This window comes from Pyrgilauda ruficollis, unplaced genomic scaffold (genome assembly GCF_017590135.1).
Source record: "Pyrgilauda ruficollis isolate IOZ18807 unplaced genomic scaffold, ASM1759013v1 scaffold30, whole genome shotgun sequence".
Lineage (NCBI taxonomy): Eukaryota > Metazoa > Chordata > Aves > Passeriformes > Passeridae > Pyrgilauda > Pyrgilauda ruficollis.
In genome coordinates, this window is record NW_024524378.1 from 5058784 (window position 1) to 5179959 (window position 121176).

Consider the following 121176-nt stretch of genomic DNA (forward strand, 5'->3'; position numbering starts at 1 on the left):
TTCTGCAAGGAACTATAAGCTCAGTATCCATGGGATAAGCTTGGGGAGCTATTTTAATATAAAAACATAGATTTGTAAGTGCACACTTACACTGGAACATGTAAAAGGGTATAGATGCATAGTGCAAGCTAATTTTCACAGAGCAGAGATCATTTGTGTTCAGAGTCTTTCTAGGCAAATCACTGGCTTTCGGCCAAGTAAATTTTTTTCAGCACAAGAAAAAATGAAATCACTTACTGGAACGAACCTACTGATTCATTTTTGGTCACTTTCACCACTCAGTCCAATGTCCAGGCACAAATGACTCCTTTTCCTGAGCTGGTCAGGACTATGAGATGCCAGACAAAGCCAGATTCTGCAGAGCTGTGTGGGAAGGGGAAGCCTGCAACCTACAATTCTTAGGTGAGGAGCTCACTGGGAAGTGGGGCTGGACTGAGAGGCTCTGAATGAGAAGCTCTTTACTTATCTAATCTCTTATCAAAATACAAAACTTTGGATACAATGCACAAACACACACCAAAGATAAATTCATTTTTTAAGTAACATTTACTTACCTAGAATTAAAAAAACCACTTTCTTAGTTTTTCGTGTTTTTTTTTCCTTTTTTTTAGGAAAACAAAATCAAAGGCTAGAGTGCAATGTAAAGAGTAGTGCCATACAATACTATATAGTAAGCACACATACTTTACAGAAAACTTGGAAGTGGCTTTTAGAAGAACAGCAATTACAGCTTTACACCCCACAGAAGGCATGGTTGCATACCATGGACTGCAGATGTGTTTAGGCCATTTGGTTTTTCCAGTCATAATTTCAAGAGTCAACAAATAAAATCTGTGCTTTGTCCTACTGTGTAAAGAAAAAAAGGCTTCTCTGGTATTTTTGCTGTTCTTCGCCCTCCTTCCTAGTAAATTTCCTAGTAATGTTACACCAAGAATGAATTGATGTGGGAACCAAACCTCTATAAATGAAAAATTTTGTATTGCTCATTGTATTTGGATTCAGAATTAGGCAGCTAAGGCATTGCAAACAATTCTATCTGGCCACTAAAATTACATTATACTGATAGCAACTGCCCATCAGCATGCAAATGTAAATAAAGTGCCAACTCCATGTTTTTTCTTAAACACAGAAGTAATGCATATGAAGTTCCTCTAGTGACCACGTGCAATAGGGAGAAGGAATTCATGGCTACACACCACTTAAATTTCTTGCAGTTTATCCTTTATGCCTCTGTATGTTCACGTTTGATTTTGAGGTCCTAGCTAATACTTTTGACTGAAAATCATCTAGTGTTTTCTATCTAGGTACAAACCCCTTTAACATTAAAACATGGTGCATTTAATAAAGAAAGACTGAATGATCTTGCCTCTCGCTTTTTATTTAAAGTGTTTTGCTTTTATTCCTGTTCAAAAACATAGAAGAAATTCTTGCTGCAAATATCTCAAGACTAGATAGGGGGGTTTTTGTAGATTGTAGATCTTTTATTTGTAGATTGTAGGTTTGCAGATTTTGTGAGCTTCTTCACCACTAACTTTTTATGAACCTGCAAGCAGAAGCAGGTCAGGCAAGGTTCCAGCTGCTTCATCCACAACACTGTCTTTCTAATGGAAATGTGGAGCAATGCAGCAGCAAGAGAGTTGAAGAAAACTTAGATTTCTTTATTGAGGCTCTGGTGCACTCATTTAGTGTTGACAGTAGCTTTAACGCTGGGTGTTTCTCCAAATACCTTCCATCACTTGACCAGAATAGTGGTCCCATGAATGATTTCTCTTAAACAGATGGTGGTGGGTCTGTGGGAGCCAGCAGCTCCTACACACACTTTCCCTCCACAGTCAAAAGACCAGGAAACAAGGAACAGCCATGATGTGACTCAGTGCTGATTCCAGGCTGCTCCATAGATGGGATCACAGAACCATCACGGGGTGTTTCACTGGGGAGGCACTGATTACACTGTTGATGATGAAGATCTGAGCACTACTTTCAACATTGTAGGGAAAAACAGATAAACTGTGTTCTGAAATGGAAATCAAAGTCTTGTGGTCACCTGAACATTTCTTCAGCATCTACCTTCTTCCTTTGCAAGATGATTTTTTTCACATATCCCCTTTAGATAAGCATTTTACAGGCAGCTTTACCTGCATTTTGTTTTAGAACCATGTCATGCTTGCTGCTCCCCCTTTTCTGGTGCATGTGTGTGTGCTTTTGTTACTTGTATTGTATAAGGTGCCTTGGGATATTCGCATCCTGTGCATTGTGTGGCATTGTGTTGAATAGGAGGTACAGAAATTAAAAGCAGGTCTCCTCCTACCCACATATGCCTTTTCTTTGCAGGTTTTCCTGGAAGTTTTGTGTGGGGAGGGAAGGGAAGAGGTAAAATATGACTTGGCTGAGGCTGCCGGATGCTGAATCAGCTGTGATTGCCTCACGTTTTCCTTTCTTTTAAAATAAGGGGTACAGTTTTCCAAAATGCCTATCTGAATTCTCTACAGGCCCTACCCAGCCCATCACTTCTCAATAAGTCAGTTTTTAAAAAGTGGTGCATGTGCCTCTAAATCACATGGGACTCTGGATAGCATCTTTATAACGCCTTTCTCCTAGGTCTGGAAATATGATGCTCTGGGATTATAAGGACCTGGTGCAGCTTCTGCAGGCTACCTCAGTGCTCATTATCAGCCACACAGTTTTACCCTCCCAGAAGTGTTCTCTGCAAAAAACAGATCAGGCAGCCATACTCACTAACTCAAAAAAATGCGCCACCATCTAAATCCCAAACCACACAACACCTTAAAGCATAATTTTGTTCTACTGCAGTGCTCTGGTTAAAGGAGCCAATGCCTGAAGTGCTGGCACCTTGCTGCTTGCACCTGCACACACTGGCACAGATTGCCCTGATGAGGCTGCTCAGCCATGGTGTGGTGAAGCAAAAGTCAATGAACAGGGAAGAACTTCAGAAGAACCAAACAAGGAGCATGGCATCAAAATCCTAAATGCTCCAGAGATGGCCCTTTTCAGGGGGCTTACATGTCCTGAGGTTGCAGACAGGTAAAATTAGGTATTGATTAGAGGTTAATAGCAGCTCTCTGGAGATGTGTCATCCATTTTTAGCAGGGGTCACTATTTTCCTTTCAAAACATCCTTATCATCATAAAGAAAGGAGGAGTTTGTGGTCTTTTAGTTACAGGACAAAGAGCCCCACAGCATCCAGCCACATACATGGTATTCATCTTTTCCAAGGCTGCTTCCCTGCTGAGCACTATCTCACACAGATAGAAGTTCATCCAGTCTTGCTTACAACTTGAATGCTTGAAACCCTGGCAAAAGAGCAGAGGAAAATGGAGGGTTAATGAGGGTTGTGCCCTCCAAGCTGTGCAAGAAAAAGGACTGGCACCTGCCAAGCAATGCCTTTGTGTTCAAACGTGACAAAAGTAATTGTCTATTGCTTTTTTTTTCTTTTTTTTTTTTTCCTCCTTTGTAGAAATGTGTATATATGTACCTGATAGCTTTGGAGGTCTTGAGAGTTGGTTTTATATGCTTTCCTAGAGGTTATTAATTCTTCCTACACTGTTCCCAGTTAGATGGGGTACCTTATAATATAACTTCCTCATTAACATCAAGAGCTGTGATTATACAGTTGTGTTACCAAGGGCTTCAAAGACATGAAGCCTAAATATAATCTTACAGTACCTTGTTACAATACAAAGCACATCCTCTAATACATTTTTTTTTGTTTGCATAAAATGCAGCACAATAATGGTTCACTTGACCTTTGCCCCTTTGTATAGTTCATTTTAACATTGTTTGAGGAGCACAGAGTTTGCATTTTGCAGGGCACAGGTGCTCTGCCCCACGCTGGAGGCTGAGGCTCAGCCGGGCGGTGTGCTGCACCACTGCTCCCCGCCAGCAGCTGGACTCTGGGGATTGCTTTTGTGGTCCACCAGGAATTTCCTGTGATAGAATATCAGAAACCTACTGGTGACTAGTAGGAGGTGACTTCACAGGGCAAAAGTTCTCTCCCTACAATAAACATTCTCAGCACCGCTGTGGAGATTTCCTACACAGACCTGACAGCCGCCAGCGACTTGTCATCCCGACAGAGAATGGCTCAGGGAAGGGATCCTCGCTGCTTGCAAGCATTTGACGCTGTAAAAGTGAAGCTGCACCCCCACTGCCATTTTATTAATGCCTCCTGAAAAAGAAAGAAACCAAGAGAAAAAGGAGAAATCAAACTACTCATGCTAATTTTAAAAATCCCCAGAATATTGAATGAAAAGACTTTTACAAATATACAAGTATACAAATCCACAGTCAAGGACAGAATACACTGGTATCTATATAAATGTATACTCCATAAATACCATATATCTTGGTGTCTGCAGGTACCATGATACACATATTGTCCATATATACCCTATCCTGGTACCTGTAGGTACCATGGCACACATGTGGTCAGAAAACTAACACAAAAATTAGGAAAACGCTGTACTCCTTCCATACATGGTTGCTGGGGGAAAAAAATCACAGGGATATTCATCCACCAGATCCCTTGCAGGGCACTGTCATTTGGAGGATCCAAGTAGTAAATCTGAGCCTGGCACAATTCCCTTGGCTAGCACTACTAAAAGGACTGTCAGGGGCACTAGATTTGTTTGGCTGGCTGAAATATCGTGCAACTGGGCAGACTGCAGTGAAGTTTAGAGACTGAAATAGCTTTGGGGAAACAATACATTAATTTCCTGTGGAAAATACATCTATTAAAATGGAGACTAGGCTTGGTTGAGTCCAACACAGTAAAAAAGTGTACTGTAAAGTCTAGAAGAAAATACATCTCAGTGATGGTTTGGAAATAAGAAAGTGCTGAAAAGTAATATTGTCCTCAGAATCAGGAATGTGCAAGGGTCCTCCTTGGTTGAGGAGTGAGATAGAGCAAAGATTCCCAGAAGGTATCTTTAAGCAGTCTCACCAACTTCTCTACATGCTTGAGCACTTAGGAACAAAGCCTGTGGTCATGGTCTTCATTACACACTTGCTGAGGTTTCCAGTCCACTGGACAAAATTTTACTCTAAGCAATACTGATTTATTTTGCTTCTGAAATCTCATTGTCAACTGGTGGCCGTTTTCACAGGTGAGTCTTCATAAGGGCTGGGGAGAACTTACCCATCCCATGTCTCACTTGGCCCTGCAACTTTTGCATCACAAGGAAAGAAGAAAAAGAAGGAAAAAAAGGCAGTAAGAAATTTGTAGGAATGCTCAGCAGCACTGGGAATGTTTGATGCTGCACTCCTTGTGTACTGTTCCTGAAGTGCTTTTGTATTCATTGGCATTTCACAGAAATCACTGCCCAGCCTGGTCAGAGCAGTCTGTACCTGTAGGCAAAGGTGGGAGGACTATGGGGTCAGCTCTTAAGCTATTTTAAGCATTGTAGTGGGGAGGGCCAAGCCCTGATTTTAAGATTTTTTTTCTTCTGTATGATCAGATAAACTTTTCTTTTCCCCCATCCATGTGCAAACTATAAACCAGGAACTATATTCCCATGAGAGCTCTGACCATTCCCTCTTAGAGGGATTAATTTGAAGAAATAACACCCACCTTATCCCAGAGTCTGTCAATAACGTGCTGGGAGAAAAGACTAGTGAACTCACCGAACTTTTAGTGGCAAATAGATGTTTGTGCTGAAGGAAGACTAAATCCATCTGTCAGGTGCTTTTTTTTTTTTTTTTTTTGTGATCAAGGCTGATATTTTTAGTGTCAGTGATTGGATTTCCAGCCAGTCACTGTGTACTTGGGAGGAAGAAACCAGTTTGGTTAGCTTTTTTTTCTGTTTCTCAGCAAGTAGAACACTGTATTCCATTTCTGTGGACCGTGACATCCCATGGCACATTAAAAGCCTTATTCAAACCACAAGACAGCCATATTTTATACTCAGCAGGAGACTGTAGGAAGAAGTATGAGGCCAGGGTTGTTCTGACTCTAGACAGTTTGTCTAACTGGAAATTAGGAAGAAAGTTTAGGACATTCTCTACCAGTTCATGTGATCCTGAAATAAATAAGGAGAAGATTGCCTCAGTAGGGTATTTCTTTATATTACAAGAGACTCTGCATAGATGAAGATCTATATTCAGAAGGAGTTGAATCTGCCCTTGTGTCTAAGTCTCATCCATTGTGGAAGCATCAAAGACAGTTCTGAAATAAGCAGGATTTTATTTTCTGGTCTACACCTGAACAAAACAATTGAACAGTAAGATCTCAGCTTAGTTCATAAACCTGGTTCATGATATCTGGGAACTCATTTTCTAACCTGGGCCATATTTCATGTGCTGATCCATAGTTTTACCTAAAAATCATAAGAAATTAATCAGATAGTTGGAGAGCTTGAGAAGTCCTTTTTTAGCCTGCTCAGCATTTTATTCTGATTGATTTTTCCAAAGAGATGATGATAAGAATTTCAGGAATCACTTCTGCCTTCTGAAACAATAATCTGCATTTACTGAACTCTAGAGCAAAACTCTCAGGTGTCATTCATCATTTATATGCAGAGTAATCATATTTCCTATGGTTACCCAGTCTACTAGACTGGAGAGGGGTCTCATATATCAGACATATATCAGCAGCAGAAATTCACTGCTTCTACTTTTTGTCATCCTCAAATTGGCCATTTTGTGCTTGGGTCCACAGAATAGCACACTACCTGATTTTAGTGTGAAAATTATCCTTTTCTGTAGGATATTTAGAGTATTGTGCTATAAACAGGGACCGCACATCACAAAACAGGTTTTCCACACTTTGGTTATGGAAATGAACAAGAAAATGCTGTGTATTAGTATAGTACCTTATTTTCCAAGGTCACTTGTTCCCATATTTGACTGCTTGGTGCTGTTTTCCCACCCAGAAGATTAAACCTCAGCACACCTTCAATTCTTTAATTTGCAAACAAGAGGAATAAATTAACTTCCAACAAACAGTAGCTTAACAAGAAGGTCAGTGGGGCTGTTTGGAGACTGATGTAGCTTAATGTAATCCTAAGCCTTTTGAAATCTGGTCCAAACACATCATGCTTAATGGATGCTTTCCATCACCGTTTGAATCTACTAAGAGAAAGAAAAGGTGTCTTTACAAGAGATCTTTGCTTTTTTTGTATTGTAATACTTCTTTTCCTGGCAATCTTAAAGGGTTCACCACCACTTCATTATTTCAGTGTAGTAAGAGTATTCATCTTACCCTTGCTGACTTACAGAGGATTTACAGATATCCTCAATGATTGCAGCTGCAAACACCAGGAAATGTAAAGGTAATATAATGGCAGCTTTCCCATTTACTAACCACTATCTTTCAAAACTCTCCTTCCCCCCAAAGCTGTTGCTTCATTAATCTCCACGCGTGACTGAAAGCGTTAAAAGCTTTCACGGGTAATTCGTTAAAAAAAAAAAAAAAAAAAAAAAAAAAAAAAAAAAAAAAATTTTTGGGGGACCTCCAAAAAAAAAAAAAAAAAAGACTTCTAGGGGACACTTCCCACCGTTTTAAGGAGTTCGCTGCCGGTGGCGGAGCAGGACGCGGAGCCCGCCGGCTCTCCCGGGGTGCCCGGGGGAACATCTCCCCCCAGCGGCCGCTGCGCCGCTCTCCTTCTCCCGAGGGCTTGGATGCTCTTTCTGGGGAGGAAAGAAACCCAGACAAACCCGCTCCAGCCTTAATTATAATTTCTCGTAAGGCAGTGCAGGTGATGGGTGTACCTCTCACTGCATGGCTCTGCGTGCATCTGCCGCCGGTACTGCTGTACTCGCCCTGCAGATCACCACTGCGACCGGCAGAGCTATCCCGAGTGAATTAAACTCAAATTCAGACCTGTGAATTGAATCTTTTCACGCTGCTTTGTATCTGTCTCCACTCTGCACATTTTTTCACTTGCCGTTTCCAAACAAGAGCAACAGATTTTGTTAATCAGTGTCAGAAGGAAACGCACCTGACCGCCTTATCCACCAATGGCACAAACCCTACAGTGAAGAACAACGTGTCTGGGAGACACCCAGCTCAGCCCCAGCCCTCACAGGGCAGCTGGCTGCTCCTCATCATTTGTGCTGGTGTTTTACAGAAAACATATTTTGGTGGCTAAATCCCCTTGGCAGATGCCAGGAATTACCAGCCGGTCCCTTTCTCGAGCAGTGGAACATGTAGGCAGCTGGCTGCTCCACATCATTTGTGCTGATGTTTTACCAGAAAACATATTTTGGTGGGTAGTTCCCCTTGGCAGATGCCAGGAATTACCAGCCGGTCCCTTTCTCGAGCAGTGGAACATGTTGGCCCTGCTAGCCCCATGCACAGCTCAGCCTCCTTCTTGCTTCCCACTCAGGCAGGTGCATTCTCCCAATTCCAGCCAGAGAGGAAAAGAAGCTGGTTCCTCTCCTAAAGTAGACTATTAGCATCAAAAGAAAGATATTTTTTAGGCAATTTGAAATCGGTCTAGATCTGTAACATCAGTTTAAGCAAAACATTATTCTTTATGATTGTCTGAGCGATCAATAAAAGTAACAACCAAATCTTGCATGGCATAAATTAAGAAGGAAAAATGTTCCTTTCACAGAAATTTAGGAAATTATCTTATTAAGGAGCATCTTCTGGGCTGATAGCAGCTACCAATTAGAACTTTTATTCTCTGTACTGATTTGTGCTTTATGTCTATCTGTTCTGACACTGACCAACAAAATGTCTCCCTTGTTTATAAGTGGTAAGTGAAAAAAAACAACATAGCAGCATCTAAGTGGAGGCAAAACTAGAGCAAGGCAGCATGTGAAAATTCAACTTACAGAGCTGAATTTATGTTAAATATATTTATAACATTTTAAAAAATTTTAGGACTGTTGATACGAAAGGAGAAGGTTACAGTTCTAAATTTTCCCACATTAAAGGGTGTTTGTTAAGTCTGTATAAATCAGCACAGCTGAAAGAGTAGTTCTTGCTACTGTTACAAGCAGTATTATGACTTCTATGACTGTAAAATAGGGGGAAAATGTTTCTATTTTACTTTTGATGGGTTTTTTGGATATGATTTCATTCTTCCCCTCTCCAGTCAGCACCTTCGTGTGTGTATCCTTCCAACAGCACGAAGGGCAGCAGACACGTGCCCTCACCCCTGGCTTAGGAGCAGCACCCCTGCTAAAGCCTGGATTCCCAGCTGAACTGTGGAAGCCTGTGTTTGCTGCCTGGTGAAGTGGTGTCTGGTGAGAGGAAAATAACTCACTTTTAAGCCCCAGTCTATGGGGGACATGTGAGATTCCGCTCCCAGTCTTCTGCTTGTCTTCATAGGCCCTTTCCCTCTTTAACACTTCTACTCCTCCATAAAGCAGAGCTGAAACAGTTCAAGAGGCTTCAAAGAAAGGTCAAGGGAGCCAAATGCATGCACAAACAGGCAAGTGTGTGCTACTGCACAATATTTTTCCTTAGAAAATCAGATTAAAACACAGGAAAACTTGACTGTATCATTCCCTGAACCCAATTAAGGGAATCAGCTTCTGACTGTAAGTGGATGTTATAAGCTGTCATATTCTAGGAATGCCAGCTGGCATTATTGCTAACTCCTAAAGCATATTTCCCCTCCTTGCCAGGTGGGCCTGCAACTGGGAGCTCTGCTATCTAATGAAGTCATGGCAAAGCCAGCATGGCCAGCTCTTGCTCTGGCTGTGCCTTCTAAACTTTGTAAGCAATGGAGTATGTTATCAAACTCCCAGAAATGCTATAGACTGCCAGGCATCCAGGTCAAAGTTTTACTTGAAAACTCTTCAAGATTATATACAAGGATGGTGTATTTTTGGCCACCAGGCTGCAGTTAGATTAAATCAGTGGTTTATGTACACTATAATTTCTACCAGAACAAAATAGTAGCCAAGGAGTAGCTTGCTGATTAGATTTTGATTACCAGTTAAGGGGCAACAAACTATAGTATTTTCACAGTAAATAAGGGACACATTTGTTTTCAAATTGGATGTGAAAAAACCACAAAGATATGTAATCTAATTGATCTGAACAAATTAGTACAGAAAGGTTAATCAGAATAGAAAAGTGCCATGAGTCAGGATCACCTATGTCCTGTAGGATTCAGTCATTTCTCTCATTTCTCTCCATGTCATAACAACTTTTTCTTTCTTAATAGACCTGTGACCTATTTATTTTAGTGAGCGCTTTCTGTTCATGTTAATAATTTGAATAAGTTGATCAGACATACAAAAAGAAATTCATTCATTCTCCAATGACCACAAAAGTTCCCATGATGTCTTTATTTGGACTGGTTGATAAGCTTTTATAGGAAAGTGGAACAAGGAGTTTTCAAAAATTCCTGTTTCAAAAAGGAGTCAATAACACTCTAAGCAGAAATTATCACAAACAGCTGACTACTTCTGATAAAGAGTATTAATGGACAGAGATACAAAACAGTTTTTCAGTGTAAAATTATGTATTTCCTAGTGTTTTTTTTTCAAAAAAAATACACCAAAAAACCCCAGCAAACAATCTCAACACCATAAATTCTTATACCTAAGGTTTCATCAATTGGTATTCTTAGAACACAGCAGTGTAAAATACAAGGGAATGCGCAGTGGAGACACGTCCTGAGTCACAAGAAGAAAAACTGAGATCAAATAGATACACTGAGCTTTAACTTTCATTTAACTGCAACTTTGGCCATGAATGAAATTAGGAAATGCCGTTGTACTTCATATTTGCAAGTGTATGATGAGTTCAATAGCATTATCAATAAAATACAGGCAAAATCCAAGTGAAGTGGTGGTAAAGCTTATTATATAAAAGGGAAATCTAAGTGGCTTCTTGGATAGTCAGAGCATTAAAGCTCTGGCAATTTTGGATACAATACAATCAGAAGAGCCACAGAGCTACCTGCCTTACTTGTTGGTTCCTACATGACTGCATGCAGACTTCTGACAAAGGCCTGTGAGTCTGAAAGATCATTCTCTGCTTTAGTATGATGTTGCTCTTATGAGCATGCAGAACTGGCCAGTGACTGTCCTGGCTGGGTTTGACACTGCACAACAAAAAGGAAAGTTAATTCTTCCCCCATTGCCATGTGGCAGCTGATAGTGGGGCCTAGGCCTTGCAGTTCTGTTGTAAGAGAACTCTTTCAAAACCCTGTGTTAGGCCAAGAGGCTGGTCAACCCTTCAGCTTCCAATCCAGCCAACAAAGCATTTCAACCCAGAGATCCAGGGCAGGAAGCACACGGGCTACTCTCCATCCAGCTCACAGCAGTGGAGAGGACATGGGAGCACCTGCCTGCGTCACAGGGCTCTCTGTGTGCCACAATCTCCAGGTTGGTACAGTGCTGGAGGACTGTGGTCACCACATGAAATAGGTGTCAGGGGGAGTTTTGAGCATAGGGGATTGCTCTGAGTGATTTCCCTTGTTTCATGGTTCAACCTCAGCCAGCCCCCAAGCCCCACGCAGCCACTCACTCACTGCCCCAGCCAGTGGGATTGGGGAAAGATTTGGAAAGGTAAAAAAGAACTCAAGGGTTGATATAAAGACTTTAACAGGGAAAGCAAAGCCATACACAGAAGCAAAGCAAAACAAGGAATTGATTCAGTGCTTCAGGGCAGACAGGTGTTCAGCCATCCCCAGGAGAGCAGGGCCCCATCACATGTAACGGTGACTTGGGAAGACAAATGACATCACTTCAAATGCCTCCTTCTTCCCCCACTTTCTATACTGAACATGATGCCATAAGGTCTGGAATATCCCTTTGGTCAGCTGGGGTCACCTGTCCTGGCTGCGCCTCCTCCCACCCTGCCAAGGACCTCCAGCCCTGTCACCAGTGTGGCAGCACAAAAAGCAGAAAAGGGAGTAACAAAAACGTCTCTGTATTATCTGCTCTGTGTTCAGCACAAATCCAAAACAGAGCCTCATACCAGCCACTATGAAGAAAATGAACTCTAACCCAACCAAAACCAGCACACCTTGGCTCTGCTTGCACACATTCCCATGTCTGCACTGCTGAAGCTCCACACCAAATGTTCTTTTGAAGCAGACATATGGACCTGGATGTACCCTTGGGCACCTGCTGCTTTGGTGCTACTGCTACAAGTGCAAGAGCACAACTGACAAAGACTCAGGCTCTGAGTAAGTTTTCCAGAGGTGATGTCCACCAGTACATAGAGATGGAGGTCTGACAGATGCCCTGCTTTTTTTGTGCCTACCTGTTTGATACCAGAGAACTTTATTTTTCCCCTTTGCTCTGAACAAAGGCAGGAATCCTGCGCTTGGGGTCTGAAATAATGAAAACAATTGGTTTAGTCTGATCAATTAACAAAACTTCCATTACGTACCAAACAAAAAAAAAAGAAAAGAAAAAGAAAAAAAAGGGTAATTATTATATAAAGAATTCCTTATAAACTCAAGGATCACATTTAAGGCCTTCAGGTCTTCAGAGTCCCCAATATTTCTCTTTCAACATGACTAATTTGAAGTCTATTACATACCCCTGGTCAAAGCCATGTTTACTTGTTCTGTGGCTCTTGTTCAGATTAATTAGTTAATTAAAATTAAGTTTATAAGTCATGTTTTGTGAATTTTAAAAATAATTATTTGAAGTAACTATGCAAATGAACAACCCTATAATTTTGTTTGCAAGAGACACCAAAGATGGTTGCAAGCACAAGTAAGAAAACACAACTTTCACCTCAGACAAACAGTACTGGGTGATGGTTTTGAGACGTGGAATTGGACCACCAGTTTTCAGAGAGGGAAAATATCTTCAGTGTACATGTGTGTTCTATAAGGTTTGTTATTCTCATTCCTAGTGCCACAGCACTGTGAGGGAGAATTTGCCTTGGGAGTATGCTAGCCTTCTCTCCAGAGGCTCGTCCTATCAACAATAGCTAGCAGAGGAAAAATCAGTAGATTGTAAAATACAGAACCTTTATGTTTTCATGGGCTAATTAGAAACATGCCACAGATACAGAATCAGGGCCATACGTAAAGTTCAGAGTGAGATATAAAAGATTATCTGGAGGAAAAAAAGCTTGCCTTTTCCGTTTGACAACACAGGGCTTGTGCAAGTTCCTAGTTATTTCATTCAGGAAGAATCAAAGTTTCCTTTCAGGCACAGAAAAACATTGAGCTCTGACTCTTTGTGTAGTCAAACACAGTGCTAGCAGCAAACAGTCATGTGCTATCAACTTTATTTCCAATACTTCATTTAAATGACAGGAGACATTTAAGAGACAAAATATTCCTTCTGTCCCAAGGATTGCTCCAAGAAGGCTCTTTCAGGGCTTCAGTACAGGGATTAGTGTGAAATCCATTAGCATGGGCAACCACTGAGACCCTCTGCAGTCTACTTTTGGAGTCAACACGGGAGATGACTCCTTTGGTTCAGGATGGGGGGCTGTTTTCCTAAATGGGTATGTCTACTCCTTTTGGTAAAGGTTAAAAGCAAGTCTCATCAATTTGTTATACTCTTGAAATGCTAATCTACATAATGAAAGAAAGCATTCTGTAAAAGTCTTTTAGCTAGATTTTACTCTTCCTCTTTAATATCCCAGAACTCAGAGCGTTTCTAGCAGGATCTGCAATGATGATGGAACAGGTAGTGCTTTCCAGGTGGCAGCCGAAATGTAAGATGCTACCTCTGGTCAGCAGACATCTGCAGGAAGAAAATTCTGCAACTCAGAGAATATCCCAATACATTTGATTTTGGATTCTTTACCACAGGATGAGCAAGAACTATAGAAATACTGCAGTCAGCCACGCTTTTATTAAGGAAAAGTCAAAAAGCATGGTGTTCTGAAGTTACTGTTGATTGCAATCAGCCACCTCAGTTTGCTCAGCACAGCTGGCATGAACAGCTCCCAGGAGACTACACACAAAATCCTCTACAACACCAGGTGTGAACAAGCCTGCAAGCTAGCTAAACTCCATCTTCAGAAGAGTACACTAGAAACAGTGAAAACAAAGGCTAAAAATTATGATGAAATTAACTAGTCACTTTGAAGTTTAAACCTTCCAGACCTAGGCAAGAGTGAACTGAATAGTGATTGAAGCAGAACACAGTGAATTCCCATAGGAATAAATAGGTCTGGTCACTAGGTGTCAGGCTTGCCTGTACCAGGACACTGGACCTTCTCCCTGTCCACGCTAAGCAGATGCAACTCTGAGCACTACAAATGACCGTAGCAGCCTTATAATTAGGGCACAGGAGCATATAGAGAAGGATGTTTGTGCTTGTGTACCTGGTAATACCATATTTGTTACTTTCAGGTTTGGATGCTGGAAACAAAGACAGGTTTCATGCTGAGGAGATGTCACCTGCAGAGACAGCAGAGAAATTATTCTCTCTAGCAATGAAAATATCAGCAGAGTATTAGCAACGAATGAGTGTTTTGCAAGCCTCACAGTATTTACTGTTTATCCTAGAGCACCAGTTTCTGGAATATTGCCATCACATGAAAATGTTGGCTCCCACTTCTTAAATTTGTTTCTAATCTTACTGGATACAGGAACAATACTTGGAAACAAGATTCCTGCAGAGCTGAAAACTGTAAGGACAGCAAAGAAAACCTAAAATGTATATTCTTTAAATAATTTCTTGACTACTTACAGTTCATAACAGTATAGTGAGCAAAAACAAAGAGTAATTAAACATGCAGCAGAGTTTCAGTGTTGTTGAAGAATATACATTTCTGACTATGGAATCTCTTCAGGTGGATTTTCATACCTTGATTCTCACGTTCCCAAGTCTCCAAAATTATTTCTTTTCTGGCCCCAGCCTGCCATAGTACCATAGGTGCATGTCAGTACCCACGGTGGTCTGCTCCCATTGCAATTTTCCAATATGCCATAAGCAAAGCCATCCAGCTCAGTCAAGAACAACAGCTGGAATTGGAACAACATGCAGTTTTCACAAGATGCAGCAGATATTACTTGACTGGTTTTTACCTCCCATTTTCTTCTTAGGTTCCCTTAACAGACAGATAAGCTTTCCCACATCAAACACAAAATCAGAGCACCCCAGTGCTTCAACCCCCTCAGAGACATACAAATGAATGCACAAAAACTGGCCCAGGTAGAATTTTACTACACAATCACATCGTCACTATGGTAATACACATTAAATACCTGCCTTTAATGATGAACTTGGAAGGGCTGGGGCCTTCCAAAAACAACAATAAAAACAAAGGCCAACAGCAAAGTCACATTTAGCTCAGACATCTTACCTAGAAGTCAGGGCAGTAGCAACATCACATCACCCAAATCCAACATAAAACCAGTATAATAATATTTTGTCTGGAACAATTTCAAGCCTAGTACATGGCCCATGCTTAGACGGCCTGCTGCAATAAGCACAATGGCCTTGCCAAGAAAAAAAAAAAAAAAAAAAAAAAAAAAAAAACCCACAAGAAAAACGAAACAAAACAAAAAACAGGAAAGAAAAAAAAAAGAGATAAATTATTTCCTGTGCACACAAACCAAGCACATCACTACCAAATCTGTCTTTTATACGAACATCACAAGCTGTCACAGTAGCTGTAGGGGGAACCCTATGAGATATACTGGATGCATCTTCTGAGATAACAGAGAGACAACATCTGTGTTTAAGCATCTCAGTCACACTCTCTAGCCAATACAAGCAGCACTTGTGAAGCACACACCTCAGGAGAGGCACCATTCTGCATTCCCATATTTTTCTTTTGCAAATGAAGGTGAGTTTAATTTCTGTTCTTTGCTTATAGAGTAACATATACACCAGAACTAGCACAAACATCAGCGTGTATTACACAAGTGTCAAAGAAGGCAGGCAGGCAAATTTTGAGTGGAAATATCAGTGCAGGGCTGGGAACTGGGAGTCATCCACCTTGAAATTCAGGGGGGATGTCACCAAATTCTGTATCCCCTAGAAACTGCTGTCTCCAATAGTTTAAAAAAAACACTGTCTGATTGCCAGTCTCTCACTTTTTGTGGCACCAATAGATCATCTAGATTCCTTTTTTCACTAAGTAACTTTAAAAGCATGCTTATTTTCAAAGATAAATACAACCTAGTACATTGAGTTTCACAAGTTCCCAATGGCAAAGCTCAGTAACACACACTGGCAATATGTTGATCCTGTGGAGAAATTCCAACATTAACTTCAAACATCTTGGGTCACTGAAAACAAAGAGCAAGTCAGCTTCAGATGCTGAAGTTTTGGGTGCATACAAGAGGGCTATGTTACAACTCCTGTCACAGTCAGTGGAATCTAGTGCCACCGAACTGCTTGGATGTCTGCTCCAAACTGAACATGGCTTTTCTCTAGGCTCTAGATAACGACTGTATCAATCACATTACTACAGAAGCAGCGAGACTCCTATGAGAGGAGTTTGAAGTACTGTTTACACGTGAGCAATGTAAATACAGACCTGCATTTGTTAACACAATACCTCACTATAATAACTGCATAAAGAACTTGAATTCCAATTTTTACAGCACTGAACCACAGCTATGTTCAACTAAAAAATGCATCTCCCTTGTCAGATATCAAGTGAAATTATATTTTTATTTTAGGGTTCTCTGCACAGGGAGCAAACTACACCAGCATCACAAAAACCCCTAGAGAACTAGTTTACCATAAATTTAAACATCAACTTATTTTTCATAGGCCACTCTATGTCCAAACTTCTAGCTCTCATTACCTGCCCATGGAATGAAAAAATGGCAGATTTTCAAGCTAAATATGGACTAATCTGCCCATATTTACAGACTAAAGCCCAGACAGGACAATGCTACCATGAGACAGAATGAATCTTACAGAGGCTGAAGCGCAAGGAGAGACAGATTAGGGCATCGATCCATTGAATGCAAAATTGTCTGTCCTTTCATACTGGTATCTGGTGTGTGCAATTCTGATTTTAATGCACAGGCACTCTTCTAGGAGTGTTCATTAACTGATAAACACCAAATCCACTGCTCAAAGGGCCCTCCAAGTTGCTTGGCAAGTGGCTTGGAATCTACAAGGTTAACAAGTAAACAACATTGCTGTTGACATTTTTAACAACAAAAGCAACACCAGTCCAGGAAACTCAAGCCAATCCCCCCCAACCCCCCCCATATAAACAGATGCAGGAATGATCAACACTTTTCCTGCTCCAGAGGCACATAAAACAACCAGATTTTCAAACCAAGAGTGGGCCAGACAGGATGACACTGTGAGAATGATCGAGCCCTGTAGTTCCCACCACTACAACGGGAAAGGTGAGAAGAGACCTTGGGAAGATGCAGATGCTTCAGAGGGAATATTAAGCACAGGCGACAGAATACATCTGAGGATAGTTTGCTTCCACTGAGAAACCATCCTTCTTTAGACAATGCAGCATATTTCTGCTACAAAAGACCAAGAGGAGCCACCTGGGTGGGAGATAAAGGAGATGAAAATGTTCATTATTTTCCTCTAATGGGCAAGAATCCTGTCACACTTGGACCCCTCTTTTCATAGAGTAAACAATAACCTTAAACTGAAGTGCAGATTGAGAGCTACGTAAAATTATTCCTGATTACATTTTTAGAAAATTTTAAAACATAAAGCTGCATAAAGAATATTAAACGGGACATTTTGGATATACAGAGCATGTTTTAGATATACATAACAGTTAAATATTTAAAATATGGGACTTGTGCAACAATTTCAAATTACTTACAGAACTTGTGAGTGATAAACAGTGCAAAATTAGTTTTACATTAGCCTTTAAGGTTTTAATATAGAAAATAACAGAAAATAGAAATTATAGTAGAAAATAATAAAACAGTAATGAGAAGGTATCTTCTTAATTGATCACTTTTATATGACTTCCTGGAGGACCAACATCAATCATGCTTCTATGCCAAAACAATGCTGGCACACTGCCAGCAAAGATTCAGATCAGGGCCACTGATTTGATTTATTCCTTTTTGGAAATCAGTGGAATGTACAGTCAGTTTTTGACTGTTAAACACAAATTTTATATTAAGTATAACGAAGCCAGGTTATCACTGTTATACCTATGACAGAAGGGAAAACACATTTTAATCTACTTTGAGTCTGCAGTCAGCCACCTGTAAGTACAGAATTGACAGGCTGCAGTCAGTAGAATCTGTTCCCAAGAAACACGTGATTTCTAATTATCACAGGATGAAACAAGGTATGTACATGTCTACAGACCTTTATTTTGATTACAGTCTCACATCTGTAATCAGTTTACTCCAGTAGCCATTCAGAAGCATGATGTTGCTGATAAAAATTGACATGGGTTTCAGCATTTTGTGACACAAACAAAAGTTCCTTTTCCTCAGCTACCCTATAATACTTTTCCACTGCAGGAGATTGGGTGCTTCTTGCTGTGTCACACCTTGTTGCACATGAAAAAGCCCTGTCAAAACAGGATATCCAAGACAATTCTTTATCTTATGAACGTGAAAATACGGTCCACATACCTAAGTAATAAGAATGGCTTTAGATGCCTGCATTGGCTTAGTCTTGCCCCAGTAAGCCTGACATATAAACAACAGTCCTTTGGGACACTGTTTATTATGGATTTATTAGAAACCTTGTCAATAACTTAGTTGTGCTTTTGATAATTCTATATTTGGTTGCTAGGAGACTTGTGTTCCTGATGAGATAAAATGAACAGGAAATCCTCTATAGCTTTGTGACTTTTTGCACTAGTAAATAAAAATGCAAACAACTGATACAAAATACTGGCTACTGTTAACAGAAGAGAGAAAAAAAGACAAGCATTGCATATTTAAAATAAAGGAACATATAGCCCTTTTTTGCCCTCTCCAACTAGAAGATGATAAAAGATCACCTTTATAAAGCAGAATGACCGGATTTTGTGGAACGTGGCTTTTTTGGCTCCAAGGTATTTGTAGCGTTGTAGTATCAGAGCCAGGATACAGCTGCCTTGTGACTAAGACATCGTTCACTGAATAAGTGCTATCCAATCCCTCAACGTCACCAGACATCTGTTTCCTGTTTTCATTCTTTCTTTCACTGTTATCATTTTATCCAAGTTACCCTTTCACCTGAAAACCATTTAGAAACCTACAGAAACCAGTGTGTGCACGCGTGTGTGTATCAAAGAAGTAGATTCAGAAAAAAAACTTGCTGAGAGCAATTTGTTCATTTTAATACAAAGAGCAGAAATGGAAACAAACTTGCCTTCCCCCGTCTTCTCCTCCCCAAAATACACAATGATACATAAACACTTTTGTCTTCTGGTCTTCACTAATATGACTAACTTCCTTCTTCACTTCCAGTTAAGTAGCTTTCCTGTTGAGTACCACCACCTCCACAAAATACAATTGTGAATTGATTCATAAAAACAGAAACATTATGGCACAAATAAGGGAAGGCAATAAATACTCTTCCCCCTCTCCAACTCCTTCCCAAATGGAGGCAGTAGTAATATTGTTATTGTAAAGTTATTGTAATAACAAAAACTTGGAAAAAAAAAAAAGAAAAAGAAAAAAGTATTGCTTGTCATTTAAGGTTCCAAACCAACAATCATCAGGATGCAGAACAGGATACATCTAAAGTGAGAAAGTTATTTACTTCACATTCAAGTTAACACCAACTGTACTTTTTCTGGCACACAGTATTACTCTTAACGTGCCAAAAAAGTGTTGGACACCTTATAAAATATGAATGTTAATGCCACTAAAACAAAATTCCTGCTATTCAGAGTCCAATTTTATATTGCTGTTGTTTTGCTACGTTTCACCTAGACTTAAACCCCAAGCCAGGGGAATGACCATTACTGATAGCATTTAACACACATTAACAAGGAACAATAGAAGCTGAAGAGCAAGTTTTCAAAATTTAGCGATTTTTTATTCTTAATCTCTTGATTTCAGATTATTTCATCAGAATGAGAAGACTTGTTTTATTTTGTTCTGTGATTACAGATGGTCATATTAATTGATAAGGCAGGTTGTTGAGTGAAGGAAAAATCTGCGCTCGTTGACAAACACCAACAAAAATTCATCCACTTCATTTTACTGTCTGAAAGAAATAGAAGATTTTTCTTAAATCCTTCCCCATTGAGGTATACCAGCAAAATACAGATGTTACACAGGAGAAAGAGGAGATTCTAGCACACAGAGGACTTTCCCTATGAGATGGGATGGTCTGGCAGCTACAGGAAACTCTAAGTAGCATTTCCAAAGGCACATCAAAACTGGAAAGCAAGATGACATCTCATGTTCTGTTCTCCTCAACTGTTTCCTGCATTCTTATAATCAAATTATGACTATTTTAAAGCCAAATTCAGCTTCCATTAAACCACATAAATATGAAGCAGCTCATGAACCTCCAAGCAGTCAGAGCACATTCTGATCCATCATCTTGGTCTCCTCTCTCATCCTTCTTTACCGTCTGGTTCACAGTTTCAAATGCCCAGCTCACACAATGCCCAGTGCTTCCACACAAAACCTACAATACTCCTGCATAGTAATAATGCAGTATTCTGGAGAGACTGATAAAACAAACCTTTTTTGAAGAATATTTTTCAAGACTTAATCAAGCTGGTGTGATTAAAATGCTGCCTCCCATAAACACAATTTGCTCATAACTTTTCACAATATTTAAATTAATTTGTCCACTGTCACACATGCAATCTGTGATCAAGCTGAAAACTGACTTCTGACTGAGTACTTTGTCCACTGCATCCCCATCCTTCATAATCTGCTGTCACTGTCATTCACTGACTCTGGATTCTGCTATGCATTTTTCATTAATAAGATTACATTTGTGCCAGGACAAGTTTTAAATTCTGAATAATAAAAGCCATTGAATTAAGACAGCTATCTTCCCCCCCTCAGCCCCAAATTTAGGCAGAAAGTTATGTTAAACTGCACACTCTGTCCTCCTCAATTGTATATGAAGAAATAGAAAAATCAAGATCTCTCAAGCTCTAGTGCTATTGATGGCAATGGCAAAATCCAAAATATAGCTATGAAATGGAAGAGCTTAGTGCAATCTTTAGTACTTTTTAATTTCTGGTTCTTTTTATTTTTCCCCAACCAAAAGAGCTATTCAAGATACATTTTCTAGAACTTTTATCTAGAAATTTTATGCAATACGACTGGCAAACTAATTTTGGTTTTGTAGAGTCATGTTTCCGATTTTAAACTGAGAGGGGGAAATATCAACTAATTATTAGGTCAAATGACTCTTTGGAATTATCCTCTGAAACAAATGCAAAACCGAAACCTTTTGTCTGAAAAAAATAACTGGCAAACCACTGGAAGAGAAAGTGCCCAGACCCACACTTTAGGTCAGACTCCACACTGTTTTCAAATGTTAAGACTTCTGATACACTCTATTATGACAATAAAAAAGTTGAGAGCTACACCAGAAGATTACATGAAGAAAAAAATGTTTTTTTCTAGTATAATAGGAATCTTAAAAACAAACAAACACACACCACTTCTACCCATTATTTCATACCCAGATGTTTCCTGTACACCTGCAATTGTGTCCAGTCCTGAATTCATGAGCTGTAGTATTTCAACAGACTCTCATCAGTTGGTTTCAGAATTTTCTTGTCTGCCAGGTTTACGATCCATCCTGGAGCAAGACCAAAAAATATCTGTCTAGGATCCTTGCGTGCACTTAACATCTTAAAGAGTTCATCCTTAGTTATGTCTGGTAAGACATAGCCATATTTCTTGGCAAGTTCCAGCCTGGCTTCTGCAACCTTAGATGGATCTGCCAGGTAGCCCCGATTCCTGGGATCTGTGTAGTAACGGACGAGGTCTTCAGGTGGAAGCATTCGCTTTGGGATAGGTTTGCCACGCAGGAAAAATACTACTGGCTTGCACAAAATTTCTGTGGGCAAACATGAGAGAAGATTAGTGACTGCACTTAATAACAGAGATTTAAAGACCTTAAATGACATCTTCTTATTTTGCACTAAAATAGTTACTACATTCACATCAAAAAGGACCAAACAAAAAATTGAATCTCAAGAATATTCTTGTTCAGAATCAGATAATGGTTTGCAAGGTTCACTTAACCACACAAAAAACTCTGCTTTAACTGATATTTATAATGCCAGTCTGGAGGAGTTGCTACTTCTAATACATTTAGAATGACTATCTGGGAAAGATAACCATAACTGAACTTATTTAAATTATTATTTCCAGGTTTGAAGCGATGCATTTTCACGGCTATTTACACAGTGTACCAACTAATGTCAAATTTAGTGCTTCTGTTAAGTATTTTGAATAAACATGCACCTATTTAGTCCTTTGTGGGATTACCTTCTCTTCCTCAAATTTTACTGATTTTGACAAATTATATTCAAGAACCTTTTAATCTTATTATTTTTATTAGTTTGTGGAATGAAAAAAATCCCAGAACTTGTATCAGCCCAGGGTAACATATTTTGCACACTAAAAATGTCTATTCCTCTCCTTCTCAGCCTCATTCACACATGAAAGCTGCATTATTGTCAATAAAAACTGCATGAATGAATGTTAGGCAGGATGCAGCCTCAAGCAAAGCAAAGCCTCATTCTTCAGTGAAAGTGTTCTGAAAACAATAGCCATTTTAACTGGAATGATTCTGAGCTTCTGTAACTTACTTCCTCACTTTAAGTGGAAAAGCATTTTAAATTAAAAATGTAAACATCCACAGTGTTTTTTAAATCTATTTTTTCCTGAGTTTTCTTAGTGCTATTAAACATGGGAAACAGAAGACAAAAATTCAGCAAAACAATATTTTTAGTTCCTCGATTTACAAAGCTATTCAGATTTCCTTAACTGGTTGATTGGTATACAACTGCTAACACTGGAAGGGCTAAACAGGTGAATGGTTAAAAAAGGCAAAATTGAGGATGCATTATCATTCCTCATTGGGGGCTGGAACTAGATGATCTTTAAGGTCCTTTCCAACCCAAAGTATTCTAGAATTCTATAAACATACATGTAACTGGTTTTGAAACTTTTAGAAACTGATGACCTTCCACTAAGAATTGTGTGTGAAACTTTGATTTGGATCATTTCATCTTTGCACATCCAAAAAAAAAGAAAAAAGGCAGAAATTAAAACAAGTTCTTACCCAAGCTCCTTGGGTCATAGAACGATGTTGTTACTACGCCTCCATTTTTTTCTATGGCTGCAATTGCTAATTCAGATGCCCTCTGCACTTCAATATTTACTTTTGCTGCAAAAATATCAGCACCCTGTAAATTTCAACACATATTACAGTAACATTAAAATGAGTATTTTAAGACAAACATTTATTCTTCTCTGAAAACTTGTAAGGAACATTAAATCCTGCAAAAATATTATGAATTGTCTGTTCCCCGCACAAAGTTAGGTAACCAAGTTGCTCTCAGTCACTTGGGCTGAATAAAAAAACCTTCCAATTCCCAAAATATTAATACATTTTTTTCAGTACATTTCAGTTTTCTGTTGTAAAATACCTCTTCAGCATTTTGTTATGTACTCCTTAACTCTGATTTCTACAGTCCCTTGGGTATGAAGTCATCCTCCCGAGTTCTTTCTTTTTTTGCTGACACACAGTGCCCTCTAGTGGCTTTATGATCCACAAAAGTCCCACAGCAAACTAACTTGGAGAATCAAAGATGCTTCCAAACCATGGGAATGACAACCTGAAAGCCTGAAGTAGCAAGTGTGTTGTCTGCATACCTCCTCCACCAGCTGGACGCCGTAATCTCTCTTGAGAGGCTGCACAGTCACACCTCTGGCGTTAGTGAGCTGAGTTAAGTCAATCGGCTGCGTGGGGTCAACTCTGCCCAAATCAATCAGGTACTGCAGCCTCTGAAGACTCAGAGGCTGGTACTGACGTCTGAGGCTGGGGAGAGAAAGACAAAAAAAAACCAAACCACCCAAACAAAACAATGAGAAATTTACAAAACTGAAGTTTTAACAGCAACTGGTCAACCGAGATATTCTGTTTTTTATCTACTCCTAAACCAAAAAAATACTAAGCCATGACAGTGTCAACATTTCTTGGCAAACTAACAAGACTGTAAACAACTACCACTTTCAAAGTGAATCCACCTTGGGTGCTTCACTGATAAGACTGTCAAAAAACCAAACATCTCCTCCCATACAAACGCAGTCAAAGACTATCAGCAAAATTCTGCACGCGCATAGCTTACATACAACAAGATTTTCTCATCCATTACCACTGTACCCGACATCTCAAAGTATTGAAAGGAATCTCCCTAAAAACATCATCAAGCAAGAGAAATATTGGGAAAATATGCATTAACCCACATTCCCCAAAGGGAGCTAGAATCTCTTGTCAACAGCCACTGGCTTCATCAGAACCTGCTTTTGTACTCAAGTTTTAACTTTACCATACAAACCAATCCCTAGCAGAGTTTTCCAGTGCCGGAGTCTATTCCTGTCTATGCACACCCCTTATGCTGATACCCAAAAATCCTCCTACAATCCATTTGATGGCTCCTATTGCAAGGCTCTGAGTGGCAGCTCACAAACTGAGAAGCAGCTGATCTCTGCTACTGGCAAGCCACGTACAAAGGACAAGCAACAAGAATTTGTGCTGTCAGACAGCCCCTTACAGAGAAAGGGTTCAAGTGGAGACAGAAGGAGGAGTGAGGTGCAAATAAACAGGCAGAGACATTGTTCATGTGCTCCCTCCACCTCAACAGCCACTCGAGTGCACTTCAGTGCTCGCCACAGGAACATTTACAGCAGCCTGACACTGAAGTTTTGCAAACATTGAAACTCCAGAGTACTTTTTTTTTTGCTTTCACATGCTGTCAGATGTTGTTAAAACAGCAAGATCCTAATAATTTCTTGTCACTGCAGGAGGCTGGATTTTTGCTGTTGGTTATTTATGAACTTTTGACCACTATCACCATAAGAAGCTGAGTGTCTGCATTCTGCAGCATTTCCTTTGCAGGACTGTGGATTTACACTCTGCCTTCAGCTATTGAAAGTGCTTCTTGTTTACTCTTACAATAATTTAGCAAACAGGAGGAAATAACAGTACCTGGAAATAGAATTTGAGTCACATTTCAAAACTATTAAGATTCAGAGGAAACCCTTAAACTGGGACAAGTCTGTAAGTTCTACTGCATGCATTAAGAATGGAAATATAAAAGCGCTCAGCTGTTTGATGAAGTGGTATCAGGAAATGGAACATTAAATCAGGTCTAACAATTCACAAATACACATTATCTTTTCATCCTTGAACTGTCTGCTCACTGTAGCAGGCTTTTGTTACTACTGCCTGTAACAGCATTGTATGGACACAGAAGTTTGCAAGACCAGATCAAAAAGCAAAAAATGGTTGCTGGCCCAGGTAACACAAACGCTATCTGATTAAACAAACCCAGCTTTCAAAAAATTTTGATTAATTTTAATGAAAAAATTTTTAATTATCAATATAAGTGAAGGAAAATTAGAAAATACTGACACACACCTCTCCAGGTAAGAGCAGTGACTGAAGAAATGTTAGAAGAATAACCTTAAACATTAAAAAGGTGGAATAAGGACACAACACAAACAAGCACAATGTGAAAAAAGGACAGAAGCATTAAACAAGACAAAATGCCCAAGGAGAACAATGGAGAAAGGTGATTTAATGCTTCTTCCAGCAGATTTGGTATTAAAGAGCTTGTTAGGATCCTAGCCATAACAGGGAGGGCACAGACAAACAAACACCAGTGTCAGAGGGCTGAAAAGGTAGAAGCACGAAGAGAAGCAGAATTGTTTGCTGGCACCAGATCAGAGCTTCTGGTGAATGAAGTGAGGAGAAACAACAAAGCAAGGCTTTGGATTACACTTCCATGCCAAACATCCTCACTCCAGTCACTGGGACTCTTCCCAGTCAGTTCACTGGGTTATGAAGCAAAAATAAAAACAGGCAGGAATGAAGGAATAGTTTCAGAGGAGAAATTCACTCAGCTGGAAGAGGAAAGGTAGTCTGGTACACATGAAGGATTATGAGGAGAAGAGAGTAAATAAGCAGATGTGTAAAACAGGAAATAATTAATTAAAAGAATAATCTCACAAGAAATGGGAGATTCTTCTGATAAAGTAGCTAATAACCAGAGAGGAATTTGGGAAGCTGAACTTTTCAGTTAGGCCTGTTTTGGCATCCTGGATTCTTGCTTCAGGAGAAAGATCAAGAAATGCAGACAATGACTAATTTTCAAGTAAACATTTAGAAACTTACCTATGTCCCTCATTAAATCCATATTTTGGTATGGCCAAGTAGAATGGAGTTTGGCCACCCTCAAAGCCCAGTCGGGGCCGATTCCCTCTTTGCCTTTCTCCTTTGTGACCTCGGCCACACTTCCTACCTCCGTACCTTCCACGGCCTCGTCTTCTTTCCTTCAAAACAATCAGTGATACATTTAGACAACTACTGCAGAGGCCAGTACCTACAAAAATTAGATTTCAGAGACATAAACATCTGAGCAAAATGCTCATTCTTGAGGAAAAATTAAGTTATAGATGTTTTCTAAGTGGAAAAATAGAAAAGCAGTTAATGTGATTTTTGCAGAGCACAGCTTTAGGCTGGCATCACAAATAGTCTGGGGATAAATCAGCTGCCTTTGGTGGCAGGGATGGTTGAGTCTGGCACAAAACTGCACATGAATTCCATACTATTCAGTAGTCTTCAGCACTTTTAGGGGAGTGCTGCTTGTTGTTCCTTTCCCTGTTCCTATGGTTTCAGCCTTTGAACTTCATCTCCCTGTTCACTAATATTCCCCCCAAACCACAAGAATTTCTCCTCAGTTTCTTTTTGTAATTTCTCTACCACTTTATAAGGAGACATCACAGGTTTGTTTTCGAGAAACACTAACAAGAATGTCAGCTGGCAGCACATGCCTTTTCTCTGTACACCTTCTAACCGTCCATTTCCAAACATATTACTCCATCCCATAAACACCTGGAGTTCGAAGCCTTTTACCATTCCCGTCCAGCCCCAGCAATGCCCTGAGGCTCAGCCAGCACCAGCCATCGCCCAGCTCTGTGGGGATGGCCACACACATCGGCCACACGGCTCGCAAAGGGCAAGCGGCGGGCCAACACACACACACACAGCAGTGCCACCCTCTCCTCTGCCTTTCCACGCCTGCTCTGGCCAGGCCGCTCTCCCGGCCGTGCCAGGGCCGTGTCCTTCTGCCAGCCCTGGGGCAAACCACACCGCGACGGGGCACAGCCCTGCCGCCACGGCCCACCCGGCAGGCCGCAGGCACTCACCCGCTTTTTGGAGCCGGGGTTGGGCCTTAAGTTGGCCAGGCTGACCCTGGGCAGCGATCGCAGCAGCTCCAGGGCCCGGTTCGCGCCGCTCCCGCTCATGGCCGCTCTCTCCAAGGGCGCCCGCGGGGAGCGCGCCCGGCCGCGGCGCTTTACGGCAGCGCCGCAAAGCGCACCTGCCGCGCGTTGGCAGCGGTGTCGCGCAGGCGGCGGCGGGCGGGCCCGGTGTTTCAGAATTCCAATGGTTGGGAACGGGGCGCCCGTGGTGTTTCGCTTTCCAGCTCCTGCTGTTTTACTGAGCCCTCAGCCGAGTGTTCCCAAGCCGAGTCTCTAAAACCATCGGGCTGCATCTAACCCCGGCTGGCCCGTGGTGCGCCGAGCCTTGCTCAGCTGCCCCCCTGCAGGTACTGGAAATATCCACTGAGGTGGAAATTCCCCGGCTTAACCCCGGCCAGCAGGCGAGCCTCACACAGGCTCACCCCCACCACTGGCGTCGGGGAGAGAACTGGAAGGATAAAAGGTACAAAACTCGTGGGTTAAGACAGATTACTAGGGAAAGCAAAAGCTGCGCATCCAAGCAAAGCAAAAGAAGGAATTAATCCACTTTTTACCATGGGTAGGCAGGTGGTCAGCCATCTCCAGGAGAGCAGGGCTTCACCACGTTTAATGGTTACTCAGGAAGACAAACACCATCACCCAAAACATCCCCCCCACCTCCTTCTCCCTCTTCCCCCCACTTTATATACTGAGCATGATGCCATAAGGTCTGGAATATCCTTTGGTGATTGAGGTCACCTGTCCTGGCTGTGTCTCCTCCCATCCTCCTATGCATTCCCAGTCTTCTCAAGAGCATGGCAATGTGAAAAGCAGAAAAGGCTTTGGCTCTGTGTAAGCCCTGCTGAGCAATAACAAAAACATCTCTGTATTACCCTTGCTGTGTTCAGCACAAATCCCAAGCTGAGCCCCTCAGCAAATGCTGGGAAGAAAATTACTGCAGTCAAGACCAAGACAGAGACGTTCCTAGTGCTGCTGCTGTACTTGATCACATCTATTATTTCAGTCTGTTAAATTTAAATGTGTTATTAGTGGAAATCCATACAGCAGCTTCCTTCGGTGTATTGGTGTGGTGGGAAGGGTGTGTGGGTTGCAGGTTCAGTGCAGTGAAAAACTGAATTGTAAAAGCTGCCATTGTGGAGTTACCGAGCAGAGAGGACAGCTCCCATTGTGGAAGCTGATACTCCTCAGTGTAATATCCTGCTCTCCATCCCAAAACTTCTGTTTGACAGTACCTTCTTCCATGTCCAATGTCTGCTTCAGATTGGAGAAGGGATCAGGCAGCAGCTCTGCCAGCTCTGAGAATAAATGGAGGTAAAATGACAATCATACTGCAGAAATCTGTGAGTTTCAATATGAAATCTGTGTAGCTTCTTACCCCCTTCAAAAAAATTGAGAAAAATTACATTGTAACAATACACAAGATGCTGGCATGGACAACTGTCTTATCTAAGCCCATTTTAGCCTCTAGGGCAGGGAAAATGACATAATTTAAATCATGCTTTGCCTTGTAAAACTCTCACTGCTATAAACAGAAATTTCAAATCAGGTACCTAAGATAGATATCTAAGACAGATATCTCACTATAATAGATAAATACCTAAGATAGATATCTCACTATGAAGAGAAAGCCAATGTACCAGGTTTTGAAAGGTTTGCAGCTCAGATGTTTTCAGCAATTCTTTTGGCATTCCTGAAGGTCAGTTTCTGGAACACTTGTCTGTGCCCAGCAGACTGCCCCATGCCCAATCCATGCAGAGCTCACGTTTCCCCAGTGCCCCCAGTGCCATGCTAGCAGCAACTGGGAATTCAGGTAAGATCACTCCAGCTCTACTGACTAAAATATTGAAATCTTGTTCTGTTTATTAGCAGACTATTACTTCTTAGGCTGGAGGTTCAGCAGCAGCTCACCTTATGGAAGTGACATTTACATGGTAAATAGCAGAGATGGAAAGCAAAATTTTGTTTGTGTCCCAAAAAGATGATCTAGAGCAAGAGTCAGGTTCAGCATACTTAATAAGCACCTGACATAATGTGCAGCTCCTAATCTTTGAAGAATTTTTAGTGCATAAACTGTGTTTTCTTAACAGACTTGAGCTGGGTACAGTACATGAGGCAGGAGCACATGCTAAATTAGAGACAAATCAAACCACAAAAAGTTACCTGTGAAAATAATCAATTTTTTGCAATAATAGGGATGCCCTGGCATCAATACTATGTATCGAAGCAGCCTAACAATCATGGCAAAAGAGGATGTGTATTTAATGTCACACAGCTGCCATAAAGGCTCCTCCAATAGACTTTATGCAGCCAATGCTGGTGATGATGAGCAAAAGCTTTGTGAAAAATGGTCCCTGTTTGGTATGGAACACAGCAGTGGGAAGGATGTGAAAGAAGCATAGTGTGCGTTCAGCTGCTGTTGGAGCTGCCAAACAAGCATCCACGGCAGCCACTTACCACCCGGCAAACACAATGAGCATATTGATTTTCTGGGAGTAAATATCTGACAAAGATGTATGGAATAGAAGACAAAGAACAAAGTATTCCCTTCTGATAGAAATGTGTTTGCCATACATATTCAGAGTTGGTCTAAGTATTTGGAATGGACTGGAATGATCCAGTAACTTCAACCAGAGTGCCTGAATAGCCTAACACATTTCAAGATGAGTAAGAATCAGTGACTTGGGAGCTGTAAGCCGAGAGATTTAATTCGGCGGTGGAGGCATCTGACCCGATGAGTGCAGATGAGCCCCGTCTAGCCCTGCTGTTTGCTATATTGGTGCTGCTTTTCCTGCCATCCCGTGACTTAGCCTTTTATATTTCACCTATTTAAGACTACCGTAATTTCCTTTTTCCCCCGGGCCTTATAGCACAGCACAAGGCGCCCGCCCGCCCGCGCCCCTCCCACCCGGGCCCGGCCCGGGCGGGTCTCTCCCCTGCCTTCCCTTCCAGAGGCGGGCCGGGCTCGGCACCTGGAAGGTCAGCGGTGCCCGCGGGGAGCGGCCGCTGATGGCGGCGGGGCCGGGAAGGGGAAGTGAGCGGAGTTTTCTTGGGAGAAAGTGGTGCCGCGCTCCGAACTGCGCCTGACCTTGGGTGGGCTCGTGGGCGAGGTGCGCGTGGTTGTTCAGTGATCCTAAACCTCTGCCTTTGTTGTCTTTTTCTTTTTTTTTTTTTTTTCTTTTTTTTTTATTTTTGTGTTGTTGCTCTTTTATTTCCCTCAGGTCATTTTTCTTCACGGATTAGGAGATACTGGGTGTGTATTCTGATCTATTGCATACTCAGTAGCTATTATACTTTCAAATATAACCTGCATATTTTAAACACGTGAGCAGTTAAAATTTACTTAAGCTTCTTATTTTGCCCTTTACTGAATGCAGCAGCCAACAGCAGATAAAACTTCATGTGTCCTGCAATGATGGTGACAACTGTGTAATTAAAATTTTCCATCAAGTCCTTGAAAACTTTACTCCCTTAATTTGGTTTGAATGTGATCTCTCTTTTGTTCCTGAGACAAACTTCGTAGAAAAAGAAGTCTGTGGTTTTCTGATCATTTGCTTTCCTGAGAGTGGGTTTCTGGTTATTCCTGTGTTTGTCTAAATTTAAAGTTCTTTTTTATTCCAGACTTCTGGATTGTTGGTTTGCCAATAGCTGCAGTTTGTCCGTGGTTTCTTCATTAATATGTCATATGCTAAAACCCAGACCTGTTTGATTTACATAAGCAAACTCCAAATTAGTCACCTAATGTCTGCAGATTTCTGACTCTGAAATACGGTCTTCAGACTCCAAAAAACGCCCCTCCAAATAAAATGTGTAATGCTCTGTTGCCTTGTTCCTGTTATTTCTATGTTTGAGTAGAAATGGAAAGAGTAGAGAATTTCTGGGAGGCATTCTAGCTCTGATGTAATGTTTCCTTTTGAAGCTTGTGTGTGCCCAGAAATAAGCATGCATTCATTAAAGTCGTTGAATTAACTAGTTAAGGGAGTGTTGAAGCCTTTTTAGTGGAAGACTTTAAAGGAATTGGCACTTAGATACTGAAAATAAGTAGCATGAATGCTTTGTCTATTGTGCTCCCTTGAGCCAAAATTACATAAATTTTTTAAGAACTTTTTTTTTTTTTGTTACCTGGAACTTGAATGTTGCCTCTAGATTGAAACTTGCTGTGTTATTTTTTCCAAAGTACTAACTCAAATTAGCTGTCAGAATTAAAACTTGCATAACCTGGGCATTTAGTAAGTTAGAAAAGAGTCAAGTCCATGCACTTGGCAGTATTCTACAAGTGGAGGTTTTGCTCTGATTTGTTGTGCTTACACAACACCTTGTTTGCATTACCCCTCTTCCTTTCTGCTGGTAGGATGCAGCTGAGGCAGCAGTACTGCCTGCATCTTGGCACCAAATGCTCAGCAAGTGATTGCAGAATCTTTTGAGATTTTGGAATTTGAGTTCTTGCAAATTGGCTTGGTGTTTGTTTTGGCAGGGCATAAAAAACAGACACTTTCTCTTTAACCTGAGTTGTATTCCCTGGACAAGGTGGTATTTCCATTTCAGTGTTAGAGCTAATGCACAGCCTCAATCTTGCAAATGCAGTGAGCATACTGGAAGGTCTGCATTTGGCAAGACATGACATCTCTGTGGAAATACAGTGATTTAGGTGTATTTCTTCTTCTAATCTGCTGCAGATTAGATTAGATAGACTGCCTTTGACATACTGTTGTTTATGGTTTTTTAAAGTAAAAGCTGTAGGAGTGACCCAAAAAATTGTCTGAAGCAAACTTATTAACAATTTTATAACTTCCTCCAGTTTAAACTGATCTGTTCCACTTCACATGAATTTCTAAATTGATCACTTCCATTTACCAGCTGCATTTTTCTTACTCTGGAAAGCGTTTAACAGAGGTTACATGCTTTTTCTGTCTTAGCTCCTGTATATACGGCACTCAAACATTGGTACATACTTGTCAAAATCTGAATAAAAGGTGCAGCATAGAGAATTTTTCTAAGGAGTCTGCATTAGTATGTACACAATGTTGCTTTTCAAATTTGTCAACTTAAGCTTCATAATTGGCTAAAAAATGTCCCCAAATTCTTATGTAACTATTTTTTCTCAGTGGTATTTCTCCTTTAGACTCTTATTCAACCCTCTGCAATATTGCAAATATTGTGCAAATCATATTTCCTGCAATTTGTTAATAATATATCTAAAAGTACTGATAGGAAATAGGCTGAGATACTACAGTCAGTGTTTCAAATGTCTGTGATGTCAGTATGTTGGAAATGCCTTCAGTTAGCATACATTAATTAACTTTTCAGGATGGTATTAAAACTAAACCAATCATACTTTTATGGCTGGTCTGCTGTTGGTCTGATTAGTTCAACTGTATCACTGACAAATTTGTTAAAGGTGTTCCCTGCTTAGAACCAAATTTCCAGTATCTAATTTAGTGGGTGAGTTAGGAATACTAAGTGATGAGAAAAATCAGGAAATATAGGAGCTATTGGGTGTTCTGGAAAGCCAAGTGCAGGCATGTGCAGTGGTTGTGCATGGGTTCAGATTTGGGTCAAGGCCAGTTCCTGTCTAGATGAGGCCTGGAGTGAGTCTTGACCTTATGCGCTCCAGTGTTCTGGTTTGGAGGAAGCTCATCAACTCACCTGCTGTGCAGATCTTGTTTTGTTATGGGCATTCATATACAGCATCTGCTTGAGATTAAAAAGCTACTGCAGTCTGGGGTGTTGTTCAGGACTGCCTGAATCCAGGAGCATTCAAGCTGAGCTGGAGTTAATAGGGCTGATTGATTGGGTTGGATCCATGTGGAGTTAGCTTAGGTGTCAGTTTGCTAGTGTCCCACGTCAAGAATTGTGGTTCACAGAATGCCAAGCTGGCTGTCAGAGAAGCTGTCTTAACTCTGCAGGAGCAGCAAGGCAGCCTCTGTGCTGCCTGGAAGCAGGATACCTGTGTGCATCTGTTGTGGCACACAAATTAATAAAGCCAGACAGATACAGAGTAGGCTTTGCCTGGAGCCAAAGTGAAATTTCTGTAGCTGCACCACAACTATGGCAGCCAAATTAGATCAAGTCTTTCTGACTATATATATGCCACAAGCATTCAAGGGCTGAACAAACCTTCTAAGTTTACTACTACATTCATAGTATACTGTGGTTGATGTAAACATTTTCTAAAAGTGTGTTTATATTGATCTAATTTAGCATGTTTCATATTTGGTCTGTGCTCATGCACCAGCTCAGAAATAAGAGCTAAGCCAAAACATAAAAGCAGTTGAATATGTTTTTGTTAACAGGCACGGATGGTCAGAAGCACTTGCTGGTATCAAAAGCCCCCATGTGAAATACATTTGCCCACATGCGTAAGTTTGTAACCTTCTTGTTTTACCTTTTTCTGTAGAGACATTATCTGTTAAGACACTTGTGCAGATGTCAGAGACACCTCAGAAGTGAGATGGTATCTGGCTATCCCTGCATTTTGTTTTTTTTATATAAAAGCCCATTCTAAAATAGTGTTGATGCTATTAAATGTTTTTTGTTTAGAGGAAATTCTGTGTGATTTACTTTGCGGTAAAACTGCATTTTTTTTGTACTTTGGTTCTGGTACTTATTCAGACTGAGAACATATTTGGAAAGTCTTAGGTACAAAGTTATATTATTTTTACTTTTTTTCCCAGTGGATTGAGTTGTTTGTTTGTTTCTTTTTTCCCCCCAACAATATTTTGTCAAAAACAGTTTTATCATGGAATAATTTTTTAAAATTTTACTTACCATTACATATAATTTGCATTAGCCAGCTGTACTTAAACTTGGGTGTGTGTATAGTAGATTGAAACTTGCCGTAGATTACAGAGAAATTTAAAGATTGACTAGATATTGATATTTTTAGCAAATAATGCAATTTGAACTGTCTTTGTGTGCAATTTGAGAAGTGAAATACTTCTAAGCATGGTCAGGTGTCAGTATATAAGGCAGTAAGATTTATCTACTATTGACTTGGTGGTAGAAAAACTAATAAAGTATAATCTTAATTTATTTTAACACAAAATTCAGATTGTCTCTTGCTCCAGTGGTCTTGGCAGACATGGAGTAGAGATGATAGGGAGAGAAGGAAGCAATGTTGTGGTGTATTGCTGAGCTGTGGTTTATTTATTTATTTTACCACATGTCCCAGCTTTGCTGAACCATTCAAAAGGAGCTTAGCAATATCTGCTGTTTTCTTTGCTTGCCTTTTGTCTTCTTTCAGTCCTTCCCCGCAGAACTTATGCTGCTGAGCTCCTATAGATTAAAACTCAAGCCAGGTTTGATCCATGGCATGATCCACTGAAGCTGTCTTGCTGTGACAGAAGAGATGGCACACAGCAGCACAGGGCTGGGAAGGAGTCCAGCAGTGAGGGCAGGCACTGCCTAAGCAGATTCAGCTGTTGACAGAAGCATGCGTGGCCAGGCTCCACCATGTGCTGCTTTTGGCTGCTTCCTGGTGATGCTGCTGTATAAGGTGCCTTAATCCCCTGAACTTGTGAATGGAGCTGTGATAAATAATTCCTAATTAAAAATAAGTAAATAATATATGTATATTAAAAATACGTGTATGAGATATATGCACTCGCACACACGCACATTTAAAGCAGCCCATTCACGTTTTGCTTGCTCTCCATAGAGAGTGGTAATTCAACCCTGAATATTAAATGTGTTTGGGCTGGCAGGTTTCAAGAGAGTTTCTTCAACAGATGCTGCAAACCAGTTAATGTTAATTACTGCTTAAAAGTAAGAGTTAGAGGATATGCAATTTCATGATGTTACTGCATCTGCATTATCGAATTTCAGTATATATCTTATGTCAGGACTGTTCATTCTCATTTCTAGGCCAGTTATGCCTGTTTCTTTGAACATGAACATGTCTATGCCATCATGGTAAGTATTTGTTCAAATGCAGATGGTTCTAATCAAATTATATCTGGGGCTATGAACTCATTGTTCTTAATTTAAAATCATGAACAACCTGAGTATCTGGTTTTAATCACGTGCAAGTGTAAACCTTTTTACTTTAGTTCTCTTCTGATAAAAGAACAGAACTAAAAGGGCTGTCATGAGTACACTCTAATTATCATTTTGTATCTGTGGTAGTGATTATTCCTCAGGACTAATCTGTGTGTTTTAGAACAAAACCCCATTTTATTCTACAGGTATGGTCTGTAGTGTGCATTGTGTCTGAATTCCTAATCAGTAGAAGTAGAGACTTGGAGTGGAAATATTGCTACTAGTGAGTAATATTTGGTGGGTCAGTACGATATGTAGAAACTGTTCTTTAGAACATCGATTCTGAATAGAGAACAAGAAGAACATGGTAGATTTCAATGATCTGAAACCAGTCTTCAGTTTTATTGGAGTTTGGGCTTCTGCCACACCCCCCCAAAGTAACTTGTTTGTTTTTCTTGTATTTTTTCAAACCATGCCTTAATTTCTACATGCAGCAAAATTCCTGCTAATATTTTTTGAGCAAATATCAAAACTGTGCTGCTTAATCTGCAGTAAATTACAGAAGATGTCAAAACTCAGAATAGCCTTGTTGACTAGATTTAGTCTTTTAAGCCACATTCACAGATTGTGCACTGTTTCTTGTGATCAATGGGTAGTTGGTACTAAACAATATGACAGTTAACATTTTTGTCTGGAAAACATCCAGATTTCATTATTTATGTATTAAGGAAGTGGAATGGATGCTCTAATGAGTAATGCTCTTGTTGATGTTTTTGTAAGGTTTGATATCATTGGACTTTCTCCAGATTCACAGGAAGATGAAGCTGGGATCAAGCAGGCAGCAGAGAATGGTATATTTAAGAGTATTTTTTGATGTCTTAAAAGTACTTTCAGGTATTCTTGAAAATGAACTATCAATCTGAAACAGGTTTTCTAAAGCCAATTTTTTTTAGGGAAAAGAATATGTGTATATGGTATTATCACTAACCAAAGTTTAGCTAGATTTAGTTTATTATTTGTTTGTTTTGTAACTTTATTAGTAAGTAGAATAATTCACCAATATAAACACTTCATATTCTGAAATACAGGAACAAGTGTAGGTTTTTTAAAGAGCTTTTATGTAGTGCAGCAGGTCAGAGCAGTATTAGCATCTAGTTGTGTTGCTTTTACTTGGAAGAGGATGCCATCTTCCCAGCACTGGTGCTTTTGCAAGACCTGTTTGCATGTTTTCCTCTTTGGAAATGATACAGCGGCACTGACATTTCTGACTGTGCTCTTCTGGTACTTTTAATGTATAGCAGCCTAGATTTTCCCTTCACTAGCTTTTTCTTGATGTCAGGAAGAAGGCATCTTTCTCTTCTGGACTTTATAGAGAATGGAGTGGATTTTAATGACTGGCCTTTTTTTATGTTGCAGTTAAAGCACTGATAGATCAAGAAGTAAAAAATGGAATTCCTTCTAATAGAATTATTCTGGGAGGCTTTTCTCAGGTAAAGTATTGAAGTATTGTTGGAAAGAGCCATTGTCTTTTTTTCTAGGGAAGTAACCTAGCTTTATTAACTTCAGAAATCCAGCCACTTAAACTGAAATCAGCTGATGTTAGATGCCTCTAAAATTTTAAGGTGTCAATTTTCATTTGCTTTAACAAATGAAGTTTTTTGGTTTTATGCAAATAATCACTGTTCACTGGAAAATGAACATACATGTGTAAAAAAGGTACTAAAAGAATTAGTCTGTTTAAAATCTTTATGCACAGAATCTACATAGCTTTGCTTGAAAATTTTGGTCATATTTTTAATTGAATTTGGTAGATATTTGGTGGTCTGGATTTATTTGGGAAATCTTTTCCTTTACTCTTGTAAGGCATCTGTGGTAGGTAGGTTAGTTGATTAATTGGTCCGTACATCAACTCCCCCAGTCTACATGCAAATGAATTAAATAAATTAAATATTAAAGCAGTGATAACACTGTTGTGATAAAATGATTACAGTGATAAAATGTTGTGAGTAATAGTCTTTGGTTTTGGGGTTTTTTGGGACAGCTGTTAGTTCCAGTAAATTTGGTGGCTTACTTCAGAACTGACCACATGGACTTGGAAGGGAGGAGAAAAAGCAAAACAAACGTTGTACATAAATACTGGTTTTAGTTGTTGGCTCTAAAGAAGAATAGATTGCAGTAGGAAAAGACTTTTAAAGGAGAAATCAGGGATTTTGAAGCAAACATTAAAAAGAACTTTACTGTCATTATTCTAACAATACTTATATCTCTTTATTTTAGGGAGGTGCTTTATCACTGTATACAGCTCTTACAACACATCAGAAATTAGCAGGTGTCATAGCCCTCAGCTGTTGGCTTCCTCTACGGGCTTCTTTTCCTCAGGTATTTGTTTCTTTCCTGAGATGATTTGCACTTGGGGAGTGAGTATCTCTGAAGATTGAATCTTGTACAAGAATTAGTGGTCATCATTATTACCAGATGATGACTGGTGTTTGATAATTTGGAAGTTTTTAAAATAGGGCCTTAAATTTTTAGATTTTGTTAAGTAAGGAAAATGAAGAAGCACTCAGTTGCTGTTTTTGCTGAAAATGACACTACTAGAAAATTTAAAGGATATAATAAATTTTTGTTGAAGGTTAATTTTCTGTCTGCCATTTGTTTTCTCTGCAAGGCACTATCTTATTAGAGACTGGGTATTTGAGCAAAGTTTCAGTTTTTTTACTTGGCTAAAAATTATGACTTTCTGTTACAAAACTTTTTGCCAAAATTTTATTTGCAGGTCTTTGAGCTTTATGTGTTATCAGGTACCAAGCTTTACTTGATAAGGAGCTGCTTGCAGACTATACGTTGTACTATTTCCCCTCAGAATTCAATTTGCTGTCATGCCACAGGGTATAGTGTCATGGGGTCGTTTTATTTCAAAGGTGTTAGTCTTATCTCTACTTAGTGTCTCTTTTTTCTCTTCTCCTGTCTAATTCCACCCTTCCCAGGGCCCTATCAGTGGTGTCAACAAGGATATTGCTGTTCTTCAGTGCCACGGGGACTGTGACCCCCTGGTTCCTGTAATGTTTGGGTCCCTCACTGTTGAGAAGCTGAAGACTATGATAAATCCAGTCAATGTAACCTTCAAGACTTACTCTGGCATGATGCACAGTTCATCTCTTGAGGTAATTTTCTAAATGCACCCTGTTTTTGCTGGGTATAGTTAATTCTTTTCCCCTCAAAACTAATATTTACAGGCTTTTCGTGGGGGGGTAGTTTTTGTTTGTTCAATTTGCTTTGGTTTTGTTTCTTTTTTTTTTTTTAAAATTAATAAGTGCTTCATGCTACTTCTTTTTGATGAGTTACTGAATTCTGGGCTAAAAAAGCATCCAAAGCAAAAGTTTATATGACTAGTGAGAATTTCCTCATAAGACTGTATTTTGGGGACTAGGCAACTTGGTCTATAAAATGCTCTTTTTTCCAAATTTTTATTATTTGCCTAGTTTAAAAAAAAAAAACAAACAAAAAAACAAAAAAAAAAAAAATCCAAACCAAAACAAAAAAAAAAAAAAAAAACCAAAAAAACACCAACAAACAAAACCCCAAAACTAATTAGAATTAAAAGACAAATTCTCATAGCATAAATCCAAGATGGTGTTTTGGAGAGAAGAATCGTGGTAGTTCTGTGGAGGGAGACATCGAAGGAGTAGGGAGGGAGGGAGGTCTGACACTATGGAAGAGGCAGCCTCAGAACCTGCATTTATGGTTCTGGCTGAGCAGAGAGCTGAGCTGATGTAATAACTTCCTGCTGCCAGAAAGGAGTGGACTCCCTCTGCTCCTGACCTTGTAGCCCTCACTTCCTCCTTGTACCGGCTCTGGGGCAGATCAGAAACTTCCTTGAATCATTTGAATTTGCTAAAATGGCAAAAGCTGCAGCCTTCAGTGTTTGCAGCTGTAGGGGACTGGAGCGTCAGAACTCACACAAAGTAAGTGATGGGAGCAAGAACTCAAAGAGGAGACAAAGAACAGATTTGCCATTTGTCAGCAGCAGTAACATTGTTAATTTAGATTGTTGCATCTTGTGGGAACTGTAACTTTGAACAACCTCTTTGTAACATTTACAGAGTAGAATTGCATTTAGGCTGTAATATTGCTGAGCTGTTACACAAATATATAGTAATGTGTTCTTTCTTACGACAGTGACTTAATTTAAAAAAAGATTACCATGGATTAGTTTCTCAGTCTTGTTTGCTGTATTTCTTTTCCTTAAGGAAGGAAGCATGCTGAAAATGAAACTGAATGGTTAGGAGGAGGAATTGCTAGCTTTTCATGCTGCTGCTAACTTGTAAAAGTTGAAAGTATACAGGAAGCTGTGGCCTTAGCTACACAGTCAGTCTGGTGCTATCAAGATCACTATAATATGTAGCTTGCCTGTTCAGCTTCAGAGGGAGAGAAAAAGTAGTCTTTGCTTTTCTTGTATTTTAGCCTCTGCTGAGTGCATATCAGCACTGTGAAGTTATCAGCTTTGACTTGTGTGCAGAGTGGTAATTAAGTAACTGATTGCTCAATATTTCTAGCCCTGCTGCTCATTATAACTCAAATGTTAAAGCATGATTTAGTGTAGCTGAATAGTAGTAGTAGAGGACTTCAACTAATACATATTTTTATCTTTAAACAGGAGATGATGGATGTAAAACAGTTCATAGACAAACATCTACCTCCTGTAGACTGAACTGATCTGTGAGAAGCCTTCTATATAAATACACCAGCATCAACTGTGGTAGAGTGTTAAATCTTTTCATATGCCTGATAGGAAACATTATTTCTATACCTGCAGTGTTACTACTGTGTTGCAAATTTATACTTACAATGAAGATTAAATAATGCACATGTACAAGAAATGGTAATCTTTTTAGTATTTTTCACCCAGTGCTGGGAAGGATGTGAATGAGGGAACTTGATAACAATGACAGAATGTAACTGTTTTAAGATGTCTGATTATTTCTTTTTCTTGATTGCAGAATTTCAAACTATTTGTACAAGTAATAAAAGACTAAATTGAAGTGAGCAACATAGATGTGACCAGTTTAGTTTTACTTGAAATGTGATTTGTTCTTAAAACTCATTGAAAACATATGGCATTTCTTTTATGTAATGAATGCATAAAGGACACAGCATAAAACACAGTGGGCATAAAGTACAGAACATGAAATGTAGTGGGCATATGATGGTAAAATAAATGCTACCAGGGATGAAGCTTAAGGATTATATGTTAATTGTTTAACAGATAAGGATGGTTGTTCTATAATGGCTAGAAGTCAGCAAAGGTATTTCTTATATTTAAGCCACCTCAATTTTAAAATGTTCGTATAGATAAACACTGTGGAAATTCTAAAGGGACTCATTCCTTATTAGACTGTTGTTTGTCTTATTGTCTTTTTTCTTTTAAACTCATTGCAAATGTTGACTTGGAACAGAATTCTGAAAAAGTGCATAGGATTAATTTGAGTTTCATTAAAAAATTCATGTTTTCATGCTGAATATTCATCTGATGCTTTAGTTGTAGTTCTTATTTGTTTATGTATTTCACATAAACCACTACAGAATATTGTTTTGATTTTTTTCCTCTGTGCTTTGGAAAAAATAACTGAAAATAGTGCAGCTAGCTAGTTCTGTGTATTGTTGAATTCTCATTTGTAACACACACTTACTTGAATTATTTTTTGCTAAAAATATAAGTGCAATTGGGATGTAACTTAGCTAAACTTTAAAGTGATACTTTTAGATGATACCATATAATACCTTCTCTTATTACATGTTGAGACTTGATTTTTTTTTTTTTTCTGAATAGAGACAATGCATTTTCTTTAAAAATATATCCTTCTACATTTTCCCAGATCAGTGTAGCCTAGGCATTTGAATATCCTGTGAAAAAAAGAGTAAATTTACAAGATACAGAATGTTTCTTCTTTCAGAACCTCAAAATTATAGAATGCACTGGTTTGCAGGAGTTGATGCACACTCAATAGCTTTTTTTCAGTTTAGAGCCTGAATAATTTACTACTGGGAGCAGCTGTTCTGTGGCATTCAGAGGCTGTCACCACACTAGGAATGTTTAGAACAATGCACTACGCTTTTTACTGCATAATTTGCTGCATAACAATGTTCTAACATGTAACATGATTTCAGTCAAAGAATATTTCTATTTTGGATGTATCTGTCATGTCAGCACTGTGCTACACACCTGAATTTAAGGTACTTTTCCTCTCCCAGGGGTCCTCTTACAGTGCATGTGGATTTACATCAGCTATCTGCCAGTACAAATACATACGTGAGGAATTGCACCTTTATATCTCTCCTCTAACATTGCTGCTGCCAGAGATCTGACCTGTTTACCTAGTCTGAGTAACCAGTTTTCAGTGATTTTTTCTTTTAATGTTGCACTTCATTTTTAGGAAGCTGCTTCTTTTCTAATCCAGTTTCTCTGGATTATTAAACATCTCTTAATATGTAAAATTGAAAAAGAGTTTTTTCTTAAATGGTAATGAAACAGTTTTAGATATTCCATCTGTGTAGTTAAGAGGGCATTTTTATTAACTTTGAAGTTTAATTAGTAATTTCTCTCAGTCGCTCTCTTCTATAGATCTGCCAATTTGTCTTTCAGTTAATTTAGTTCACAGAAGAAACCATGATATTCTTACTGTAGTTGTGCCAAAGTTCTCTTGAGAAAACATTATGTCCTAGCTTGGAGTCATTCCCAAACTGCACTAGCTGATTTTGCAATTCTAGTAAATTGCAGTCTTGGTAAGCAAACTATATGTTATTTCTCCTAGTTTTTAGATTTCTTTTCATTCCCCTGTTGTCTAAATAATTTCCTGAGCATTGGTGTATTTCCAAAGTTCTTGCATAAGATTCTAATTTTTCCTTCATTATTTTCATGTTCCGTTTGTCGATTTGTTGATAACTGTTCATCTGTCTTAACTTCTAATTGGCTGTGTGCTCATTTCACATATTCTTCCTTCTTCAAGAATTAGTTTTTAAAAAGTATTTCTAAAATGTTAAAATGAGATCTGCCCTAGTTTCCTTCTGTGTTAGCTCCATAACACTTTCTTCAAGTTGGTGAATTGTGTTTACAGTTTGTGGTCACATTCTAGTACGTAGACGCTCTAATCCAAGCCAGCTTCAGCTGTCACTGTCATGATGCTTTCAGATGTTTTTCTAGAAACGCTTTTTATGTGTTAACTTTGTTCAAACATTCAGCTATCATAACAAGACTCTTTTTCGTATCGTTGTTTTGCTGCTTGCTATATCTACAAAGAGCTGTGTTACCAAAGCCAGTAAAAGTAAATTTTTTGACTTTGAATTTCTGTATTCTAGGAAGAATACTCCTCTTTTTTTTTTTTTTTTTTTTTTTTTTAAATTCAGGAGTATATGTTTATATTGTAGTTGGGAGTTCTTAAAGAGCCCAGAAGCTAGAGGAAACTTCAAGTTTGTGTGTCCTGCCGTGTTACACTTGTATATGTTGAGCTCCTGTCTTTTGTAATTTCCCAGCTGGTTTGAAAGCTCAGTGTATGATCTTGCAGCTGAACATCTTCACTACCTGAAGTGATTTGATGCTGGGATTGTTATTATAATGCATGTACTTGAGGCTGAATAATAACTCAGTCTGATGGGGGAGTTTTCATAGTATTCTATTAAAATGGAGAAGCTGGACTGTCAGTGTTCTAAATATGAATGTCTTATACTCTTAAGCTACAATTTGAAACTTTCCAATAATGTCTATTCTTTGTAATGTTAGACTTTCCACCAAAGGAGATGATGTCTATCAAATCTGTGAAAGCATTGATAAGAAAATACCTTGCTTGCAGATCTGTTTCAATGGGTATCTAACTCCTTAATGTGTTCTTAATTTCAAAATGGTACTTAAATTGGACTGCAGTTTTGTGCTGTTAGAAGTCTGACTTCTTTTTGGAATATATTGCCCACTTTTGAATAAACATGTTGAATTGCATATTATAAGCCAAATTTTCCAGCTATTCTTGAGGTAAAACTTTACTGGGGTCTGTACTGGGGTGAGGGCTGTATGATTTGGTCTCTTTGTCCTATCTTGTATAATTACAACACAGTAGATCAGTAAAAGTACTGTACACTGTAACTGGTATTAGAACTGTTAATTAAAACATGTTCTCTCTAATGGAGTATACTGCACTTCATTGAAATCATTTGGATGCATCTTTTATGTAGAGGTCTTATTTGGGTTGATGGATGTGATGAGGGCAAACTGTAAGATGTTAATGAAGCCGTATGTAAAAGGCCTGTCTCTCTTAAATTTTATAAACAAATACTGAACACTTACTCCTTGTGTTAAGAAATATAAGCCATTTATATTTACTATAAACATCTAAAATGTAATTTATTTTACTAATTTTATTTATGATAAGAAATCTTAACTTTGGAAATTATTTCTGTACTAGGGAAAATGTAAAAGCTTTCAATTTTTAATCATTGTGAAATAAATTTAAATTGGTATTTGGGCAAGTACTAAAGATTTTTTCCATACTTACCTGAATGAAGTTGAGCTTTTACATGCTGTGAAACAGGCACTCTAGAGGCTCCTTGAAAATGTATTGTATGGTAATATATGCATACTATAATAGAGAAGAACAATGACTTGTAGTTACTGAAAAGAAAATCACTTACCAAGTTAGGTTTTGCTACTTTGTTGAAAGAATCCTAAGTATGATTGGAGGGTGGTTTTCAAATTCCAGGTTAATTTTATTTTAACTTGTTTTGTTGCAATTTGCAATAATTTTGAAAGATAAAAGAAATTAAGTTATTTTCTAGTAAAGTTATTCTAGGACACTGAAGAGCCAAAGTCTTCTCACTCTGGATTGCTGCACTATTCTCTGGGTGTTCTGTGCTGTTGGAAAGGCTTTGAAGTTGATTAAGGTTTGGCATACACACCACTTCACAGATTTGTTAGAGATAATTTTCAGGTCAGGGGTTACGTGCACTATTTAGTTTAATATTTGAGGTCAGTCAGTGCTGTACATAGTGCAGGGCACTCTAGAGAAAAAGTGGGATTATCAGGGAAGAGAGGGAATGGAGTGTATGTGTGGTAAAGGCAGGCTTCCCCCTTCAAGCAGCTTAAAGCAACTTAAAGGCCACTTGTCTCCACAGACTGCAATGTCCAAAAGTCAGTGTGGAGTGCAATGAGGAATTTCATAAATGTATGGGAATGTGTGGTAGATGCAGTGCTCTGTGTGAACAGGTTGTGGCAAATCAAGAGTCTAAGAATAGCTACTAACAGTAAAGATACAATATTACACAGAGCAATCTTCCAGTTTATATTTTTTGAAAAACATTTTGAGTAATGTTCAGTTTCTATTTACTTTCAGCCCTGGCATCCCTGATAAGGTGACTGTGAAGAGAAAAATTGCCTAAAACTAGCATAGTAAAACCCCCCAAAACAAAACAATGTAGTGTATTCAACTTTATCAAATATGGTATGAGAGTAGTGGTGTAAGTGAAGAACGTGACTCAAGAAGTTTTCGGAATGTCTGTTGGTTAAATTGAGAATGCGATTCTTTGAAGATTAATAGCTGTAGAACAGATTCCTCCTTTTTCTTCCTTTTCATTACTTGCCACTCTCATTTTACCACATTTGCCTTTGGGATAACAGATTTTATTAATTCTCTTTGAGTTGAACAGTTACCTTTGATGTAGCTGATTAAAGTTGATTTAAACAAAGTACTTGTATAATTTAATGGATGTCCACAAAGTGAACCAGAAGATAATGTTTTTTCTTTTAGGACCAATTACTAAAAAAGAGCAACCCATTGCCTCCTTTTTTATCTGAAAAACTAGTAAAACTTAAAACTTCCAGCCAGTTTGCAGAGGTGTAGTGAACTTGCTTCAGGCATCTAAGTGGGAGGTTTAGCTTGTGCTTGGGAGGAGAAAATAGACTTCCCTTATCTAAGGTTTGTTTTAAAGAGCTATTTCTCTGCATTAACAGATGGAGCAGATGGAGTCTCAATGTTCCTTGGTTGTGAATACAAGCAAACTCTTAAAGTAGTTTGTGCTTGAAATAATTTGCTAGCTGTGTTGTAGTATTTGAAATTATCAGAAGGGATCTTTAAAAGGCTTAAATGTTTTAAGTCTATATTGAAAAAACAGATGAAGTTGCCACAGAATACATAGAGAAGTCTAACAAACTTAAAAACTCTAGAAACTAAAATAGAAATAAAAAACCCCAAAACATTAGCTTATTTTTTTGATATTTGAATGCTTACCATTACTGCTTCTCAGTTGAAAAAGTGACGACATTTTGAAAATGTAAATAACGTTTTTGAAAAAAGTAAATTAAAAAAAACCCAACCCATTGTTGTATAGCTATAGAACAACTAATCAATATGTTTATTGCTATTTCAGAAGTTTTTGAACAAAATCTTATGAGAAATTGGAACTTCCATTTGCTATAGCTCCCCTTATGTGTCTGTGATTGGACTTATGTCCCTTTCCTCTGCAAAGGCTGGTGACCACTTGGCTGATTCAGACCAGCTGAGATTCTGTTTTGGAAGATCTAAGACATTGCACTCGGGGCTCAGATAAAGAGGAGAGGGTTAATAGCCATAACATGGTTACATAAAACCTTTTGCAATGCTGTGAATGTTGTATTTTGCACAGTTGTGTTACTACCCGATTAGAGGAGTTTTTTCCATACAGAATATCAGTCCTGAAAATGTAGGATCTTAAGTGCCTTGATAGCAGTTCAGAGATTCTTTACTTCAAATTCTGTAGTAGTGAATGTGCTACTGTTTTGCCCCTCCTACCCAAATTTCTGAAGATGCTGTCTCTCATCAAATGAGACTAGTCAGTAAAAATTGACATTGTTTCATAAGTGCACTCTTTTAGGAAGAGTCATCTCTGCCTGCTAAGTCTTACTATTGCAGAAGGCCCCATGGTCCATTAACTGAGAATTGGACACAGGCTTTCTATATGAGCAGGTGCTCAAAACCCTTCAGAAAATGTTGCAAGAGAACGGTGAGGATGTGCCATAACAGGTGAGGTTATAAGGTAAGGTTATATAAGGTAATATAACTGCAGTGCAATGAACAGTGTGTTATTTCTTCTGTCTATGTGTTAATTTAGGAGAATGATGCTAAACAGAAAGGAAAAGGTCAGTTAGGTTGTTTTTCCCTCTCCTACTCTTCTTTGGACTTGGAGTGACATGTTATAGAAGAGATTGGTGCTGTACAAAGCTGCTTGGTTTAGAACCAGCTAAAAGAGAACAAGCATGAGGAGTGCTGTGTGTTCCTTTTCAATAAAGACTTGCTGTCCCCAGGGTGGTGGAGCAGCTGATACAAAGAATTTGGTTAGTACTGGTTCAGTTAATTGATACTGTTCTGGTATTGTAGCATACAATATAAATAGTGTGAGCTGTATTATGCTGTCTTTTAATGCATCTGCACTTGCAAAAAATAAAGAGTGTGCATTGCCATCTGATTATTCTTGGATTTCCCTACTGAAATATTTCTCTGATGCTACTTTTTAAAGATTAGATGTTAAATAAGTATGATGTGCTTTGCCTTTTATAAGTGCTCTCATTGGATTTAATTTATAATTGTCAGTTTCTCACCTGATACATTTTGGATGTTAATAGATTTCATCTGCATTTTGAATGCTTTCCATGCATTTCCAGTGAAGTAGGTGTTGAATTGTATTTTTAAATGAAATTTTAGAAAAGTCTGGATGACTTTATTCCAGAGTTAAAATATATTTAAACTAACCAAAGTGACTGATTTGAGATTTCTGGTTTTGTGATTGTGTTGTCCCTGACCTAACTTGCACCTACTGTAGAACGTGTACAAGCATGTTGATCCTGTAGTGTAGCAATAGCTCTGTGCTGCTAACACCCTGTGTGTTGTTTTTATCATTTGTGTGTTTGTGGGGAACAATGATGCTAAACTTCATTTGAGGTTAGCATCAGGTTAAATACCAGTGTTTGATTATTACTGGTATTGCATAACTAAATCTAGACAAAATGGAATTAAATCTGAAATGGCACATTCCCTTAAATATTGTGAGAAACTGCATTATTTTATTTTTGCCTTCCCAAAATCTGCTCTTGAATGAAAAGGTATTCTTTTCCTTAAAAAATATATTTTTTTTTTGTTCTTGTGGGGTTTTTTTACCCCCTGTTGGTCAGAATAAACAAAAAAGCAGCAGACAAAGTTTCTGTATGCTTGTCCCGTTCATGGCCCAGATCTAAGCTGGGGGAAGATCCTGTGTAGGTCCCAAATAATATTAATTGCTTCTAATATGTGCAGGCCTTAGAGTTGACCATTGTGTCCTTTGAGCAGGATGTAGAAGTGCCAAAAACCCACCTGTGTCTATTTGGCTTCAAAACACAGGACAGTCTTGCTGCCCAGTGCATGACAGACAATGTGTTGATGGTTCTTGCCATAATGGCTTCCTTGAGTGCTGTTGGAGGAAAAGGTCTGCCTTGCCTGTTCTCCAAAATGTCCGTATTTTACAGGCCTTGGTTCACAACTGGGGCATCCACAGCATTTGAGTGCTTATTAATAATGGATTTGAGTGGCTGTGTAAGCACCCTTCTGGATCCTAGGAAGGGATAATCTTCCTGTAACCTTCAGATGTGCCTACTGTTGTTGTGAAGTAAACACTCCTGTTTTACAGCAAAAAATGGTTTCATGATGCTGTTCACAATCAAAAATCCCAGTAATAATGCATCTAGCTCAGCTGATGAACAGAATTCCATTAGTAATGATGTTTAATATTTATATGTCAAACTTTATAAATGTGGTATGTCCCACTGGAACACACATAAGATTTGAACTAGATCTAAGACTTAGAAGCACGGTAGCACCTCACAGTGTGATGCTTGGCCAATGCCGAAGTTTATTTCCAGCTCTGTTGTACTGCCTCAGAACACGTGTCTTCCAAACTTCACTCTGAAGCTGCAATTTGAAACCCTCACTCCATTTTATATAAAGGTAGCTATTAAAAAACGTATGTATAAAAATCTTTTCTGTTACAGGGCACAGGGGTTTTTCCACATCCCTTTGACGCTAGTGAAAATCCAGTGTCTGCTGTAATTCTGAGCCTCCTGCCAGCCGAAGAAAAGCTGGGTCGTAGGCAGGGGATTCCGGGCGCCGTGGTTCGCTCTGTGTCAGCAGGTACGGACGGGGGCAGCGTTAGCAGCATTGCTGGGAGATGGAGAGGGTGAGAGGGTCACGGAATCCCAGGCTATCCTGATTTGGAAAGGACCCACTAGGATCGTGGAGTCCCACTCCTGGCCCCGCACAGGAATGACACCATGGGCCTGAAGAGCGTTGTCCAAACGCTTCTAGAACTCGGTCATTCTTGGTGCAGTGCCCAGGGAAGGCTGTCAGAGGTCAGACACCTCACTGCAGTACCCAGGGAAGGCTGCCAGAGGTCAGAAATCCCACTGTACTTTCGCCGGGTTTGGGGCTTTTTCGGGGGAGCGCGGCGCGCGGGCGGCCGCAGCCCCGCCCCTGCTCTCGGCGAGCGGCAGCGCTGCCTGCCTCCCGCGGCCGGCGCTCGACGCGCGCTGCCTGGCGCCGCCCGGGCCGCCGCCGCCATGGCCACGGAGGACGAGATCATCCGCATCGCCAAGAAGATGGACAAGATGGTGCAGAAGAAGAACGCGGTGAGCGCCGGGACGGGACGGGGCGGGAGGCGGATCGGCGGCGGTGCCGCGGGCCCCGGCGCGGCCCCGGCCGGCCCGGCGCTCCCTCCTTGCCGCGGGCGCGGGGCCTGTCCCTTCCCGCCGCCGCGTTTCCCCGCGCTGCCCGGCGGCCGCGGCGCTTCCCTCGCCGCCCCGCGGGGCTGCGGCGCCTCCCCCGGCCCCGCCAGAGGAGGGGGGACGGCAGCCGGCTCTGCTCCCCCGCGGGGCGGCCCCGCCGCCCTCGCTGCAGCGCCCTGGGCCGAGAGGAGGTTCCCGCCCGGGCACCGGCCCTGGCTGGGAGCGCCCTCCGCTTCCTGCTCGCTGGAACCGCGGTGCTGGCCTTGGCGGGGAGAGAAAGGCTGTCACCCCAGGAGAACGCCTGCCGACATGGCCCCTGTACATGGGGTGCTGTCGCTTTTAGGTGTGAAAGGTGGAGTTTTAGGTGGGATGTAAAAACTAAGATGTGAGTGAAGAGGCCAAACCCAGCTGCGGGAGGGCCAGAGTTGAGTGGGCAAACTTCACAAACAGGTGAAGAATGTGAGCCTTTTTTCTTCCTTTTTTCTTTTCTTTAACCTGCAACATTTCTAATTATGTTTCTTAATCCGGGGAATAACTGGTGCCTCAGAACGGAGGAAGAGTATAGTTAGGCAGGATTCAATTGGTTTAGCTCATGGTTATACATAAAATAGCATGCAAGTAAGTTGTCAACTCTGTTTACTATTTCTTTATCAGGTGGGCACATTGTTATTCTCTGGAAATTTGTGCTTGTATATGTGATTGTTGTTCTTCCTGCAAGGTACTATTATATACATAAAGTTAAGGGATTTTGTTCTATGTGTTATGGTAGTGCATGAAAAGCTTAGACAGTAATAGTTCAGAACTCAACACTGTGCAATTCCACTTTCTAGAAGAAGTTTTGTTTTGCTTAATACTGGAGAATATAAAGAGCATTATTAATAATATTTTCATATTTGTAGAAATACTGGCTGTATTAAACCAAAGAGATTTGTGTAGTTCAGAATGCAAACAAATTCATTGTCAGTACACACAAGCCGTGCTTCAATCCGTAAGGTTCCATAATATGGCATGGTTTAGCTCTGATATATTTGAGCTCTCAAATGATACATTGTGGCAGCAAGTCCCTTGTCTAGAGGAAAGAATATTTTATAACTGGTATTTATTAATTCCATTCTTATCCCCTCTTTGTTTTTATTTCTATTATCCATGCATTTAAGCACAAAAGCATTTGCTGTCTCACTTTCTCTAAAACTGAAATAGTGGCTCTTTCCTACAAGGTGTTGAAAGGGTGAAGATTTACTGACTGAAATGCTTAAATATCACAGTCATGAGACTGATAAAGGGCAGCCAACTCCATTTTATTTGTAAAACTTCTGATAACAGAAAGAAAACGACAGCTCTCAGGTAGCATGAGAATGACTGTTGATTCTGGGGAGTAGCCATACCAGGGATGCTGCAGGGACGACAGGATATTTCTCTGTGATCTGAGAGGCTTAGGAGTTTGGATGAAATTCCTAACAGCAGCTGGGAACATATATTCACACTCTAGCATGTGTAACACAATTAACTTCCAGAGCTCTGGGGAGCGCTGCGGTGACTTCCCTGGGGTCAGCGCAGGGGTGACGTGGCTGAACACAGCGGGCACAGCTGTGCCTGGCTGGAGCCGGAGCTGGACCCTCGTGTTCACCTCTGTCCCAGCAGTGAGAGCGAGGAGTGGGAGCGAGGGGGCACCGGAGGCGTCGGGCTTTTGTACTGTGCTGGAACAGAGCTCCTTCAGTTAGGCTCCTTGCTGCTCACAAGTGGCTCCTTTGTTAGGCTGATGTTTTCTCGATGAGCTGCCGCTGTGGCCGAGAGTGGAGATCTGACAGTTTGTCCAAAGTACGTGTGTGTAGCATGATAAAAACCCTTAGCGGCATCAAAGGAGAGGATGTACTTTAGTGTTCAAACCAGGAGATGTCTCTGTGTTGTTTTTACTACGTCTTTGTCATTTACAAGGTATTTCTTTATTGCACAAAGTGATTTGCTACCTAATTCTGCCCTGCAGTTAAATGCTAACTTTAGCAAAATTATTAAGGTAGTCTTATGAAGTGGTACTTTATTGTCTTACAAAGATGAAGAAGAATTGATAAATGCATTCTTACACAAGTACCCACTGAATAATGGTGCTCTTGTCAACCTCTTGTGTTCCTTTCTCCATTTATACTCATCAAGAGCAGGTATTTGGTCTGTGTCTTTGAATGAGAGTGATTTGATGAGACACATTAATAATATAAGAAAGAAAACTTTGATACTTGCTCTCTCTGAAGTTGTCAAGAGTCAGATGACCAGAAATGTTTGATCTCTCATACAAAAGGTGACTCTGGCTTGTGGCAAAGCACTCTGTGACATGTCTTTTGATGAGTTAAAAGGGCAGGCCATGCAGACACTCATTTCTGAGTCAGACTCTTGGTGATTTGCCTTCACTAAGGATTTAATTGTAGGTGTGCAGATTTCATAACTATTTTAGTGAAATTATATATGCAGTTCTTTTGTTTTGAAGGAGGAGATAATCTGATTTAGTATTTAATGCACTGTGCCATACGTATTTCTGCTGTTGCTTCAAATTGAAATAGATTCTACTCCTCCTTCAGAATGTGGTTGGATTAAAACCTGTAGTGCCTTCCTTTGAGCTTCGGTTGTATGTAAGTACACCTTTCTTTCATTAAGCTGTTGTAATGAATAGGTGTGAAAACTAAGGCTGCACCCATGGATAAAAAAAAAGAAATCAAGAATGCTTGAGTAAATTTAGAGAAGAAAATAAAATTGTCTGTGTTATTAAATGTATACTCCTTTAAGTAGAATGAAATTATAACTGCATAGCTCTGCTGTCTTCAAAAATGTACTTCATTTTCTATTGCCTGAAGCTCAGCTTTTAAAATATGACTATAGAATATTGTTCTGTGCTGTTGTGGTCTGGCCAACTGAAAGAAGCTGAGAGGAGTAATCTACTGAGTCTGTATGAAACTGACTTCTGTTGAGTGACAAGATATATTGAAAACCAGCCAGCTTAGGAGAATGGCACATTGCCTTTCATTCTCTATAAAGTTATAGAAATGCCTTTAAAAGAGGGTTTATAACAATGGTCTTAATGATTGAGGGGGTTTTTTGAACACAGAAGTCCTACGTTAGGAGAAATGTAATTACAAGTTATGCTGTGCAACTTCCACACTAGTTTTGAGATACAGAGAGCATTTGACTTGATGCTAAGAATAGTGATTATGAAAAGCTGTTTAGTTGGTATGAGTTTAAAACCAATTTAAATTTAATTTTAAAGCATCTAATTCATGGTGCACAGTATAATTGATTAGAGAAGTGAAGGCTTAGAAAGGATTAGTGCATTATCAATTTTGATAATTTGGTGCAGAAATCAGCATAAAATGTAGATAACATCTGTTAACCTGTTGTTTTTTGATTTGGTGTGGCTTTTTTTTGGTTTTTTGTTTGTTTTTGGGTTTCTTTTTGTTCTTGTTTGTTTGTGGGTTTTTTTGTGGTTTTTGTTTGTTTGTTTGTTTCCTTGGTTTTTTGTTTGTTTTCTGGTTTAGATTTTTTTTTTTTTTTTTTAATTGTTGCATGTCAACATGCATGTCAACCTGCTATGTATCAAGTTGCTAGTATTGGAAAACATTTACTCTGGGAATAATAAATTTGTTTTCACATGTGCGGTTGGGAAGGAATATAACAGGTAAAGGAATTTTGACTAGGCTGTATTTCTCAGATGAGATGAAGAGAATGCTGCTTTGCATTACCGTGTTACTTTCATGTTGAATTTGCAGACTACAATCAGCTGTGTTAATTTTAAAATTACATGCTGTGTACAGTGTGCTAATAACTTAATTTGTTTGGAGATAAATCTTATTGGATTATATTTTTTAAAATGGCACATTGACTTCTGTTATGAGATTTGTAAAATTTTCTTAAATTTGATTTTGTTTTGTAGCAGCAAAGATAATTAACTTGCTTTATTTGGATCTGTGTTTGCACAGAGGAAACCACACTTATGGCTGTTGAGAGAAAGATATGGTTTAGTATGCCAACTCAATTTAGCACCTGAAAACATTGTGACATTTCTCAGTCTTGCATCATTGCTGCTAAAATTCTGCGGTTAAGACTGGAGAAGTTTTGTATAACATGAATAAAAGTTAAATAGAACTTTTGCTGTCATGGCAAAATAGTAAAACATTAGCTTTATATGTTAATTTGAATTTATGTAAGGTGGGATCTGGTGCAATGTTTGGGTCTGGAGATTTCTTTGGGTCAGAAGTGTTTGAAAAACAAAGGTTGTAGCCAACATTTGAAGGTGTCCAAAGCTGAGGGTTTTTAGATGTGACACCTAAGTTCCACTTCCATCTTTCTCAACCTCCTGGTGGCTATTTTATCTGTAGTGGTTAAAGTGTAAGACTGCAATTGTAGCAGAATATTTTAAGTTTCCTTGCAGCCGGTGTTATAATAGAAGTTGATTACGGAGAATTTGAAAAGCAAGCAAAATAAAATAGGATGAGTTAAGAGGTAAGGAAAGAAAAGTGAATCAAATTCCACAGATTTGCAAATGGATATTTTGTGGGATTTATTTCCAAACCTCATGAATTAAAAAAAAAAAAAAAAAAAAGAAAAAAGGTAATGAACTTAGCCTGAGTGAACTGAATGGCCTCTTGGATGCACAGGCACTTGTTGCCTCCCTTCTGTTCATAGCTTCCAGGTCTAGCACCACGTGCAGTTGAATAACAGCCAAATCATCTCAGCCTTTGGGAGGTTTGTGTAGGCTGACAGCCCATGTGCACTGTCAGAAGTGGATGGTGCAGAGCTTTGCTGAAGTAGAGTTGGTAAATCATCAAGATTGGAGAGGTTAAAAAGAATTACAGAGCTCATATTTATGCACAGTTTTTTAAGTTAAAGCCTAAATTGTTAAGGAACAAATCATTAAAGGAGCTGGGTATACTATATATTAGATGTTTGTTAACATGTAATAGTGCAATCTCTGAACTTGAATCATCTATCTAGAAAGCCGCTTGCACAGAATTAGTTAGTACCTTTCCTAACAGTCTTAGCAGGGGAAAAAGAAAAACCAACAACATGTGGCTTTACCATATCACCACAAATACAGTTAAGAATGATGTCTGTGCATGCTTTATATATATATGTGCATTATTGATGGACTGTGCAGAGCTTCTCAACTCCAAGTTCTTGTCCTAAAACTGATGTGGTTGTTCTGAACTGAAAGTTGCTGCTGTTGTGTGGATTGTTTCTGATGCTGTTAAGCGAAGCACCCTTAAAGATGTGTGTTGGCTAGGTAGTAATTGACAGAATGCTTTTACTGTCATTTGAGTTACATGGGATAAAACTCCCCTAGTCTTTGAGTGAACACTTTGATTTCAAAGTTAAGGCCTGGTAATGCTTAGAGATTGTAAAGTGGAACATTCCTTGTTCTAGTTCTGTGGATAAATTGAGAACTGGTAGTTGGAACCCAGTGTGTGACCATGAAGGCAGATAAGATTATGTTCTTGATATTTTATTTGGAGTTCCTGATTGCTACTAAGTTGACTTTTCTATTTTCTTCCTTTTTTTTAGGCTGGAGCTCTTGATTTGTTGAAGGAGCTTAAGAATATTCCCATGACCCTTGAGTTACTACAGGTATGATTGTCTTATTGTTGTTGTGTTGCAAATGTTAACTCCCTAATAAAGAAGGTGGAGCCAGCAGATTTGAATGAAGGTTACACTATTTAAATAGATTCCTAAGTCCAAAGTCCTTGGAAGCATCAGTTTTGTTACATGGTAATCTAGTCTCACTTCACCTGATTTAGCACACTTATCTTAAGTATTTTCTTCCAGTAGCAAACTCCTAAAGCTTATCTTTCTGATTAAATTGAGAGTTGTGAATTTTGTTGTGGATGAGGGAGAAGAGCTGCATACAAATTTAGCAGTCATAGAATCTTAAATTTTTACTCTAAAACAAATGAGGTGTGTTTTCTTCCTCTTGAAGGAGAATGCATCTGGTTATATCTGATACCATCTTTTCTTATGTAGTTAGTTCTGGTTTTGTCTTGTAGGTGAGGAGAAACGTAGTTGATACCTCTTAGGCAAGTTCTATTTGACACACACTCCATGTCCCCCTCCCTCATTCTGAGTAATGTATTTCTTAAGGAAATTATACTCCTCTTTTACTCTCCTGGGCTGGAAGTGATGGAGGGATAAAATCTCTCCCAGTTGCATGGATACTTTCACTAATGTTGCTTAGATTTACATCTTTAGCAATATTTCATATATTATTTGTAAATTCTTTCAAAAAATAAACTTGGTCAACTTTCTTTACATGACAAGTTTCAGAGCTTGTCATGTAATTCATCAGTGACCAACTTTTGTTCCAAACTAGCCAGATATTCCCTATCTGTGAAAATTTTAAAATTTCACTTAAATCTGAGTCCTGATTTGCTGTAGTAGCCACTTAAATTGGAGGAGACTGAAAAATATCTTTTATCTATGGGGCAATTAATGGTCACAGATAAAGAATTAGTTATAAAGTTCAAATTTTAAAGGTGTCAGGAGTGATAACATTTTTGATTCATGTGTCCTATATACTTGCAGAATGTACTTAGTTTTTATGAAGTTATTACTAATACGATTTCTGACAGAAAATAGGATTTTTAAGGTGCCACTTTTGTGCATGAATGCTGGTACAACTCTGACGCTTTGTCCCCTATGTTCAACCTTCTTCCTTAAAAAGAAAACTCAAAACCCCCCAGAAGAACTACCCCACACAAAATAAGAACAAAACCCAGAAAACCCCACTGGTTAACCTGATTTTTTAGAGTTGCTTTGTGCAGGTCTTAATGCAAATTATATTTTGCATTAAGTATAATAACATTATTTTGCCTTTGGAGTTAAAAATTTCTTTGCAAGGGCTCTGGAATTTCAAGTATATTGGGATACTCTTGCATAGTGCATTGTCTGTACCTTAGTTAGGAAGCTTTTCATAAATATCCATTGCTGTATTCAAAACAGTTCCACTGCATAAGATTGCATTTAGCAACATATTTGGACTTAAATTTACTTTTTTTTTTTCTTTGAGAGTTTGATAATATATAAAGTCTGACATAAACTTTCTTTGTTGGCCTCCCAAATTTGCTTAAGCAATGGTGGACTCGGAGCAAGAGCTGAAATGCGAAGAAATTGTACTCATTGCTCTGGTGGTGGATCATTGGCGTGCCAGTGTCAGGAAGGGTGATGATCATGAGATAGTGGAGGCACTATCTTCCTCTGTGCAGATCAAGACTTCTGACACATGTGTTTGAATTGATGAAATGCAGAACAAAAGTGAAAAGCATACTTCCTTACCCATTTTTGAGAAGCTATGAAAGCTTGCTACATTGAGAAAAGCTCTGCTAGCTCTGTTATTCCTGTGTAATAAGAGAAGTGATGATTTTTTGTGTAAATCCACTGCTACCTCAGCCTGAAATTATGAGGTCCTCTGTCTAGTTTCACAGGTATATGCAATAGGAAGGTACATATTAGTAGTCTGGACTTGTGCTGGTATCTTTTGTCTTTTTTGCCACATTTATTTTCACAGAAAGCTGAAGTGATTACAAGCAGTAATACCACTGTGTTACATCTGATGAGCTTTATGTAAGCAAGCTGATCCTTTCTCAGCTAGGCAGGGAGCCAGTAGGCTTCCTCACACAATTTATCCGGTGGTCTGACTTGCAAATCTGTTTAGCAGCTTCAGAGCATTAAAGGCATCGTGTCCCTGGTGCTAATTGTGGTTAGTGCACTGCTAAACAATGAGTGACACAGTCAGGCTGTATTTTCACAAACAGGTTTTACAGGAAATGACACACACATGTGCAGAACTAGGCTGTGATGTACAGCCCTTGTTAATGGCTTCAGGGCAGTTCACTGGCAAGACCTAGAAACCCAGGGATGGTTATTCTTCAGTGGTTGGTTTGGCTCTGCTTTGCTCTGAGTGCTCACCAATTCTCTGTCCTCATACACTTACAGTTTAAAGTTGGAAGCAGGTCTGCTTGCTTCGGTGGTTGCTCTCCCTCCCCAGCTGTGTTCCTTACATTTTTGCATTTGTTCTGGTTTAGAGAACACCTGCTGCCACCGTGTGCTCTGTGTTCAGTCAAAGGTTACTTGTGCTCACTACTGCTTACACCGCACCTACTGAGCACTTCTGGCCAAAGCTTCAGTGCTTCAGGGTGAAAACAGCTGTCTTAAGCTGTCTTTGACTGTCCTTACTCTGAAAGGGCTCTAGAATTTAAAGTGGGAAAGAATGAAAATACTGGAGTTTTTCATTTAACAATGGCAATCGCAAGAACAGCTCTACAGAGGGGACGACTAAGGAAATTTAAAATACTGTCAGCTGGTTTGTCACTAAAACATAGTAATGAGAATATAAACTGATCTTCTGTGACTATCTGTGCCAGTTAGAAGGCAGATAAATTAGTAGATCATTACTCCCTCTCTTCAGGTAGACCTGATCCAGTGCTCTGTAAAAGCAAGCAAATGAGTTTTTTTTAATGTACTGCTTTAAGAAAGCTGGCAGTTCAGAAAGTTCCCATAAACTGTCTCTCTTGTGTGATCAGAAGAAGAAATTTTTCTGGTTAGTTTTGAGTTTTACTTAAGGTTTTGGATTTTACTTAGCTAAGTAAGTCTGTAAGTTTGTGTGATTTCCCTTCGCTGATGAGTGTAGGCTGTCATTGTGCCCAGCTATTAATGGAGGGTTGGGTTTTTTGGTAGATACATTTTTCTCATCCAGATGTGGTGTTTTATGGATTTTCAAGGACATCTTATTTTTTTACTGTCTGAACATATTGATGAGATTTAAGTGTTCAAAATATCAAGAGAAATGGCCAATACCATTAATGTGGGTGAGCAGAGTCCATCTTGGAACATTTTAGTTACAGGTGAGTAACCATTTGTTTTCTTTAATTCAAAATGCATGTTTAGAGCTGATGCTCAGGCCTGAGGTTATTTAATATGTTTCCTTGGCTGAAATAGCTATGGATTATTTCAGTATGTTTCCAGTCATTTAGCACATCCGTGGTGCCTCAGAATGTGTTGTTTGGGTTGTAAGAAGTAATTTACAGGAACAAATCATTTCCATTTTTAGCGAGCCACAAAGATTTAAATTTTCCTTTTAAGAAGAAGGAAGTTTATGATGATCTATTGTAAAAGTAAGTAGAGTAATTTATATTTAGTGAGTTCTGTAAATGGTAATGCAACAAAACTGAGCATCTTGATAGCAAATAAAAAAATTTAGTCATCAGTCAGAATTCAAAAAGATAATAAAATCCTTATTTATATTGTTAAATGCTTTTCTCCTCTTGTGAAGCTAAAAGGGTGGAAATTTTCTCCTTGTTACATGTACACATTAGCCATAAATCTTCTAAAATGTTACTGTTGAGCTACATTTATGTCATCATCATCTGAGTCTTGCAAGGCGTGAATTGTAACTTACTCTCATATTCACTCTGTAGGTGGCAGTAGTGCCAAAGCCTTAAAGCTTGTCACCGTCTTGGCCTTTTCAGAAAGATAGGATAGATCATTCTTTAAAATCTTAAACACAGAGAGTACTGCTTCTGTCTAAAGTCAGAACCCTCTGTGCTAATGATTCTAAAGAATCTCAGTATCACCAAAATTTTTAGGTACCTAAAACATGCTTGCTCCCAGCTGGGTATTACAGCTTTTTCCACAGCCAATAAATGGGAATTCTAAGAGTATGATGTCAATGAAGAAGTCAGCAAGCTTCTTATAGTGCTGATATATAAATACAATCCTTAATCCTTGTGTCCACCATCACTGCCCACCCCTCCCCAAATTTTTGTGATGAAGACAGTTGGTAATACTGTTGTATTTCTTTTTAAAATGTCCATGTTGTTAAAATATTTTTTCTAAAGGCTTGCAGTATTTTGTCCTGAGAATCACAAGAAAAAAGGAAACAAACCCACCACAAAAGAAAAAAGATACTGTAAAAACTCATGTCAAGTACAAATGTATATATGTTTATTTGTTAAATTGTCTTCATGTCACTTGTGATAATGTATATTTCTGTTCCTTTTGCAGTCTACCAGAATTGGAATGTCAGTGAATGCAATACGCAAGCAAAGCACAGATGAAGAGGTTACATCTTTAGCAAAATCTCTTATCAAGTCTTGGAAGAAGCTGTTAGGTATGGCAACAGAAACATCCCTGCTCTTGCATATTTTAACTCTGTGTAGCCTTGGTGCTCATCATTGGCACTACCTTGTTTTAGGCGTATTTGTGCTTTTGTGTGAATGTTGAAACTTCCTGTGCTGGTGTAATTGTTTTTTTACTCTTTGACTGTCGCCAGGCCATTACTGTGAGAGTGTGTGCAGAGAAACAAAGTATTTTATTGGCGCTGGCAGGCAGCAGGAAATCAGCTTCTCTGATGTGATTCATTTCTGAAGTCTCATTGCCTGCAGTTGAGCTGGAGTGACTGTACTGCAGCACTAAGCACTAACAAACTTCTTGACTATTTTCTTCGTCAAATGTAACAAGTACTCTGAAGAACTAGTGCAGAATCTCATGTGAGAGTGTGGAGGCTTTGATGTTTGGTTATGAAGAGAAAAAACCATTAAAAATGTTAAAATCTTAGATGTTAGAACTTAGAGGTAGTGAGAAACAGAGCTGCACTTTCTAAAACTAAAACCTTCATAATTTTAAACAGCTTACTAATTACACCTTAATACTTTGTTTAATTTCCCTTAAAGCAATTAATAAGCTTAAAACCTTTCTGTTAGGATTTTATTCAAGGGTATTTGGTAGTACTTAATATATCTGAAACCACTTAAATCTCAGAATATGTCCAGATATTTTTGTTCATACACTGTGGTGCACTCTGTTTTGTTTCTTTGTATGTAAGCTTAGGTAAATTAATATTTTTGAAGCTTAAAATTTTAGAATAGAAAACAGTTTACATAATGATTTAAATATTTACCATTCTGTCTGGAAAAATATGCCAAATACCACGAGAGTGTAAGTCCCCTACCATTTGAACTCAGCCTCATTTTTATCAATTGTGAAATGTTTTATCAGATACTTTATTACTATCTTGTAAATGATATAGAAAATACTCTGTCTGTAGAAATTGACAATTTTTCAGAACCTTAAACTTTGATACTCTAGTAAGAAACAACAACCTGTACAGCAAACTTGTTTAAGCTACCTTAAAGACTTTTAACCTACCTACTAATGTTATTTTTAGTAGTTAAAATTAGATAATACTAGACATGCTTATAAAATGCCTTTAAATTCATAATAACCTTAATAATAAAAGTAAATGCATATACAGGATCTTAGTGTAGGATCTGATCAGAGTTAACTGGTAAATAGTGAAAGTAATATACTTTTTATTTTTAAACTTAAATGTGGAAGTCCAGTTTTATTATCAGTGAATAAAAGCGGTAAGGTATATAGATGGAGAAATTGACTTGCATATTAGCGTCAGTTACTCTAAAGACTTCTAAAAGTAGCTGCTGGATTGAGCGATTTAGCACTCAAGTCATTATAAGTTATTAGTCTAAATTTTAAAAACAAAACTCTATCAATATTTGGTGAGAGTTAATTTTTTTTCTTGGAAGATCAAATTTTTAATACTGCCACATAGCTTAGACAGCATAGTAGAGGAGATACTCTCATTTCTAACAGAATTCTCACCAGGAGTGTCCTCAGATGCTGCTCTCCTTGGGTAGTGGGAGATCTGCCTGATTATTGCTGTCCTTTGACTAGAGGACTTGCCATTTTTTTTGTTGAGACACTACACTAAAAATAATTGTCTCATTTTTTTAAACGCTTGAATTCCTTAAGTCAATCAAAATTGTCTAAATACATTGTTATTTAAAGTTTTTTGGTGTTTAAGTGTTCAGACATTGTGAAACATGGGGAGTGTCACTCCTGCCTGGAGGGTTTCCATGCTGTAGTAGTCAGGGTAAGAATGTGGTGCCTAAAGGTCACAGCAGGTCAATCTGGGTGTCAGCTGCTGTGCAAAGGCGTGCTCCTGACTTCCCTTCTGCACAGGCGCCTCTTTGCTCCCTCCTGTGTTACAGCTAGTGCTGGAGTGGCTATCCAGAAGACCAGAGCTGGGAACTGACCAGTTGGATACTAATTGTTTTGTTCATTTCTTCTGGCTTAAATTTCAACTATCACTTTTTGATCCAGCCTGTTTGCAGTTGCTGTTTCCTGCACAGGGATTGTAGCAGTAACAAACAGCTGGGGCAAGGTGGACCTTCCCCTTTTGTAGCTTGCTAGATTCAGATTGTTTTAACACAGTTGGGACACTCTAACTAAGGCATTTTGCAAGAGGTGAAGTCAAACATGTGAGGAACTGGAAAGCAAATAAGAAATATTTTGCATTTATCAGAACTGAATACTTCTTGAGGCAGTGACTATGTGACCTTTGTTCATGTGCTAATTTTTGTTACAGAACAGATATTATGTGTACATTATTGTGCCAGCTCTGGTATAATTGTAGTAATGCACTTACAATATAAAATCAAATGAATCCTGAAAATACAGCACTGCTTACATTGCAAACTTCGGTAGTTAAATTTTCGTTGGTTGTAATGTAGATCTTATAATAAAGCATAGTAAGGCAGATGTTTTGCCTCTTCTATCACTGCTCAGTAACTCATTAGAACATAAAGTTTCATAACTGTGAAAGATAGGGTATAAATATGGGTGGGAATCTTACAAAGTACTCTTATTCTGTTTTATCATTAGTTTTGGCTTTCTTGGAAGAATGCGAAATACCGTATGTTGAGCTGCTTGAGAAATCAGTTTCGATTATGCTGTTTATAGTGCATGTAAAATGGTATGGAGCAAAGATGGCAGCAGAAGCGGACAGCTGTTAATCGTACCAAGCATTGTACTCAGAGCTCTGAAGTCTTTGTGAGTTATTTTTATAAATGACATTTTGAATTTAGGCAAGAATTGTTCACTGTTCAGGCTGCATGTAATGTTTCAGTTCAATGCTATCAGAATTTAGTTTTTAGGAATGCATGGGAAACATGAGAATAAATCAAAGTGAGTTGTGAATCACCAGATCTTTGTGGCTTGACTTGAGCCTTCCCACGTTATCAAACGTTTTTTGGAGGGGTCAGAAGCTGTGCAGCAGAGGGCTTGTGACTATTCTGAAGTGACTCACTGGGTGAGCCACAGTGAAGGTCCCTTTCAGATACTTTCTGAAAGTTAAACTACACAGCAGAGATGGTCACAATTTGCATAAGGAGCTAAATTCAGCTCAGAATAAAATGCTGCTCAGTTGTAGCATGGGATTTACCAATAATGATTGCTTTGCCAAGTTGCTGAATATACAGAGTATGCTGTGCAGGTAATGAATCTATGCACACTCGTTTAGATTGTTAGGAGTGTTTCCTATATTAGAAAAGCAACAAATTTTCCTTAAGGAATATAACCCTCATAGTAAATAATTACTTGCTGAACTGAAGAGTATACAGTGAAAAAGAATGTCCAGACCTGTAGGTGAACTTTCCTCCAATAACTTTATATACTGAACTGAAAATGCAGAAGGATGGCACAATAGTCTTAATATTAAGTGATCATCTGTTGCTAGTATTGAAAACTAAGAGTGAGGCCACAAACACTTTGAAATGCCTATTTCAAAGAAGGGCATGCCTGAGTAATTTTATTTTAAGAGTGTTTAAGTGTTAATAACACCAGTCAAGCATCACAGAAGTATTTCACAAAGATTACTTTGTTTACAAAATCCTTTGTTATTTCAAACCTGGATTTGATTCTCCTGGAGCCAGCAGGTGAAGTGTAGGACTATCTTACAGGTATGTTAATGCTGTCATAAGTGAAGTTGTTCAAGGACATCTCAAAGCCTATTGGCTTTGCTCAAAAAAAAAAAAAAAATGTTCCTGGCAAAGCAAGTTCTTAAATTAGAGTCTAATAGCATTTATGAATATTATTTACTTTTGATAAGAAGAGTACATGTCTTTTTAAGACATCAAGCAGAATCAAGTGCAAAAACAATTTCAGTAGTCTCATTTTCGTATCAAGTATGAGCTGTATAAATCACCTCTTCTGAAGTGTATATTTGGAACTGTTCATGTACTGTTAGTAGGTCTGTAATTTGTTAAGCTAATCAGTGGAGAGATAACAACACACAATGCATTATACTATATAAGAGAAAAACACATATAGTTAATAAGTCCATGTGTCATGGTCTTTTGACACTGATGATAAAAAAATCTTTAGCAAACAGTTCATAATTTTGTTGTTTATTTATGGACTTTTAGATATTCCACCTTCCAGAGCTACTACTGAAAAGAAACTTCTACTGCTCTTACCTTCACGCCTTACTACATCTTGTAGAGGAATTGCTGGCAAGTGTAGGTGCTTGTGCATCTCAAGATTATTTGGTCAGAGTCTGGAAAGTGGAGCCTAAATAATTATTGCATATGAAGATCATTGTTGAATTAATAATTATGTAATTTAATACCTGTTCTCTTATCTGTTTCATTTAGCTTATTTAAACTGAATCACCACTCAGAAACAACTTCTGGTGGTGATTCCTTAGTAGGCAACACAGGATATCCTGGTAAATTAAATTTTCATGTGCTTCCAGGTAATAACTAGCCACCTTTCATTAATGTTTCTGGAAAAAAAAAATTACTTTAATATTTTTCTTAATTTGAAGTTAGATTTATAAATTAATAACATTTCATCTTTATATTTTCTGTTTTTTTCTTGTTACTAGCAAACGTCTAGTGTTGGCTTGTAACATAGAAAAATCTAGGAGAAAGCTATTTAATGGCTTCTAACATTCAGATTAATTATGTTATCTGGCTGTATCTTATTGCATTAAATTTTTTGGTTTGATAACACAAACCACTGTTATGTCTTGTTTGACGCTGGAGAGATTTTTCACTGGAGACACTTCAAGTATCTTTCAAATTAATTGCAAGCCCCAGGTAGAAACTGCAGTGCCATTGTTAAACTTTGAATGTCTTATTCCAATGACTAATAGTCTATTCTTGTTACTACCATGTTCTTTGTATTTTAAAGAAGTATTACTATAAATCAACTTCTCTTATAAAAAATCAAAGCTTTGAGATTTTTTTATGGCTGCCTGAAGATGCAGTAGCTAAAACTGCGAAGTTACAGTTTTCAGTCCTAAAATTGGTGACAGTTTCCATTTGTTTCTGAAGAAAAATTTGGTAAGTTTGAGTAGTTTTATGGAGTTGCAAAAAGGAACTGCACAACTTGTAGTTTGTAGTATATAAATATTTATAATGTTCTGTAGACTTCCTGAGGTGAATCACATTGGAATTTTTAAAGACATTTCACAGAAGGGCCATTTTTTTCCACCTTACTTTGTTAGAATTTCTGTGGTTGTTCATAGCTCCCATTAGATGTCATTCTTCCTCCGTATTAGAGTCTGGTCATTGAATGTAAAATAAGCTAATTAGTAGGGACTTTTAATTTGTCAAGGATAATTTTTCTATCCCCAGAGGATAGATGAAATGCTGCCTAGCAGGCTGTTAATTACACTCTGTTCTTTTGTCAATACAGTATTTCGGTAAAACAAGATATCCTTATTACTGTGTGAGTTTAAAGATGGAAAGCATCTCTTCTAGTGCTTTCCAATTTATGAGCCATAAAGTGACTTAAACGCTTAGGATAATATTAACTTTATTTTCAGCTTTCTGAAACTAGATTAAGCAAAAACTCTTCAGTAATTAAAGAAGCCGTAGTTTTGAAGACATACTTGCTAAAGATGTCCAGTCTCAGCTGCTCACGTCTGACCTTGGTTTGAGAGACGTCCTTGCACAGACTGGTCTGCAGCTGTAGGAGGAGCTGTGCTTTTATCTGTGTGCCTTGTGTATACCCTGCCCTCCAGAAGGAAAGAAGCCATTGGGCTACAGGCAGGTGGTGGCAAGTGCCTGCCCGTGGTGAAATGGTGCTGGGCTGAATGGAAGTGTTTGATAAAAGAGATCTGGGTGCCAGCTATACCACTGTGGTGTCTGTGCATAGTAAGCACGAGATACACAAGTTGGACCTGAATTTGACAACTTGTGTGCCAGAAAAAAAAAAAGTGTAGGTAAATGTAGCACAGCTCCTGCTTTACAGGACTTGAGCTGTACCCCAAGCCTTGTCTTAAAGCCTCTGACAAAAATGAGCATGTACTTAAAACATTATGAAGTTAAATAAGATTGTATGCATATTTGGAACATCTTTAAAGATTATATCATGTAATCAGTTGTTGCCATAGAGAGAGTGAGTATGTGTGTTAAAAATGGGAGTTGTTTTCTTTCTCTTAGTGCACTTCAGTTGTCATAGCAGAGAACTCATGTGATCCATTCAGTTTATAGTCTTGTTTGCTTTCTTAGTGAAATTATTTTTATAAACAAGTTGTTAAATTGGTCTCTTTATTAGGAATTTTTTAAAATAACATCTTCAGATTATTAAAGACAATCAGCCTTGAGTGCATCATCTGTGTTTAATTATCTTTTTTTTCCTAAACGAAATCTACCAAGGATTGAATACAACATTGCAAACAATGGGTGATCTCTTGAAGGCTGGAGAAATACTCTGAAGAAGTATCTTCTTGTGCTTTTCTGGTTCCTGTACTATTTTGTGTGCATCTCTTTATAGGTGCAGCTGGAGACAGGATAGTAGATTGGTGCCTGGTCTGATCCAGTACTGCTCTCTCTGCTCTCCTTTTATGATGATTTTTTAACAAAGTGGTATTTGGATAAATTCCTTAACTCACAGGTTAAGGAAAGGATCAAAATCATGTTCAGTTTATTGTTCCTATAAAAATAAAGCCAGCACAGTTATTTTCTGCTCTATAAAAATCAAATTAAAAAGCTCAATGTTTGAAGAGACCCAAATTTGTGTTGCGTGCAACCAAGTTCCTCTGAGAAGCACATGGATGGGGTTTCTCTGGAAATAAGAATACATTTAGATGCTTAAACAAGGATTTACGTGCTTAATTCAGGACATCTTTCTTGGCAAGACTGAGCCTTAACAGATTTCCCTCCTTTTCTTGTCCTGTTTTTAATGAATTTAAAGTTTGTAATATATGCTTATTACAGTAATACAGTCTACGAATTTAGAAGTGTAATAGCATCTTTATAAGGGCTTGGAAAGAAGAATTCATGAAATCTGTCAATCAGTGATGCCAATCTCACTAGGCTTTCTCTGTAGGCAGTAGAGAGCCATCCTTTCTAGAGAACAAATCAAAGCAGGCACTCAATTTAGCGACTCTGAAATCCTCTTTACAATGGAAGGGTGTATACATTTTTGCTGTGCTAGAGTTAAATGTTGTGATTATTCTTTTCTATAAAGACTTTTGTCTTTATTCTTTATAAAAGCATAGTGAAACATAACCTGTATGGGAATGGCTGATTCAAATATGTTTAAATACTGAGGCATGTAATTTAAGAGCTATCGCAGAAAATATTGTGTGTCTGGAAATCTCCATCGAAAATATGAAAATGAGTTTCTGTTTTGCCAACTATGGTGTCTTCCACACCATAATTAAAAAGAATGACATGTATGCAGTAGGAACTTAAGTATATAAAGCATGGAAGACAAATTCCAGAGACTTGATGCAATACCTGGGAAGTTACTGTCTACCTAATGCAGGAGTGTTGGAAAAAATAAAGCATACAAGTCTATGTTTCCGTCATGTCTTCACTGCCAGTTTAAGCAGATGCTGGACTTGAAGGATCTGAAGTGTTGTCATGTTTTCCATTTCCTGCATTGGGAGGGTGTTGGGAAGTGGAAGGCTGTACTGCAAGAGAAGGTCAAAGCAGAGAGTGGGAGCTGATAGCATTTCTAACTGATTCAGGAGAAATCATGATATTTTACCACTGCTTTAAATCAGTTACTATTTCTGGGTAGAAGAGAGTTTCTCATGTTTTGTATTTCCAGATGGACCTTCAACTGATAAAGATTCTGAAGAAAAGAAAAAGGAGCCTGCATCTTCCTCACAAAACAGCCCTGATGCCAGAGAAGAAAGGTGCTTAATTCTTAATGGCTGTGCAAATAGTCTCACTCAGTATAAATTAATGCTAAACTATTTGGTCTGAATTGGTAATATTAGAGACAGCTGCCGTGTTCTTTTCTGAAAGACAGAGTTGTACAAGAAACAATGTGTTGTTGGGGAAGTAAACTGTGCTACTGTTGACATGATTAAAAAAAACATACATAGGTCAAGATATGGCCAGACAAGTTTTGTTTATTCCATCTGTTGGGTCTGTCAAATACTCTGTCCTCTCTCGGTACTAGCACTGAACTTTGAGAACTGTCAAACAGCTCTCAGTCTGTGCTTTGTGGTAATTGCATATGGTCCTTTTGTGTGTTAGCTTTTATGTTTAATAAACATTCTGTGCTTTTTTTGGTAAACACAGAGTATGTTACCAGAAAAAGAAGCCTGCATTAATGTCACTGCAGGAGCTAAAGAACATTTACAAAAGAGTATTTGCAAGCCCGTTTCTTCTATAGGTTTCTGAGTTTAGTGATCTCTTTTCAGCAGCCATTTTAAAATTGAAGTTTAACCTCCAACTGTATGTCCAGATAGAAGCTGAAAACTTGGTTTACAGTTTGCAAAACTACATAAATTGTGGGGGCTTTTTTGTGACCATGGCACCCCTTCAGTACAGTAAGCAGATTGAATGCAAGGCATTCGCTGCAGAGTGAATGTCGGTGTGATGTATCGTCACTGTTTCTTAAAGTAAAGGTCTGTGGGAGGAAAAAAGATTTCACGTTAATGTAAAGAACTGAGAATTAAAGCTTATGTGCCACATAAAGGAATGAAATACCTGCTGTGTCTCTATTGTGTGGAATACCCTAGTGAATAGTCTAAAGACACTTTAAAAATTGTACTGACTCTAGAGCTATAAATAACTTTTAAAAGGTGGCCTGTTCTTATTTTGGAATACCATCAAATGTAGCAAAAGACCCGTATTTTGCCCAGAAACAAAGTTGTTTGAAGGGGAAAAAAACATTAATACTGGTTTTAATTTTGCCTTTTCTTAGCAGTTCAAGTAGCAATTCCAGCAGCAGGAAGGAGGAGGGTAGTGCTCCCTCAAATTCTTTCATCCCTTCTTTTCCCCGGGCTCCAAGCACTTCAGACTCTGTACGAGTGAAATGTAGAGAAATGCTCTCTGCAGCTCTCAGAACAGGAGGTGAGCTTTGCAGACTATATTTTCAAGTTTAACTATTTCCTTCTTCTCTATTTCTGTCTTTCCCACTCTTCTCCTACCCTGTAGGGTAGAATAAACCCTGTTTGCATCCATTTGTGTGTGTAGACCCATAAACCAGTTCACCCAAGGTGCAAGTTATGAGTAACCTTGACGGCATAGGAATGTTTCAAAAGGCATTTTTGTTGCTGCTAATTCAGGACATTTTGTGGCTCAGTTCATCTGATACCTTGCCAACAGGGGATCTTCTTTTCAGGAATGTTATTGCCTCCTTAATGCTTAATTTAAACCTTTTTGTAGAGGCTTCTATTTTTTTTTCTGTCTCAGTCTTTCTGACTGAGAGGATGTGACTATATGCAAGACTGCCTTTCTTACACCAGAGATCCTGGGAGCCTTCAGATTTTAGTTTCTGAAGGCTGCCTTTCTATTTTGATTTATTCTGGACATTTCATTAAGATAACCTGCAATAACAGAGTCTTGCATTGCTCTTAACCTCATGCCTTTTGGGTATCTGTAAATTCCTTGACTATTCCGGGATATTTCTTTTTATCTCTTGTATACACTTGGGTGTCTTTAAACTGACGAATTGAATTATTTGCTAGATAAGGAGCAAACTGAAAGCTGGACTTTTCAGAATTACTTGATTTTTTTCTGGTGTATCCTTTGTCAAAATTATGACCCAGTTTCTCTTTCTCTGTCCTTAGCTTAGTGTAATTTGGCCCAGTGTAAGTAGACTTCTGAATCATCTGTGTTTACTTTCTTCACTCTTTTATTCTTTCTTTTGATTCGTGTAAATTCAGGTATAGACAATAAGTAACATTGACTTAAGACATGAATTAGTGGTCATCTGGGTGTATAGTTCATAGGCTTCTTTTGGGACCAGACAGTCACATACAGCATCTTAGTATTCATAATTGTACGTAGTCTTCATTTTAAATAGTTTTCCAAAAACCTTTATCGCTATGTTGCTTTCTGCACCACATGTAAACTGATGATCCATGAGTTTAAAAAATAAGGTTATTTTATTGTTTTATGACCTTTGATATGAGATCAAAGGACAAATTGTGTTTGGGTTACTCACTGAAATATACCCATGATGAAACGAGGAGGCAAACGTTATGTGCAATTTGTGTTTAAGCTGTCTTGAAAAGGTAGATGTCTTTGTGGAAGAGCATTTTGGTCAAAAACAGTAAACAGTTATCTTGAGACATTTTAGTTCAAGTGTTTTAGTGCCTTCAATACTTCTGTGGTGTATTTCTTCTAATTTATGTCTTTTATACACATCTCTGATTTTCATTTAAAAAATCTAATAAGATTGTTTGTTATTTAATTACCGTGTTTCTAATGAAATCTTTCTCTTCCATGCATGCAAAACATTTATTTGCTTATTCTTGTATTGTATGGACTAAAACAATTGATTAAACACAATATAAAATGTTTTCCTTTTATAATAGTCTGTTCTGTGCACAGGCTGTGGAGATGGGAGAGATGCCAAGCCCATTGGAATATTTTAGATTTTTCCATATAACAATGTTTTTCATTCCTAATTGTGTTTACAACTAGGTAGCAGAAGTTTTTTTGGTTTTTAAATGTTTTGACTCTTTTAAACTTCTGCTTCTTTTGCTTACTTGTGTTCTTCTAAGTAATAAATTTTGAAAGGTTAAGTACACAGTAAATTAAAATTACATATACAACAAGAAGACTCACTGCTCAGTTTCAGTGTTCTGGAACTATAGGGATCTCAAGGCTTTAGAGCACAGAGTGTCAGGTTGCTAATATTTTATCATTTGTTTTCCTTAGATGATTACATTGCTATTGGTGCTGATGAAGAAGAGCTGGGTTCTCAGATTGAAGAAGATATCCTTTGTTGTATGTCTGTGTGCTCTAGAGCAGGAGTATTTTTGGAAAACACAGTAATTTTCAAATTAATTAACTTGATCTATATATTGAGTGTTTTTATATTTAATGTAAAACAAAAATGGCAACTGTGTTCAACACATCAGTACATAAATTTAGTGTTTAAAAAACCAGCCCAACCTAAATGATTTGCCTTAAAATATGTAGGAATGCATGTAGGTGAGTGTGTGGGGGTTCTTTTCAGCTCAATATGTTTTCCTTGTAGCAGCAATATTATATCTTACTGAAGCATTCTTACATAAAATGCTGGGCTCTTCTATGCTATTTTAAAATCTTTTCTTGTTAACAGTCTTAATCATTTTCTAGAGTCTTTATTTCATTTTCTACAAGTTTATTTCTAAATGAATTCACAGTTCTCAAAAGTGTGGTTCTGGTACCAGTGTTTGAATCATTCCAGAACAGAGGTCTGTGCTTCTTTTTTTAACAAAAAAAATTTGTGTGAGTGAGCTGTCATTGTTTGAATATTTCATTCAGAAATTAATTAATTCTCAGGATAAGATCAAGAAACTGGACATAAAGTTATGGGTGACTTTTCACAATTACAGTTGAGGTCCTACTACCCAAAAAGTCATATTTCACTGACCCTGTGCTAAACTATGATTAGGCTTCAGAAGGTTGTGAATTCTGCTGTGTTGAACAGGAAGGTAGCTGTTGGTTGGGATGGGGGGAGGACTTGATGGACAGTGGAGAAGTACACTGGTTTAGAACTTGCCCCCCAGAATAAATCCTTTTTAACGCTCTGTTTTACTTGTTAATGTTTTACTCTCTTTTACTTATCTGTGTTTTGTTCCTTAAATCCAAAGTACCTATTTTTCAAGAATTAAAAAACACTGATATGAAATACAAAAACAGGGTACGAAGTAGGATAGCGAATCTCAAGGATGCAAAGAACCCTAACCTAAGGAAAAATGTATTATGTGGAAACATTCCTCCTGACAAGTTTGCCAAAATGACAGCAGAGGTAAGTAAAGCACAGGTCTTGAACTATTTCCCTCTTGGACTTAAATCCTGGCCTGCCATAAATGTAATCTATGTAAGCTGCCCATACTTCTGAAAGACTGTGACTTTTTTGTGGCTTGCAGAATCCGAATTACAGGGCTGTGTTGGGGTAGAGGGCCTGAAAATGTCTTTACAAGTCAAAACAGATCTAGAAATTCAAACGAAAAATTAGATTTCATGGTAGAGAAAAATGAAAGTGCCTCTTGTTAACATGTTTCAGTTCTGTAGCTCTGCTTCCATGTGTTAGATTCTGTCCCTCAAATGAAATATAAAGGAGTGTCTTGGAGACTGAGGGAAATTAATTATGTTCGACTAATGAAAATCATGACTAACTTTATTCCAAAAGAAAATTGTGATGGGTTTTTTTTGGTGGTTGTTTTTTTTTTACCGTGGCTTTACATAAAAGTTAGGGTAAACAGAGGCTGGTGAAAGAATGTGTAAAAAAAGCAAATTGTACCTTCAGTATGTATTTTGATTTTCTTTGTTCTGCATGTTTATGTACATATGCACAAATGTATATTTTGTCCTGTTCAGTGCGCACTCTTTGTTTGATTAATGTTTTGGATTGAAATGTCAAATGGCTAAAACCCCCTTAGTATTAAGATTACTTTTGAAGTGAAAGAGCATTGCTACAAGATTTTCATTCCACTTCTACATGGGGTGGTGAATAAAATTGTATTGAAGAAAAATGTAACAAATTGATTTTGCTGTGCACACTTGATTACAAGACCTTGTGGAGATCTTGTGCCCTAAAACTATTTTAAAGAAAAAATAAAATGGATGATTCTGAACTCTTTGGTTAGTGTTTAGAAACGAAGTTAATATGATTTCTGGTGACATATGGTAAATTATCAGTACAAATGTAGAAGTCAAAAAAATGTAAATTTTTTCCTGTAATAAATGTTATGTAGGTCAATGAGATAATTATCTAAGGATTAACATAAGGAGAGCTTCTTTTTTTCCTCTTTGGAGGACTTTTAAGTCCTCTACCTTGCCTTGCTTACATTTCTCAACTTCAGAAGCGTATTTGCATAGAAATATTTCTAGATGTTTGATGTTGTAACTTGTACTTTTTTTTCCTATATGTGTTAAAAAAGAGAACATTTTTAACTTCTTGTAGCTTCTGTGCTGTGAAATAGCCCAGCTTAAGTCTTGTAAAATTAAAAATGTGTAGAATTACATTGCCCTTCAGCAGTGTTGTTGTTCATGGATTCTAAATAAAAAATTGTATTGGCTCGCACACTGGTAACTTGTTTTAAAGCTAAAACTCTCTAGTAAACTCTGTCTGCTCTTTGTCCTTCATAGGAAATGGCAAGTGATGAGCTGAAAGAAATGCGCAAAAATCTGACCAAAGAAGCTATCAGAGAGCACCAGATGGCTAAAACAGGAGGTACTCAGACTGATCTGTTTACATGTGGCAAGTGCAAAAAGAAGAACTGTACATACACCCAGGTGCGTGATTATTCAGATTCTTTGTTTTCCTTTTTCAAATCTTAAGTCCTATATAAAATTGTCAGAGAAAAAAAAATTGGAATTGCAAAATGAAGTTCCAACAAAATGCTGACAAATTTTAAAATGTGAAGATAGCTGGATCTACTTAGTTGTGCTTATGTAAAGCAAGTTTGTTGTGTTTATTTGCCAAAAATTTTATGTAGATCCAAGCTGAGTATCTGTATAGACCGAAATTTGAGTTTCTTTGCAATGCGAATTTTTGCTAATTCTTCTTAATACATCATATTTGTAAGGGTTTTCTGTGGAGGAGAGGTTCTGTTTTTAATGTGTGTAAGCTTATTTTTACAGAGGGACTAAATAGCAGAAAATTATATGTACGTATACACACACACGTGTATTTTTATATATATTTAATGTACCATTTGAGTAACACTAGACCCTGATTTGCAGTCATTCCTACAACCACAGAAAAGTGCTTTAATTGGCTTAACTGTGTTTCAGGGAACATCATTTTCATCATAGGATCAGCTGCATTTATATTTTGTATTGTTCATCAGATGCTTGAAATAGCAAGTTGTTTTTCAGTCATGAGACTTCAAAGCCTTTGCATTGCTAAATGTATGTGAAGCTGTACTGGCCTTCGTACTTTTAGTGCAGAATCTTCTCCTAGAAATACATGCACCGTTTCAGCGCAGAAATTGGTATTTTAGTGCTACTAAATCTCTAAAATCCAAGTTTATCGTGGCTTTATAGCAAGGCAAAAAGCCCAGTTTCAGTTGATACATAAAGTTAACTTGTATTTTTATGAAAATTTGTTTCCTTAATGTTAAACTTTGATTTAAACAGTTACATTGAACACACACTAAGAAAAATTGAAGATACTAATTTTCCTTTTCCACTCTGGCTCTTGCCTTTGCCAAAGGTTCAAACCCGCAGTGCTGATGAACCCATGACAACATTTGTTGTCTGTAATGAATGTGGAAACAGATGGAAGGTAAGACTGTTAGACTCCTCTGCATATTTGATAGCAGGCAGCCTGCCTCTGTGGTTAATTTGGGCTTACAGTAAATGTGACAAATCACTTTCTGTTGACTTTTAGATACTTCTTAACCCATTAATGATATTACATGTTGAGATTGCAAAATAGCTTTAAATTAGAAATGTATTTTAGACTGAAGGTGTGAGATCTCTCAAGAAGATTGGTGGCAAAGGGGAAGAGAAGTCAGGACTTAGTCCTTGTGACATTTAGTTACGATACTGCTTTGCCGTACAGAGTGGTGACAAGATAGTCACTGTGTTTTCTCTTTCCTCACCCCAAGTTCTTTTAACTGGTTTTAATCTCTGCTTTGGTGAGTGTAACAGGCCTTTTTTAGACCTTTTGTTGTTATTGTTTTTCCGGTTTTTTTGCTATTCTGAAATGAAGAAGTAATAAAAAAGAGAGATGACTTATGCTATATTCCTGTGCCAGGACGAGTGTAGAGCAGTGATAACTTGATTGAATCTTTTTTTTTAAGTTTGGGAAACAAGAATTTATAAAGATTCTGAGAAACACTGGTAGTTCAACTGTAAATTTTACAAGCTTTCGTGTTTCAGTGTTTCTCCATTTTATTGAAGGTGTGATGACATGCCATAGGAAGCATGATAACCTCATTCTGTTATTTTCCTATGTTAAGAACGCTGCAGCTCTGCGGGGCCATGCCATGGTGTACATTAAGACTTCCACATAAAAAATATTTTCTGTATCTTGGTTTACATAACTTACTGCTGAATATTGTTCATATATGGGCTCTGAGATATCTAAATAATATATAAAGCTTAGAAATCGTTTGATGGAATTGTTTGCAGTACCTGAAAAAGTATGTTTGTCCTTAAAACCTTTTGTAAAGTGACAGTTACAGAAGTGTCTGTATACAGGTGCCTGAAGGAATGGTTAAAATATAAGCAAATGCTATAATTAGTAATTTCCATATCCTAAGTCTGGTGTTGTATTTCTGTTTCTTCTTGCAGAGATTTAGAACTAAGATGTATGAAGATCTCATAAAACATTCTTTTCTTTTGACAGTTCTGTTAGAAGAAGAAATTATCAAGATGTCTGGACCAGTATGAACGAGGATTTTGTAATTAGCTTTAAAAACTAGACTAAGCATCTAGCTTCCTGCAAATGAGAGGGTTTTTTGGTTTTTCTTTTCTTTTTATTTCAAAGCAGCATACATGCCTCAAGTTAGCCTTTGTTTTGACACAACCATCATTTCCTTAAATGCCTTCCTATAGCTGGTAGTCAGTAGGGCCAGGTTGCTCAATTGTATGGTGAATTTTAAAATATTTTTTCATTTTTATAAGTAAGTTGACATTAAACTTTTACCAGTTAAACATTTTGGTAATTGTCTTGTTTTTTTCTAACTATGTGAATAATGTACTGTATTTTTTGTGGTCTGAAATATACACGCTCCTCCTGTGTGTATTTTGCCTCTCCACATTTGCTCAGTTGTAAGAATGAAATTTGTTTCTATCTGCTCTGTTCACTTTACTTTGCAAGCAGAAAAGGTATATGAGTTCCTCATAACATTAAACTCCATTGTTAACTCAATCACAATTTAATTAACTCTCTAGTTTGTGTGCTCTTTCTGGACTAGGACTAAATTTGCAATCATGGGGTTTGAATATTTATTAGTGGATATGATGACCTCTTTTGCAATGGTTGGTTGAGCTTGTTTATGTAACCAGCTTTGATCAATGCAATATATTTTATTGCCCAAAGCATGTATTTTACCTTCTATCAGCAGGCATTATTTCTAAGAATGTCTTAAAATAGTGTTTAAATCTGATTTGAGTGTTCAGTCTTGCTTAATGTGCTTGACAACCAACTTGGGTGTAGAATTTGTAAATAAGCAAAGGCATTGTGTTTTAGGCTATCCTAATTACACCAGCTGACCAATTCATTACATTAAACTGGCTGGAGAGGTAATACTATACTCCCTTCATTTAAACGGCATTGATTTTGTTCATGAAATGATTTTTGAAATTGTAGGGTATCCGGTGTCCATCACAGACCTGCAACTGGGAATAAATTATTAAAGTTATGATCTTTTCCATATGAGAAATTATATAAATGCTGCTTTTTTAGAGTTTGCTTTTTAACAGTGCATGTTTAGAAATATTTACAAATGTGTTTCCAAGGAAAAACATGTCAACATCTTTAGAAGAGATTAAATTCATTAAATCTAATTTTATGTTACTTAATTTGTTAGTTTGGGGCTGAGGAGGTCTATTTTGGCACTGTATAAATTATTCATGAGGAGATGGGAAGAGTGTGCACAGCTCCTGGAAAATAAATTCCTTGAATGTAAAGGAAAACCAAGTTTTTCTATGTTGAATGTTTTTTGTGTGATAGTGGCAACCGTAACAAGTGAGTTGGAAATAGTATGAGGACACTTGAACTTTGGGAGACAAGAACTGTTTGGTTAATACTTGATACAGCAAGCTTTTCCAGTCAGCTTATGCAAGGAAGTGTGGCTTTTCTGCTGAAGGGTAAAAATTATTAAAATAGAAGAAGTTTTTTACAGTCTATTTTTTTAGGCAGAAAATTGCTTAGCATCTAAAGTTTCTTGAATAGCTTTTTATATATAAACATTTTAACTCAACTTATGCTAATGCCTTTTAGGAAATATTTTTTTCTACTAGCAGTATGGGTTAATTTTTAGCCTGTGTCTAGGTGTAGTCATTGGCAGGATTGCTTCCTAAGAGTTACTAAAAGATTTTTTTTTTCCAAGTTGTTGAGGACAACAAACCAATTAAAGATGTTTACTATAAATCAGAGTGCTTTGTTTGGGGACCTTTGTAAAAGAACAAGTCCAAAAAATTGTGTTAAAAATGACAGCAGATTGGATGCCAAGTAGACCTAAATTTCCACAGCTGTTCGTAGCATACATATACAGGGCAGGCAGTGGTTGGTTTGCATAACCTTCCTCACACTGTGTGTCTTTTGACCTTTGTGTCTGATTGTGACACTTAGAAGAAATGTCTTTTGATAAAATGTAGTAATTGTTTTTCTGTAGCCACCAGATTATATCTGGACTATATTAAAAGAACCAGAACTGTGGTAGCACTTTCTGTGATGCAGGTATATCCAAGGTGAAATAAAGGAGTTGAAATAAAATGTGATTTCACCTGATGATATCTGAGCAGCAGCCTTCATCCTTCTCTCCTCTGCCTCTGTGGTAAAAAGAACCATTTCTTTTGCCCAGTGAAAGATGGGGTGCAACAATTAGATTTAAAAATGCATCTGTTTTATTAGTGTTTTATTTTGGTTACCCAAATCCAAAGAAAAAACTTTCCAGTACTGATCTTTGGATGGACCTCTGTTTAACAGAGTTTAACATGCTGCAGTTTTCACAGCTGTCTGAAATTGCCCTCCTGTATCGAAAAGGATGCAAAGGTGGAGCTGGGACTGTCCCATTTCTCCCACTGGCTGGCTTGTCTACTGGGCTGCCGTTGTGCTATGACTGACCCTGTACACTGGGGTATTTCATGCACTGAAACATGCCAGCAGAAGTGGTGATGAATCTCTCCATCTAAGAATAGCAGGTTTGGTTATTACCTTTATGGACACTTGAATCCTCTCAGATGGAATAGAGTTGTCCTACAATTTAAGGTAGTTTGTACAAAATTCTGATTGAAAGAGGAGGCCACATTCCTTCTAAAGTGTGTGTGTGTTCTTTTACGGATCCAATCTTCTGTAAGCAAGGCTAGAGGATCCTGCTGCTCAGAAAACACAACTTCTGGATCCTTCATTAGAAGACATTTTCTCATAAATAATACATTTGCTCATATATTCTGTTATCTCGTTCAGGAAAAAGTATGAGTTTTAAACTATCTTGTACTTAATGGTTCTTTTTGACTATCACTAAGCAGAAGAGAAATATCTGCCCAGTGATCTTGGCTTTTGTGAATCCAAGGAAGGACCTAGTTTTTATCCAGAGTTAAGGATTCCGCTTGTGATCACATGTGTGAATTTTAAATTGAAACTCACAACCCTTCCCAGCCTAGACAGGACTTAATTCATCAACATGAAGTCTTCATTCTGTAAAATGTGGTTGTATTACCTTTCAAGCACATGCCTCTGGAAATAGATCTTGAAATATTAGTCATTCATATAAACAAACCTGAGGAGTTTTACTTCTTTTAAGCACAATTTTATACAGCTGTATATTGGCTTCTGTTTCAGTAGATCATCACTAGTCTTGAATTCTTTTACCATTTCAAAGAGTTTGGGGTTGATTTAGTTACAAAATTAATGTAAAAAATGTTCATAATGTCATTGAAACACTCGTACCTTTTATGGCAGAAGACACATATTCTTAACTGCTTACAGCAAAGTTGTTTAAAAATTACTTAACATTGTGATACGATAGCCTTTCTCATCACTTTATCTTTTTTCTGATATTCTTTCTGATAATCAGAAACTGCTTAAGTACATGATGCTTATGTGGTGAATTTTAATCTAACTTTATATGATAGAGCCCTTCAGAAAGTTTTTTTTTTCTCCATTTGTACTGTGCTAATGACTTTGGAATTTAAAGGTCACTGTAAAGCACAATATGTTGGCTGAAGGAGCCCATGCAATTTTAATAGTGCTTAGCAGGCTGGTGAAAAGAGCAGTCTTTAGCAGTATGCATGTTCTGTGGGAGTTACTGCTTTATGATGTGCAGACATTGAAGGAAGAATGCCAGTGGACTGGAAAGTTGTTACAGCTTAATGATATCCTGCAGTTCGATAAATGCCAAGGCAAACCAACCGTGCTCATTTTCAACCTAGGATAAATTGTTTTTGTGATAATTTCTTACATGATTAAATAATGTCTTATGTCAATATGATTATTTTCTCCTGCTATTCATGTAACAGCTTGTCTATGGAAGCTTTTCCTTTTCAGTGCACTTTCTTTTGCCCTGAGAAGTTTATGCACCATGAGCAGGTATATAGCAATGAAATGTAATTAAAAATTTGTTGTCTGTGCGGGTGGGTTTTTGTTTTCATCTTCCCCCTCCCCCCCACCCTTTGCCTCCATGCTGTCAATTAAATCCAGCATTAATCAGCCTCAAAATAAAAATATATTTAAGGGAGTGGCTGTTTGGGTTTTTAGGAGATATTCTCAGGATGTCTAGGGATCAGCATTCTGCTACAGGTAGTGGGTATAAGCTTAAACCTCATGCACAGCATGTAGATTTGTTAAGATATTTCAGGAAAGAATGCACATTGCAAATGTCAACATAGTGTAATGCAGAAGTAAAATTGCACAGAGAATGTTAATTACTTAGAAGTTATGGCACATGGAAAACAAGTTTAGAAATTATTACTTTCTTTTTTAAATAATTTAATGTTAACCATAAAACTCCCCAAACTTATATAGTTTTGTCTTCCCTCTAACTTCATTGCATCTTTTTTTTTTTCTTTTCCTTGCAGAATAATAGAATATATTGTTTGATATGGACTATGAGTGTTCAGTCTGTCTTCCAGCTTTTAATAAAGTATCTTTGCAGGGAAGAGAGATAACTTAAAAGAAATTAAATCCTCCATTTTGTGAGGTGACGTGCTTTCAAGTTTGTTTTTTTTTATGTGTGCATGTGATCTTTCCACCAAGCTGAATTTGACCTAGGTAAACTTTATTTGTCAACTTGGAGGTTTAGAGCACTCCTGCCCACTCTGATTAAAACATACTGTATTGTCTGTTTGACTGCAAGATCCTCATGAGTGCTGCCTTTTGAAGATACCTTGTTTGTTTTGTTGAAGTTACTACTTGCATTGTAATATTTCACATAAACTGAAATTGTATTGATAGAGCCTTGGGTGTGTTAAATAGAAATTCAGCTGATGTAAGCAGCACTGATAGATTAAGCAGTGGCAAACACTCACTGAACTGTGTCTTTAGTGGTGTATGGAAGCGTTTCCTCTTAACTTAGTCACCCAACACTGTGCTGCAGCAGGAAAAAGCACTTTGCTTTGCTCTCTCTAATTTTTTTGGTTTACTTTTTTGTAATGTTGAATGGTGTTTTGTTGTTGGAAGGAGATGATGAAAACTGGTCATAGAATCATAAATGATTTGGGTTGGAAGGTACCTTAATCTAGTACCATCCCCACTGGCAGGAACACTTTCCTCTAGACCAGGTTGCCCATCCAGGCTGGCTTGAACCAGCCCATAGCAGTGATAAATTACCATGTACCAGCTCTTCTCCTGTGGTGCTATGTACTGAAAAAATCAAATCATTATATGCATCAAAATGTAAATGCAGTAAGGGCACAATGTGTCACCTGCCAAGTGCATTAAGGAAAAATTAAATTGATCTCTTAAATTCTGTTTTGCTCTTCCCATTTAATTTTTTTTTTAGAGAAGGTTCCCATTTTGTATTTTCCATAGTGCTGGAATTAGGCAAAGAGTAGATTTTGGAAAGGCTACAGTACACATCACTGAACTATATCTGGCACTCCTTTCTGGGGTATTTTTTGTGTCTTTCTGTTTCCCATATGTCTTTTTCCAACCTGTATGTGTCATTTGGCTCATTTAAATAAATACACAGGGAAAAATACAATTCAGTGGAAATCCACTATAAACTCCAGAGTTTAATGTAGTGGAATTGTAGTGAATCATGTAATTTAAAAGAAAGAAGACATTAGAATAACAGATCTACAGATAGTTTCTGTGGATTCAACTTGCTTTCTTCCTAGTATTTCCTGTGATTACTGATTTTGAGATATGGCCAGGAATTAAGTGTAATGCTTTGGGTATACTGTAAATGAACATGGTTTATAACTGGATAGAGCTGGTGCTGTTGGACAGTCTGAAATACTGCTGTATCAGAACACAAGTTCCATCTTCCTGCTTTTATTAAGTAAATTGTGTGTATATCAGTAATGGAAACCTTACAAAATCTGTCAGGGAATGGGAGAATTTCGTATTTACAAACCCAAGCTGGTTGAAGCAGTCGTCCTCTTGGGAGCAAATAGTGAAGGGTTTTACAAACACCTACTGAGGGAAGAGAAAAATATGTGAGAATTCTTGTGCTTTATTTTGGAATTTGAATGCCCAGACTTGTCTTCCTCTGAAATAAATAATTTAACTTTATGAACTTTAATAAAGGGAACTTAATGCTTTCAGCAGATTCTAATACTAAAATAACAATTCTTCAGAAAAGATTTTTTTTTATAAGCAGCATTATTTCAATCAGTAACTTTCATAAACTTGAGATTTCCATGCCAATTTCCATTAGTGCACCATTTATGCATTAAATATACCAAAACAAGTGGAGTGTACCTATGCTAGGTGTGATGGCACTGCCTAGAGTAACACAGTATTGACTAATATTTTTACTTTGGTCACAGTGTGGATGGGGCAACTGGTTTGATTCTCAAGAAAATTCTAACATTCCACTTAAAAATCAGTTTCATGCTCAGTTGGTATTTGTACCTCAGACATAAGTTGTAATAGCTTTGTGTCTAAATTGTCTGCTGTGTTTGAAAAATACTGCATTTTTTGAACGATGTTTCTTCTTCATTCTCTTAATTTCCTTTTGCAAAGTAATACTAAATTTAATCAGAAACTGTACGTAGCTGATTGTGTCAGAGCTTTGTGCGGATTTAAATTATTCAGTCTGTAGTAAAACTTGCCTGAGTTATTTTCAGGTAAATATCTGATTAATTCTAAATTCCCTGTGGATTTCTGTAGCCCAGAGTCCTGTCTGTTTTAAAATAAATACATTTAAGAAAAAATTCTATGCTTCAATGGATTTTTCAGACAAGGACTGAAGCAAGTCCTTATAAATAGCAGAGTTCATAAACCGTGGGTAAGAGTCTCTGTGCATTAAGGTATAAATTTGAAGCTGTGCATCATCAAAGGTGTGTTGTGAGGGTTCCAGCATATTTCGGTTAATAACTTCTCTTACTCTGGAGTCCAGACTGACCTGCGTATTAAAATAGAAAGTAATGTAAATAATAGTGGTGAATAGTACAGGTGGGGTCTTAGTTTTGTTTCATTGGTTGAAAAAGCCATCTTTTTAAGCATTTCAGCTGGTGTCCTCCAAGACTGTAAAAATTGCTAAATAAACTTTTGCAAAAAATTATTCTGTAAAAATTTGAATGGAATCCTATCTTGAGTATGGGTAATGTCCTCACTGAGGTACCTTATTTGAACAAGGCTGTCTGCAATCCCATTATTACTGAGACCGATGGGTTATTTCCAGACCAACTTCCTGCTCTGTAGTAGAGAGCATTTATAATTTTTGTGACAGTTCATTTCCTGGAGAGTTGGTGCTGTTGTAAAGAGACTGAGTTTGGAGTAAGAGTATGACGCAGGTGGACAATGTAACCTGGGAAGCTGTTTCTTAATCAAATTGCTGTTAAAAAGCAGAGTGAGTTGATGTGAACCATAGGTAGGGCTATATAATGATTCCTTACAACATGCAGTAATGTAATTTTTTTTTTCTTCAGGTCCTATGTGTCTGTAGAGAGCTATTAGTATTGCAGGAACAGACTGGGTAGATTTAAACAGCATTTTTATAAGTACATAAGTATAGCTGGCACAAAAAAAAATTAAATTGCAATTTTGCAAGGATGTTGAAAGGTTTCAAATTCTAGCCTGCTTGGCAGGATTATATTCAAACTGTACTGAGGTGTCTTTGAAACTTGACATATTTGCTAGCAGCAAAGTAGTTTTGAAAATTTTGGGGAAGTCATTGTGTTTGTTCTATGCTATATTTTGTCAGCTGCTCTGTGAGAAATGTGTCTTTGAAAATGACATTTTATTTGTAGTTACTGTGCTTTTGGAGAAATGTATACAGCCTCTTCTGAGTGTAATGAGAAAAGGACTGATTTGTCCAGCAAATAAAATTTGAGTTGGGCAAGGATAATGTGATCAGCCATATATTTGTGCCTCAAACTAAAAATTCCACATCAGCATGCCAGGGTAGCATAGGAAGAGCTTCCTTACAACCAGTGAAAGTAGTTTTGACCATCTCACCTTAATGATGGTTGCTTTCTTCCCCTAAATATCTATTTGATGGAACGTAGGGGGTGGGGGGTGGGGGGGGAAGTTCTCCCTGAGTATTGCTGTAGCTTTAAACACATGTTAGAACTAACTGTGCAAAGAAACATCAAAGATTGTATTAGGGAAAGCAATATACCTCCTTCGGAGAAAGGATAGAAATATAATCTTCATAAATTAGTCTTGCTTTTTCTTCAATGACGCTTTTGTTGGATTCTTGTTTTAGTTCCTCACAGGCCATCCAGAAAAGCATGTTTTCCTCGCTGAATTCTGTTCGCAAAAATTCACGAAAAGCATTTCTGCCAGCTGGAGTAAGCATCAACTTGTCAAATGATTGAGCCCAAGCATTTACTTCTTCAAGAGTGGGAGCAGGGCTTAAGGAGGAAGAAGAGCAAAAGGAGAGAAACAAATGATTGTTACTCAAGCTGTTTGCTGCTGGCAGGAGGCATCTGCCATCACAGTGGAACAAAATTGTGAGGTTCATGGGGTTCTGATTCCTCACTACCCAAGTGCAAACTCGTGTAAGCACATTTATAAGATTTTTTTTGAAAGTGTGCTTATCAAAAGCTCTGATGCAGGTGATTGCCTCTGCTTTGATGCAGAAATTGCAGTTTACTGCTCAGAGTAATTGCAACAAAGGAGTACCCGTGCAACAGCTAGACGTTTTTTCTATCCATAATATTCCTTGTTAAATTATAGTTAAAAATTGAATGAAAGTACATATAAAGAAGCAATGATTCAAACACTTTGAAAGGTGCCCACCTGTATGTTACCTTTTTGCATGTGCTTTTACCTGTTTGAGCCTTTCTGAAGAAACTGTTGCCTGACTTTTGGGAGGTTTTAAGCTCCAGTTTATTATTTTTGTAAGGCTGAGTGCTGCTGGTTAAGTTCATTGTACACTTGCTGGGTGGGAGCAGGGTGTATTTTAAAATTATTTCAGGAAAAAGGGAGACAGTTTACAACGTTGGTTTTAATTTGTCCTGGGAGTGGGGATGTGCTTACGTGCTGCATATAAATGAAGTAAAATATTATAGATGAGCTCTTTGGTTCATTAAAAGGTAGAAAAACAGGTGAATTGCAAATTGGGTGTAAATGACAAGTAGATAATAGTTATTTTCATATTTCAGGTAAACCATTGCAATTACTTAGTATGGTTTGTTGGGTTTGTTTCATTTCAGCTTGACAGAACACTTAGTAAAGACCATACCTTTCCTCACAGTTTGGAATACCCTCTGCTTGGAGTTCATGAGATGTTCTCCTTGCTCTCTCTTCTTCTTGATTTCTAACAGTAAGACTGCAAAGTAGCAAACAAAGTTTTAGTCAACTTTATAGAGAAAAAGGCTGAACATACACCTGATACTTTTCCTTCTGTACTAAAAAAAAATAATTCTAAAAAGACAGAAGCTAATGATAGGCACATTACCCACAGTTACATTCTGACCTTATTTTTACAATTGTATAAGCCTTGAGTGTAGCTGAATGCTGTTTTATATTCTGTAATACAGATTTTCTACAGAAGGAGCATAATTCCATAAAATATTTCAAGTTCAAGGGACCCATAAGGATTGTCAGATCCAATTCTATATGTGTGTATACATATATATATACATACACACAAGTTTAAATGGGATGTATATGTATACATGCATACCCTTTGTCACATACCAAATCTATTCTCCGTTGATTTTTGTACTGTGTATGCTCAGTGCAATGCTTTTACTTAAGCTGGACCTGATGCACTGCTTTTATGTGAGTTAAGTTTCAAGGTAGGTGGGTTTGGATTTGTTTGTTTGCATTTTTTTTCACCTCAGTTGTGATGAGGGCCAAAACTCTGGTTTGGAATGATGATACCATGTCACAGGAAAGCCAGAGTTCGGAAGCAGGACACAAGATGTAAGAGAGCTAAAGACTTCTGTATTTGGTGTTGGAAGGGTAAGCATCTTTCAGAGTTCAGATGTAGATACAGGCAGATTTTGTGGTGATTGATTGCATCTTAGAAAATTGTTAATACATGCATCAAAATGTGAGGTCTGGAGCACAAAGAGCGATCTATAATTGCTGAATATAATTTTGAGTGTGTGTGAATGGAAACACTTGATTGTAGCATTACAGAAACAAAGTTTGCTGCAATCACTAGTGACAACTGAGAGTTTTTTATGTCCTTCAGAAGAGTAGCTGTGAACTCCTGCTTCTTTCATCAAATGTTAGTTAAGATAGCTCTAGTTTTAAAAAATTTATTTTGTAGTTGTAGATTATTCATTTTAATTTGAAACTGGATTTGAAAATATAAATTTTTTTTAGGGAGTGGGGACTACATTCCAGTTCATCCAGGCTATGGCAGCTTAGTGAGAAATGCATGTGCATACACACATGCTGTCATATAATCTGTAAAGCTGCTTAAAATGTGTCAAGAATAAAAGGTCCCAGTGTTTTTTATATTTTATCTTGCCTGTTGTTTATATGAAATGGGCCCTCTAGCTGAAACAAGGCAACACAGTTGCTATAACTTCTAGGGAAATACCAAACTTAATTTCTTCATTTGTATCTTACCTTTCTTTGATGCTAATGTTCTAAGTTTTGCTGCCTTAATCCCTAAGAATCTCATTTATCTCTAGGAAGGTTTTTTGTTAAACCAGTGGATTTTTCTGCCTGTTTTGCATTCTAAACTCTTGGCCAAGTCTTATTTGCAGCCTTATTATTTACTGGGCATCCCCTTCTCCGGCTTTGTCTACTGTTAGTCCATAATCTGCAGAGATCTGCTTTTCTCTTTGCCACAGCAGTCCATGTGTTGAAGATATAGGAAAGCTTTTGTATTTGCTAAGGTGGAGAGCAGATAGTGCAAACACTTTTTTTTCAGCAATATCTGAACCATATGTTCAAACCAATGAACTATGTCAACTTACCTTTTCAGAAAAAAAAAGAGAAAAATTTAAGTAGCAATGCTAGTTCTTTGTTAGGTTATATGGGTCTTTACTACCCTTTTTACCTGTGGTTCTGGCCTTCTTTGAATATGTAAAGTGATATGTATTCTCACACACAGACAGGAAGTGATACTCTTGTCAGAGCTATTTTTGAATTGAAGGGAACCAACAGATCCAACAGAAAGGAATATGGTCTTATGGGATAATGCACAGAAAAGGAAAAAGACCAAAGAAATAACAAAAGCCTCCCTAAGAGAACATGCCATGCTTCAGAAAATTACTTACAGGCAGGCTCTTTCCCTAGAAATGTACAAGTAAACAATAAAGAGACTAGTGCAATAGTGTATCCTCTTGGGATCTGGGAGAGTAACAGGCTGGAGGCTTGGGTTTGACTGTAGGAATGAACACAGGCTCTGAGCATCCAGCTGAGAGACTCATTTCAGTTCATTCTGAATCTACTATTAAGAATATGCTGAATATTGGATGTTCAGCAGCTCAGCAGCATGACTCATGGAGACTGTTATTTTTATTTCTATTCATAATCTTTCTGTTCCAAGAGCTTAGGCTATTTTGAGGAAATGGTGTATGAATGGGGAACATAAATAGCTTAATTACGGTTTGTTTTGCATTTCATGCTACTAGAAAACAATTGTTTCAAAAAAAAAAAAAAAAAAGAAATTATTTTAAAGCTGAAACAAGCTACTCTGTTTCTGAGCCTGTATTGGTTTCCCAGATGATTCTGAAATGCAAATAGGAATTTTAAGCATCATGAAATTTGGGTACTTTCACAAACCCTATTGAGTAAATTGCTTTCTTTGAATTGTTTGAATAGTGAGATACACAGAAAATGAGCATCCTGTAAAATATCAGGTAAAATGGGAAAAAAAAGCACCTTTATCAACAATTTAAAAGGTATAATGCAAATTTTGTATACCATGACAGTAGATAAATATGTCTTATTTTTTCCTTTAATGGAAAAACATTTTTGTGTAATGCAGCTCTGGACTGAGCCACTTGCAGTTGCACTGGACAGCTGTTAAAATGGCATTGGAATTTGTATGGGATGCCTTAACATAGATGCAATAGGTCACAAACTGATCCTGTACAGGCAGAGTGTTAATGTCTCTCTAAATTCTACCTTAGTTTATCTCTAAGCACCTGCTGAAAAGCTTGGTAGGATCAGAGCCAGAGTTCTTGGCATCTCACAAAAAACCCCAAACCTCCAAGCAGCATTTTGTCCTTGCAAAATGTTCACTATTTGCATTAGGGAGGGCAGAATCTTGTGTGTCTTGGCTTCTGATGAGCTGAGTACCAGGGAAATGATCAGTCTGCTCTTCCCTTGCCTTCTAATGGTGCTCTCCAAAGCATTTGCCACAAGGTGCTATTGGAAAAAACATTGGTGGAATAGATTCCTAGCCCAGGCTGTAAGGTTATTTATGACCACTTCCCATCACCTCAGTGCCAGGTTTGCTTGCTCTGAAGTGTTTATGTGGTCGGTAGTGAATTTCTAAGAAGCATTCCACTTGCTGTCAGAATGTTGGCTAAACTCCATGGCTGTTTTTGTTTATTTGAATACAAGTTCTACTCTCACCCATGAAGTAACACTTTGCCCTAACCAGATACAGGGCTTTTGAGTATGGGAAGATTTACTTCAGTTTAGAATGAAATCACTTGGATCTGGAGGAGCTGATAAGAAAGTGAAGGTGAACACATTGTTAATTTAAGGAATCAAGTGATTTCTCCTCTTTTGCTTTTATATATTTTCTTCCTTAACAGGAGTGGGACTTTTGTAATGGGAGTTTTTCTGCATTTTTTTCTGCTTAGCTCCTCAACTCCAGCAAATACCCACATTGTTTAAGGTTTCTGGTCCCAATGATTATCTTCATATGATTTGCAGGTGCCATGAGTTGGCAATACTAATTAATGGCAACAGATCCAGTTACCTTCAGGGGAAGAGAAGTGCTGGGCACCTGCTTATTCATTTTCTGACCTAAAAATCCTTCCACCTTCTCCTAACTCCATTTAACACCTTCGGTTCTGCTTGTCAAGGCCCAAATCTAAAACTAAAGCTCTGACATATTCTGGTATTGCTTTGAGTTTTTAGTGGGACCCTTGGTGAAACTCAGTGCTGAGGAGACCCTGTCCAGCACAAAACAGACATTACACAGTACTGATAAAAAAAGAGCAATAGAGATACTGTACAGATATTTCTTTTAAAATCTGTTATTTCAATGGCAGGGGAAAGAATGATTAGACTGGAGTAGAGGGTTGTGTCTAGTAGTAGAGCACAACTATCTCTTTGTGTCCCAGATCTGCAGAATTATACAAGTGTTTTCTTTGGCTTGTGTTGTCCTGTGCAGAAGCTATGTGTCCCTTCCTTGCTATTCTGTTCCCTAGAGGCTTGAATGAGAGGGGTTACCATGAGCAGCTGCAGCAGCAGCACCAACAAAAGCAGCAGGCATTGGAGCCTCGATTTCCTGTGCTGAGCTGAGCCTGTGCAGCACCTGGGCTCTCCGGGGTCGCAGCCATCTGCCGTTTGCGGATCTCCGTCCTCTCTGATCCCATGGGCTGCAAGCAAAAAATGAAGGGGGAAGTAAAAATATCTCTCTCTTTTTTCCTTTTTTGTTTGCTTTAAAAGTCTTACCCAGAAGTGCTGAAGGCCACAGCCTCAAGGGAGCTGAAAAGCTAAGATTTTCCCCTATGGAAGTTGTAAGGTGTTGAATCCTTTGGAAGAGTCACTCATTTAAGTGCTGTGGTGGAAGGCAAAGGGCTAATGAATTCTTCACATGCCTGGGAATGCAATGAGAGGGGAGTGGTGATGCAGAGAACAAAAGGTATGAGTGAGGGGTCTTGGAGAGCTAGAGCTCTTGGCACAGAGGTGGATCAGCCTAGGAGTTGAAAAGGGTTTCCTGACGTTTTGACTTCAAGGCCGTCCTAAGGAAAATAGTACAGAATAGAAGTAGTTAGGGCCTCTTTTCTTTTTTTCTTTCTTTTACCTGATTAGCCAACTCACAGGCTTCACGATGCTTGAGTGAGACATCTGAGCTCTCCTGAAATTCTGGCCTTTGGCGAATATTGAGGATGTCTCAAACCTGCTGGTTCCCTTTATAGCAAAGGGGGAAGGGCCAATGCTCATTTCTCCATTGAAGGTCTGACTGCCACAGTTTTTAAAAACTTTTTCCTCTTTGCTTCTGTGAAGGTGAGGAGGAAATAAAACTAGATGATAATAATTACATGGTTTTCACTGAGGCCCCCAACTGAAGACAGCATGAAACACTTTTTGGTGAATGCACTGGTTGGTTTTTTTTTTTGTACAGTTGCAGGAAGTCTTTTTGGAGACTGCATTTTGCAGAGTGTGCAGATAAGTGATGTTGATGAAATTACAAGTTCCCTTGAAGTCCCTCTTCATTTCTGACCTATCTCTGAGCTTCACATTGGCTCTACAGCACTTAATAGTGCTCTCCCTGTTATGCTGAAAGTTGTGCCATATGTAGGTGACAGATGTCTTTGAGAGATGAAATGCTAGCTTGTACAAACATGAATATGGCTTTCTTAATTTTATTTGTATTTGATTTCTGGATACATAGCTAGTCATCCCCCTGTGTCACGAGATCCCTTTTTGTGTAGGTTTGTTTCAGGTTGCTAAACTTTTTTTGAGGCCATGACAATTGTAGGGGAATTAAAATTAGCTGCTACCAATTTTGAGTTCTTTTTTTTTTAACTATAATATCAGACTTGAATCTAATGAGATAAATACTTGGGGGTTAAAAGTTACTTTCTTTTCTAAAAATATTCATCCAGGTTTAGGAAATGCTGCTGTTTTAACTTGAGGGGGAATGTACGGATGGTGTCATGGACCCAACAGAAATGTCAGGAGAAGAAAGAATGTTATTTTAGCAGAGTGCAGCATTACATTTTGCTGCACTTTGACTACTGTGGTTTTTTCAATGTTGAATTTATTTCTGTCTTGTAGAGCTTAATAGTTTTTGTATTTGTGAGAACCACCCACTCTCCCAAGAGACAAATGCATGACACGGTAGCAGAAGATGCACCTGTGTAGCAGGAGGAATAAAATACAAGAACAACAATATAGATAGAAACTACAACCCATTTTAAAACTCTGAAGGCCCAATATGACAAGCAATGCCTAAATGACCAGAAATAGAAAATCAGAAAAAATAACATAGCTTCCAACTGCCCCTCCCCAACCTTTCTTGTTTCAAAACGTGAAAGGATAACTGAAATGTAGAATGTATTTGTAGATTCAGATTTCTTCCTGTCAGCTTCACATGAATGGAATGAATAAGTATTCATTTCCTTCCAAATACGTATACTTTTTTTAAATGGTGCATTTTCGCATTTCTATTAGAGAGTGATACATTTTTGGAAGAATCATATATCTAACAATATTTCAGGCTGCTTTGGACAGTAAACTATTATTATTGATTAGAAAAATGTAACTTGGATTCAGACATGTGCTGTTTATATAGCCTGATACATCCACTCTTACTTCTGAGATAATTTATGTTCACACATTCATATCTCTAATTTGTATTAATAATGAGTTAACCTGGGCTAAACATGATCCAGGGCCCATGTTACAGGATGGCAAGGTAGAGAGCTGAGCAGTGGTGCGGGTTATTACAGAGTTGTAGAAACTCCTTTGATGCACTTTGTATTAAGTCCCATAGGACAAAACTGTGTCAGGCTGATCAGGTACACAGAACATGAAATAAGTGATCTATCTCAGCAGTGTTCACCTAAATTCAGAAGAGCCTTATTTTATGTATGTAGGTATCTTTCTGCTGCTTCTAATATATCCAGAATTTCACTGTAGGACATGGAAGTTTTCCATCACACTTTGCTGCAGCCACCAGGGCTGTGTAATGAGCCTTGCCAGGCAGTTGCTGGTTTGAGTTGTGCTGTGTGCAGGAATGGGTAGTAGATATATCAATCCAATGAATATTATTTGTAGGAATTAACAAAATTCCTTGCTCTTTTAGAGCACAGCCCACATTAGTAACAATTTAAGCAATTGCTTTATTGATTTGTGGATCTGTGGGAGTTGTGGTTATTATTTTGCCTTCAGTAGACTTCAGGCTCCTTCAGGGCAAAAAGGAGAGGATGATTTTAGACCTCATAGTGAAAAGTTCTTCTATTCACGCAATTTTGCAGTTGTTACTTTGGGACATCAGATTTCCAGACCTCTCTGAAGGTGCTATGGGAATGAAAAAATTGTATGAGGACCCTCTGTACTGGATGTTCTCTGCACTTTGAGAACTGGAGTCTGCCTTCTCTGTCCCCACCATCTGGAACAGCAATGTGCCTTGTTTGAAAATGGGTTAGAGAAGAAAACTCAGAGGATTAGAAAACTGGAGATGGACTGCTATCCTGTACATGTTTTCTGAGGAATCCAAAAATGCTTTTAGGCTACTGATGTAGATACTGACTACTTTTAGGATACTGATTTACAATCCTCCTCTTACTACCTGCAGTCTGTGCAGAACTGCGTTGATTTTGTAGCTTTGGAGTTTCTGGATATCCTCCACCCTGGGTATTAATCAGCACACTGGAACATAAAGAAACTTTTCCAGGCAGTGGGTCCTGCCTGGAGGAATCCACAGAACCATCCAAATTCCACATGGAGAATGCCAATTACTCAAATACTTAAATGAGAACATGGATGGGAGTGGAGGTGATCAGCTTGTCTCCAGTTGGTTCATTGTTTCAAGTCAGTCTAATGTAGCATCTCTGCAGATGCCTAGGTGCAGAGTTTCTGATCTCCCAAGGAAAGATATGTCATTCTCTATATAATGATAACAACAAATTGAGTCCATTATAAAATTGTCCCTAAAGAGCAATGTAAAAAACCAGGAAAATTAATGGCACATGTTCTTGTTTTATCCCTCTAGATAGCATCTATGAATCATATAAAAAAGTATGGGCTTATATTATTGAATGCTAAGAAGTAATTAAGAAAAAAAGTCCAAGGATTTAGGCAAGCATCAGAGATGCTACTTTTGACAATAGTGGCAAAACCGCTGTATGCCTTAAGAGTAATGCTGAGGTGGTGAGATAAGAATGTCTGTCATAACTTTTCCACTCCAAAGCATACCTATCTGACATTCAGATTATGAAGCATTTCTCCATGTAACCTTATAAACATGAAGGAGCGAAAAGGTCAGGAGTGAAAATTATTTCCCTGGTTAAAAACACCTCAGGTGATATTTGGCTTAGTTGTAACATTTATAGTATTTGCTAATTTCTCAGCAGAAAGGTGGGCTACCAAGAAAAGAGCATTCCCAGAGGAGGAATATTTAAAATTTAAGCCACAAATTTCAATCTAAAAAAACAAAACAAACCCTCAACCAAATAAAAAAAAAAAGCCCCAAACACAGGAATATGCAGAAGATTGTAGACAAAACTTTATACTTTTATCCCCTTTATGCTAAAACACAATGATATTTTTTCAGCTCAGAGTGCAAAAATTCTATTACTTAAACTTAATTACTGAGACTTAATGTTTCCTCCTTGTATACATTACAACCAGGCAAGTGTGCAAGTCTTTAGCTTGTTCTTGGGGCTGATTTGCATGGCCACAGCATGAAGCTTCCCCAGTAACTCTACAGCCTGGGAAGCCCTGTGCTGGAACACTAGCTGACAGCCACTTGGAGTGAGGGCACAGATGTGGATCATATAGTCCAGTTACTTTTCAGTAAATAACTCAGGCCTGGTCCAAACTCCACTAAAACAATGAAAGCCACCTCTTGGTGTCAGCAAGCTTTTGGTGAGGTTATGTAGCTCTCACAGTTGCTGCTTTGACTTTGGATCCTCCCAGTGATGATAACCAGTGATTTGGAAGAGATTCTGTTCTTATCTACTAATGTCGTAAGAGGCTTGCAACTGGGGTCAAGTTCCAAATAAATCTCTAAATCTATTTTTTAACAATTCAGATATATTTGGGGCTGCAACAAACTCCCACTGAAGCCTGTGGCAGTTCACTGTCAGCTGAAATATGAACAGGAAACTTGATGCTCGTGCTTCTTCCTTTTCATTGACAAATGTGACAAGCAGGCTTTCTGCATTAAGCAGTGTGCTATTTTAGTCAGAAAAGAATTCTAATATATGTTAATGAACTCACCCACACATATGCACATGCTTCAGGCATAGTTGTCAGATTGCCCACTTAGTAGGTTAAGAGCAAGAGCTCCTCGAAAGTTACCTTGTATTATTGGAGATTTGGCATATTGTAGTGGGGTGTCTGAAATGGTTGAGAATTTGTGACTGCAAGACAGAAGTTAGCAGAAAGGAGACTGGCAGCACATGGAATAAACCAACTTTTTATGTCACTGCTGTGCCTAAGCCTGTGAAAGGCTTCAGTGGATAAAGTTGCAAGTAAAAGTGTTATCCTGTAACTAACAGTTCTGGGATGCACTTTCATGTCAAATGTCCAGAAGCTGAGTACCTTTGTTTGTTTTACTTAATTTATTTTTTCCGGAGGAGCAGCAGCTCAGAGGAGACAAGTTCATCTATCCAGCTTAAAACATTGCTTTCCATTTCAAAAGGAATGGCTGAAAGGGTATCACACCCACATAGTAAGAGGTAGATGGTGCCTTGGTCATGTCACCTGTCATGGATGTTTTTCTACCAATGCCTTAGATGTCTTCTGCTCCTCTTTCTTTGGTATTCAGTTCTGCGCAGTTGGCCACCACGAGGCCACTCTCTGCAAAAACTTCCTGCACTAAAGCCTTTCTCTGAGTAAAATATGAGTTTCCTGTTAGAAACCTAGTTACTTGGGGCTTCAGTGGGATTTTTGTGTGGGCTTTGTTTGTGTTTGCTTGTTTCTTTTTTAGAGAAATGCCCTATATCTCCTCTGGATAAATAATTTCTTTAGTTTGGATTTTATCACAAGAGACTTCATTGAAAATATTACTCTAATGTGTAATTAGCAGGGTCACTGTCATTATTTCTCCTGGGAAAGACACGAAAGAATTACCAGTTACATAGAAAAAGCAACAAAAGCAATCTGTTGTTTCTGTCCAGCTGATTAAGTGGATGCTATGACAGTGGGGCAGTGTGAATATAAGTATGGATGTAACTTCATCCCATGCTGAGTCCTTCACAAACTAGGTCACTGCAAACAGCAATTAAGTTAAATCAGTGTCAGGAACTTCTCTGCACAGCACAAGCTGTCAGCATCCCTTGCCTTGTCTTCTGTGGCAGCTGGGGTCAGCCTCAGTGGATGTATGTCAGTCACACTGACTGATCAACTCTCTTAGGAGAAAAAACAACATAAAACCCCACAGACTTCTGCGGTGCTGGGATTTTTACCACTGCTCCAACCCTGCTTTTGCTGGCTCTGATGTCAGAGAAAGTACCTGCTTCTAGTTATTTTTATGCAGCTTGTTTTAAGAAACAATAACATTAAAAAACAATCATTCCTCCTAATATTTTACAAACCTCTCTACTATGCAGTGAAGCTGGTGCCTGCAGCAGTTTACTCTGCTCACTCCCATTATCTCCTTCTGAGCGCTTGGTTGCATTGTGCTTAATTATGAATGGCCTCCAAAAAGCCCGTTTTACTGTACTATGAAGTGACTCATATCACACAGAAGCTCTGACAACTCGCACCGGGTACTGGAGGCACATGGCGCTGTATTAGTCAGTGACTCATTTCACATTGTACTCGGTGCTGAGATCTGACTCACATCGAACTGTGTGAGAAGCTGACTGACATTGTGCTGGTCTGAAAGCTGGTTTGAATCGGGATGACTCACCCTGGAGTGCATTAAGCGGTGATTCACACACTGTTTCCTATTGATTCCGACTGTCGCGATTCACTTCGGGTTGTACTACGCTGGCATCTGGCTGCTCTGCAGGGCAGGCACTGTGATAGCAACCCTCTGCCTGCTGAGCTCGGCTGTAGTGCCAGCCTGCAGTGTCAGCCAGGAGGAGTAGGACCAAAGTCAATTTAATGCTGAAGGAAGGTCAGAATTTGGCTTAGCACACATTCACTTCGACCATGACACTTTCTGGGCTTCTTTGCTTCACCCGGCTCTGACAAGTTTTGAAAACAGCAAGTGAGGAGTAATGAACCTGTAGCTAAGAATCCTCTTACTTCTGAATGCCAGGAAATCTCCAGTACTTCCAAGACTTGCTGTCTCCTTTGTAACTTCTCTTAGTGACAAGAAGATGGGATGAATTTCTGTAAGTGACTGAGTACTGATAGTTGCTTAAATGCTTCAACTTCATCAACATTTGACCTGAGCTCCAAGAGACACAGGTACCCTACAGTCTGAAAACTCCTCCCCAGTACTTTAAGCTCAGTCCTCAGACACCACGACTCAGTCTGTTCTAAGCAAGGGATAGAGAGGTGTATAACAGCATCGGTTTTGCTTCCATGATTAAGTATTTGGGACCCAGAGTAAAGATATCATAGTAAGTATTGATGTGAGGAGTAGATAAAGAAATTAAAGGGGAAATAAAGTAACTGTTCTCTCACCTTTGAGCATTTTATAAAATACTGTGCTAGTTTTATATTCAGTTGGCTCTGAGTTTAGAGAGACACTCCTGATTTTAACATGACGTTTCTAATTTTAGGAACCACAACAAGGAATCTCCTAGCGGATAATGATTCTGGTGATTCTGGCATTTAGTTGAACTGGTGTTTATTGCTTCTGGTCCTGTAATACAGCAGTGGTGTATCTACCTCCACAGCCCACAGCTCTGCAGAGCACTGGATTAGATGCTGGCATTCTGTTTGTGCAACAGAGGTACATGGAGACTCCTTGCCATTATGTCATAGTGACAAACGTCATATGAAAAGTTTTCATTTTACATTTTTCAACAGCAAAAATGAAATAGTGGAACGGTTGCATAAAGTAAATTACACTGCTATTAAATTACTGTAGGTTCTTACTGGAGTCTACAAGGATAACCTTATTTCACTTTCTGTATTTGTGTCCAATTTTCGTTACCTGCTTTTTCTTGCCCACTGGCATTATCTAATGACAGAGCTCAGGAAGAGCTCTTTCTCCTCTCTAAGGACACTTGATGAGGCAGGCTGGCACTGGAAGTCTCTCTACAGAAACACTCGCCTGTTGCTGCTTCTCTCTCTAACTTGGCAGGGGAGCCCCGGGCCCCGACAGCAGACGCACCGCGGGACCCCCTTCACGGTGGGGCGGGGGCACGGATGCTGCCTCATCTTCGTGAGACGAGGCAGAAGGGTCCCTGAGCGGGGGCCGAGCCGAGGTGGTGTTACCTGCCTGGGGCCAGGGAGGTGGCGCGGCCCGGGGTGCGATCCCGCCCCAGGGTGGGATCCTGACCCCGCTCCGGGAGCCGAGCTCAGCCGGTTGCTACCCGGGCTCTGCGCTGGGAGCTCTTGGGGAGGGACGTGGTGCTGAGAGCCCGAGCGCAGGGAGCTCCCGGCTTGCAGCTCCCGACCCTCCGGGAGACCGGGGGAAACGCCTTTTGCGCCGAGCCCCTGCCGGTCCTCCCGGGGAGGGCGGCCACAGCCGCTGTCCCGCCGCGGCCGCGGGGGCCACCGCCGCCCGTCATGCCCCGTCCCGTCCCGCCCCGTCCCGTCCCGCTGCACCCGGGGCGGCTCCAGCTGCGGCACGGGGATCGCGGCTGCCGGCGAAGAGCCCGCGCCTGCCCGGAGCTCGGGCTGCCGTGCCCGGCTGCCGCCGAGCGGGACCGAGCGCTACTTACGGTGTCGGCAGCGGGGCCCGGCCGGGCGTCCTCCCACGCTTCCCCTCCGGTCCCGGCGGGCTGGGCGACCGGGAGCGGTGGCTCGCCAGCCCCACGCATGCGCCCGGCCCCGCGGGCTCGGCTCGGCGCGGCCGCGGGTGGGTTCGCCCGGCGTGGCTGGAGCCGGAGGGAGCGAGGCCGGCAGCTCCCGCTCCCCGCCCCGGCACGGCCCGACGGGGTGGGCTGCCGCCGGGTGGCCCCTGGCGAGGCGAACACCGGGGGCTGCTACGGCTCAGGGCCGGTTTGCAACGGGATTAAACACAGCAGCGCCCGCACCGCGGCGGCGGGCTGGGGAGGGCGCGGGGGAAGCCATGGGACGGGCGCCGCAGGGAGAAATGCTGGAGAGACCGGCGTGAGAGCGTGTGAGTGGAGCGTGTGTGTGCGTTTGTGTGTGTGCGCTGATGTGAGGGAGTGGGAAGGGCTTGGAGAGGCGGCGGTGCCGCCGTGGGGCTCTGTGCTGGTGTTCTGTGCTCACAGATGCCTTAGGGAAGAGCCGGGCTTGTCAACCCGGCGCTGGAACGTGCTCGCATTTTAAGTAACTGCGTGTTAAGATACACGTCTTCCCATCCCTAGCCGCCTGCTGCTTTCCAGCGGCGCAGGGCTCGCTGCCGCCGGGCTCTCCCGGGCTCGCCCTCCGTTCCCCGGGGCAGGTGTGACACGGCTGCGGCAGCCGCGCAGCGCGGCTCCGTGCGAGGCGTGTGCCGGGGGCCGCCGGGCTGGGCGCTCACCCCGCTCCTCGGAGGCGCTCTTAGGAACATCGCCACGTTTAGGGGATTCTCTCACCGATAATAACCCGCCGCCTCCACCCCCCGAGCAGCCGTCTGCCGGGACAAGGCTTAACGGGACGACTGCCGCTTGTTAGTACCTTCGCCGTTCCCGGGCAGACCGACACTGTCTTCCCGTGAAACCAAGACTGATCCGGTGCGTGAACGCTCTGCGCGTTCCCGGTTCCCCGAGCTGGGCACCCGGTTGCCGTCGGGGCTGTTCCCTTCCCGCCCGCGCACCGGGTGCGGAGCAGGGCGGCCGCAGGAGCCGCCTCGCTGGAGCCAGCGGACCCGGGGGCGCTGGGGATGGCAGCTGGGACCAGCGGGCTTCGCTGTGGCACCCGGGGGCTTTGCCGCGGGAGCTCTCCCTGCGCCCCCGAGACTCCCACGCCGCTGCCGGCTGAGGGCACGTGGGCGGACAGCGGCTTCCCTGGTGCGGGGAGCAGCAGGAGGAGGAGGAGGAGGAGGAAGGGGTGGACGCGGCCCCGGCGAGCGGGCAGCGGGCGGGCGCCCCGCTCCCGGCCAGCAGCGCCGCCAAGCCCGCGGGACACAAGCGGGGCTCCGGGGCGTCTCGACGGGGCGCCGAGACGAAGCGTGGGCAAGGCCGGCGGGCAGGGAGCTGCGGCCGCAGGAAGGGGCTGGAGAGCAGAGCTGACAGCGAGGAGAGGGGCCTGGCAGGCCTCGGAGTCTGCGGCGAGCGGGGGAGGTGTGGGAGCGAAGGGACGGGGCGGGAAGAGAGGAGAGAAAGAGAGAGAAACACAAAGTGAGCATCACCGAGGGGGCAGGCGGGGGCCCAGCACACCCAGCAGAGCTCCACAGTGCTAAGATGAGGGTTGGAGTGCTGGCAGCCGTAAGCCCACACCCTGCTGCCCTCGAGCCACCCTTGCCCCTACGTACACGCAGTCTTTTTAACTTTCCTAAGCTGGTCCTTCAGGTCAGGGCTGGAGGACAGCTCTCAGTGCCCATTGGGGTTCGGGTCTGGCCATAGTGCCAGAGGAGCACCGGAACGAGTTTTGCCACTTACAACCTACACCCAAAGAACAGCTCCCAAAAAAATCCCCACCCGAAAAGCCCACCGCAGACGACGGCCGGAGCTGCGGCGGGGAGCGGAATAGAAGCATTGCCTCCCGGACCTGTCCAGGGTCCTGAACCCGCCCCGCCGCCCGCGGGGAGCTCGGCGGGCCCGCCCTGATCTGCGAGCGTCAGGGTGGCGAGACCTTGCCCTTCCTTGCTGAGTGCCATTGTCCTGCAGAGAAGGAGCCATCTTGATGGAGCATGGGCCCTGAGCAGGAACGGACAAAAATCACTGTTCTGCTTCCCTTTTCTCTAGCAATGATTTCTACCTGTTTTTGTTTGGGATTTCATGATTTCATCAAGGTTTAGACTGTCCCAAAACGTTGTCCCTATTTCTGGCCTACAACCAGACATCAAAGAGACAGAGAGGAACTGAAGTCTACACAGTGTGTGAAGAAAGCCCTTCCCACCGCGATGGTGCTGCCCTTGAAGGCCAAAGGCACTGCTACAGCAATGGGAGAACACGACTGTGGTGCCATTGATGCCAGGGAAGGCACTTGCCAGAGCTGAAACCAGCAGAGAAAGCTGCCATTCCTACACAGAAGGAGAGCTTGCTGTTGCTTAGCAGCAGAGAGTTCCCCTAGGTCTGTTTGGAGAGGTGAACTATGGCAGAAACTGGACAATGTTCCCAGGAGAGCAGAAAAAATAGAAAAGTTCATTCCCACCCCAAAACCCCACTCAGTATTCCCTCTGCCCAGTGGCAAGGAGCCCTTCTGCGGAGCTCTGCCCTTTTGGTTGTGGCAGAAAGCATAGAACTGATGTTGAACAGATTTCTGTGCCAAACTAAAATTGCCAAGGCCCAGACAGGACCTATGGAGATATTATAGGTTTGACAGGTAGGATTAAATGACACTGCCTTGTTCCTTGGCAGAGAAAAGGGAACAAAGTCTCAGTTAGTGTACTAAGGTGGTTGTTTATGTGGCTTAAGACCAAGCTCAAAACACCAGTTAACACCACTGGCCTTTGAATTCAGCTCTTGGTCACTCTACCAGGACAGGCAGTCATTTCTCAGACTGGTGAGTAAACGTGACTCCCCTAAGACCTCTCTACACTATGGTCCCAGGTGGCATCCTAAATATCAGCAGGAATGCTTGATCAAGTTCAGGTTTAAAGTGCTGGAAGGATGTAAACCCTTTGGAAGGTATGTTCTTGCTCCATCATCCTTTCCATTTGTCTCAGGACAGTCATGACCTGTTGTTCCTACCAACAGGCAGCGGGTTTGGAATGAAGTGATCTTTAAGGTCCCTTCCAACCCAAACCATTCCATGGTTCTAGCTGACATCTTATTAAAGAAGGCCATATAGTTTTTTTCAGAATTCATGATGCATAGTGATGGTGGATAGTATAAAAAACTGTATAAAAATATGGTATTTATGCTCCCTAGCATAAACAGTGTTAGATAAAGAAAGACACCTAAGCTAACTATCTTCCAGTGATTGGGGTTTGCAGGCAACTCTGTCTTGCTTGGTAGGCAGGTACCTCTGCATCACTGCATGTGTACACAGCCACATCCTGAAACAGCTGAACGGTGTGGCAGCAAAAAGTCCTCACAAAATTGTTAATGTAGTCATCTTCTCCTCCTTTCCCCGTGAATGATGGATGCAGGCTGGTGTCCAGCTGCACAAGACAGAACTGCATAAACAAGGGCTTGGACTTTGATGAAACGGGGCTTAGAATTGAGAGAGCTGAGTGACCCAGACTGGAACCCTTTCTCTCCCTAAAGGAATGTGAGTATGCATTTCTCATGCATGAAAGAAAATTCCCTCAGTCATCAGAGCAGCTTCCTCTGCACGTGTCTCTGTGACCTTACTCTTGGTCCCCTCTACTGCTCTACTTTGTTCAGGTTAAATCAGCTTCACTGGGACAGAGGCAAAGCAAAATGTCAATCTAGCAAGGCTCAGGAGTATTTGACCTTGCACTTATTTCTGTTTCAAAACATAAGTTATGGAAAATTGAAAGCTTACATGTGAGCTGTGCATTCAATATAATTGTCCCATATAGTGGCACCTTTTTTCTGTAACATACATGGTAAATAATAGATCAGGAGATCTGGTTTCAATATTGGTTTTATCTACCAGTATATCAGGCATTAGAAAACCCACCTCCACCCTTTACTTGACTTTTCTGAATATTACACATTAGACTCATAAGCTTCTGATAAACTTTTAGGAGGAGATTCTATCCCACATGCAGTAGTTTGTTTTTTTTTTAAGTCAGAAAGGGATGGCTTTATATGAGGGTACCTCTGATATTTAACATTGTGTCTTTGGATGTTTCTTAGACTCCATTCTCCCTCTTTCTGCAAACTTGTCCAGGTAACACGTTTTCTTAATTTTGTCTTTGTGGAAATGAAGAAATCTGTTATTGTTCATATATATATATATATATATATATATATATATATATATATATTAACTTTCATGGCACCATTTTCTTTTTTCTTTTTAATTTGTTCTCATTGTTCAGAACAGGTGATAAGAAAGATAATACAGAACATGTATCTGTATTTTAATGACACTGTATTCCAACACTCTTGCAGTCACACGTCAGTGGGTGACATAATGCACACACCAGCTCTTTTGGGGCCTGTTTGCCTTTAAGGTGTGAGGGCTGATTGCTGTCTCATACCTGAACTTCTGCTCCCTGCCCAAGGAGAGGTCATACACATTTCTATGGCAGCTTTTGTGTCCTAGTCTATTTCAGTGTTTCCTGCTCCCTTAAATTGTTAAAAAGAGAGTTTCTAGACCACTGAATGGAGCTGATTCATAGTGAATTAGGGAGCAATTCAAACAGAGAGTAAGAAGCCATTTTTTACCTTTTTCATTGACATTAAAGTGCACTTGTTACAAATCGTTTTGAAGACTGATAGGTTTTCTGGGAAAGGAGATATTTTCAGCAGGAGAATGAGTTTCCAGGGACTTCAGCTGAACTTCAATTTTTTTACGTATCAGCAGTATTCTAGTATTTGCTTTCCCTTACCCCTTAATAAAAATTAAAAATGTAAAAAAAAAAAAAAAAAAAAAAAAAGATGTATTATTTAAATAACCCTATTTTGAAGTGAACATAATACCAATGATATTATGGGAAGCAGCTTTGCTGAACTCTTAAATATTTGTGTTTTTTCAACATCAGTTTCTTACAGGTGTAAGCCACTTTTCTTTATGGATCTATCAGTAGATGGTTTCAAATAGGAAATGTAGGTTCAAAGTTGATGAGAGGAAGAATAAACTGGCATCTTCAAACATGTAAAAACAACTATAGACTAGTATGGTCCCACAGAGCATTAGCTAAATTGTCTCCTCCATGCAGAGATGCCTGTTAGTATTAATTTTTCAAAAACATTGATAGTGGTGTGTTAATTAATCAGTAGAATTTACTTTGTGTGAGCCAAAGTGTGAAAGCCCAATTGTCATGTCATTCATGCAGTCACAGGGTGCCTCTTAGTCTTATTCTGGAGGATTAGATTTCCTCAAGATCTGATGCTAAAACCTGTCATTGCATTACATTAGGGCTTGAAAGGTTATCAGAATGGTGATTTAGATCTCAGTGTAGTCAGAATTTTTTGCAGCTGGTGGCTCTGCTTAGTGCTTTGATAATTATTTCATCACTGTAAGGTCATTTTCTAGGGTGATGTATTTTCTCAGGGTTGTCCAGTCCCATATGTATGTTCTGACAAAACCCTTAGTTTCAGTATTTATATCAGTCAGTGTCTGCTCCAAAGCTGCAGGAAGCCTCTGCTGTCTCTGCTCACAACTCTGCTTCTTTTCTACTCCTACATATCACATCTTTATTACTTCTAAGGCAGAGGAAACTTAAAGAGAAATAACATTTGAGATGGAATTCAATATTAGAGCTAAGGATATATTCTCCAGTAATACTGAATTGGCACTGAATGCTGGGTTTCAGAGTGTCAGAGTACAGCTCAGTGCTGGTTCTACTCCCCATTCTGGCCCAGTCCAGCTGATGGGTGTGGGCTCTGTGGGGTTTGTGAGCCCTTGGACAGCCCTTGGCCTGCTCTGTGGCCCAACTCATGCTTAAAATCCTTTGTGATGCAGAGTTTCTAGCAGATTTACAGACTACATAGGAATGTGGTGGCTTGGGCAGAGAAGGTCTAATTAGAAACTGCAATGTGATACACACAAAAATGAAATCTTTGCTGAAGTGCAAGTGCACTAAGAAACTCTGTCATTCATTTAATTTGTCATGTTTGGCAGATTGAATCTTCACAATATTCTCTGATCCTCTCTCTTGATGTATGGCATTAAATAATTAAAAATAGAATGTGAACCAAAATGCATACCTTTTGTTTTAAACCATGAGGTTAACGTACATCTCTAATTCCATCCTCCATTTTTTTCCCCCATAAACCTTTGAATTATTTGGAATAATTGAAAACCCTTACAGGTATGGCTTGATTTAAAAAGAAATATCTCTTCTATCACGACCATGTTCTGTTAGTGTGTGTGCCAGCGACATGATAGACCCTGTAGGAAGGCTCTGGTCAAAATGTTGATCAGAAAGAGATTTGCTTCTGCATACTAAAATTGTGAGTTTCCAGATGATGGAGGAAGCGGCTCAGGGATGCTCATTACAAGCTTCCAGAAGGTGTCACTGTGCACCTACACATGGGGAACCTCAACATTTAAGGATTAGTGCCAAAGCATTATTCCTCCTTGTGCTATTAGGGCTCCTCTTCTCTGCCCATTTGGAAATTAAATGATCGATTGGAGAACAATATTTCTCTTTTTTCATGATAGAAAAAGTCAAAATATCTCCATGGTATCACTGTCACTCAAGAGGTACCTATCCAACCGTGACCTGCAGAAGTATCTCTGATATTCTGGGTCACACATAACCTAATTATTACACAAGATTCTTACTTGCAAGGTAATAAATATAATTAAATTAAAGAAGAAATCAAAGCTGCCATGAATGCATTTTTTAGGTCTTATAGAGCAGTTTGTAGTTATGTTCCAGAGCTGATTCAGACAGGAAGATTAATGGGGCAATTTGCAACCAGTGTCCCTGAACAGATCGAGGTTTCAGAGTCTTTGAGTAGTTCAAAGAGAGTCTGAAAGCCTGGTTGCACAAGGTGGCTTCACTGTAACATTCCAGCTTGACAAGATTTCTGAGGAAGACACTGTGATTTTTGCCATTAATTTTCATCAGGTTTTGAACCTCATAAAATATGGATCAATTGGAAAATTATGCAGCCATGTTAAAAGACTGATGGGAGAAAATATAATGCACTTGTAGGACTAGTGGTGGAGAAGATGAAAGGAGAAATACACTATAATTCCTTTCAAAAAGAAGAGCAAAAGAATAAAGAGCAGGCAATGAGAGACTGCTGAAGAGTATGAGGTTAAAGGGCAGTATCAATGAGAATGTTGCAGGCTGGTGCTGCACAAAGACAAAACTCTGTACTTGACTCATTGTAAACTAGATTGAGCTGGTGCCCAGGAGTATTCATCCAGCATCTAAAAAAGACATATGAATGATGATGAGAGGAAAATGAGCTGATTTGATAAGAATAACAGTGAGAAGAAGCTGTGAACATATTTTGAGAAAGGGAAGACTTCAGGTGTTATTTATCCCAGTGTACTGATTTATGAGTGGTACCAAACAAATACTCCTTTAAAGAGGTCAGGTTATCCCTGTTATGCAGAAGTGAATATGCCTGTGGAAGTGAGTAGAAAGCCCTGGAGTTTCCTTGAACAATCTCTCATTAACATTTATTTCAGAGATGTCTTATGTGATTTTGCCCCTATAGGAGTATCTGCCTAGATTAGAGAGACTGTAATTACAGAGAGCCGAAGTCACTGGCTGAATGTTGTGCTTGCTTTAGGCTTGAAGCAGCATCACAAATGGTATCAGTTCCCAGGCCTCCCACCACAGATACTGAGTTACAAGTTAGACAGAGAATCTCAAGTAGGCAAAGGAATAAAGAAATAAACAAAAGACTCCAAACAAACACAACCCCAACAAATGTGCCAATAAAAACAATAACAAAAAACCCCAACAAAAAAACAACTCAGAGTTACTGAGCTTTTGAGGGAGGCACTTGATGTGTTCCTGTGAAACCACATTTCTCTTGTTTCATGTACAGAGAGGCTGACCCTCCATTCTGCAGGCTGGGATTTTCCTCTGGCTTCTCCAGGGCTGTCTATCATGTTTCCCTGCACTGCAGTTTGCTTTGGACTCTAGAATTGTCCTGGGAGAGCGCCACTCCTAATGGATAGAATTTTGGACATTCCTATTTTTGTGTCCCATCTTTGTGCATCACTGTTCAAATCAACTCACTGACAAGGCCACACTTGAAGCATGTTTCCCTCCGTTACACTACTGCTTTTAAAGACCATGTTCTCATCCTGGGCAGACAAAATGTTTCTTCCAACCTCTTTTCTGCAGTTCATTTCAACCATACCTCCTGACCAAACACGGATAATACAAAGTGGGACTGAAATTGTCCTGTCTGCAATAGCCTAACCTCTTCCTCTCTTCTGTAACACCTCTAACTTATTTTTCCTGATGATTTGGAAAGGTTGGTAGGAACCTGCTTAAAGTGTGCCTGTTTAGAACCCAGAGGGATAAATGAAAGAGCATAGTTTCTTTGTGAGTCTGAAAGAGTTTTATAACCAGAGCATGCCACTGTTTTCCAGGTAAGACACTATTCTTGTATTGAAATGAAGCACAGGAATTTAACGGCACAGAGTCTGTATGAACAGAACAAATGCAATGCAGCGAGAAAGACTAGTCTGTCATCAAAATCCGAATCAAACAATTCCGTGAACATTAGGTTATGCTAGTTGGAAGAAGTGTCCTTGGCTTTTAAGGGCTGTGACTCACTTTGTCAGTCTTATGACTGGAAAATTATTCCATGCCATACCATTCAGAAGATCTGGATGAAAACTGAGAAACACTATTTAACCCTCTTATTTAGAGCCCATATTAAATATGAATGCTATACATGTCCTGTGCATTACCATGCAGAATTCTGGGTAATGTAAATCAGTAAATGGAGCAAGAATTTTTAAATGAAAAAACAGGACAAGGGGTCAGAGAGGAGCAACTCAGCAGCTTCTCCAGCACAGTCTGAGCACCTCTGCAAATCTGAGCATGAGTTCCAAGTACCAAAAGATACAAAGGGTGTAAGTGCCAAAGCTCATCTGGGATGCTAAACTACAGCATTAGCAAGGAATCCCTTAAAGGAGATTTTCTTCCCCAAAGACAATTGTCTCATAAGATTCTGTGTGTTTGAACAAATTGGTTTGGTAATAAAAAGAAAAGAGCATACATTTTACAAAATGAAGCACTTCAATGCAAGAAAATTAATACTTTAAAATATTATAATCTGTCTCTCATAATAAGTTGTTTTACCTTTGAAGAACAAATAATTGATCCTATTTTGGTCTAAGCCTGACCCACTGTTTTTGCTCTTAATTTGATTATTTTCAAAGGAAGCAGTGAAGTCAACAGAACAGTGAGAACTGTTTTCTTTTTTACTTAGTCCTAAAGTAAATCACACAAAATGTCACAGGAAAAAATCACAGCTACTTCCTGAAATTAAGCTATGTTCACAACTGGAACCAAATAAATAACAAAACAAATTTGAGCCTTTCCCCTTTTTCTGTATGAGTTCCTCAGCATAGACCTGACATCTCTAGGCTCCTGAAAATAATGTAATCTTTCTTGTGAGAGTAATTAAGTGCTTGGTACAGTGATCCAGAAAAAATGATGTGACATTTTGTGAGACAATCAGCTGCTGCTTGGCAGGCATCATTGGGCAGCTCCTGATTTATTTTAGCCTGCTCTCACCTTTAAGAGTTGATACAGTATTTTAGATTGCATTTACTTTGAGACTGACACTAAATGTATAATATTGAAGGCAATTAGCTTCCTGAGCTGTTTCCAGCCACGCAAAGTGGTAGGATAAATATCTGTTAGCTTAAAGATCTCAACATCTAAATTCCTGAAAGTTTTGGAATTAGCATTAGGACAGGAAGGGGCTTTGGGAAAGGCCAAGCCTTCTGAGACACCCAGAACTGTCAGTAAGCAGGCACAGACTGTTGCAAGCCAGGCTTCACCAGTTCACCTGCTCACAGATCCTTGCCATTTCCCCAAGTAAGTTCTTCAGCCCATGTTTTGGATGAGTCTGATGGAAAAATAATGTTCTGCCTGTTTCACTTTTAAATTTTAGTGCTTGTGAAGAAATAGACAATTACTTACATTGTACATAAACAAGGTCTTTTCATCCCCTCTGTGGTCTCTGGGAGAAGAGTGATGGTCTCCCTTGCATTTCCTGGCTTGGCATGGCTTTGGCTTTGACCTTCCCAGAAGGATGCACTTAACTTTCAGCTAGCAACATGAAGCTTGGCTTTGAAAGTAATGTATTTGTGATAGGATTCTGATCTCTTTTTGCATCTCTTTTTTGACTGAATATGCCTTATGAAAAGACACAAATAAATGGAAGTAAAAAACAGTCCTGTTATTGCACAGAAGGGGCTAATGTAGGACTGAGTAAGTATTAAGAGGCTTGAAATAAACATCTATTTTTCTGTGGAGTCTTTGAAATTTTTGTGGAAAGAAATTACTGTGAAAAAGCATGTGTGGAAATCATGATTTTTGTGTCTTTGCATCACTCATGAGAAATACATCTTGGGTAGCATGCATTGTATACAAACAGGCAAGGAGAAGGAGTAAATTACTCTTCATGCTCACAGTATACACAGCAAGGAGTAATGAATTTAAACAGGGATATTTAGGCTGATCCTAGTAGCAAATGTCAGATGACACTTTCAAACTCTGACCCAGAACTGCCTATAATAATCTTAGATCACAGAATGAGTTGGGTTGGAAGAGACCTTAAAAATAATGTATTTCCAACCTCCCATACCTTATGAATGGGACATCTGCCACTAGACCAAGTTTATTAGAGCTTCATCCAGCCTGGCCTTGAATGCTTCCAGAGATGGGGCATCCACACCTCTCTAGGCAACCTGCTTCAGTGCCTCACCACCCTCACAGTCAAGAATTTCTTCTTTGTATCTAATTGAAACCTCCACTCTTTCAGTTTCAGCCCATTTCCCCTTGTCCTGTCATTCCATACCCTTGTAAAAAGTCCCTCTCCAGCTTTCTTGTGGGCTCCTTTTAGGTACTGGAAGTCAGCACTAAGATCTCCCTGGAACCCATTTTTCTCCAGGCAGGACAACCCAAACTCTCTCAGCCTGTTTTTGCAGGAGAGCTGTTCTAGCCTCTGATTACCATGATACTGCACCCCACACCATTCTGCTGGTCACTGGAACGATTTGCTGATCTGGTACTTCAGGATTCCTATGGCACTCAGAAATCCCTGAGAAATACAAGCTGAAAAAACCCCATACACCGATTCCTCTTTCAATTAGAAATGAGGTGTATTGGAAAGAAATCAGAGTACAATGGGAATGCTATGCTCAGGTGATCCCTAACACATCATGGCATGGAGGCTGAACTTCAAATCACAGCAACACCAATTGCATAATGCTGGGCTGCTGATGCAGAAAGGTACATCATTTTAATTTTGTATTTCACCAAAAGTCATTTACTTTCATCAGGTTTGACTGTGAGAGGTATATCATGGAGTAAAGGTAAATTTCTTCTGACTCCCAGACACCCAAACTAGATGCCTTTTTAAGAAAGTCTCTGTGGTCTTCCAGAGAAATGTTGCTTTTCCCAGGGTCCTTTATCTAAATTGTTAATTCTTGCTGGTGAATGGATACAGTAAATTAATGTATTTGTAAACCTGATGCTATCCATATCTCAAATGAGTTGATCTAGATTTAGGCAGAGTAGGTTATTTATTAATCAGCATGACATTTTGTTCCACTTAAAGAAGGTCACTGTAAATTAATAAAAACAATCTCTGTAATTCAGGTCAGTGTAGGATTGTTTTGCTGAAAAATGTCCAGAACTAGTGTAAAAGCACTTTGCCTTTTGGTTTTCATATTCATTAAATTCTTTCTGACAGTAATATCTTAATTAGCCCAGGAATCTGCATTTTGCCCATTTCAAAGGTGCATATGTGAAAAGGAAGCTTTAGGCCTATTTCAAGAGTAAAATATGTAAATCACTAAATTAGAAAAACACATTATTGCAAATTAGTACAAATTATCTATGAGGACTAGAAAATTTGCACACCATTTATATGCAAGTAGTCTACCCATTAATGTGTAGTACATTATTATTTTAACAACTTTTACAAAAGAATGCCCTCTGATTGCTGTCTATGCAGCTATTATTGGCTCATAGACAATGCTGAGCAATACAGCCAGCTAGTCTCTGAAAAATGTTTCTGGATGCAAAAAGAAAAAAAAAAGAATTTATGAATTAAAAATATTATTATGCCATGTAATTACAGAACAGTTTAAAAAGAAAGACTCTTTGAAGAGCTCTTTGTTTCACAGAATAGTTGAGATTGGAAGGGGGTCTCTGCATATTGTCTAGCTCTGTCTCCTGTTCCTCAGGCTTCCCAGATCTGTGCTGAGCAGGGTTTGGAGTGCTCTGAGGATAGAGATTTCAAAACCTCTCTAGGCAACTTGTCCCACCACCCCCACAGTAAAAGACCATAACTTTTTATGTCTGATAGAACAATTCTTGCTTAAGCCACATTAATTTGTTCTTACTTTCATGCTAAACATTAAAAGATAATGTTTTAAAAGGAGTTGTATGTAATACTTTGAACTGCCTGGCGCAGACTATGGAGGAAATGTGGGAAGAAAAGCCCAAACCCCACATTAAAGATTTCTGCAAGGCTGTGCAGGGGTAGCCAGCAAGCAGTGAAAATGATTCCCATGCACTGACAGAAGAGAAGCCAGCGGCTCACTGCATGTCTTCCAAGGCTGGGTCTGCTGCAGGGTGCCCCATTCACAGCACACTGTGCTCCTCCACTGCCCCCAGCAGGACCCACAGAGCTGAATTGGCCTCTCCTGGTCAACTGTTCCCAGTTTATATACTGGGAATGTAATGTAATGGTATGGAATGTCCTTTTGGCCAGTTTGGGTCAGTTCTCCTGGCCCTGCTCCCTCCCAGTTTTTGTGCACCCACTCACCAACAGAACATTGCAAATGGAAAAGTCCTTGACTTAGGGCAAGCAGTGCTTCGCAACATCTAAAACTTCACTTTGTTAGTAAAGTTAGTCTCACACTGAATCCAAAACACAGCTCTGCATCAGTTACTTGGAAGAAAATGAAGTTTATCCCAGCTGAAACCAAGACAATACTGCAGGTCTCATAAAGGTTGATAGTCTGTAAAAATGTGCAGGAGTAGCCCTTTTTTAACTAGTGAAAGCACTTCAGGGACAAGATATACAATTGTTATAAAGGATACATGTCCAGCAAACTAAATTAACCACCAGAGAACACCACAGAGAGATAATGCTCTCCAGCTTGTCCTAGAAATAACTTTGCTTACCTTTAAAACTAAGTGCTTATGATTTTATTTTATTATCTTAGTCTATAACTATTTGGCAAAATACCCACTCTTTTCCCTATCAAACAGTATACTTTATCATCAAAGAAGTTGTAAGTATGACTAGCTGCTCATAACTTGGTGGTCCTAAATGCTCCATAATACTCCTATATTTTTCCCAGAATTCTGTCTCACTTTGAAACCTTGCTCCTGGACAAGATAGAGCGTCAAACATGTCTCAAATTTTACATCTGGTGTGTAAGAATAACTATTTTGGCATGGATGAAGAATGCTGGATGCATCTGAAAGGGGTTCAATCCCTAGTCATACAGTTTGCATCCCCTACCCATCTCAAACATGAGAGAATATGTGACTGTTCAAATATGTTTCAGTCCTGTTCAATTATGTTCAGTACAAGACCTGTTCAGAAGAACAGAAGTGTGTTCTTGGTTTGCTCTCAACACCCTCTGACAACCACAAGCTTGCAGACGCACAAATGCTACCGTGACTAAGTATGAAAAACATACTGCAAACATACTTGCTGGGGATTATATTGACTGAAAATGGTGAGTATATTTACCAATACCAGGGCTTTTCCTACTCTTACCAAAGATAAAGACAACATCTGACTTCAGAGGGACTGTTAAGAGCAGCAGCAATGACTGCCTGCACTCAGTAGCTGAAGACACTGGAGTACTTGGATAAAAGAAATGCAATTATTCAACCGGAATCAAAGTTTTGCAAATAGCTTTTATGATTTTTGACCTTTCTGGAATTGTTTATGAATAGATTCCTATTTTATCAAATACATTATGATTCACAGCATTTGCCAAATAATTTAGGTGAGCTATGCATGGTCATGAGTGACTTTCACATTACAAGCAGTCCATAGAATAATGTTGGACATCTCCAGGCCCAAAGGATTCCTGCAGAGCTAGATCAGCTAGACCAAGGAAGCCATACTTCCCTGGGGCTGCTCCTTCAGACAGCATGCTCAAGGCCATTTCCATTTCTGCCTGGTCCCCCATACAGAATTTAAATGGAGAGGACTTGGCAAGCAGGAAAGCCACGCTGGTATAACCAGGTGCCACGGTGCCTCAGCCTACAGGTTATTGTTCAAGGAGGATTCATCCTTGCTCTCTGTGTCTCCTTGGCACATACCTTCTCACTTAACACTATGCTGTTCTTCACCTCTCTGCTCCATGCCCTGTGGAGGAAAGGAAGCCCTTACATGTAAGGCAAATGTCAGCAGAAGCTGGAAAGGATTCTGCTTCAATCCCTAGCAAGAACAGGGCTGCCCACTCACAGAAGGTGAGCTGGAAGCAAAGGGATCCCACATCCCACTCCCACTACTTGAGCAAGGCAAACAGAACACAGAGACAAATTCAAGAAAGACCCAGATCATAAAAGTATCACAGCAAGGTGGAAGTCAACTCCTCAGATCAGATTTACGATCAGGTCCCACAACCACGAAGCAAGCCCACACTGAGAGGTGACAGCCAAGGTCAAGCAGGAAGTCAGCCCATGGTGGGAGGCCCCACCACATGGCTGTCACTTGGCTGCAGACCATCACTCCTTCAGGCTCAGCTCAAGGGAACAGGCTCTGTGGGCTAAACTTAAACAGAGCTGCTGGTCCATGGGTGAAGGTAGAGGCCCCAGCTGAGGCTGTCAGGGCCATGAGCACTTATTAATGCCCTCAGAGCCCTCACACTGCTTTCTTATCTGCACTTGCCTGGTCCCTTGCTGTCTGTAGGTGCATTATCTTGTAAACCCAACCAAATCTGGATACTCTATGCTTAGAAACCACAATTATGTTATAGAAGTGAAACAGGTTCTATCCAGGGGTAATCTGGACATGAACTAAAATGTGGCAGCTCTCTGGGGAACATTCTCACTCTCTTCTGAGGAAAGGATAGCAATGAGATCTGTGGAACAGGACTTTGGCTAAATTTTGTCCATAGGGGAAAGAAACTGTGATATATTTGAAACCTTGAACTATCTCCCTATGCAGTGCATCATATGATGCAAGGCATCATAATGTTTCAGGGGTGTTTTATTTTGTTTACTTGCAAAAAGCTCCTTGGGAGCACACATAATGTGTCTGTGTTAGCTCTGGGTCAACAAAGTCCTTGTATCTTTGTGTTGATAGCAGTAAAAAGCAGTTTATTCAGTTTTGCTTTTTAACACTTTTATAAATCAAGATGCAAACATGCCAGAAAAAGGTTTTTTAAGCAATGCAAATGGAGATAGAAACAAACAACTCATTGAGTTAATTTAAATGTCATGAAGAGAATTTAAAAGGTCTTTAAGCTTTGCCTACCACTTTTCAAAAATATTTCTCTTATAATTCAGTTTCTCTTTGAAAGCACATTTAAGAATAAATAAAACTAATTCAAGTGTTCCATTAAAATATTTAGGGTTGTTGTTGGGTTTTTTTGTTTGTTTTGGTTTTGTTTTTGGTTGTTTTTTTTTTTTAATTGAAAAATTTATTTGATATTTTGGTTTTTTTACCCTTTGGCATGTTGAATTAGATGCCAGCTTGTTCTCAGAAGCAGTCAAGAGAAGTATCAAATCCAAAATCTCATCTAAAGTGGAAGGGACCATGGGAATTAATGAGGACTGTGGAATCAGCCTGATCAAGGACCCTGTCAGTCACACAAATTACAGGTCTAAGAACATAATCTCTCTATAGCAACCTGTGTCATATATAGAAATGTTTTATCAAAAGAACCTGAACTTCCTGTACATTTCAATGTAACCAGGAGTTACTGAAAAAAAAAAAGTTTTAATGTGATGTCCTCAAGTCTGGAAGTGTAAGTGACAAACTGGTCTTGAACCTCACAAACCTGAAGTTATTTTCCTAAATACTACTAGGAAATCATGTAAACCCTCTGTGCAGTGGTGCCCCATCAGTAAAAGAGAAAGGCATTTCCCACCCATGTGAAGTAAAGCCTGCAGTTTATTTCAGTTCCCCAGCCTTAGTGCTATACACATTTCTAGATGGATAAGTTTTTTAACTTCCTACCACTAACACAATCCTAGTAGACTCATTAGCTACCAGTAACATTGCTTACATTACATATGTGAAAGGATCATTTGCTGATATGGTTTATGAATTTTTGGAGACATGGTCCCCCAGAGAATGTAGCCTCATACCTGAGCTTCCACATCACAGCAATTTAACTCAGCTGAGCTCAGAAAGTGGTTACAGAGCATCTCCTGGGCAGTCCCTGCAGGCTGTCTCTGCTACCAGGGATGAGAGCCACGCCAGTAGAGCTGCAGTATTTAGGAACAAAAGCACTGAACAAAGTAAATGGAACAGACAGCAAGCAGGAGAAAGGAAGCTGGCAGCAGTGCAGTTAAAGGAACTGTGGACAGTGGCTGGCTCTGAACATTCCAGTGGCATTTATGTCCCTCTACAGATAAATCCTTTGCAGAATAGAGAAATAATAAGTTATCCCCTGTGGGGTCACTGACTCAGTCCTGTGTACCATGTTCTCATAACCTCAGTAACAAACTACAAATTCAGGCAATATCCACAAAAGCAATCAGCAAGCAGAAGGGAACAATTCACCTACAGTGAATTAAAGGATGGCTAAATGAGAAATGACTGGGGATGTGAGTTATGAAGAACTCAGTATCTGGATTTCAGAAACTATGACTGTCAGTGGTTAACTTCAAGAGCCATTGGGTCTGTGAAAAAAACTCTTTTGCCTTCAACAGGGTCAAGAAGTCCCCAGGCTCATGTGCCAAATGGACAGAAACAGGCCAGAATAACAGGAATTTCTGAACAGAGTGTACTTTGTTCATTATCAGAAACAGTTTTCTGATATCAGCAAACCAGGCTGAGCATTTTCTTTCAGCAAAAGCAGAGAAAGTAATTTAGGATTTCTGATGAGTACATTCCTAGAATTCAAATGAAATGGCCTCTTAGAAATTGTTATACTTTGGCTAAGGAAATGGGATGGAGAGATCAATTCTAGCTTTAACATGAATATTTGTAAGGCAGATGTAGAATTGGGAATGGCTTCTTCCCCTGACTTTCACCAACCTAGATGCCTTAGCCCCTCTCTGTGCTGGCCTTAAGCCTGAAAAAAGAAAACCTTTTTGGTTCCAGGACTGCAGGACTTTGCTATCACATTCTTTCCCCTATCAATGGTGCACCATTTTGCCCCAAAGCTTTAATAAGATACAGTTTCTTGCATTTGTCTCTCTTGCTGTGCTGCATAGGATCACGCATAAATAAATAAATAATATCAGTTCACCCCTCAGGCAGCTTTCAGGCTTTTGACAAAATCTAGAAGATACATGACTGTTGTTTTTAATTAAGGAATACTCTATAGATTCACTAAAGAGGATTTATTGTAACTCCCTAGTAGAGTTCAGTATTATGCAGTTTGATTTCTTTGGCATATCATCTTCTGTCAATTACCAATAAAAATAATCTGACATAGTACCAGTAAAAATGGCAAAACTTTTCAGTGTCTAAGCACCATGAAACAAGATATTTTCCCTCACTCTTTTAGCAACAGATTAGCTTCACAAAATATGAATAATTTTTGTTAGATGGATGTGTTTATTGTATTCTTTGAAAGCAGACACTTAGTGGGAAGGCAGATCACCACCTCCTTTGTCATTGTGGTTGCAACATGCTGAGGAATAGAGGGCAGGGGATGAGGCTCAGGGAAAAGGAAAACTGCATGAATAGTGATGTCTTGGTGATAAACAACCTATAGATGTTGTTCATGACAGTAATATTTTCTTTCTCCTCTTTTCCAGATACACCATTTCACCCCCTTCCACAGGACATTTGTATAACTAATCCTGCATTTTTTTTCTTACCTTGAAAATCCATTGTGCAGCTTTAATATCTGCTTCATCTTCATTTTGGAGGTTCTCCTTTGCCTGACAGTTGTCTGCATGGTAGCTGTGAGTCCTGAAGTAGAGCACAACTTGCCTCCACATCAAGAAATAAAAAGGCTGTTCCTGAATCAAATTTTACAATGTCCTTTTTCGGAAAAGCACCACTTATATTTAATGATGAAATTAAACCAAATCCCAGACATTGGGCTGAATGGCAACAACATAGAGATTGCTTGTCCTTACACTGATGGACAAATGTCCAGGCCTCTTGCAGCTTGCCAGTTCTTCCTGCAGCCTGGAGGAGTTCTGGAGACAAACAGGATTATCTGCCCTCAGATATCTGCAGTGTCTCATCCCTTCAGCATGTGCCAGCTTAGAGATTAGATTTACAACTTTGTAGGTTTTAGTAAATTGCAAAGGAGAAAGACAAGCACAGACTGGTTGAACATGCCAGAGAAACAAGCTGTAACAACCATGAGACACTTTTTATCACCTCAGAATGAATGTATTTAATTTACAACTTGAAAGAAGAAGGAACCCAGCACACAGTTGGACTCTGCAGGCAGCACCAAAAGGAGATGTCTGTCTTAGGTCAGTGGTACCTGCCAATCACATGTTTTTCCTCATTGGCTGAACAGATGGCCTGCTGCTAATCCTTGCAGCACCAGTGAAAACAGCACATGAGCTGCAGCCATGTCGCAGGATAGAGACACACTAAATATAAGGACTATGGTTCCAGGTGGGTTATTAATAGATTATTTCTCCTAGCTGTATAGAGGGCTGCCAGATTTTTGCCAACACCCACTTGCTATTGTTTACATCTTTTTTTTCAAACTAAAAAGTATGTCTAACCCAACAGGTTTTTTTCTACCAAGAGTCCAAAGTTTTGACGATTCAGCATTGGAGATACAAGGTAGATATAACACATCTGCCACACAGCATTTCATATGAGAAGAGCTGCTGTGGTCACACTTCTGTCCTCTTTTCAGAGAAATCTAGTAAATGCTGAGGAGAAAAACTAAGAATAATGAGGCTTGACAATGGCACTAGAAGTCATTGTACAGTAAACGCTGTTACAGAGAGCTGTAACATAAGCTCCAGTAATAAGTTGACTTTGTCAGAGTTGCTGCTGAGGCTTAGGAAAACAGAGGGGGTTTTTTTTATTTTTTTTTTTTTTCTTTTTCCTGTTCTCTAACCAGGCTTACCATCAGCAGCACTGGGTATCTCAGCATTTCCTTTTTTCTCCAAAAAGCTGCTGTTCTGTCTTTACCTTTTTCTGACAGGATGAAGGAGAAGAACACTCCTTCTACACTTCCAGGTGTACAGACCTTGTACAGACAAAAGCTGTTGGCACAAAGCAACAGAGACTGATGATGAAAGTAGGAGATTGAAAGTAGGAGATACTGTAGGCTCAAGGAGTGGCTGGAGACTCTTCAGCTTTCAACAGAGAAGGGAATGTACATGAGACAGAGACACGTCTCCCTAAAGTAATACTATTTTAACCCCAGATGCAATATTTCTCAAGGCTACAAACACTACTGCACAGCCCTTTCTATTCCTGTTTTTGCATAGCACTTCACTTCCCATTTTCTGGCACTACAGCATTGTTCCATTATACCAGGGAGAAAAAATAGAAGGGTATTTATTACAATAACATATTAGTTTATATTTCTGTCAAAAAGACCACTCCTATTGCACATAAGTGATGTGTGCTTCCTTCACTGAGCTTGTAAAACCTAATTTTCAAGAGGTGGTGGAGCAATCAGAAGGTTGCCTGTTATAACATATGCACAACTGTGGCATATTAGCTTTGTCAGATCCTTTGGGCCAGAATCAGATTAATTTAAAAGAAAAATGATCCAAGTGATCTATGATCTATCAAATGATCTATAACCTAGAAGTCAGACAAATCTATATTGGCTGCAGGAAGCAGGCTTTACTTGTTAAAAAGAACACTCACAAAATAATGTTTTCCCACCATGACACACACAATAAAATGAAGATAAAACAAGAGGAGAAAACAAAGACAGATGAAGCAGTAAAAATCCAGTTCACAATGGGCCAATCTTGCTATAATTCCTCAGGACAAACATCTAATGAAGTATTCCACATCTTCTCATATTGAAAAATCACTTCTGTTTCCATGCAAGGAGGTCTCTTCAATGAGGCCTCTTCAACCCTCCACAATTAGACAGGAGAGGAAAAAAATTACTTGATCGTTTTGTGAATTAGAGAAGTGTGCTCACTTTCTTAACCTTCTAAGCATGTTTTGCTTGGATAAACTTTCAAAGCATTTTCTTCTATACATGTTAAATACTTGTGCAGACATGCAGGAGCCAGGTGACATACAGAATGCTGAAAGGTTAAATGGCAGGTGTGCAAAACACTTCTGTAATTTGGAGAATATGTGATAGACAATGATACATTGTTCTTATTACAAGAAAGAAAGAACAGAAAAACACTCTCACGATCCAGCTGTCTGTAGTTTTACTGTGAGGATGACTCATCTGCATTAATTTTCTAGTATTAAACTATTGAACATTCTTATTCTTTGTGATCCAGGAAACTGATGACTTTTTTTCTTGCATGCTGATGTGCTTTTCACTTTTCACTCTGTTTCACACATCAATAAAGTCATCTAAACATAGCAACTTCAAGTGACGCTGCATTGCCGGAAGTTAATGGACAAGCACTGATGTGACCAAAAATAGCTAAATGAGAATTGTTTTGCACACCTGACTCCTAAAGGATAGATGGTTGCCAAAAAATAGGCACACAGCACTTTTACAGTCATTACCTTCAGCAAGATCCAGAGAATCAACCAGCATAAATAAAGCACCATGGGATGCTCCAGGCTGATGACACAGCATGGGATTGTACTGGTTGCTGAGAATTGCCTTTTGCTGTCATAGTGGTGACAGGCACACAAGACAGGCTCCTGTAAAAACTTTACAATTCTTTCCTTTCTCAAAGCTTTCCCTTGCAATACAATGAAGTTCCTTCACACAGAGAGTGCCTCATGGAACTCACACGGGTGAAAATTTTCAGATGTGCCCAAGTGTTTGAAGATGGGGGATAAGAGCACATGTGAATCTTGGTAGCTTACCCACCACCCTCTGACAAGGTGGTCCACAATTCCACTGTGCACTTGTCAATGGAGTAACACTGTCACCAGCAAAGTTTCCACTACTTCCATATTGTGTAGTATATGTATAATTGTGTATGACACTCTTGTACATGTCCTTTCTCAAACACTTCTGAGTGTGCTGAACAGAACAGACTCCAACCAGATGCTTTTTGCAGTGTGTTGAAGATCCTTCTGTACCATGAAAAATGTTAATTTCTTCCTACCCTCTGCTGTATGTATCTCATTCAAGAGTTATGAATCAATGTCCAGACTTAACCTAGGAGAGTTGTTGGATGGAGTACCACCCCTTACACACCTTGTCTGTACACATGAAGAACCCTGCAGAGGTGTGAGACATGACTGTCCCATACAGAAATAGTAACCATGTTAATGTTTTGCCTTTATCCCATTGCATGGCATAGAACAACATGTGAATTATATATATATATACATTAAATATATTCAGGAACAATATATTGTTTGCAATCTTTAACATGGCACGTTGGGTTCACTATTCTGATTCCTCTACTAGAGATTCTATTACCTTGCCTGGCACAAATGTCATGCTTACTCTCATAGTTCCTTAAATACCCCTTAGAATCTGTGTTAAAAAAAAAAAAAATCACTAATATAATTATTTCTCGCCTCTTTGCATTTCTGCTAATTCAGCAGATGCATACTTTCAACCCGTATGCGTAACTCCAAGGTTACAGAAAAGTTATAGGGAAATATTTTTTACTGTAGCCTCTCAACAGCCTGGGAAATGAATAGTAAAACCAGACTGAAATTTATGATGAAGTCAACATGCCAAATTACACCTTTTAAAACTTTCCTACAGAAAAATTACTATGAAGCTGTAGTATCAAAATTTTGACTGCAAATAGCAATCCATCTTATTTTAGCCAGAGTCCAGGCTGAGTGGAAAGTGATAAACTCTTGCAAGTGGTGGAATTAGGCAAAAATCATCTGCTATAAAAAAAAAAAGGCCACTGACGACCTGATGCACATTCTGAACAAGAGATCACATTGGGCACCAAACTGAAATAATGAATTATTATTTTCTGCTTACAGTAAGGTACTGAAACAATACTGAAAGCAGGAACTAGAAGTGAGAGAACCATGACCCTGTGCATACCTGTACTCAGGTTCAGACAGAGTACTGTGGTACTCCTGAGTTAAGCCAAAAGTGCGCTAAAGGGCTGGGAGAAATATGCTGGGCAAAGAAGACTACAGCATTCTGGATGATTTCCTTGAAATAGGTGACCCCTGGCAGAAGAAATGCCTTTGCATGTCTAAGCAAGAATTCAGGACGTTACCCCACTAGACATAGGGGCACACATGCTGAAGAGCAACTCTGTTTGTGTCTTAAAACTGACAGCTGGAAATGCACACTAAGAGCTGCTGATCCAGCTTCCAAGGGTTTACTTGAACTTTTGGACTGAGCTTGGAAGGGTGAAGATGGAAGAATACCATATTTGGCCTAGGTAAGAGCATGCACAGTTCACCAGTGTTTTTAGTGCTGGGACAGTTTGGGGTTTGAGCAGAAGCATCACTGTGGACAATTGAGGCAGCTTCATGGAAGCAAAGCCTGATGTGCTAACTGGTAGCTTGTAGGATCACTGTACAGGCCTTTGAAGCCCTGCTGTGCTTTAACCCCAGCTGGAAAACAAGCACCATGGTGCTGCTTGCTCACCTTCCCCCATGGAATGGAGAGAAATGGAAGAGTAAAAGTAAGAAAACTCAAGGTTTGAGGTAAAAGACAGTTTAATAGGGAAAGCAAAAGCTGCTCATGCAAGCAAAGCAAAACAAGGGATTAATTCACCATTTCCCTTTGGCATGCAGGTGTTCAGCCATCCCCAGGAAAGTCGGGTTCCATCATGCATAGCAGGTACTTGGGAAGACAAACAGCATCACTCTGAATATCTCCCCTTATTTCACCTTCTGCCCCCAGCTCCATAAGCTGAGCACAATGCCATATGATGTGGGATACTCCCTTGGTCAGTTGGGGTCACCTGTCCTGGCTGTTTCTTGTCCAGACTCCTTGTGCACCCCCAGCCTTCTCAATGGTGGGGCGGAGGGAGGAGCAGAAGAAGCCTTGGTGCTGCGCAAGCCCTGCTCAGCAGCAATGAAAACATCCCTCTTTTCAGCACACATCAAATCACAGCCTCATGCCAGTCACTGTAAAGAGAACGAATTCAATCCCAGCCAAAACCAGCACATGCCCTCATTAAACAAGCTGCATTTTAAAAGCTTCAAGCCTTGTTCCGTTTATCTTGCAAGACCTTTGGCTTCTGTTTCTCTATAAAATGGGTAGAGCCATATGTACCATCATCAGTAACGTGATTTGAAATGACTGTGGAAAAGGTGAATATGTTTATTCCAGAGGCCCGATGCTAGGCACAAAAGGAGTGGCAAGTGAGATATGCCATAAACAGGCAGAGCAGAAGCAGGAAATACTGAATGCCACAGGACTGAAGTTACAAACACTTTTAAAAGAGGAACTGGTTAAAATAAGGCCAAATTCTAACTCTCAGCTATGAAGCAAAAATCAGATTCAAATAAACTTTCAAAGTAACAGATTTTTCAAAATTGTGTGGAGATTTATATGCTAGAGATCAGGAGCTGTGCCAGCATTTCTTATCACTGTGAGTAAGCAATGTGCAAGAACACAAATTTGCTAGATTAAATCTCCAAGTCCTACGTGTTTGGTAATCCACAGAATCACATTAATGGATGTATTTATTAGAGACTTGATGACACAGACTGTGCACAGGGCTTAGGGAGCTTTCAGCATAAAGACATGCAAATGCTGTCTGACAGTTTTTTTACTTAGACTGTAACAGCAGTTCTGGGATTTACGCTTGAAGAAACCAAGAGGGTGGTTTTTTTTTTTTGTGGTATGAAGGAAGACCCCTTTTAAAAGAAAAATTCTATGGAAGAAGTATGAATCAGTGGCACAGTGACAACTGAAGTCAACCCCCCTCCCCGCAACTATTGAGATACTGGCCAGGCATAATTTAAAGAACAGTGTAACCTCTAAATGGAAAATACAGAGACCCTAGAAAATTAAATTAGCAGTAGACCAGCTCTAAGCCAGCTCTACATTGGCTGTCTTGATCTGCTCACACAAAAACTCCCTGATTATTTTTGTTTTCTCCTTATCTGTCAGCAGAACGACTGTTCAGGATAATTTCTGGCCAGGAGCGGTATGTCTATGTGCTTCGGCTGGAAAACCTCACTCAGCAAATGAATGCACTGAGATTTTTTTTTTTCTCAGAAACACAGAAGTTTAAGCCCATAGCTTCTGAAACACTTGGGCTGTGGGGGTTCCAGTTGTCGGTTTCTCTAGGTCTGGATTGAAGGCACTTGAGATGGTATTTCATATTTGGACCCAAGTGTTTATTATTTTGTATCAGTAAAATAGTCTCACAACCATGAGTTCAGCAGTTTTTCATTAGAAGGCACAAAATGGCCAACAATCTCTTGTTACAAGGTCTTTTAAGACTAAACTATCTAATTAAGAACTGACACCTAGATTATTTTCCCTTTTAACCCAGTAACTGATCCCAAAGAGCCCACAATTAGGACTTTTCTGCCCAATTACAAAACATCACCCAAAGCTACGAAGAAGAAGGAAGAAGAAGCAGAACGACACCCT

At 39.4% G+C, this 121176-nt stretch overlaps 4 protein-coding genes across 9 annotated transcripts; 2 read left to right on the forward strand and 2 right to left on the reverse strand.

Annotated features, from left to right (window-relative positions):
• Positions 1-19107: 19107 nt before the first annotated feature.
• Positions 19108-27377, reverse strand: MRPL15 (mitochondrial ribosomal protein L15). Of its 2 annotated transcripts, XM_041473655.1 has the most exons (6): positions 27219-27377; positions 26185-26342; positions 23661-23826; positions 23068-23191; positions 21454-21834; positions 19108-20007 (listed from the first exon to the last, which is right to left on the reverse strand). In XM_041473655.1, exons 1-5 carry the CDS (start codon positions 27315-27317, stop codon positions 21497-21499), a joined length of 885 nt encoding a protein of 294 aa, XP_041329589.1. In that variant the 5' UTR covers positions 27318-27377; the 3' UTR covers positions 19108-20007; positions 21454-21496. The 2 variants fall into 2 exon arrangements, with proteins under 2 accessions (XP_041329589.1, XP_041329588.1); XM_041473654.1 differs by having other exon boundaries at positions 19108-21834.
• A 3088-nt stretch (positions 27378-30465) lies between these two features.
• On the forward strand, positions 30466-43419 carry LYPLA1 (lysophospholipase 1). The gene is made up of 8 exons (XM_041473691.1): positions 30466-30522; positions 33563-33628; positions 35133-35180; positions 36027-36097; positions 36663-36736; positions 37524-37625; positions 38234-38410; positions 39904-43419. The coding sequence occupies exons 3-8, from the start codon at positions 35140-35142 to the stop codon at positions 39955-39957; spliced, it is 519 nt and encodes a 172-aa protein (XP_041329625.1). The 5' UTR covers positions 30466-30522; positions 33563-33628; positions 35133-35139; the 3' UTR covers positions 39958-43419.
• Positions 43420-48549: 5130 nt separating this feature from the next.
• TCEA1 (transcription elongation factor A1) lies at positions 48550-75141 on the forward strand. 4 transcript variants are annotated; one of them, XM_041473648.1, is made up of 10 exons: positions 48550-48918; positions 54559-54621; positions 59050-59155; positions 66910-66997; positions 68017-68165; positions 69981-70037; positions 70904-71058; positions 72402-72548; positions 73471-73542; positions 74611-75141. In XM_041473648.1, exons 1-10 carry the CDS (start codon positions 48565-48567, stop codon positions 74617-74619), a joined length of 1200 nt encoding a protein of 399 aa, XP_041329582.1. In that variant the 5' UTR covers positions 48550-48564; the 3' UTR covers positions 74620-75141. The 4 variants fall into 4 exon arrangements, with proteins under 4 accessions (XP_041329582.1, XP_041329583.1, XP_041329581.1 ...); XM_041473649.1 differs by having other exon boundaries at positions 68020-68165; XM_041473647.1 differs by lacking the exon at positions 74611-75141 and having other exon boundaries at positions 73471-74534.
• A 5448-nt stretch (positions 75142-80589) lies between these two features.
• On the reverse strand, positions 80590-114493 carry RGS20 (regulator of G protein signaling 20). 2 transcript variants are annotated; one of them, XM_041473652.1, is made up of 6 exons: positions 114371-114493; positions 110067-110069; positions 87919-88067; positions 83786-83872; positions 82718-82952; positions 80590-81499 (listed from the first exon to the last, which is right to left on the reverse strand). In XM_041473652.1, the coding sequence occupies exons 1-6, from the start codon at positions 114491-114493 to the stop codon at positions 81311-81313; spliced, it is 786 nt and encodes a 261-aa protein (XP_041329586.1). In that variant the 3' UTR covers positions 80590-81310. The 2 variants fall into 2 exon arrangements, with proteins under 2 accessions (XP_041329586.1, XP_041329585.1); XM_041473651.1 differs by lacking the exons at positions 110067-110069; positions 114371-114493 and adding an exon at positions 96210-96308.
• Between the last annotated feature and the right edge of the window lie 6683 nt (positions 114494-121176).

Coding starts and splice junctions, on each gene's coding strand:
- TCEA1 (XM_041473647.1), top strand. CDS start 48,565: ATGGGCCTGAAGAGCGTTGTCCAAACGCTTCTAGAACTCGGTCATTCT. Junction 66,998..68,016: donor CCTGATGCCAGAGAAGAAAG/GTGCTTAATTCT, acceptor GCCTTTTCTTAG/CAGTTCAAGTAGCAATTCCA. Junction 68,166..69,980: donor TGCAGCTCTCAGAACAGGAG/GTGAGCTTTGCA, acceptor TGTTTTCCTTAG/ATGATTACATTGCTATTGGT.
- RGS20 (XM_041473652.1), bottom strand. CDS start 114,493: ATGTGGAGGCAAGTTGTGCTCTACTTCAGGACTCACAGCTACCATGCA. Junction 82,953..83,785: donor ATTCCAAACTGTGAGGAAAG/GTATGGTCTTTA, acceptor TTCCTCCTTAAG/CCCTGCTCCCACTCTTGAAG. Junction 81,500..82,717: donor CTATCCTTTCTCCGAAGGAG/GTATATTGCTTT, acceptor TTTAATACGCAG/GTCAGTCTGGACTCCAGAGT.
- LYPLA1 (XM_041473691.1), top strand. CDS start 35,140: ATGCCTGTTTCTTTGAACATGAACATGTCTATGCCATCATG. Junction 37,626..38,233: donor TACGGGCTTCTTTTCCTCAG/GTATTTGTTTCT, acceptor CACCCTTCCCAG/GGCCCTATCAGTGGTGTCAA. Junction 38,411..39,903: donor TGCACAGTTCATCTCTTGAG/GTAATTTTCTAA, acceptor ATCTTTAAACAG/GAGATGATGGATGTAAAACA.
- MRPL15 (XM_041473655.1), bottom strand. CDS start 27,317: ATGAGCGGGAGCGGCGCGAACCGGGCCCTGGAGCTGCTGCGATCGCTG. Junction 23,827..26,184: donor GGATTTAATGAGGGACATAG/GTAAGTTTCTAA, acceptor TTCTCTCCCCAG/CCTCAGACGTCAGTACCAGC. Junction 21,835..23,067: donor CTATGACCCAAGGAGCTTGG/GTAAGAACTTGT, acceptor GTTTGCCCACAG/AAATTTTGTGCAAGCCAGTA.